This window comes from Thermobia domestica, chromosome 11 (genome assembly GCF_964235325.1).
Source record: "Thermobia domestica chromosome 11, izTheDome1.hap1.1, whole genome shotgun sequence".
Classification (NCBI taxonomy): Eukaryota; Metazoa; Arthropoda; class Insecta; order Zygentoma; family Lepismatidae; genus Thermobia; species Thermobia domestica.
This window is the reverse complement of record NC_137464.1, coordinates 218,833,447-218,977,625: the sequence shown is the minus strand read 5'-3', so window position 1 is coordinate 218,977,625 and position 144,179 is coordinate 218,833,447. Positions and strand designations below refer to the sequence as shown.

Sequence of the window (144,179 nt, the reverse complement as noted above, 5' to 3'; positions counted from 1 at the left end):
AACTCACTGTTTCCTAGCCGGTGCCAAATTCATCAACTCTTATTATTGGCTGCTTCCAAGTTCGGACCTTACGACGTCAGACAATGCCCTGTAGGGTATCGTCGAATCATACTTCAAGAAGAAGCGGTACATGAACAATGATGCTTTGCGGGCCTGAAACCTTCCAATTTGTGACGCCAGAGTTGCTAAAGCGGATGAGTAGGAGGACATGGAGACGTATCATACTGTGCGAGAATAACATAGGTGCACATATGGACGTTTTGGACATATAACTAAAGTATTATTAATGTAGGGATGAAATAAATGTAGTTGTAAAGTGACTTTCTGGCCGCCCTGTACTTAAGGGAAGCTGTTATTGTAGTGCATTATTCTGACTCTTTAATGTTCTATTCTCAACTTACTATCTTAATCCATTATTCTGTTCACTCAAGGTATAAAACAAATTTTAGTTGATAAAAAAAAGTGCTTAATATTTTTAATTTATCAAAATTGTTTTCGTTTCATTATTTTTAGCAACAAAATTATTATTTTACATTTTTAGTTTAAAACAATATGTTTATTTAGTTGATAAAAAGTTTAGTTTGTCAAAAAAGTTTTAATTAAAAATAAATTTCGTTTGCAACAGTTTTCCTTGCATCTTTTCAGTTGCAGTTTTTCAATTTACGTTTAACATGGAAATATATATATGTATATATATATATATTTACATCTGCTTATGCTTGTGACATCAAATATGATACGAAGCTTTCTGGCATCCAGTGGAAAGCTTGGAGTATATTAATATTTGTTTGCATATATTGTTATTGTAGACTGTGCCCATAATGACCATCGACTTCGATTTTATAAAATTTGAGAGAGAAATTTAACTTTTTATTTTGTGGTCAATTTGAAGGCATTTTATTACACTGTCATTAAGAAACCCATATACATCATCTTACGAATCAATCATTATGGAAGAATTGCATGTGTAGGTTGCAGCAGTGGTACCAATCTTTGAAAGTTTCATTAACAACTATTCTTTTTTTCTTTTTTTAATTGATGTTCTGAGTAATTGCGCGTTCTGTGTAAAGGTGCAATAAGATTCTCTCTCTCTTTCTGTTTCCAGCTACCGGCATAGGCATATGGGAACTACCAGATATACTTTCGTGTGTACATAAGTTAGTGTGTGTGTGTGGCGGGGTCGGGGGTATGAATTATTTATTACGATCACTTAGTGGAACTTACCGTAATATTCCGCACGATAACTTTTGAACGAATGCGAATTTTTTAATTCTGTTTTTTGAAATAGATAAATAGATTAATTATCTCGAGGAAGTTTGTTAACGAAGATTATTTAGTCAAGAGAAAGTGGTGCAAATGAGCCATTTCCGGTTTCAACGTTGATCACTGTAGAGCACATACTGTAATAGATAGCGACAAACGGTTTTCGGCAATGGATTAAACGTTTCAAGGGCAACTCCCATATTCATTTTTAACACTATAGTAAAACCGGAAGTGGTATAAATGAGTCATTTCCGGTTTTATTGTTGATCACTATAGAGCAAAAACGGTAAAAGATAGCAAGAAGCAAATTTCGGCAATCGATAAAGCGTGTCAAGGATAACTTTCATCTTCATCATTAACATCCTAGTAAAAGCGGAAGCAGTAGAAATTAACTATAATTTCCGACTTCAAATTAATCTACATAGGGAGATAGGGAGAAGCTTTTTTTGAAATCAGTTTAGCGTTGTGGGAATAAGTATCGTTTCCTCTCTTAAACTTCTAAATAAACTGGGAGTGGTAAAACCCAACTACTTCCGGTTTTAGTGTTGATCACAATAGATTAGAAACCGTAATAAATAGCGAGAAGCGGTTTTCAGTAATCAATATATTAAGTGTTCCAAGAATTTTCTAATTCGACTTTAATTTTTCTACTCAAACCGGAAGTGACAGAAACCAATCACTTCCAGTTTAAGCATTGATTGTTATAGAATATATAGCGAAAAGGGAATAGAATGGAAAATTTATTAAGTGCTCAAGAGTGTATTCCATCTTGACAGTAATCACTCTACTCAACTAGGAAGTGAAAAAAAAAATATACTACAACTTCTGATTTCCAAATCAATTGAGAAAATATTACGTAAATCTTTACTGTTTTTACTATTAGGATTACGTAGTGAAACTTGTAACATCATAATGTTTGTACATACGTCCGTCCGTTACTCCGTACGATGACATTTGGACGGATGCGAATTTTAAAATTGTTTTTGCAATAGAAAGATACAATGATTATCTTGAGGGAGTTCTTTAATAGAGAAGATTCACCAACCGGAAGTAGTAGAAATATGTCATTTCCGGTTTTAATGTTGATCATTATATAACAAAAACGGTAATAGATAGGGAAAAGCTGTTCTTGGCAATCCATCACACGTTTCATAGCCAACTCTCATCTTCATTCTTAATAGTCTAATAAAACCGGAAGAGGTACGAATGAGCCATCGAGAATGGACAATCGAAAAAGCGTTTCAAGATTAATCTACTTCACCCTTAGCACTCTAGTAAAACATGAACTGGTACAAATGAACCATTTCCGGTTTTAACGTTGATCACTATAGAGAGAAAAGGGTAATAGATAGTAAGAGGCAGTTTTCGGCAATCGATAAATAGTTTCAAGAATAACCTTCTTCTTCATAATTAACACCTTAGTGAAAAAAAGATGTGGCAGAAATTACCTATAACTTCCGGTTTCAATTTAATCTATATAGTGCAAAAATTATAAGTTATAGAAACTGTTTTTGGGAACTAATTTAGCGTTGTAGGAACAGGTATAATCTCTATTAAACTTCTAATCGAACCGGAAGTAGCAAAACCCAACTACTTCCGGTTTTAGTGTTGATTGCTATAGATTAGAAACTAACTAGCGATAAGCTGTTTTCTGTAATCAATTAAGTGTCCTAAGAATATGTTCTATCTCGACTCTAATCTTTCTACTAAAACTTGAAGTGGTAGAAATCAATCGCTTCCGGTTATAACATTGAGCGTTATAGAATGGATAGCGAGAAGGCTTTTTTTTGGTAATTCATTAAGTGCTCCAAGAGTATATTCCATCCCGGCAGTGATCCCTTTACTCAAATCGGAAGTGAACTAAATATACTAGAGCTTCTGGTTCCCAAACCACTACACAAAATATAACATGATCCTCTTTAAGAATTTATTATTATTAGGATCACGTAGTGGAACTTGTAATGTCGTAATGTTAGTACGTACGTACATACAGTACATACGTCCGTTACTTCGAAAGATAACATTTGAAAGGATGCGAATTTTCTATTATTATTATTATTATTATTATTATTATTATTATTATTATTAATTTCAATAAGTAGATAGTGTGATTTTCTCGAGAGAGTTCATTAATAGAGGTGATTCGACAAACAAAATGGTAGAAATGATTTTTTTCATGTTTTAACGTTGATCAATAAAAAACAAAAACGATAATGGATAGCGAAAAGCGGTTCTGGGCAATCGATTATACGTTTCAAGGGAATCTCTATTCTTATTCTTAATATTCTAGTAGAACTGGAAATGGTAAAAATGAGCTATTTCCGGTTTTAACACTCATTACTATAGAGCAAAAACGATAATAGATAACGAGTTGTTTCTGGCAATCAATTAAACTTTTCAAGGATAACCTTCTTCACATTTAACAAGCTAGTAAATTCTGAAAGTAACAGAATTGAGCCATTTCCTGTTTCAACGTTGATCACTATAGAGCGAAAACGATAATATATAGTAACAAGCAGTTTTCGGCAATCTATAAAGCGTTCCAGGAGTAACTTTCAACTTTGTACTTAACACCCTAGTAAAAAGGAAGTGTAGAAATCACCTATAACTTCCGGTTTCAATTTAATTTACATAGAGCATAAACTATAAGATATAGGGAGAAGCAGTTTTATGGAATCAATTTAACTTTGTGGAACAGGTAAGTTATTATCTCTCTTAAACTCCAAACCGGAAGTAGCAAAATCCAACTACTTCCGGTTTTAGTGTTGATCGCAATAGATTAGAAAAGATAACAGATAAGGAGAAGCGGTTTTCTATAATCATTTAGTGTCCCAAGAATATGTTCTATCTCGACTATAACCTTTATACTAAAAGCAGAAGTGGCATATATCAATCACTTCCGGTTATAGATTGGAGAGCTAGAAGGAATTTTATGTAATTCATTAAGTACCGCAAGAGTGGATTCCATCTCGACAGTAATCTCTGTATTAATACCAGAACTGAAAGAAATATGATACAAATTCCGGTATCCATATTAATTGAGAACATATTACATAAAATCCTCTTTACGGTTTTTACTAGAGTTTATTTTTAAATTTAATACTAGCCGGATGTTCACTAAATTTTGTGAGCTACTAGCCCATTCCCTAAGGAATAAGTACTGGCATATTCTGTGGTCAAACACGGCCAAGAACGGTGGACGCGGGTTGCATTTCATACCTTATTTCTCGATAACTACTTAATTAGCCAGCAGCATTTTCTTGATAACTATTGGCCGAATCCTAACAAAATTCGGTGGTGGGCAGCCCTCAACCTAATTAAGATCTCTACATTTGCTGGTCGAGTTTGGCCAAGTTTTGGGCTTGATTTCCGTGTGGTAATTTATTTCTCGGTAAACTCTTGTCAGATCCAATCTGAAGGATTTGCCATTACAGAAAGCCGCTCGTAACTATTTATCGATTTTGCTTTATAGTGTTCAACGTAAAACCGGAAATGCTTTATTTCTACCACTTTCGGTTGGTAACGAAAGGAGATGAAAAATATTCTTGAAACGCTTAATCGATTGCCGAAAACCGTTTTTGTTTTATAGTGGTCAACGTTAAAACTTGGAAAAGGTTGATTTCTACCACTTTCGGTTTATGGATCACTTCAATTAACTAGCTCCTCCGAAATAATTACTCTACCCATAGTTTGCAAAAAAATAAATAAATAAATAAATAAAATAAAATAAAAATTTGCTTTTTTCAAGAGCTATCGTGCGCAGTAACTTAGTCGCAGCAGCTATCGTGGTCTGTTATTATTATTATTATTATTATTATTATTATTATTATTATTATTATTATTATTATTATTATTATTATTATTATTATTAAGTATTCTACCTGCTGGCAGGTACTGGGACTAATGGGAGATGTAAGTGTGACTGTGTGTTTTCTTAGGTTCTGGTCTGGAAATTCTTCTTTCACCTTTCTCGGTCTTCAGGTTCCTCTTTTTATTCCCAATATTTGATACCATTTTTCAAATCATCGACCAACTGCATTCTTCTTCTTACTATTCCTTTCTTACCTTTCATCTCTTACTTTCAACTTTTCTCTTCCTCAGTGGGTTGAGAAAAGCTAATACGTTTTAATCTGGTTCCTTATAATTATTACCAGACTGCAGTTTCCTCTATCTATTTTTGAATACTATTTTTAAGAAATTGAATTATTATTATTATTATTATTATTATTATTATTATTATTATTATTATTATTATTATTATTATTATTATTATCGCGTCTATGTTCTGTTATTCTTTTAACTGTTAGAGGAAAGGTTCATTTTTTCTACAGTCTCACTTTATCTATAATGCTACTTCGGTATTATACTTAATGTTTAGTTAACTCAAGAAAAAGCGGATCTAGTTGTGTGAATCCTCCATTTCATGTTAGCCTTCGGTGATCATTTAGTACTGTTCAGCGAGGTAATTTAACAGAAGTACAATGTTCTTATAGAGTATTCGTTGTAGTGTTATAAAGTAGGAAATGATTCAAGACGCTGTGTTTTCTAAATTAAAGTTTTGGGATCTTCTAGGGCAATTGTTCCAACATTTTTAACAAGCGCCCACATTCTTAAACCCTACACACTTCACGCCTACATCATTCGCGATGTCTTTGACCGTTTCTGCAATTTTATTTGCAGCATTGTATTCTCAAATCATCAGTAATAGCAACAAAAATAATAACAATAATAATAACCTATACTGTATATAAGACAGCATAAGTGAGTTACTCATTATCGACCAAGCCATAATGCTATAATTAGCAAGAATACTCTTTTTGACGAAAGCAAGGGATAAAGAAGGATTTTGGAAATATGTATCCTTAGAGGCGTAAATAGGATAGTGTATCTTGCTAATCCCTGAGGTAAGGAAGATGAAACTAGGCATATAAACTAACCATTAAAAATAACTGAACATGTTTCTTACAGTTTCTGAAAATTCCGCACCTAAACAAGAAAGGAGTAATTCGTATAACATTAATTTTTCAACTGTATTTTATTTCATTTATTTTTAGAAAATGATAAATGTCATCATCATAGGTATTCTGCCTTTATTGGCAGGTCACTTGCCGCAGCTGAGAAGCTTCCATGCTCCACGGTCCTCCGCTAACCTCTTCGTCTTCGCGTATGATCCTTCTGTTTTTATATAATCCATTAATTGTAGTCTCCTTCGCCCCCTCCCTCTCTTTCCCGCCTAGTTACCCTCTAGGACGTCCCTCATGATACAATCTCTTCTTAGGGAATGTCCCAACCAGTTTCTCTTCCTCTTCCTAATAATATCTAAAAGTGTTCTTTTCTCACCCACCATTTCTAACACTCTCTCATTCGTTTTCCGCTCTACCCAACTAATTCTTTCCATTCTTCTCCACACCCACATTTTGACGGCTTCCAGTCGATTTTCGTCACGTTTACGTAATGTCCACGTTTCCGCCCCAAAGAGTAGAACACTCCACACGAAGCATTTTATGAGTCTTTTTCTCAACTCTTTATTCAAGTTCCCACAAAACAGACTTTTCTTCCTCCTAAAGGCTTCTTTCGCCATTCCTATCCTTGCTTTTATTTCACGTTCGCACTTCATGTCATTACTAAGAATACTACCCAGGTATCGAAAACTATTCACTTGCTCTATTTTCCCCCCTCCTACTTTTATATTTGACACAGACCCCTTCGTTCCAATCACCATGGCTTTTGTCTTTCTAGCATTTATTTTCATCCCATATTCTTCAAATCCCTTTCTCATTTTTTCTAACATTTTATTGATTTTCTTTTCAGATTCTACAACAAGCGCCATATCGTCTGCAAATCTTATGCATTTAATCATTCTACCTCCTACCGAAATGCCATCATCATCATGTAAACTCTTTTTCACTATCTCTTCTAGATAGACATTAAATAGTGTTGGCGAGAGGCAGCATCTTTGTCAAACTCCCCTTCCAATTGCACTCTCTTCAGTCAGTTCTTCCCCTATCCTAACACTTACTTGTTGGTTCATGTTTAAGTTTCTTGTTAGTCTTCTATCTTTCCATTCCAACCCTATCTTCGTTAGAACTCCCAACAACAATTCCCAATTCACGCGGTCAAAAGCCTTTTCTAGATCAATAAATATAACATACACCTCTTTCCCTTTTTCTATAAATCTTTCACCGATCACCCTTAATATTCCAATTGCATCTCTTGTGCCCTGCCTCTTCTGAACCCGAACTGCTCCTCCTCAACTTCTTTATTCGTTCTTTCATATAACCTTCTCTTCAGTATTCGGAGCAGAATTTTAGCTGCATGAGATATGAGACAAATAGTTCTATAATCCTCACATCTCTTTGGGTTCGATTTCTTAGCCATCGGTATCATGATCGTTTTCAGAAAGTCTTTTGGCCATTCTCCTATTTCATATATTTCATTGCATAATCCGAACAATTCTTTCTTTCCCTTGTCTTCTATATTTTTATGAATTCGATTGGTATGTTATCTATTCCAGTTGCCTTTCCATTTCTAATCTCGGATATAGCCTTTTCAAACTCATCCCTAAGAATACTAAATCCTTTATCATCCTCGCCTACTTAATTTTCTACTTCAGCATTTAGGCTACACGGTCTATTCCTACTCTCATATAAGTCTTCAACTTATTCTTTCCACCTTCCTATGACCTCATTTCTCTCGCTGACTACCTTCCCATTCTTATTTTCTACTGCCATCATAATACCCTCTTGATAAATGTAAGAATTCTTTATATTGGAGACGTGAAATTTCAAAATTAAACTCAATTAGAAACGAACCAATACATATTTAGGTTTTCCGAAAATTCTGTCCTAAGATGAGAATGGAGGATAGTGTCTACCTATTAAAATTTCTGCATTTGCTTACGTTTGAGGTGTGAAATTTGGTTTTGATTTCTTAACTATAAATAATTGAACATATGTTTCCGGAAATTCCCCTCTTAAAGATGGAGCAAAGAGACGATTTCTATAATAACAACATTTACCACTATTTATTCAGAAAATATCATGAAATGTGAAATTCGTTTAAATTCGTAATGTGAAATTTCGTAAACCAACTCTGAACTAAAAAGAATGGAATACGTATTTCAGAGTTTTCAAAATTCTCCTTTTAAGCAGAAGGAGGGAGGAATTAATTTACTTATTTCTCGACATTCAAATCGGCGTTTGCTGTCTCATCATCATAGAATGTTCGAGGAGAATTACTGAACATATTTAGAACTACTCTAGAGTATGGTTTCATCATATCGTTTTCACTGAAATGCGTATCCTAAGGGGAGGGGTCAAGGTCTAAAATATTTGCTAAAAATACAGTATCTTTCAAATCTCTCATGTATGAAGATGAAATTTAATATAAAAACCAAGTAGACACGCAACCCAGCGTTTTAGGAAATTCCACTTCCGTCTCATCTCATGAAAAATGATTGAGAATTTTAGAACATAGTTAGCACTTGGCTGAAGCCATTTCTTAACCATGTCAGTTTCATTAAAATTCGTATCCTAAGAGGATTGAGAAGTTAATATATACGGCGAAAATTAAATATCTTCCAAGCCAAGGAGATGAAACTAGGTATATAACTTTTTACTTAACAAGGTCATCATGTGGACATGCCCCAGCGTTTTCGAAAATTCTGCTTCCAAAAGAGGTTACAGTGTGTCAAAGTGTTTGAAACGTCTGAAATGAATTTTTAAACATATATAGCATGTGGGACATTTCAAATCACTTCGAAATAAAAGAATCGTAAAAGCAGAAGAGAATTTAGATTTCTTGCAAAGAATAAATACTGCATCGTATAAAACACATTTTTGAACATGGTCGAGCTAGGGGTTTTATTTCACTTTTGTTCAAACAAGTTACGTAATGGGGAAAGAGTGATCAAATATAACTTTCAAATATTTCCCATAAACCTATTCTACCCGTACGAAGAACGGGTTTGCATATAATAATAGTAAATAATAATAGCCATATTCTCACAAATGTATATTTATTTCCAGCAAGATTCCTGCATAGCATTGTAGTGCAGTGGAATATTATATTTTACCAGTTTTGTCAATGAAACCACAGTTCTTACAGAATAGTTATTTCGTGTTTAAATACTTCATTTAATGTTTTTTACAACATTCGTAATATTTGTAATTTTAAATTCAGTTCTGTCAGAGACTCGCACCCATAGATTAGGAGCCACTGCTCTAAGGACTACTAAGAAACTTTGAATTTACACCTACATAGGATTTGTGACGTGGGGTGCCAGTAAGAAAAATTTTTGAAAATTCACGAAAAGAGGAGGAATTGTGGTGAGAGTTATTTTAATAAGATACCCTCATCTCCGAAACGTATAGGACTGTGAACATAAAATTTGGTATTTGGATTTCCAATTTAAAATAATTTAACACATGTTTCACCATTTCTTTTATATCTTAGTAATAAAGGAGAAGGAAAAGGTGAGAATAGGAATTATTACTCATATAATAGCATATCGGTATCTCAGAATCTCTCAAAGTTAGAAACATGAAATTTGGCTTTAGGACTTCTCATTTAAAACAAAATCACTTAAAGACAGTAAACAGGACCACCCAATATTTTTCAATTAAAATTGAAACCAGAAGTTGTAGTAGATATCTACCACTTAGTGTTATTTACTAGTGATTATAGTGGAGATGGAATATATTCTACGGGCGCTTAATCGAATACAAAAACCGTGCCTATCTATTGCCGTTTGTCATATAGTCTTGTTCAAGAAAACTTTGCCATTCATCTCTCTTTGAAAAGGCCTGTGGTCTTACCTATAGTTAGAATTAAATCAAGTAAATGTGAATTTTGTTTGGTCGATTAAGAAGTTTATTTAGAGCCACAGCATTGTAATTTCCTTTTGCGGTTGCAAGAATATCATCTTTCATAGCAGGGTGAGTGGTCAAGATTTCTTGAACAAGACTGTACAACGATGAACGTTAAAACCGGAAGTGGTTGATTTCTAATAATTATGTTTGATTACAGGGTAAAAGAAGAGATGGTATTTTAAGAACGCTACCTATTTTAAGAACGCAAACTCATTAAAAAATAAAAACTCTTCTCGCTGACTCTTATAGGTCATGTTCTATGTATATTACATTGAACCTGGAAGTCATACTGGATTACCAGGGTGTCTATCGGTCACGAAAAGGATTAAAGAAAGTCACGAAATCAGAAAATGGTCATGAAAGTCAAGAAATTTTGCTTTTGGTTCACGATTTATTTTATCTGTACAAATATAAGTACATAGCCTACTTGTAAATGTTGTTCTATAAAGTGTCAAAATTCACCACCAAAAACGCATATAGTTTTAGACGCTACCAAATCACAAGTAAAGCACGCTTCTATCACGTGCGTGAAAATTGGCCCAAGTCGCACTAAAATTCGCTTTTGAGAATCTTACTAAATTTAATGGTTTGTTAAAGAAAAGGTCATGAAATTTTATTTTGGAATTTTAGTAGACACCCTGTCATTTCTGATTTTATTAGAGTGTTATGAAAAGACAAAATGTATTCTTGGGATCTTCGTCGATTGTCGAAAACAGCTTCTCGCTATCTATTACAGCTTTTGCTCCACAGTAATGAAAAGTAAACCGAAAATTGTTGATTTCTACCGCTTCTAGTTTTATCAAAGTGTTAAGGATAGAAATGAAAGGTGTTCTTGGAATCTTTTAGTCGATTTCCCAAAACTGCTTCTCTCTATATATTACAGTTTTTCTCCATTCAATGTTAAAGCGGGAACTTGTTTATTTCTGCCACGTTCTATTTCAATACAGTATTAAGGATGGAGTTGAAAGGTATTCTTGGGATGCTAAATCGACTGCCAGAAACCATTTCTTGCTATCTATTACCCTTTTTGGTTAACAGGATCAACGTTAAAAGCAAAAATGGTTGATTTCTACCACTCCTGGTTTCTGATCCATAACTTCCTGGTTTATGATCCTCTACTAACGAACTCTTTCGAGATAATTACTTTAGCTATCAATTGCAAAAAACAGAAGTCAAATTCAGTTTCGTTCAAGAGTTTCGTGCGGAGTAACGGACGGAGTAACTAACTGTACAATATTATTATAAATCTTACTCTGTAATCCCAATAATTAGATACATATTTCAGCGTTTTTGATTGTGATCTAGAAAGAAAGAAAAGGGTTTGGAAGAGAATAAAGGTGGATATTACAATTATTATTATACTAAGATGTTTATATCTCGGGATCCCATAAAGTTGAAGACATGAAACGTGGTATTTGAACTGAAATTGGTATGCTTCCTGATATATAAAGAGCAAGGCAGGGACGGCGCTAAGGGTGGGCGGGGGTGGGCAACCGCCCACCCGATGGATGGCCTCGCCCACCCATCCGCCCACCCCAACAGAACAGGGGTGTCATTAAAGGGGGACAGGAGGGGGCAATTGCCCCCCGCAAGATTTTGAGGAATACATATACTTTATCCATTGTCTACTAATATACTAGTGCAAACTGTGAAAGTCTTATGTTGTTGGTGTTCTTGCCCCCTCAAGCGAAGTCTGAAATGACACCCCTGCAACAGAAGAAGAAGAATAAAGGTGACCAGTGCCGGATTTCGGTTTGATGGAGCCCTAAGCTATTGAAGATAATGGGGCCAATTTATTTCTAGCATTCTTTTTCAGCGACAAAATTTCGCCTTTTCTGTTTGAATATATGCTATATGGTAATTTATGGACCTAATACATATCTATTAAGTAAATACGTTTTCGTGTATATTTCGTTAAATTAACTTACTGTTTTGAATACATTACAGAAAAACTGTAAAATTTGTAAAATTAGCGGTAGTTTAATTTGGTATCAATAAAGTCCCTTGCCGATCTTTTTGCACCAACTATGATCCACGCTCCACGCCATGCTTCTACAATATGTGGAGACCGCATCATTTCTCATTTCAAGTTGTTTCTATTCAGTTTGGTAAAGTTTGAAACGTTTCCAGGGATCCGTGTAAGTAAATACAGTCTAAATATCATCCAGGGTTGGTAATTACTGCCTGAAGCTCAACTAATCGTGTGAGCTTTTTCCAGGTCAGGTTACTGGAGTAACTCAAAATGGAATGCAACCCTCGAAGATTACACAAGGTGTAATACAACACAAATTCGCTGGAACCAGAGGCGAACTTAGAAGGTTTAAACTGGAGAAGGGGCAACTAAAACCCAGATTATGATAGATATATCGTGAGTTTACTCTAAACTTTCAAAAATATGTAAGTAATGGCTTCAATTATTTTTGTCACTCAAAAAACTGGGATCGTAGACCTCTCCGCACCTGGATCCGCCCCTGCCTTTAGTGATCCATTATCGCACTCTATAGATCAATATATGAGCTCCTCCGTGGCTAAGCGGTTAGCGTACGCACCTTTGGCGTGGGAGACCCGGGTTCGATTCCCGGTGGGAGCTCATGTGGTTTGAATTCCACGTTAATCAGTAGGTCCGGTCTCATGTAGCCTCGCTGCTGAAAGGGACGTTAAACTCGAAATCAACTCAACTCTATAGATCACTATGAAAATCAGTGCCAAGTTCTGAAAGTTATGAAAATACTTCTGCAAACTACTTTTCATACTTACGTACAGCGAAATAAAATAGCTATAATTTCGCGATGTAAAGATTATTGCCGCTTAGGGCTGTAATTCCTTTATATTTTACTATTATTTCGCGAGCTTGTCGTTTTATGCCTTCTTCTTAAGCATCCACTGTTACCAGACTCAATTTCTTGTCGAATTCCAAATAGTACAAGAAAGGGTAGCACTAGAGTTCTATCCGCATACAAGATACTGTATCACTTATGCTGTGAAGTCTTATTAAAGTAGCTAAGTGTAATGGCTGGAAAACAGGGTCCCGATTACAAATGGGGCTCTGAAACAAAATCCCCATTACAAGCGGAGCTGGGAAACGAGGGTTCCATTATAAGCGGGACTGGGCAACAGAAATCCCATTGCAGGCGCGTTGGAAAACAGGGCCCTATTACTTGCTTCATGAGAGCTTAATACATAACAGTACAGAACACCGTTGTTGTATGTGCGTTTTATCTTATTTACTTTTTCTTATTATTTGGAGATGACATTACAGCCACTTTTTCTTTAAAATTTTTGGGGCCCCAAGAGAGCTATAGCTTGTTTAGCTTATACGCAAATCCGGCATTGAAGGTGACATCCTGTACTTCACAAGCAATAGGTATTACTTTCGATTGTAATGTAATAGGTTCTATGACTCTAACTCTGCAATGGACAATGATTTTAAGACAGATACTTGTAGTAATATAATGGATGCCAAAAGTCGTGATTAATGAATTGAAGTTTAACACACACGCACAATCGTGCTATTGAAACGCCAGTGTTTGTATGTGCTGCACTGAAAAAAAAAAGTGCTTTCTAAAAAGCCAACTAAATAATGGACAGAGCTGGCCAGTATTATCTATTGTCCCATTTTGAGAAAGAGAGGGAGGACAGTAGTGCTTTGTGTCAAGGGCGCCGATCCTGGGGGCCCAAGGGGGCCCGGGCTCCCCCAAAGCCCATGTGCGCCCCCGCATTTTATTTATGAATATACAATATTTGGCATAATTTGAATTCAATTTGTCTTAAAATCCTCATGCATGCCTTCTGCATCTGAATGTCCCCCCCCCCCAAATTTACAGAGAAATCGGCGCCCTTGCTTTGTGTTGGCGCGATAGCTTCTTATAAGAGGGTTCCAACTTGCAATTGTTTACAGCAATGTACCACATGTCTTACCCGTGTGGCATTAAACAGATTTGTAAAAACCCTTATTATAGCATTGTTGAGTTGATCTCTGTTGCGTTCAGAAGTCTTGGCGGTCGGTGTTTGTTCAGCTAATATGTCGAAAAAATTTAGCGATTTCTTCTCAGGCTCGGTGTCTTTCTCGTGTTCAAAGAAGCGCGATTTTCAATCCGTTGATGTTAGTGATAATCCTTCTTCTTCAATGGGGAAAAAGACAAAAAATACAAATACATGTGACAACCAGGATTCGCAATTTGAAGTGTTCGATTTCGAGGAAAGTGAAAATGAACTAGATGTTGGAGAGAGCGAAGACGACAGCATTGCTTCTGAAGTTACTCATTTATATTTTTTGCCTCTTGCTTTCTTGTAATAAATACTTCAAAGATAAAAATGTTTGCAGCAGCCTATTTTATCCTTGTTTTACTTTACCTACTTATTGTGTATTTTATGTTATTAACGAAAAGTAGAGTATTATCTGTTAGTCTGCGTTGTTTGAACCTTCTTTTATTTCTATGCATTCATGTGCATTCTTGGAGGGAGAGGAGTTAAAGCAGTCTTGAACTTCTTCGACTACACAGAACACACCGTTATTATTATTTAAAAAGCTGAAAGTAGAGGTAGTGTGTGTGCCACGCGGAATTCGGTAGGTCGAGCATATTGCCACGAACTCCCGCAGCCCATCCTAAGTCCTGCATTTCTTCAGTTTTACCAGGTGAATGCTGGAATGGCACCTTCTATAAGGCCAACACAGATGTTCCACATCCTTGTTTCTCCCCTATTTCGGTCTGAGCCTTAGCTAACTAAAGAGTATAAAAATTGAAATTTAATTATTGTCAAAAAATGTCTACATTGCCCAGTTCTCATTTTCGTTGTCCGCCCACCCAGAAACTAGGTCCGCCTCTTTCCGCCCACCCCATCAAGCGTTCCTGGCGCCGTCCCTGGTGCAAGACCATAGGCCGAACAAACACGGTGGCCTGGGAGCAAAGCACCCAGGTATTTCAACTGAAATTCAGTATACTTGCAGGTATGTGAGGTGCGAGGCCGTAAGCCTAGCAAACACTGATGATTGCAGGTTTGAGATGCAAAGCGTTAGACCGAACAAATTTGTGAGTCTGAGGGCAAAGCCTTCAACAAGACGAAGGCTCGTATTGAATAAACTCTGATGAAGACACTAAGGAGGCTCACACAATATTTTCTTAATTAATAATGAAATAGGAAGTGATAGTAGATTTATACCACTCCCAGTGTTAGTAGAGGGATTGGATTGGTGACACAATTATATTCTTGGGGTGCTTAATTGATTGCAGAAAACTGCGTCTTGCTACCTACTTCCGTATAGAGGTTGATATCTACCAGTTCCAGTTTTAGTAGAGGGTAAAAGATGAAGATGAAGTGTATTCTTAGTCGATTGTAGAAAACCGGGCTACGGTTTCTGCTCTGCAGTGATCAACGTTAAAACCGGAAAGAGTTGATGTCTACCACCTCCGGTTTTAGTATAGGGTTAAGGATGGAGATGAGAACGGATGGTTAATCGATTATGGAAAACAGCGTTTTGTTATCTATTACAGTTTTTCTTCCATAGCAATCAACGTTAAAAACAGGAAATAGTTAATCGCTACCACTTCCTGTTTTACTTGTAGGTTAAGAACAGAGATAATATGCATTCTTAGGACGCTTAATCGATTTTCAGAAACAGCTTCTAGTTTTCTACTAACGTCTTTTGCTCTACAGTGATCAATCTTAAACCAGAAATCGTTGATCTCTGCCACTTCCAGTTCAAGAGTCACCTCCATTAATTTTAAAACATTTTTTCCTACATATTTATGTAACACTTGATTTAATTCCAACTAAACTTGATATGTCTTACAATCTGGAAAGAAATACGCGGGAGGATAAAGAACCCCTAGCATCCCAAGGCGTGAGGATGGGACAGCTGACATTTTAAAATAATTGTAATGATCGATATTCGTGTTGAATCCATAGTTTTCGGGTGAGTCGCTGATATGGATAATGACTGTTTCCATGCCGTTCAAGTTCATCTATGAAAAACCGGGAAGAGTGACATTTTAAAAGTAATCGAAAATGACGGATATTAAAGGCGAATCCATAGTTCTCATTAGTGCTAAGACGAATAGTGGTACTTTTCATACAGTTTAAAAAGAAGTTAGAATGCAACTTTTGAATTTAATTAATGTAAACTTATGCATTAAGAAAAACTAGACTATTTGCCATCCAATAATGTAAGTGCGACTGTAGAGTTTTTTATTATTATTATTATTTTTAAAGTATACTTTTAAATAGCACCACGACATGCGAGGGAAAGAGATTGAGAAATTTCTGGCCTTTTCGACATATTCTTAAACGTTTATAAAGATTTTCTTATAATTTTAATTTATGTTTGTTTCTTATAATGCAAGTACATACAACTTGTAAGATGCCAATACAACTTAATTTTGAAGAGACTAAAAAATGGTGAGGCCATTTCCGGTGTTCTAGTAGCTAGCACGCGCGCCTTTCGTGCACGTAGTTGCACGTTCGATTCCCAGTGGGAGTCTCTTACAAAATTTGGACGATTACTGTGTTTGAGTTTCATCATAATCTTTGAGTCTACGTCTCATATAATCTCGATGCAGAAATGGAATTCTAAACTGAAATAATTAACTAACTCGAAACCGATGAGAGTTCAAAACTCAAGGTTTCGGCAGAAATCTAGCACAAAACTTTGGAATAGAAAAAGTATCAAGTATCCAGTTGGAGGGGGAGGGAAAGGATGGGAACACGGACATAAGACCATAAAGCACATTATTGAAATGTCAGTCAACGATGATTATAGAGGTGGCTCTTGGTCCTAGAGCTTCGAAATTCCCTCTAGGGCATTTCCCGAGCGTGCTCAATCTGAGTTACCAGAATTTTTACAGTACTGTATTCACCCATCGTTTATTCAATCCCCCCGCACTGGAAAATCTGAAATGAACATTGTCTCCTATCATGCTCAATATGAATTACATGTATTTTTGCAGTACTGCTTTTCACCTATAGTGTAATTAAATTCTTCCACGAGAAAATCTGTAATCAATACTCAGGCACGTAGCCAGGAGGGTCCGGACTCCCCTTCGAGACCAGAAATGAAAAAAAAATAGGAAGGAAAAAAGAAAATGAAATGACAAAAAGAAGGATCAGCGTTAAAAATTAAAAAGGAAACTACAGGAAGCTTTCGCTTACTCTTTCTTATGAGGAGATTTGTATTACTTGCAATATGGTGGCGAGGTAAGCGAGGTATTCTGGAAGAGTAAGAGAATTTGAAAAATCAAGAAAAGTTACGGAATTCTCAGAATTCCTGCTACTAGTCAGGGAGATTTCAAGCTTTCGAAAACGTAAGTGCCGTTGTGTAACAGCGTGGACATTTTTAATCATAAATTTTCGTCATCGCATCCTTGCAGTATCAAATATGTCATTTCAAGGACAATTTTCTGTTGCTCCTTTAACCTGTCATTTGGAACCGACAGTAGTTGAGGAATAATAAAAACAAAAAGTTCTGTTGAAAGAAAGTTCTGTTAGCATTTGATTCAACAGAGAAAGAAACGCATATATTGTAAAACTAGTTGAATATACACATGCATCGCACAGGGGCTGTATTTGAAAGTCAACGCCTGTGGGAGTATCACCATTGATCTCAGCGACCGCGAAAACTATGGATTTAATACTAATATCGGTCATTTTGGGATATGTTTTACATGCCTCGGTATCCACCCCCCGCTGACTCCCGGCCCGCATACTTGCAAGTCATCGCTAATGGAAGTGTCACCATTGATTTCAGCGACCGCGAAAACTATGGATTTGACACTAATATCGGTCATTTTGGATTACTTTTATATGTCTTGGTATCTCACCCCCCTCCGGTGATCCCCGGCCCGGAGCCGAATAGCGTGAATTTGGAAGTTAATGCGACTGGAGTTTCACCATTGATTTCAGCGACCGCGAAAATAAGAATTCGACATTAATAGCTCAAGTGGTAGAGCGTTGGCTTCGCATTCGGGAGGTCGTGGCTTCGAATCCCGCTGCCTACCATCCTGACTGAAGTTTTCCAGGGTTTCCCTCAGTCCTACCAGGCAAATGCAGGGATGGCACCTACTTAACTGGCCCTGGGCGATACCTTCCCAAATCCTTTCCATTGTTAATGTTGTTGGATATTCAATGCAAACTGGCCTCTGAGCTGTATCTGGTGATTGTTAAATAAATAAATAGTAAAATATCGGTCATTTTCTACTACTTTTACATGTCCCGGTAAACGCTCCCCTGAGACCCCCTGGTTCGAATTTCGAAAAAAACGTTTACTCTGGTCTGGAGCCTTGACCAAGGTATTCGTGACTAAAATTTGGTAACGCTCGGTCAATTTGTCTGGTTCCCAAGTCGGTTCCGGTAAAAGACCCCTGAGACCCCACTGCTTCGAAATTTGAAAAAATCGCTGCGTCTTGATCTGGGGCCTGGGCCCTGACCAAAATTTGGTAACTCTCGGTCCACTCGTCTGGTCTCCAGGCCGCACACAGACAGACAGAGACAAACACACAAACAAACTCTTTATTTTATTTATATTAGAAGATAGTTTACAAGACAGTATTCAGTATGTACTTTTTTTTATAATAATTGAGGTCATAACGAAAGGAAAATTGTTATATTTGAATAAAGAGGAGAAGAACGTAAATATTGCAAAATCTTTTCCAATACTTTTTTCTATTATTTTGCTCGAAATTTCTTCATAGTTTGTTATTAAAATACTTGCCAACATATCCTCATTTTATTGTCCTAACAAACCAATATATGTTGATAGTAAAATAGTTAGATTGATCGAGGTACTGGGTCTTCAGAATTTCATGTCACTCCCCCTCACCGTTACGAAATGTTGGCTAAATGAACCAATATATGTTCCAGTAAAATAGTTTAGAGTGATCGAGCCCCTCTTATGATGACCACAGTATTTCATGTCACGGACGCCCCCCCCCCCTTCACGAAACCCTGGCTACGTGCCTGCAACACTGTCAGTAGCTACGTCCTCGACTAATATACATTTACAAGTACAGCTTTATTTTCGTATTTTTTTCAACAGTTAACGAATTTAAAACCGTATTATAATTCAAAGTACTTATCATATTTTTATCGCAAAACAAGAATATGTAGTTAACTTCTTAAATACTTCGCTCCGCAGGAACTCATTCAGCGCGTGCAACAAGCAAAAACAACATGCTTGGCGTCTCACAAATGACAAAGGACAAAAAAGAAAAGCAAAAGCAGCACAGCAGGGCCTTATCGCAGTCAGAGCTGACAACATAGTTTCGGTCGTCACGTATGCCAATAGACCTACAAGCGGTGTACAAGAGTTATACAGTTACCATATACGTTGTGCCACAGTAGCGCTACAGGCGGAATGTGCACGAACTACAAATGAATATGCTTCTTACAAGTATCAATCACTGTTGAACCCTCTTTACATTCTACACATCAATTTTTCTCCCACTTTTTGACCTTGAAAAGCAGAAGTACCAGGCTTTCCGAGTTCACAACCATAATCTGTTTGTGTACAGAGTACGTTTTCAGTTCTTCGAATGACTCTGTGCGCGAAGAACAGGGGTGATGATCGGGCTACCGAATACGGCAGTCAGAGACACCCGGTTGCAACTTTAAATGTAAAATACAAATATAGAGCCTTGACAATGCCGTGAGGATGAATATATATATATATATATATATATATATATATAATATATATATATATATATATATATATATATATATATATATAAATTTTACTTTCCTTACTTTTTTGTTTGTTATATCTTTTCATTTAAAAAATCGTTTCTAAGAAATTTTTGTTTTAAAATTTTTCGATGCACATTTTTTTTTCCAAAAAGTTTTGCTTTCACAGTTCCCCTGAGTGCGTCCCATTTTGCGATGATTAATAGAGAAAATCAATTGTAAAAAATTGTTTCGTGTATACGAATGAACGTTTATGGATCTACTGATTTAACTAGCAATCAAGCTGAAGAGAAATCAGGATTTCCAGAGCCTTTCTTTCAGAATTTCTCTGGTCCTTAACCGTAGAAAGTGAGCCAGGTACATGTAGTACACACAGTACTATTAAATATACTGGGTGAGCATAAAGTCTTGCCCTGATTACAAAAAAATTATCACAGAAGAACCGTTTGACATAATAATGTAAATACTGGTCAGTTACACAGGTTAGTATTACAAGTTTTTTTTTTTTTTTTTTAAAAAAAAAAAGACCACTTACGTTAGACCACTTCAACATGTGTCCCCTTGGAGGCTCAGAGAATGTCTAAGCGGTATTCCAATTCCCGCCAGATGTTTTGTAACATGTCTTTTGTCACAGTACCCACAACTGTTTGTATCCTATCCTTCAGTTCCTCGACATCAGCAACAGGTGTGGCATAGACTCTATCCTTGATATAGCCCAATAAAAAAAGTCAAGTGGAGTAATGTCTGTGGCGGGGAGAGCGTGATACCACAGCACGCATTGCGCTTTCTCCTGCTTCGATACCAAACTGCCCAAGGTATGATTTCGCCAACTAAACCGCACGCGCCAAGTAACGTACTGCGTCACTCTTGGTTAGCAGTTGTGCCATCTATTGGTCTTAAAAAAACTTGTAATACTAACCTATGTAACGGACCAGAATTTACATTATTCTGTCCAACGTTTATTCCATAATCAGGGCAGGACTTTGTGCTCACGATGTACTAAAAACCGTTCCTAACTTGTTTTATGTATACCAGAAATTTAAATGGGCTGGTTATGACGTCATTATTGACGAGCACTCAAATTTATACATATAGTACGAAAGATCTTGTAACTAGTAATTTGCTCATGTAATGGTATTTTGCAGACACTATCTAGCAGACACACTTCTAAATGTTTGATGTTCGTCAGTGTGTTTAAGTTACTAAATAATTTGTTTTGGACATGAGTTTAGCTTAGAAAATTTTGTTAGTTATACGGAAAGTAATAGTTCTAACGATTGTTCTTCATTTTATTCCTTTTTACCCATAGTCTGAGAACTAAAGGCCTGCACACCACAACGGTTATTTTACAAGCTTGTATAGCAGATCAACGTATACCACCATGCCAAATGTAATTCCGATAGGATGAGTTCCGCTAAACTCGTATGTTATATGATGTTCTCGTCATCTGTTTTTCCTGGAAAAAATCAACTCAAGAACGAAAAGTAGGTGTTCTAATGTCATTTTTCTTAACGACAGGTTCTAAACCGTTTACCTATCGTTGCTAGGTGGATTACTAGGCCGGAAAAAAGATGGTAGGGTGTCCAGTTTCTTTCCGTGGGGTTTAGTAGGATATTTTAAAGACTGAAAATTAGTTTCTGTTGAAAGAATAGGATTTTAAAGCTTACGTATGTATTTCTACGTATATAGGAACTAAATTATTTTGCGGCTTCGTTTCACAAATAGTCAGTTGCACATGCCAATGAATACTTCTCTTCTCTTAAAGTATTTTTTTTTTTATCACATCATCGTATTAAACTCTTCCTTGTCTTTTACGATAATCTCTCAGCGACAGCTAAAAATACGCTGAAACCGGTAACGGTTGAAACTGATGCAGAGGGATAGCAACTGAAGCAAAAGTGGTTACAAAAAGAAAGAAAAAAAAAAACCTCCTTAGTATGTATATACAAAGGGTTATCTACAAAAAAAAAAAAAAAAAAAATCGATCTTTCTATACATAAAAAAGAATTCTCAACATTTGATAATTTCTAAGGGAAGAATCTTCTAATTTCTCATGTGTCAGCTACATATAACCTTATAATTTATTAGGTTTGTATGAATGAAATGTCTGTACGAGTGCGTCGTTTCCAAAGCGAAGAGAGAGAGAGAGAACTATTGTAACCGCCGAGTGAACGATTGAAGTCCGTGATGATGAAAGTCTGGAGTCCGCGATGCGAAGAAATCGTCAACCACACGTTGCATCGCATGAACACTAGGGAAGAAGATCTTCCCGCCCAACAAAAAATAATCGAGATGTCGAAAGAGGTGATAGGCAGCGGAAGATATATCGGGCAATACGGTAGGTGAAGGAGTGTTTCATACTCCAACTCATGAAGAGTCTGCATCGTCCTTTACGCAACACGTGGGCGAGAAGTGTCGTGCAACATGAGAACATCATTTGCATGTTGACCATTGTTGGATACTTGCGAACAAGTTTGTAGTGCAATTTATGCAGTTCAGTAACATAGCAATCTACATCAATGATTTCAACCAGCATGAGAAAGACATGATGGATCACTTCCACTGTGGACCACCATACCAGCAACAACACTTCTATAGTTAAAGAGGTAGTGTAAAAAACCGTCCTGGACATTGATTAGATTTAATTATTGTCGTGGTTGTTTACGATTGTCATAGGAGATCTATATTTTCATCCTGAAGTTACAATCTGATGCAGGAAACTTTTGCGGGCATCTCTTATGCCCAAAAAACTTCACGCCTGCAAACAGCAATTTTTATTGGCCGGTATTAAGTCCTTAACATCCGTGAGTCAAACTTTTTTACCTTTTTAATTGCACGGTCGCCTAATGACAATGATATGATGTATGCTTAACTTGTCTCTAATGGCACATATATTTTCTCCATTTTTCCGAGGGTCTGCTCTTCCACGGGTTCCTAGGAGCTCTTCCGAACATGGTGTTGGTTGGTGCCCACGACACTCGTTTTGCAATGCTGTCACATCGGAACGAAATTTTGCACTCAAAATGCGCGATTATCGTTTTATGTAGTTTGCTGTGCAGATGTCCCAATTTGAAATCATCAAGAAAATTTCCTGGTAATTGTGCGTTCCCCATGATGCACTTCCACACGAGCCTGTTCAACAATGCACTACCTCCTTCCTGACTGTTTGGATACTCACAGTCTCTGCCGAACGTGTACAGAGTTTGTGTCGTTAAACGTATGGTCTTATGTTAGTCCATCCCTGTGTAGTGTTACTGAAGCAAGTTTACTACCAAACGCCATTTCATTCGCACCAGAGACTAATCGTAAGCACTTTCAATCATAGATAAGTTGTTGCTCTGGAATTAAATATATAACAGATTTGAATAAAATACGAAATACTAGTGTCATATCAGTAACACAATTTTCTTGTTTTTCTCATCACATTTTATATTCGAATTTTATTAGTAAATTTTCTTTTATAAACATGACGTCACAACATTTTCCAAGAATGTAATGACAGAAACTTAATTAGTCATATAACACAATATAGCTACAATTCATACAAAGTTATTCGCATTCTTTCTTTCTTTCTGCCTCGCAGAGTTGTCATTTTGATTTATTGCTTATTACGTCAAAGATGTTTTACTAGGAAATTAAAACTTACAATCAACACATACATAACAATTCATTGAACTCTGGTATTTATATGACGTGCAATCTTCATTTGTTTATGGATTCCAATTGCTTTTTTCTTTCTTCGTTTGCTATCAGTGTTATGATCACTTGTTTATTTCGTTATTAGCCGTTTACACTTCACGCTTTCTTTGTTGGTCGTGGTGTTATGCCTCCTTCATATAAATTTAATGTTACACATAATTTTACAGGATGCCTATAAATTCTGGAGATATTGAAAGGAGTTATGAATATCTCATTATATGAATACAAAACTATCTCTACATGTCTGCCATCATTCGCAGCACACTTCCTTAACAGTAGTGTCATTTCATACACTTGTGTCTTATCGTGGAACCATAACAAAAAATTCCAGGGAGTCAAATCGGGGGAACTGGGAGGCCAAGGGGTGCTGGTAGTGGATGCGACCCTTAATTCCCAACGTAGCCAATTCGGGCATCAGGAAATTTATAAGCATTTGGAGGTATGTCTCCTCTGTCACAGTGCCTTTTTCGACGAAAACCGGGCCTATAGGGTGCTCTATTGATACAGCACACCACACATTAACTTTCGAGCTATCTCTTCTGTGCGTTTTATATTCATGAGGGTCTTCAGTTCCCCAAACAAGACAGTTATGTCTGTTTATCTTCCCTGAAACATGGAGAGTTATCTCATTTGGGAACATGAGTTACTGCCAGTAGGGATGGTACCGAGACCGAGACCGACTTTTATATACCGAGACGAACTTTTACATACCGAGACGAGACCGAGACCGAGACAGACCTCTATAAATCGAGACGAGACCTTGGTCAGTCTCGAAAGTCTCGGTCTCGTCTCGAATATTGATAGCTATTTTGCCTTTACTCAAAATTTGTTTCGTTGCTGTGTGAGATAATATGGGAACCGTTGACTGATGTACTGTGGCATATTTAGGGGGTAGGTATCGGGCTCAAGCCCCTCCCAAAATAAATTTGTGATAAATTTTTCGCATTGCATGTACAACGCAAATGTTTCTTACCCGTTTCTCCAGCCTCACCCGAAACAAAATCTACTGCTGTTGCATATAATCTTCTCTCTCTCTCTCTCTCTCTCTCTCTCTCTATATATATATATATATATATATATATATATATATATATATATATATATATATATACATATATGCGTGATCCAGGATATGATCAAGGGAGGAACTAAACCATACTTTGCCTCTTTATCAAGTGTAAAGCGGGATTGAAGCTCATTTCGTTCAGTGTATACCTGAGCGTTAAGGGGGATATAGCCCCTATAGCCCTTCCCTTGGGTCCGCGCCTATATATATATATATTAAAAATGCTGAAATTTTGTACAATGTTGTGTGAAGTATTGAAAGGAAAATTTTTCTAGATACTCTGCAATAACACTAGATAAACATGCAGTGTTGCCAACGCAAAATAAAAATTGTATTTTCTCAAATTGCACTATATAAGGTATTACCTATTTCTAATTTAGATATTAAATAAAACCACTTTACTACATACATTATTCAGTGTAACAAAGGAAAATACAGTATCACTAACATCAATATTCTGGAGATCTCTAATAACTCAAATGGCATGGACGGTGCAATGCGCATTAATTGTATCTTAGGGTCAAATATTATGATCATGGTATAATGTATCTCGAATGAATGAAGGAATAAAGTTACAAGAAATGGAAAATTTAACTTTTTCTAAAGACTTCACTTCGAAAACGTGCTGATATATCACGTCTCATCATGTAGATGCTTCCAAAAGACTTAAGTGATCATAATGTCATTTACAACAATTGTTATTTCAAACTGTTTCAGAGATACTAAACACATGGATAATGATTGTTATACTGTTTAAAATAACGTATTTGTGTTAATTTTTTGTAATGATTGTTGATTTCGTTTGCTTCTATAACATTACAACAATAGTTTCTGGTGGTTTTAATTACAAGTCGCAGTTCCATTATTTTAAGCAGTGTTGCCAACTTAAATAAATTGCTAAATATTATTCTAAATATAGTGCAAATAGCGTAGCTAAACTGCAAAATATTTTAAAATTACTCGCAATTTGTTTTATGATGCAAGAATGTTTTCAAAAAACAATGTTTTTCATAGTCCTTATAATGTTAATGTTAGTGTCAAAGTTTTGGTTCCAGCAATACATGTAAATGCAAATTGTAACTGAAATTAACCCGGGAACGGTCGAGTGTTGATTTGTGACGCGAATGGTCAACAAGTGAGCGCGGCGCTCACTTACAATATAATCGTTTCTATAGCTGTTTATGACTTTATATGGGATTTATTTTGAACACAGTTCTATATGTTGACATTTTGTGATTATTATTATTATTATTATTATTATTATTATTATTATTATTATTATTATTATTATTAATTTTATTATTATTATTATATTATTATTATTATTATTATATAAAATCGCGTTTATATATTTTTTAAAATTACAAATTATATATATTTTTATTATCAAAGTTTTTCATGAAATCAATTTCTGTTATCTTATAAACAATACAATTAGTTGATTATCATTCTCGCGTAATATTACATTTTTATCATTATCACATAAGGATTACATTTTCTAAAAATATATTTACATAATTTGAACTAGTTTTCAGTATATGCTCTTCATATGTTCATACTATTTATATTTTGATTTGGAAAAATTTCTAATGAAATTAAAAATATAAATATCTTGTTAGTGTAAACACTCTACTTATGTCTCTTGATACATACAGTAGGTATTTCAATGAGATACTGTTCTACTCCATATCTCATCAGTGTCTTGATGTTGCCCATTTCACTTCCAGCAGATGTTGACAGTGTGCCCCCACAGATTGGCACTTCACAAGCAGCATATTATACATTTTTTTTCGCAAGCCATAGCTGAATCTGCTCCTTGTTGTTGTCCGTTTGTTTTAGTTAAACGTCCCACGATTATGCTAGGGCGTCTAAAGGAGACGTGGAGCTAATGATTATAATGGAATCCGAACCACTTCGGTCGTTCAACTGTACCCCCACCGGAAATCGAATTCTTGACCTCACGAACCGAAGTCAAGCGTACTAGACGCTAGACCAAATGGGGGTCTTCACATTGTGTTGATTTAAATCATTGAGTCAATGTTGTCGGATTCGAAGGTAAAAAAACTAGCGTGTTTGTGCTCCAAAAATAGTGGATTTGAACTATTTGTAGGCCAAATATATGCAGTAGAAATGAATTATTTGGCTACTAATGACGGGTACTAATGAAATATAATTTTTAACATGGGCTGGAAAATGTGCTGGACATATTGCAAGATATTATAATCGATGGACAAAAACAATTCTAGAGAGGATACCACGAGATAAAAACAGCCTAGGAAACGTCCTTATACAAGAAGGTTTGACGAAATCAAGAACAACTGGGGAGTAACCTGAAAAAGAATTGCTCAAGATAGACAGTTGTGGAGAAGACTTGGAAAGACCTTCATCTAGCAGTGGATTTACAATGGTTGATTATGATTATGGTTATGATTTTATTATATCTGGACCTCAGCGGTAAACTAAACAGTCGTAATTTCGTAATTTTACAGAAGCGTAAAACCGGTTCCTTAAGTAAGACCTATAGTACTGTTTTTCAAACAATACTAAGTAGCTACAAAGTAATAGGTTGCTTTTAGACTTGCATTATTACACCACTGGAGGGAACATAGTCTATTAAAAAAGTATTGTTAACTCAATTTCAACCAAAAAGTGACTTAGCATAGTCTAACCCTAAAAGGTAAGGTAGGGTAAAAACAGATCCAAAATTTAACGAAATTCGTATAGCAAATATATATATTGCAGCAAAATCTATATAGCAGATCCTTCATATTGCAGCAAAACTAGGAAAATTAATACACAAGAAAACTAAAAACTTAAGAATCACTTGCTTTGTCGGGATAGAGAAAATAGATACATATAGCTCGAATTACCTATATAGACATACTTATATAATATACATGTCCATGTTTCGCAAGTAATTTTCAATCAATATAAAATTTCAACGTAATGAACGCACGATTTGTTTTCTCGAATAAAGATTACATACACCGCTGAGAGCTCAGGAATAAGCTTAATCTATGTTACAGCACTGGATATATGCTTATGTAATACATTACGACTAGTGCTGTCGAAATCGGTTTTTGAAAAAACCGAAAACCGGTTTTTGAAAAAAGTGAAATTTCACAAAACCGAAATGTCGGTTTTGAAAACCGCATTTGCGGTTTCGGTTTTGAAAACCGCATTTGCGGTTTCGGTTTTGAAAACCGCATTTGCGGTTTCGGTTTTGAAAACCGCTTTTGCGGTTTCGGTTTTGAAAACCGCAAATGTCACACTAATATCAAGTAACGACGAGAAAACAGCGAAGAATCTTTCCCCACTCCGGCTCACAGTTGCCAGATGGAGGGAAATTTCCCTCGGCATAGGGAAAAAATGATCAAAATTTGCAGAAGGAAAAGAAGGTATTTTTTCTTAAAATGTCTTAAAGTGTAGGAAAATTCTTGGTGAATATACTTTTACAATTGGCAGAATAAAAAAAATAAGTTGCAATTTCTCAGAGGCACGGCTATCGTTACTGGGAAGTAAAAAAATACAGAATAAAATATGATCGGTGTTTCCTTCACGTATAAACTACTGCAGGTGTCTGGGACTTGCGATAAGAAGCCAGTCAACACATGCAAAACCACAACATTCACATTTATCGGAGTGGCAATAAGTCAACAATAAAATTGTGTATTGAGATAGAGATTTTTTCTTTCTTTTTTATTAAGAAAGGGAGGTGGTGCCTTTTTGTTAACAAAAGAAAGAGTGGCAGTACTATTTTTAAAAACAAGGTGAAGGAGTAATAATAATATAAAAGATGTCAGTCTAAGTGGATGATATTTCAAATTGAATTTCATGAGTTGCATGTGTAGTGATCTTAAATAGGGATATACCTTATTTCTATTGAGCTTAGTGTTGGCTTATTACCCTATTTTAGCGGGTACCACCCGATTTTCAGATTCTATATTCGTCTCCCGCTTAAACATATCTTAATCACGAAAAACCACCCGCTTTTTGGGATTGGAGAAAAATCTAAGAGGACTTAGTTGATAAAGTGTTGGTATGGTATATTCAACGTAAACCGCTACATCTCTGACAATCTCAATCGCGATTGAGTTAAATTTGGACTCAGGCTCAGGCTCTGGGCTATCTGAGCAGTGCGCGTGTGCAGAATCATTTGCTAATAAGAGATCTGCTCTAATGCACAATGGTTTTCTTTATGTAGTTCATGTGTTTTTAATGTAATGTATTGGAGGTTCTATACGAATGAATATTCGTTTGTAGATGTTGTAACAAACATACTTGAATTATTCATGCCTTCACAAGCTACAAAGAATGCCGAACGACAATTTCAAGACTCTTATAGAAGCGAATTTACGTTTCTTAGCCAGGGCAGAACTCAGTTTGAAGCAAAATGTACACTCTGGAAAACTGTTTCGTTTGAAACGTAGGATGCAGGGAAGCAAATTGGACCTCCCCTGATTTTTATATATTTTGTAAATTAGACCACGAGGAACAAGAATCTGAAGGAAATTTGACATTCCGAGTTTCGGAACTCGAGATATTCGAACATAAAGTGACCACGGAAGTAAACCGGACTCCACCTGATTTTTATATATTTTGTAAACTAGATCACGAGGAACACGAAGCTGAAGTAGTTTTGATATTCCGACCTCCGGAACTCGAGATATTAAAACTTAAAGTTTAATATAGACGCTATTTATCTATATGAAAAAACACAATATTCTCTATACGAAACATATGTCCTGTGAGATACATAAAGGTAACCAAGAAAGTTCTGTCGCTTTTTGTAGAGGTCTATGTTCAATTGACCCTCATACCGTGAGTTGAGTGCGAATGGAGATAAGGCGAAGGTCAGTTGTTGGTGTGGGTATATCCAACATTCTACCTGGTTGTGGCAGTTCAGTTACAACGTGAACTTGTAAGGACGTGTAAGGACGGAGTGAATATGGAACCTCCACAGAGCGTCATAAGGGCGTGTATGCTGTACGAGTTCAAACTTGGATCAAACGCCACTGCAGCGGGGCGGAAGATACCTCAGGCCTTTCGTGAGGGTGCCGAACAGTGGACAGACATGTGAGGAACTGGGGCTAACATTCAATGTTAGTGGAGAAACCATTCTCCAGCACCTCCATCAATTTGGGAAGCACTACAAGTTGGGTCTATGTGTCCCAGATGATTTGTCTCCGGCCCAGAAGGCTACGCGTGCAGACACCTGTGATTCTTTGCTGTCTCGTCTGAGGAAGGAGCCATTTTTGGACAGGATGTTGACATGTGTTGAGAAGTGGGTCCTGTACGAAGATCCACGGCGTCGTCATCATTGGTTAAAATCCCACGAACCAGTTCCAAACAGCTGAAATCAGCAATGCAGCAGAAAGTCCTCCTGTGTGTTTGGTGGACTGCTCACGACATCGTGCATCGAGAACTGCTAACGGGTGGTCAGAGCAGAACATCAATGCAACTGTGTACTGTCAGCAGTTGAGCCGTGTTCAAAAAAAACTCAAAACCCTGGAGCCAGCACTTCTCAATCGCTAAGGGGTTCCCTCGTTACGGAACAACGCTATGCCCCACATAGCTAGAATGAGCCGGGACACTATCCTACGCTTTGGATGGGAAACACTATTGCATCCGCCATACTGTCCGGACATTGTACCGTCCTGTTATCACCTGTTCCTTTCCTTGGACACTCACTTTAAAAGACTCTAGTTCAACTCCGTAGTAGAGGTGCTAAATGCACTTGATACCTTCTTCGCTTCACGGCAAACCAAGTTCTACCGCGAAGGAATCCATGCCCAACCCGAACGTTGGCAGAAGGTCATTGATACTGATGGGTACTATTTTTGATCTTCCAGGTACGTCTTAGGTGACATATCGATGCTCTAAGTGATAGGTCAAAAAGCGACAGAACTTTCTTCGTTACTTTTATACATATTACATAAAACTACTGTATAAGTTCTAGTATCTCGAGTTCGGGAAGTCGAAATGTTAAAATTTCTTCAGATTCGTGTTCCTTGTGGTCTAATTTACAAAATATATAAAAATCAAATGGGGTCCGTTTTGCTTCCTGGTCAGTTTATGATCGAATATCTCGAGTTCCGAAATTCGGAATGTCAAAATTCCTTCAGATTCGTGTTCCTCGTGGTTTAGTTTACAAACTAAATAAAAATCAGTTGGGGTCTAGTTTGCTTCCGTGTTCAATTTATGTTCGAATATCTCGAGTTCCGAAATTCGGAATGTCAAAATTCCTTCAGATACGTGTTCCTTGTGGTGTACTTTATAAAATATATAAAAATCAGGTGGGGTCCAGTTTGCTTCCATGGTCAATTTATGTTCGAATATCTCGAGTTCCGACATTCGAAATGTCAAAATTCCTTCAGATTTGTGTTTCTTGTGGTCTAATTTACAACATATATGAAAATCAGGTGGAGTCCAGTTTGCTTCCCTGCAGCCGAAAAGTACATTGGAAGTATCATCAAAGAAATAACTAAAAAAAAAAAAAAAAAGTACTAAGGATCGCAGGTCAGTATTTGTAACACAGAAGTTCACATCAATACTTACGGTTTAGAACCCCCTCACTTTTCTGATTTTAAAATATGGCAACCCTAATTTAGCTGTCACTTGTACAACCATCGAACTATCCCTTTCGCACTGTGCTGCACATATTACAATACGTAATAGCTTTGGAGCAAATAAAAAAAAGTTAAAACACACATATAAATCAATACATTTGTCTCGATCGATAGATGCTTTCACAGTTGTTAAAAGGTGTAATTAAAAACAGCAAACATTGTTTCTGCTTTGAAAAGGATAATCCCTTATAAAACCGCAAACACGGTTTCGGGCGGCTTTCGCTTTCGAAAAGAGCTTTTCCGGTTTCAGTTTTGAAAACCGCATTTGCGGTTTCGGTTTTTGAAAACCGCATTTGCGGTTTCGGTTTTGAAAACCGCATTTGCGGTTTCGGTTTTGAAAACCGCATTTGCGGTTTCGGTTTTGAAAACCGTTTTTGCGGTTTCGGTTTTGAAAACCGCATTTGCGGTTTTCGGTTTTCAGAAAACCGATTTTCTCAAAAACCGAAAACCGCAAATGTCACAAAAATTCAACAGCACTAATTACGACCTTATGAACTTGTAAGAAACAGAATGTACTTAAAGTGAGACGCGAACTATACGAAACATCGGACTTTGAATCTAACTTGTTTCATGATCCAATCCGGTACCACAGATAGCAAAGATGAGTGCCGTAGCTCCCACCACAAGGTTAAAGAAGTTCCTGTTTTAAAGTGTCAATTAAACGCTGATATGTGAAACGATAATAAAGCATTTGGTCAATATGAAACAAAATACAAGTATATTGTAGTAATAATTTATTCTATTTGTTAAGATAATGAACGTTATATTCTGTTTTTAAAATGGCAATCAAAGCAGAGTGTTTTGGATAATAACTGAGAAATTGTAAAATTTCAATTTCGGCGCGATTAAATACATTCATGCTCCTATATGTTGCGTTATCCGTTAGGAGGTATTGAACAATTCTGATTCAAAGGAAGGAAATAAACTACTGTAAAGCACTGTAATTAATTTATTCGAGTTTAATTGTATAGGCAGTACTGAGGCTATTTGAGACAAGGTCTATTGCTGAAAGTGAAATATGTGTTACTATTAGAGTTTTATCCCAGGTCTGTTATACCCACTGATGATTGAACCTGGAACACACGCATGGAAAGCATTAGCGCTAGCAAATTAGCCACGAAGAGGATCATCACACCATAATTTTAAATCAAGAATGAAGGCAAAAAATAAGAAGCGGAAACGACAGACTGTACAATAATAATACCTTTACAATTTTAATTTTACACTATTTATTTCGAGACTTTCGAGACGAGACCCGAGACGAGACCGAGAATTGGCCTTCGAGACCGAGACCGAGATCGAGACAAGCATCTGTTGACCGAGACGAGACCGAGACCGAGACGGCGTTTTTTGACTCGAGACGAGATCGAGACCGAGACCATTACTTATCAACCGAGACGAGACCGAGACTGTACAAAGTCTCGTCTCGTCTCGTCTCGATACCATCTTTAACTGCCAGAGTTCCCCGTCATCATCCAGTCGTTTCAGCATCAGTTCACAAAACTCAAGTCTTGTGTCTTTATCTTCTTCTATCAGTTCATGTATGATCTGTCAGGAAAGTAAATGTACACCTATTTTTCGAGTCTGGCATTCCTGCGCTCCATCCGTGGAGAGTATGAGAATTAAATCAATCAAATGTTTACTGAGGGGCAAAAAGAAAAGCTTAATCTGAATAAGACATTGCAGAGGGGCACAAACTGTGAATACGAATAGTGCATAATGTAAATAAAGGACGACACCGAAAGAGAAAGCCAGAAACAGCTGTTAAACTTACAAAAAAAGAGTAAAAATTGTCGAAGTGGGAACATAAAACACAAATACAACAAATACGCCGACAACTAAACGGTCACCATACCATGATCTTGGTGTAGTGGTTAAAGTGCTGGCTTACAAATGCAAAGGTCGCCAGTTCGAATTTTAAGAAAGGATATTTTAAAAATTTTTGTTAATAATACATACAACTCATGAGAGATGGTAAAAGAGGTCGTATTTAGTTTTTCGTAGCAATTATTATTGGTAATGTTTAGTACTGATAATACTTTTTGTCTTTGCGTATTGCTTTTGTTCTTGTCTTCATTTCGAAAGAGAAGAATATCCGAACAAATGCCAAAAAAAATTCCTCATATTTTGAATGTAAACGCCATTTGCAATTAGTGAAGAATAAAAATTGAACGTTCCGATGTAGCTGCAAAAAGTAAAAAGAAAAACATGAAAGTGGACCATACTCATGGTTATTAAAAATACAATTTCTACATGCCTTACACCTCCCGACCACGTTTCTACGTTAGCAAGTAAGAGGTTTGTGTTTAGGTTAGGTTGGTCAATACGTTTTGCAAAGGGGCCCGGTTTAGCTCTGACGCACCACAGGTGCGAGAAGGGAGAAAAACACTTTTTCTCTCTCCCTCTGTGTGTCTATTTATCTATCTATTTGTATATATATATAACGCTATTTGTGAATGCCATAACCACCCTAATTTTCAGCGGATTGAGACGAAACTTGGCACAAACATTAATTGTTGAAATATCTTGATGAGTTCGTTAACCAGAATAATCAGATGAAAATGTTCAAAATGGTGGCCCTTTAAACTCTTAAAAAGTTCCAAGGGAACCAAATTTCGCCCATAAATAGGTATTCAGAAAGTTTGAATAAATTTTCCTCTTTTACTGAAATATTTGTGTGCAGAAACTTATTGAAATATTGGACTCGATTAATCGCCTAAAGAAGGTTCACGCCCTTTCGCTACGGTCAGTTTTTTTTTTTTTTTGCGCAGGAGGGGGTTATTTTCCTATCGGAACAAGATGATTGTTAGTGATGATATGAAATTACACATTGAAAGTGAAGTAGCTTGTGAAACGTGTTATTTGATTTGCTTTTTAGTAACACATTGCATTGCAAATAAAGGTAGGCAACATTAGTGGTAAGTAAAATAATAATAATAATAATAATAATAATAATAATAATAATAATAATAATAATAATAATAATAATAATAATAATAATAATAATAATAATAGGTGTTGTTTGTGGCAAGGTAATATCTTAATTCTTCTTCAAACGTAATGATTGTAACGCCATATCTCCCTTACAAACAAAATATTAGCAATTTATATCGAGAGAACGAGAAACTGTAGAGCGATGGGACCAACGTTGGACAGTATGCACTCATAGTACTCAGAAAAGTAAGCGATTTCAATGCAAAAGGAACGAAGAGTCATTGTCATGGGTACTCATGGAGCCACGGCAGAGCCCTCTATAGGCAAAGTGTCAATAACTTATATCGAGAGGTGATACTGGGATGGGACCAACTTTGGACACCGTGGACCCATAAAGCGCATCGAAAAAAATAGGGGGGGGGCGCCAGCCAGCCTTACTTATTTCCACATAATAATATAAAATTATGTTGTCGAAATACACACACGAGTTAGCTACTAATATTTCATATTATTATTATTATTATTATCGACAGCGTCTTTTCATTAGGTGTGCGTGTTTGACATGAAGCCAAAGAGAAGATCCATCATTCGTAGAAAGAATAATAGTCAGTTACTTTAACTGTGAACGACAGCGAAAAATACGAAAAGAGTGGACTACCTGTAGCGTAAAGAAGCAATATTTTCTCTCAAATGGATAAAAAATCAAGCCGAGATTGATTCGAACTCGCATGGACGGCGCGAAAAGCCAGTGCTTTGTCCACTTTTTTTTTTTTAACTGATTCACTGAACGTGTTTCAGTAACTTACTTATTGCTAATTTTACTTGCTTCACTCGTTTAACTTGCTTTTTCGAATAACTTATAACGACAGGGACACGAACACAGAAACATCGAGAACAGCTAAAAATCATAGATGCTCTCCCGCCGGGAATCGAACCCGGAACTCCATACACCAAAGGCGCACGTGCTAGCGACTAGACCAGCGGGAAAGGCACCACTCTCTCCCTGTGTCGTTAGGGATTACGACCACTGTCTTGCCAGCTATCACTTCTGTGGGTTGTATTCTATGATCACATGTTTCTTCTCTGCTGGAAGAGTAAAACCTACATTATATGTAATACATGAGGTATTTAGACCTACATGCTCTTCATATAATGTAATAAAAGGGTCATGCTGGGAATAAGAAAAAGAACATTCCTTGGACAAAACGGAAACTATTAGCATCAGAAATGTTTATCTACGAGGCATGCGCAGTAGTATATTTCAGAATAGTTACTGTTTTGTTCAGTAAACGATGAAAGGGGTATAAAAAAGCAAATATGTCGCGTCAACGAGATCGACCAGATTTGACAGGGGCGGAAGCAGATGTATAGTAATACAACAACTTCGCTCATTTGATACGAGCCGAGCCGGTTGATATCACTACCCGAGTTGGTCTTCTGCTTGGGCTCAAGAATTCGACCGTGCAGGTCTCAGCCTTAATTTTAAGAACTACAGTATATACTTATATTGGTGATTACGACATTTGAGGCTGTCTCGTAATAATACTAATAATAATAAACTCTTGTCTTCTCGTTTTCTAGACGAGACGAGATACACTAAAATTGCCCCACGAAATGCACCAAAATTACGAGAGGAGACGCACCCTTGCCGTGAGCAACACTAAAAGTATCCCACATTACTGCCTACATTTCTCATGGCTTTTGCTTTCCAGTCTGATCAGGCCAATATTTCAAAACGAGCTGAACGAGCGAGAGAGCCATTATAAAACTCGACTCAACTCGAAACTCGACCTCGAAAACAGCGCCTTGGCTTGGAACTAAACTCAAGAAAAATACCTTTGACTCGACTCGGATTGAAGTCGAGTCGAGTCGAATTTTGGCTCGACTCCTGCTTATGCCTATTCGTATTTGTATTTTGTTTCCACTTCAACAATTTCTACTCTTTTTTTTCTTCGTTTACCTATTGTTTCTGGATTTTTCTGTCGGTGTCGTCCTTTATTAACACCATGCACTATTGTTATTCCCAGCTTGTGACCCGCTTCAATGTCTTATTCAGGTTAGGCTTTTCTCCTTACATTGACTTGACATGTGATTGATTTAATTCTCACTTTCCGCGCACAACCGATGAAAATGTTTTATTATTATTATTATTATTATTATTATTATTATTATTATTATTATTATTATTATTATTATTATTATTATTATTATTATTATTATTATTATTATTATACTATTGAACTTGCACGGCGAAATTACTGTATAATACGATATCATTTCAGTAATTTTATTCCATTGTATGTTATTTAATTTATTAATGGGCACTAAATTGTCTCCAGATCAACGAATAAATTAACTACGGCATGCACTTTGGTGGAAATATCATTACATGAACATGTTTGGAACGAACCAATAATCTTATTGTAATGATATTTCCACCAAAGTGCATGCCGTAGTTAATTTATTCGTTGATCTGGAGACAATTTAGTGCCCATTAATAAACTAAATAACATACAATGGAGTAAAATTACAGAAATGATATCGTATTATACAGTAATTTCGCCGTGCAAGTTCAATAGTATAATAATAATAATAATAATAATAATAATAATAATAATAATAATAATAATAATAATAATAATAATAATAATAATAATAATAATAATAATAATAATATTAATAATAATAACAATAATAAAACATTTTCATCGGTCGTGCGCGGAAAGTGAGAATTAAATCAATCACATGTGAAGTCAATGTAAGGAGAAAAGCCTAAACTGAATAAGACATTGAAGCGGGTCACAAGCTGGGAATAAGAATAGTGCACGGTGTAAATAAAGGACGACACCGAAAGAGAAATCCAGAAACAGCAGGTAAAAGGAGAAAAAAGAGTAGACATTGTTGAAGTGGAAACATAAAATACAAACACGAATAGGAATGAGCACAAGTCGAGCCAAAATTCAATTCAACTCGAGTACAATTTGAGTCGAGTCAAAGGTAATTTTCTTGAATTGAGTTCCGAGCCAAGTCGCTGTTTTCGAGGTCGAGTTTCGAGTTGAGTTGAGTTTGATAATGGCTCGCTCGCTCGTTCAGCTCGTTTTAACTCGTTTTGAAATATTGGCCTGATCAGACTGGAAAGCAAAAGCCATGAGAAATGTAAGCAGTAATGTGGAATACTTTTAGTGTTGCTCACGACAGAGGTGCGTCTCATCTCGTAATTTTAGTGCATCTCGTGGGGCAATTTTAGTGTATCTCGTCTCGTCTAGATAACGAGAAGACAAGAGTTTATTATTATTAGTATTATTACGAGACAGCCTCAAATGTCGTAATCACCAATATAAGTATATACTGTAGTTCTTAAAATCAAGGCTGAGATCTACACGGTCGAATTCTTGAGCCCAAGCAGAAGACCAACTCGGGTAGTGATATCAACCGGTTCGGCTCGTATCAACTAAGCTAACAGTTCGAGTCGGCTCGGTTGGGATGAGCCGATGACCCGAGCCGGCTTAGTTGGAACAAGCCATCGACTCAGCTTAATTGAGCCGATGGCTCGAGCTTTCTCGGTTGGGATGGGTCACCTACTCGGCTCATGTGAACCGGTTCGAGCCAGCTAAGTTGAAACTAGTTCATCAGCACGTTTCGACTCAGCTCAACTAAGCCAATGGCTCAAATCGGCTCGGTGTGGTGAGCTGTTGGCTCGGCTCACTTCTCGATTCGGTTCGATATTGAATGAGCTGTAAGCCGAGCCGCTCGAGCCGTTGAGAAGCCCAAACCCGGTCCCAGGTGTTTTGAATATGTTTGGATGAAGCCTATAGCTTTTAACAATTTTTTGCTCGAGCCCGAATACTTGACCCTTCGGAACTCAAACCCAGAACGTGACCGATGTCCTTGCCTCCTGAAGACTTCCAGACGACCGAGATCGACAGTCAATTAGCTTTTACTATTCAGATACAAACCGTATATCTTTTAAAGATTATACATGGAGTTGATATAATAATAATAATAATAATAATAATAATAATAATAATAATAATAATAATAATAATAATAATAATAATAATAATAATAATAATAATAGTTTTAAACTTGCCCTGAAATTTGGCAAAACTTACTTAAAAGTAGAGATTTCGGGGAAAGGGTTCCGTACCTTCAAGACACACCTCTGCAACTACCAACATTTTAAACTAGAACCTTTCATTGAAGTTTCATGTAGAAAGTATGTTTTGAGGAAAATAACTGTAATAAATATAACTGAATATCACGCGACAGTAAGGCATATAATAAACTAATTTTTAGAATATGCAGAGGTAAATATAAAAGCTTTGCTACAAAAATACCTACACAGAGCATAATTCAATGAGCTCTGAAATACAATGTAACGAAATAGCCTATGAGATTCAGTCTACAGAGCAATTGTTACTTAAAGAATGGACATACACTATTTCGAGAATCGAGACAAGACGGGAAATGTTTACGATACTTTTCGTCTCGTCTCGATTCTCATCTCCAAAGAGAGACGAAAATTTTGATTTAGCCCTGACCCGTCTCGAATGTAAAATGTTAATTCTCATGTTATTTTATTTGTTTTAGAAACGAGATGAGAAACTCCTCTTCTCGTGAGCAACATTAAACCAAACCGAAATATTCTTTCCAAATGTCAAGTTTCTACTTGTAATGGTATGACCTGAGCGATAATTTAGCTTCTAGCTTTTAATCTTCTACGAGATAATAATAATTATTATTATTACTATTATTATTCCTGAAGATTTGATAGTTCAAGTATTGAAACATCCGAGTATTCAAATATCTGAATATAATAAAACGTATGTTATCGCTGATCAATCGCCATCAAAAATTCTAAAGTAAGAAAAAAAATTACAACGTGCATTCGCAGAAGCACCTTGACCACTGAACCGCGATCGCTACGCGGTAAACGATCTGTCTTTAGTCTGGTTACGTTAGGTTTCTTTGTCTCCGCTTGCAAACTTGTATGTTATATTTTTCGATTCAAAATGTCTTTCGTATTTCTTTTATGAAGGTCGGCAAAGTTTACATTAATAACTTGAGTTTTTCTTAAACCACTGGTTCACAAGTTCGTTCTTTCTCCACACGAAACTACAAATATGACAGACTGAATTCTCATACTCCCCATTTCTTTCAAAGCAGTCGCCATTACCTGGTCAAAGACTTATTTCCGCCACGATTCATATTAACCAAAATAAATTCATTTTTCGGAAGCGGAACTTTCACTTTCCGGATTTCGCAAAATTATGGAATTCAGTTATACTCCGGAATTCAGGAGAATTTCGAAACTCGGAAAGAATCCGGAATTTAGAAAATTCCGGAATTGAGAAAAACTCCGACTTTCGAAAAAATCCGGATTTTCCGAATTCCGGAATGTTAACGAAATCAGAAAGTTCTAAATTCCGGATTTTTCCGAATTCCGAAATTATTACAAAATTGGAATTTTCCGAATTCCGGAATTTGTCCGGCTTTACTTTCGGGAGTCCGAAAACTAATAATTCCGGAACGGGCTATCCCTAGTTTATACACAACCTTTCAGAACACTAAGCTAGTAGCTGTCTACAAACAAACATGTAATGCAAAGCATGTTGTATCCTGCAATACGTCATGTATTAAAATCCGACACCATGACCCTTTTATTACATTATATGAAGAGCATGTAGGTCTAAATACCTCATGTATTACATATAATGTAGGTTTTACTCTTCCAGCAAAGAAGAAACATGTGATCATAGTATACAACCCACAGAAGTGATAGCTGGCAAGACAGTGGTCGTAATCCCTAACGACACAGGAAGTGAGCGTTGCCATCGCCGCTGGTCTAGAGGCTAGCACGTGAGCCTTGGGTGTATGGAGTCTCGGGTTCGATTCTCGGCGGGAGAGCATCTATCATTTTTAACTGTTCTCGATGTTTCTGTGTTCGTGTCCCTGTCGTTATAAGTTATTCGAAAAAGCAAGTTAAACGAGTGAAGCAAGTAAAATTAGCAATAAGTAAGTTACTGAAACGCGTTCGGTGAGTCAGTTAAAAAAATAGTGGACAAAGCACTGGCTTTTCGCGCCGTCCATGCGAGTTCGAATCAATCTCGGCTTGATATTTTATCCATTTGAGAGAAAGTATTGTTTCTTTTCGCTAAAGGATGGATTTTCTCTTTGGTTTCATGTCAAACATGCTCACGTAATGAAAAGACGCTGTAGATGATAATAATAATAATAATAATAATAATAATAATAATAATAATAATAATAATATGAAATATTAGTAGCTAACTCGTGTGTGTATTTCGACAATATAATTTTATATTATTATGTGGAAATAAGTAAGGCTGGCTGGCGCCCGCCTCCCTAATTTTTTCGATGCGCCTTATGGATCCACGGTGTCCAACGTTGGTCCCATCCCACTATCATCTCCTGTTTTCTCGATATAAGCTATCGACATTTTGCCTAAAGAGGGCTCTGCCGTGGCCCCATGAGTACCCATGACAATGACTCTTCGTTCATTTTGCATTGAAATCGCTTACTTTTCTGAGTACTATGAATGCATACTGTCCAACGTTGGTCCCATCGCTCTACAGTTTCCCGTTCTCTCGATATAAATTGCTAATATTTTGTTTGTAAGGGAGATATGGCGTTACAATCACTACGTTTGAAGAAGAACTGAGGAAGATATTGCCTTGCCACAAACAACACCTATTATTATTATTATTATTATTATTATTATTATTATTATTATTATTATTATTATTATTGTTGTTGTTGTTGTTTTGCTTACCACTAATGTTGCCTACCTTTATTTGCAATGCAATGTGTTACTAAAAAAGCAAATCAAATAACACGTTTCACAAGTTACTTCACTTTCAATGTGTAATTTCATATCATCACTAACAATCATCTTGTTCCGATAGGAAAATAACCTCCTCCTGCAAAAAAAAAAAAAAAAAAAAAAAAAAAAAAAAACTGACCGTAGCGAAAGGGCGTGAACCTTCTTTAGGCGATTAATCGGGTCCAATATTTCAATAAGTTTCTGCACACAAATATTTCAGTAAAAGAGAAGAATTTATTCAAACTTTCTGAATACCTATTTATGGGCGAAATTTGGTTCCCTTGGAACTTTTTAAGAGTTTAAAGGGCCACCATTTTGAACATTTTCATCTGATTATTCTGGTTAACGAACTCATCAAGATATTTCAACAATTAATGTTTGTGCCAAGTTTCGTCTCAATCCGCTGAAAATTAGGGTGGTTATGGCATTCACAAATAGCGTTATATATATACAAATAGATAGATAAATAGACACACAGAGGGAGAGAGAAAAAGTGTTTTTCTCCCTTCTCGCACCTGTGGTGCGTCAGAGCTAAACCGGGCCCCTTTGCAAAACGTATTGACGCGCCTAACCTAAACACAATCCTCTTACTTGCTAACGTAGAAACGTGGTCGGGAGGTGTAAGGCATGTAGAACTTGTATTTTTAGTAACCATGAGTATGGTCCACTTTCATGTTTTTCTTTTAACTTTTTGCAGCTACATCGGAACGTTCAATTTTTATTCTTCACTAATTGCAAATGGCGTTTACATTCAAAATATGAGGAATTTTTTTGGCATTTGTTCGTATATTCTTCTCTTTCGAAATGAACACAAGAACAAAAGCAATACGCAAAGACAAAAAGTATTATCAGTACTAAACATTACCAATAATAATTGCTACGAAAAACTAAATACGACCTCTTTTACCATCTCTCATGAGTTGTATGTATTATTAACAAAAATTTTTAAAAATGTCCTTGCCGAGGATTCGAACTTGCGTCCTTTGCATTTGTAAGCCAGCACCTTAACCACTACACCAAGATCATGGTATGGTGACCGTTTAGTTGTCGGCGTATTTGTTGTATTTGTGTTTTATGTTCCCACTTCGACAATTTTTACTCTTTTTTTGTAAGTTTAACAGCTGTTTCTGGCTTTCTCTTTCGGTGTCGTCCTTTATTTACACAATGCACTATTCGTATTCACAGCTTGTGCCCCTCTGCAATGTCTTATTCAGATTAAGCTTTTCTTTTTACCCCTCAGTAAACATTTGATTGATTTAATTCTCATACTCTCCACGGATGGAGCGCAGGAATGCCAGACTCGAAAAATAGGTGTACATTTACTTTCCTGACAGATCATACAAATTTTATCTTGTACGCTTTGGCTTTCAAATTTTAACGCATTATCTTGCGCGTTGTTGACTAAGGGATTCCCAACTTCAGCGACCGCTGCAGAATCAATTTCCTTGGAGTTTTCTCCAGGCTGTCGGTAACCCTTCGCATCGCGTTTAGGCTCATTGGTGGCCGGCCACTTCTTTGCATATCACAAAAATTCCCAATAGCCAGAAACTTGCTGTATCAATTCTTTAGACTCCTGACATTAGAAGGTACTTTTTCGTACACTCGTCTGAAGCTTTGCTGCACCAACACATCTGATTTTAGTTCTGCATACCTATGCGCACACTGTACTTTCTCTTGTACCGTCGTCATTTTCATGACTTTTGTTGTCACCAGTGTTGCCAACACCTCATCATTGTGATAGTATTGGCAACCAAAAATTTACACTTAATCGCACAATTTAAAATGTATTTCACTGGAACATCGTATATATATATAAGCATTTGTTTTGTAGCAAGAACTTTATAACAACCCTGTATAGTTTGCTCCTTTTTGGGCATTAATTACTGGCTTGTGTAATTATAATTGCTTTATTGCGTACCACACACGGTTAATGGAAAGTTAATTTCGATTAAGTAAAATGCACAGATAATCATTTCTTCAGCGACTGCATTCATGGACAATCTGATTGGTCGCTTACCTTTTTTCTACACACTTGAGTTAGCTTTATCATTAGATGGTACTGTTATCAATATACTTGCCATGCTAGAGGGCAATGCTTAACATAGATAGATTATGGATACATCTGTGTTTTATTCAATGCATAATGCAAGAAAAATTGTAGTTTTATTAATATATATATATATATATATATATATATATATATATATATATATATATATATATATATATATATATATATATATATATATATATATTCTTTTATAACTCTGTAAATATTATATTGGAATACTATGCATCAGAATAAGAAGTAATAACTAACTAATATTTGCATTTTCAATGTCAACTACACTCTTGAATTCTCGTTTTCACGTGTACAAGATAATTAGAATATTAATTTACACTTACTTATGTACTCAAAGACATGTGAAGTTCAACAATGTATGAGATAAATACATCCATGACGTAAGTACATTCTGCAGATTTATGCATAACCAACTAATTTATTCAAGTTTTGTTTTCGTTTAGAACGTTACGTAAGTATGCAACATGCAACATTGTATACACTATGCAATGATTTGTGTTTCTCTGCGTTGCCTTTTACAGTGGCGTTTCTATTGTTGATCCTTAGGGCAGTGCTTTCTACAGTGTATCACAAGGACACTATTGGGAATGCACACATGGTTCAACGATTGTTACTGATTTTTGCATGTGTAGCACAGGGGGAAAATGGTTTGCAGTTGTGTTGAAATTGTATTTTCTGCTCTGGACATCGATGATTTTTTTTAAAAGAAACTTTCTGGTGTCAGGCAATGCATTTGTTTTATTGGTACACTTCATTCATTTGTTGCTCACGAGATGAGATGAGACAAAAAAAATTGTTTTACTTATCTCGTAAATTTTATAGACGTCTCATCTCGCCTCGGTTCTTGAAAAATTCTTTTTCCATCTAATCTCGGCACTTGGAAAGTTTCCCTCGTCTCGTTTTGCAAATGAATTTATAAAATTTACGACTATGCAATGATTACATTTTTCTTAATTTTATCTAAAAGTTTCCACAATCCTTCCGTGTGACGAAAGGTCCACAAGAAATGATATACCAACATTCTAACGATATTTATTGTTAGAAATGTTGTGTAATTACTTGCATATTTTTAAACGTTGATCAACGCTCTTCATCATGTTAGTACAATCACTTTATCAATTAAGTCTTTATACTATCAATGAGCGTTCTTTATGTTTCGACATTCTCGCTTTTCGTTTTAGTTTTATTTATATTTTTTTAAATTTATTTTTGAAAGTTCACAATCTGAAAATTGATACATCTGAACAATAAAAATCTCAAAACCGAAACCGGTTTCTCGGTCCCAAAAACCCAAACAGATTTTTCAGCTTTGAAAACCAAAACCGGTTTCCTGAAAATTAAAATCTCCGGCTGTTAAAATCATACATCTGTTACAAAATTCGAAGTTCAATTTCGGTTTTGAAGTAAAAAAAAAAAAAGAAAAAAAGAAAAAGAAAAAAGAAAAAGAAAAAAGATACAAAACCTGTAGTTTTGATCATCCTTCCATTACAATAAGCCTTTCACGCAAATAAGGGTAAACGGTAGACCTTTTTTTTCATGTCCGTAAAATTTCCATTCCCCTATTACTTGAAACACTCTCTATAAAACCAGAGCTCGCAACGTGAAATGTCAATCACTAGCCTTGGTATATTACATATGAATTTTTAAGTGTACCGTCCAGAGATGGCGGGGTCAATGAAAAACGTGTTTCTTAATACGCCCTGATAATATATCTAGAGTGTCTCTAAGCATATAAATTTTCAACACGTGTTAGTGAAACTCTTAATACGACGCTGAGGTAATTCTAAGGAGAGCTCATTATGTTTACACAACATCACAGTGTACATGAATCTCGTGGTAAGCTTAGGTATCATGTCGCTTTTTCACGACTGTATATTATGAGAATGAATAATGGAATAACACTGTTTGTAAGTACTTATATCTGAAACACTGTTCAGTACTTCATTCCACAGTCCTCACAATTAAAATGAATTGTCACTTAATGAATGCAACAATAGGTGAAATCCTATATAGAGGACACTAAACGCTATGCATGAAGTGCTAGCTCAATTCAACCAAAGTTGCCTAACTAGTACGTTTTATTGCAATAAGAACGAAATGAGTTTTTTTTTTTTTATAATTGCACTTGCTTCGTATGCTTCTTTAATATTTCAAACTGCAAAAGAAAAGTACACGTGGTTTCCGTAGTGTGGTGGTTATCACGTGCGCCTCACACGCGCAAGGTCCCCGTTTCGATCCCGGGCGGAAACAAATTTCGTTATTTTATAAGTCTTACATATTCTTCATGACAATTTCTTTTTAAATTTTGTCTGAGTAATGTAGGCTTTGGGTTATTAGTATATGTTTATATCGTATACGCTACAAAAATTGTATTATCACGTCATTAGTAGACATTTAAAGTACTATTGTCCAATGTAGTGTTTATTATATGCAACAACATGCCATTTGAAAACTTCAACAATCTTATTTCTTACGTTGTAAGAACTGTTGAAGGATAAAAGCAGGAAAATTAAAATAGTAATCAGAATAAATTTCCCTTATGATATAAAGAAAAATGATAAATGCATATGGAACATGAAGATTAAAATAAATAACATGATGATGGTGAATATATATTGGAGAGAGCTTGTTTTCACTTCCAATGTTATTGATTTTGTAAAAGTCGGTGTTAGTTTCGTCGATTGGGTCTATGCTTAGATTTTAGTATCACGCGAAAATGGGATAATTTAATAGAAGCTGGTAATACAATATCACTGGAGTAAGAATATATATCGTAAAGTTATACAGAAATAATGGTAATTCGAAAGTTGCTAAGTTAAGTTCTGGAAGAAACGAGAAACCTAAAATAAGAGAAATTGTTGACAAAATTTTCCGGCACCGGGAATCGAACCCGGTCCTCCTGGGTAAGAGCCAGGTATCCTAGCCACTTTTTTTCACTTGTTTATTGTTAATAATTCATATTACATATCAGCGCAAAATTCAGAAAAAAATAAGACTACACATTGGTACAGTTTGTAGTTACAAAGTGAATATATATAGTAGAGCAAGTAACAAGAAATTTACAAGTCAATTTAAGTGCATACCCATACAAGAGGTAATTCAGGTAATGCGCAAAAAGTTTTTTCTTTCTTGGTGGTGGTAATTTACCGTATCGTAAACACAGGAAATCTTTGTAGGTGTGATGTGCTTGAGGAGAACTAGGGGACAGAATAAATTCAATGGTATTAGCAGTGAGCCATACAACAGAGTTTTGCTTCTCATTAGGAAAAAACTTAAAATCAGGAAACAAAAGCATGTGAACAGTAATGGAATCCATGCTTATTTTACACAAATATTGAACCATTTCTCTATAGGTTTTCCAAACTGAGATCGATCCGTTGCAGGTGGTGAGACGGTGTTCTAAAGTATCAACTTGTCCACAAAGAGAACACTGGTTGTCATCTGTAATATGAAGGTGATGTCGTTTAGCCTTAGTATCTATAATGTTATTAACAGTTCTGTACCATAAGGAGCGGGCTGAGGTTGACACAACAGTAGATGAAATTGTTCTCCAAATACGTTGCCAATGCGCAGATGGGAATTTTGTAACTATGTGAGGACATTGGCTTCGTTGTTCTTGTAGAAACAAGTTATAGAGAAGTTGCACTCTGTGAGGTAAGGTTTGAAGGCCACGGGCAGACAGGTAGAAATAATTACATATTACATCTTTAAAATACCAAAAGTCGGGAGGAATTTTCGATAAGTTCACAGGAAGTACTCCATCATTGGTAGCTACGAGAGACGAAAGAACGGTCGTGCTGAGTTGATCTCCAATACCTTGAATGTTTTGGAATCCTCGGTAGGAGAATAAAGCTTTCGTTTTACTTGCAACATGGATCAAGTTGAGCCCTCCTGCACCATATGGTAAACATGGAGTTGGATATCGTACTCGAAAAATCATACCTGTCCACACAAACCAGTTACCAATGCTCGTAAACTTCTGAATGTAAGATGTAGGCATAGGCAAAATTTGACAGACGTACCACAACTTGGAAAATGCATATGTATTCACAAAGTAGACACGAGATATCAACGACAGGTGACGAGATGTATGTTGATGTAAAACAGAGCGAACCTTCAGAAAAACATCTTCAAAATTTTTTGCTATACTCTCATTCAAGTTGCAGGAAAAATAAATACCAAGTACTTTCATAATCTTCACTACCTGAGGAAAATTGGTATATTCATTCGTAGAACCATTTCCTAATGGCATAAGTTTAGATTTCAAGCGATTAAGACGTGCTCCTGACTGTTCAGAGTACTTGTGAACGCAATCTTCAACTACTTTTAAATCCTGGGGATCACGAAGGAAAACATGTACGTCATCAGCAAAACTATACACCTTAACAGGAACATTGCAGATAGTAAGGCCTTGGATACGTTGCGCAATGCTGTGTAGGAAAGGACAGATGGAAATTATAAAAAGAGTCATGCTTAATGGACATCCTTGCCTAACGCTGCGTTTGAGTTTAAGAGGTGTAGTCAGGAACCCATTGATTTTTAATTTCGATTGAGCGTCACCATACAGGACGCGAATCTAACGGACAAATAAGTCTCCAACGCCCATATGGTTCAATACTGACCACAAATAATTGTGATCTACACGATCAAAGGCTTGGTTAAAATCTAAAGATAGCAAAGCATGACTAGTAGTGTTAGTCTGAAAATTTGCAATAACATCTCGAACAGTTTGAAGTACGTGATATATTTTTTTCACTCCGACTCGTGCATATTGAAATGGTCCAGCGAGAATATCAATATAGTGGGAGAGTCTGTTGTTCAAACAACGAGCAAGCAACTTGTAATCACAATTCAGGAGAGTGATGGGTCGATAATGAGTAACACTTGTAGGGTGTGCTTGCTTAGGTATAAATACTGTGACACCAGGACTTCTATACAGTCTCTGTGGGTTGTTACTGAAATATTCCTTAACGAGACAGGTCAGTGTTTCACCAATTAGAGGGAAAAACTTAACATACCATTCTGCAGATATGCCATCTAGTCCTGGAGATTTACCTTTCGGAGCTGCGAGAACAGCGTGATGTACATCTTCAATACTAAAACTCGAACAAGAGATTGCTGCGCTGCATCATCAAGAATGCCAGAAAGTGAAGCAGATAATTCCTCAGACGTTGTAGTAGTGTCTGCAATACTATAAAGTTCTGAGTAGTGCATCCAAAACACATGTTTGATGGAAGCAACATCCTTATGAAGATGTCCGTCGTCATCTATGATTTGATGGATCCATTTTCCTTGGCCTCGTTTGATTTCTTTGAGGACATGATGTAATGATGGTTCTTCATCAGCATCTATTATGGGAACCTTGCTTCTGACCTTGATGCCAGCTACACGGCGGCGATGCAAATTGGGAAGCAAAGCTTGATAGCGCTTAACCTGAGAGAACATAGATAAGTCAGAAACAGCAGCACAGCGAGCTTCTCGCAAACACCTGGTATAAAAGTAATGCAGATTACGAAGATCTCTAGATTTTTCAGATGAGTACCACCGACAGAAACTTGCAAACCGTGGTTTGAAATAAGTATTCCACCAGTCGCCTACTGTGGGAAAGTATTGACGTTGCTTAAGCCAGTAACGCCATTTGGACTGAAACGCAGCACAAAATTGATCGTCTTCCAATAACGATGTGATGAATTGCCAATAACCCCTACCTCGTTCAACTCGTAGATCAGGAAAGCTGAAAGATACGATATAGGCTGAGTGATCAGAAAAGGAGGTGGGGGCAATTTCAACGTGCTTAATGCATGGTACCAACACAGGAGATACATATATGCGATCAAGGCGAGAGGCACTCTGGTGTGATAAATAAGTGTAATCCCGTGCTTGTGGCTTCAGACAGATCCATGTGTCTCGTAAATGAAGTCCATTGATTAACTCGTGGAGGGTATGGCAGTAGTTAAATCCCGGCGTTTGATTTTCAGGCCTTAAAACGCAATTATAATCTCCAGCCAAAATTAACCTTTCAACATTGGGTCCAAGCGACAGAGCAACGTCCTGAGAAAAGAAAGCATTTCGCCTGGTGCGAGCTTGTGAACCACTCGGAGAATAAATATTGACAAGATTGATGTCTCCTAGATTACCCCGTATTATTCGAGCAGAGGGATGGAACACAGGTGAAGAAAAATTTGTTGAATGTCGGTAAGCAATAGCTGTACCTGTGCCACTATTGTCAAAGTTATTTTCTATAGCATAGGATGGACTAAGATTTAAGTCAGAAATACCAACCTCTTGTAAAAGGGCAACGTCAATGCCCTCTATGCGCAAAAAGTCACAAAGAGCAAATTGCTTGGCGGAACTTTGCAAATTATTAATGTTAATCGTAGCAATTTTAAGCATCATCACACTGGTAAACACAGAAAACCACCGACACAAAAGAATGAGCAGAGAAGGTAAATATAGCGTCATAATTTCTGACAAGAGAAACAATAAAAGAAAGCTTAAAACATCTAAATGACATACATATCAATCTAACGTATTATAGAAGAAGAGACTAACGTGCTGTAAGATACTTAAACTGAATTCATTAAAATATAGCACATGTACTGTATTAAGAACCATATTACGACATAATGTCAGTATTTGGAGACAGAATAGACGCATTCGTGTCATTTTCAGACTTTTTAAATAGCTTTTGACTCAATTCATTACGCTTTGTACGCTTGCGTCGATTTCGATTGTCGTCACTAACTGTACTTACTTCCATGATAGGAGAAGCGACCTCCGACTCACTAGACTGAGATGGGGGGGAGGGAGCATGAAACCTTTCTCCAGGAGAACCACACTTTGCTTGGGAGCCAGGCGAGCAGCTTTCATTACAATTAACTGTCGTAGAAATCGGCGCAGAGGAGAGATCTTCTCCCCCAGGAACTGTTTCGAGATCAGAAACAGAATTAGGTGAAGGTGCATCAGATGGGAGTAGTAACGGCTGCGAACCATCTTGTTTTTCAGTGGAACAACTAAAACACGCACTTGCGGACGATTCTGAGAAACACTCTTAGCACTGTTCGGCTCGCAGGAAACATTCGTACTTGGTAGTTCCGGAAATTGAGAAGCGTCTATTGTAGGTACATTTGCGTCAGATGAGCACGGTACACTAGTGGTGGGTTTGTTCCAGTGTCGGGAAGGAATGGGCAAACTGTCAAATTTAGGCATAAGACGCTCTGCAGGATCGTTATTGCGAAATATAGGAGCTACCTTCCCTGCATAACTGTTCGGATCACTGGGAACTCGAAGGGGACAATTGGAGTACATATGAGCCCCATTGCACCTGAGACAGGTTCGGATCTGGTTGGGGTACGTGACACAAAACTTTTGTCCTTGGATGACAACAAAAGATGGAATAGGCCTTTTTACTTCCATACGTATTAATTTACGCCCGGTTCGTATAGGGTAAACATGATCAACGTAATATAGTTCATCAGAAATTTTTGAGATGAACCCATAGTCCCCAAGAACTTTCTTAATTTCAAAATCGTCAAGTTCCATTGGTGTACAAAGCAATTTAACTGTTATAATTTGCACATCAGCCCACAAAACTGGTACCGCATGTTGACCATCTGTATCACTATAGTACACAGTTCCGTCAGAAGCACGCAAAACGTTTTCACAAAGTTCTTCGGTACGCAGTTTCACATACAACAATTTACGATAAACATCCATTTCAATACTCAACACATCATCAACAGAAAACTTGAAAGAATCACTGAGCCACTGATGCAAACTCAAGGTACTTGGTCGCTTGTACAAACACCACCAAAATCATATTTTAATGTATTGACCCTTTTTAACGACATGGTTCATTCAACGAATTCACTCACAAAAATTACAAAGGAAAAAAAACGAAAAAAAAGAACAACAGCAAAACGAATGTTAAGGAAAGCACCGTTGAAGGTAAACACGTCAGAGCTTGTTGCACAGAGCGAAGACACGTCTACTCACTTCAACAACCAAACACAGTATGCCACTAGACCATGCCGGATATGTTGGTTACACTGTACAATAGAATATTTCAAATTTTGGATTTGCACATTGAATTGCTATTCATTGGTTGGTTATCATACCTCCAATTTATTAGAATCAATAGGTAGTAAACTGAAGTGTACATAGTCCAGATGGAATTCTGCTCGGATAAGTAAATTTTGCGTTTTATTGAACGAAATTAAGAAAATGATTATGCGGTATGCTAGTTTTTATAATAAATTATATTACATTGGGATCATTTTAGCAAACATTCCACATTAAAACTTGATTTCAATACAGCTCAGAAGCTATGAAGACACACGAGAATATAGATGTGTTGAAACAGCTTGTCTTTTCAGCAGAGCATAGAATTCACGAGACTTCTACAAAATATTGTCAATTTAATAGAAATAAGTGAAATTCAAGTACATCCGATGTATGAAATGGCGAGAGCAGCACGAGGGATATTGGTAGAGGTGGATTGAGGCAAACTCCGTGCAGGGAATGATATTTTAACATGGGTCTCTGTTATTCGAAAATAGACCAAATCTTTTACGCTGCATTATATTACAAGGACAAACTATAGTTTTTCATTCTTTGTTTATCCTTGTTTTTATGTTGACTCTGACTATTGCAACAAATTTTGTTCAATGACAAATATTCTATTGAGAATGAGGAAGGAAATGTCCAAAGTGGAATGGAAAATGTCCAAAGTGGTACGTTTTGTTATACAAAACTCTCAGCATATCACTTCGCTGAAGAGGACAAGGTGTCAAAAGGAGATCCCCAGCGACATGTCTTCCCGAGCAGTGAAGTGAATGGCCACCCCAGACCGTAGTGCGACTTCGGTCGAAATAATGGGGGGGGGGAAACTCAAACAGATCTTCCTCCCACACCTCGTGCAGACAATTTAATCCACCATAACTTAGAAAACATGAACACAGACGCCCAGGTTACACGTGGAAAACTCCTGATAAGCGACCATAACGCTTTTGCTTGACGCGAATTGTACCGCGATCACGTACCATGGACTATTGATGACTACAAACGTAGGACATGATCAGACAAATCATGTTTTGTGCTATTTCAATCCACGATCCGTGTGGGCGAACAAAGAAGTGTGTGGTTAGCAATATCTCGCCTAATATTGAAATATAACGGCGGTTGGTTGATCCAATGAGCTGCAATATCGTAGCTTTGAGTTGGTATTTTGCGGCCACTGCCCGTTATTCTGTCATGCCTTTAGAGTATCATATACGTGTTATGGTCAACGGTTTGTTTCCGATCAACGTAGTCGAGAATGATAATGCCCAGAGACATGACTGCAGGCGTTGTGTCATGGTTTAGGAAAATTAAGATGATGCTAAAGGCCTCCGTTGGTCTTCTTATTGTCCAGAAATGACCGTAACTGAGTATGTGTAGTTCGTCTTGGAGACAGGATTTGAAAGAAGTTTTACCCTCGAGTTTTGCCACAGAACTGAGTTATAAAGTGAACAAGAAGTCGTGAGATATTCCTCTTACTAAACCCATGAACCATCTGGTTGTATTCTATGCTACACCATAGCTGTTCTGAACATCAAAGAGGTCCAACGCCATATCAAACAGGTAAGGATTTTTTTTTAAATTTTCCATTCAATTGATGAGTCGGACTACGTCACTCGTGCTAGTAATACAATTGAGTTCTCGCGAGGCTATATGGTAGAGTTATCAGCGAAACTCTGAAGTGTCACTTATATCCAACATACAAAGAAGGAAATTAAATAAAATGGTCCACAATCACAGATATTATGTATGTTCAGCGTAATTCAGAGACGTTTTCACGTGCGATTTCAGACGTAGTTATAATTTGACTAACGTTGGATGTTAATATCCACAATTTAAAACCATATTCTTTATATTATTTGCATTACAAGATGCCACCAAACAGTTTTCCACAGGATTGTTCAAAGATTCAAACCTCATTTGCAGAAATCATACTAGGAGAGAATATCCTAGAAGTTATCATTCAGCTGATTTCCACTGAAATATTAAGTACTAAGATTGTATTTTTAAAATTCTTACCTATCTTCTTTTCTCCCAATATGTTTTTTAAAAAAACACAGCAGAATAGTGTAGGCTTATCTGTTTCAATATACTTGTTTCTGTCCATTCCAGTCCAAAACATGTGCAGTGTGTTTCTGAAAACGTAAATTTTTTCATCACGTGTTAGTGAAACTCTTAATACGACGCTGAGAGTAATTCTAAGGAGAGCTCATTATGTTTACACAAAATCAAAGTGTACATGAATCTCGTGGTAAGCTTAGGTATCATGTCGATTTTTCACGACTGTATATTATGAGAATGAATAATGGAATAACAATGTTTGTAAGTACTTATATCTGAAACACTGTTCAGTACTTCATTCCACAGTCCTCACAATTAAAATGAATTGTCACTTAATGAATGCAACACTAGGTGAAATCCTATGTAGAGGACACTAAACGCTATACATGAAGTGCTAGCTCAATTCAACCATGGAGTTGCCTAACTAGTACGTTTTATTGCAATAAGAACGAAATGAGTGTTTTTTATAATTGCATTTGTTTCGTATGCTTCTTTAATATTTCAATATGCAAACGAAAAGTACATGTGGTTTCCGTAGTGTAGTGGTTATCACGTGCGCCTCACACGCGCAAGGTCCCCGGTTCGATCCCGGGCGGAAAGAAATTTCGGTATTTTATAAGTCGTACAAATTTTTCATGACAATTTCCTTTTAAATTTTGTCTGAATAATGTAGGCTTTGGGTTATTAGTATATGTTTATACAGTATACGCTACAAGAATTGTATTATCACGTCATTAGTAGACATTTAAATTTAGAATACTATTGTCCAATGTAGTGTTTATTATGTGCAACAAGATGCCATTTGAAAACTTCAACAATCTTATTTCTTACGTTGTAAGAACTGTTGAAGGATAAAAGCAAGAAAATTAAAATAGTAATCAGAATAAATTTCCCGTATGATATAAAATAAAATGATAAATCATATGGAACATGAAGATTAAAATAAATAACATGATGATGGTGAATATATATTGGAGAGAGCTTGTTTTCACTTCCAATGTTATTGATTTTGTAAAAGTCAGTGTTAGTTTTGTCAATTGGGTCTATGCTTAGATTTTAGTATCATGCGAAAATGGGGATAATTCAATAGAAGCTGGTAATACAGTATCACTGGAGTAAGAATATATATCGTAAAGTTATACAGAAATAATGGTAATTCGAAAGTTGCTAAGTTAAGTTCTGGAAGAAACGAGAAACCTAAAATAGGAGAAATTGTTGACAAAATTTTCCGGCACCGGGAATCGAACCCGGGCCTCCTGGGTGAGAGCCAGGTATCCTAGCCACTAGACCATGCCGGATATGTTGGTTACACTGTACAATAGAATATTTCAAATTTTGGATTTGCACATTGAATTGCTATTCATTGGTTGGTTATCATACCTCCAATTTATTAGAATCAATAGGTAGTAAACTGAAGTGTACATAGTCCAGATGGAATTCTGCTCGGATAAGTAAATTTTGCGTTTTATTGAACGAAATTAAGAAAATGATTATGCGGTATGCTAGTTTTTATAATAAATTATATTACATTGGGATCATTTTAGCGAACATTCCACATTAAAACTTGATTTCAATACAGCTCAGAAGCTATGAAGATACACGAGAATATAGATGTGTTGAAACAGCTTGTCTTTTCAGCAGAGCATAGAATTCACGAGACTTCTACAAAATATTGTCAATTTAATAGAAATAAGTGAAATTCAAGTACATCCGATGTATGAAATGGCGAGAGCAGCACGAGGGATATTGGTAGAGGTGGATTGAGGCAAACTCCGTGCAGGGAATGATATTTTAACATGGGTCTCTGTTATTCGAAAATAGACCAAATCTTTTACGCTGCATTATATTACAAGGACAAACTATAATTTTTCATTCTTTGTTTATCCTTGTTTTTATGTTGACTCTGACTATTGCAACAAATTTTGTTCAATGACAAATATTCTATTGAGAATGAGGAAGGAAATGTCCAAAGTGGAATAGAAAATTTCCAAAGTGGTACGTTTCGTTATACAAAACTCTCAGCATATCACTTCGCTGAAGAGGACAAGGTGTCAAAAGGAGATCCCCAGCGACATGTCTTCCCGAGCAGTGAAGTGAATGGCCACCCCAGACCGTAGTGCGACTTCGGTCGAAATAATGGGGGGGGGGAAACTCAAACAGATCTTCCTCCCACACCTCGTGCAGACAATTTAATCCACCATAACTTAGAAAACATGAACACAGACGCCCAGGTTACACGTGGAAAACTCCTGATAAGCGACCATAACGCTTTTGCTTGACGCGAATTGTACCGCGATCACGTACCATGGACTATTGATGACTACAAACGTAGGACATGATCAGACAAATCATGTTTTGTGCTATTTCAATCCACGATCCGTGTGGGCGAACAAAGAAGTGTGTGGTTAGCAATATCTCGCCTAATATTGAAATATAACGGCGGTTGGTTGATCCAATGAGCTGCAATATCGTGGCTTTGAGTTGGTATTTTGCGGCCACTGCCCGTTATTCTGTCATGCCTTTAGAGTATCATATACGTGTTATGGTCAACGGTTTGTTTCCGATCAACGTAGTCGAGAATGATAATGCCCAGAGACATGACTGCAGGCGTTGTGTCATGGTTTAGGAAAATTAAGATGATGCTAAAGGCCTCCGTTGGTCCTCTCATTGTCCAGAAATGACCGTAACTGAGTATGTGTAGTTCGTCTTGGAGACAGGATTTGAAAGAAGTTTTAGCCTCGAGTTTTGCCACAGAACTGAGTTATAAAGTGAAAAAGAAGTCGTGAGGTATTCCTCTTGCTAAACCCATGAACCATCTGGTTGTATTCTATGCTACACCATAGCTGTTCTGATCACAAAAGGTCATTTATATCCAACATACAAAGAAGGAAATTAAATAAAATGGTCCACAATCACAGATATTATGTATGTTCAGCGTAATTCAGAGACGTTTTCACGTGCGATTTCAGACGTAGTTATAATTTGACTAACGTTGGATGTTAATATCCACAATTTAAAACCATATTTTATATATTATTTGCATTACAAGATGCCACCAAACAGTTTTCCACAGGATTGTTCAAAGGTTCAAACCTCATTTGCAGAAATCATACTAGGAGAGAATATCCTAGAAGTTATCATTCAGCTGATTTCCACTGAAATATTAAGTACTAAGATTGTATTTTTAAAATTCTTACCTATCTTCTTTTCTCCCAATATGTTTTTTAAAAAAACACAGCAGAATAGTGTAGGCTTATCTGTTTCAATATACTTGTTTCTGTCCATTCCAGTCCAAAACATGTCCAGTGTGTTTCTGAAAACGTAAATTTTTTCATCACGTGTTAGTGAAACTCTTAATACGACGCTGAGAGTAATTCTAAGGAGAGCTCATTATGTTTACACAAAATCAAAGTGTACATGAATCTCGTGGTAAGCTTAGGTATCATGTCGATTTTTCACGACTGTATATTATGAGAAAGAATAATGGAATAACACTGTTTGTACGTACTTATATCTGAAACACTGTTCAGTACTTCATTCCACAGTCCTCACAATTAAAATGAATTGTCACTTAATGAATGCAACACTAGGTGAAATCCTATGTAGAGGACACTAAACGCTATACATGAAGTGCTAGCTCAATTCAACCATGGAGTTGCCTAACTAGTACGTTTTATTGCAATAAGAACGAAATGAGTGTTTTTTATAATTGCATTTGCTTCGTATGCTTCTTTAATATTTCAAACTGCAAATGAAAAGTACATGTGGTTTCCTTAGTGTAGTGGTTATCACGTGCGCCTCACACGCGCAAGGTCCCCGGTTCGAACCCGGGCGGAAACAAATTTCGGTATTTTATAAGTCGTACAAATTTTTCATGGCAATTTCCTTTTAAATTTTGTCTGAGTAATGTAGGCTTTAGGTTATTAGTATATGTTTATACAGTATACGCTACAAAAATTGTATTATCACGTCATTAGTAGACATTTAAATTTAGAGTACTATTGTCCAATGTAGTGTTTATTATGTGCAACAAGATGCCATTTGAAAACTTCAACAATCTTATTTCTTACGTTGTAAGAACTGTTGAAGAATAAAAGCAAGAAAATTAAAATAGTAATCAGAATAAATTTCCCTTATGATATAAAATAAAATGATAAATCATATGGAACATGAATATTAAAATAAATAACATGATGATGGTGAATATATATTGGAGAGAGCTTGTTTTCACTTCCAATGTTATTGATTTTGTAAAAGTCGGTGTTAGTTTTGTCAATTGGGTCTATGCTTAGATTTTAGTATCATGCGAAAATGGGGATAATTCAATAGAAGCTGGTAATACAGTATCACTGGAGTAAGAATATATATCGTAAAGTTATACAGAAATAATGGTAATTCGAAAGTTGGTAGGTTAAGTTCTGGAAGAAAAGAGAAACCTAAAATAAGAGAAATTGTTGACAAAATTATCCGGCACCGGGAATCGAACCCGGGCCTCCTGGGTGAGAGCCAGGTATCCTAGCCACTAGACCATGCCGGATATGTTGATTACACTGTACAATAGAATATTTCAAAGTTTGGATTTGCACATTGAATTGCTATTCATTGGTTGGTTATCATACCTCCAATTTATTAGAATCAATAGGTAGTAAACTGAAGTGTGCATAGTCCAGATGGAATTCTGCTCGGATAAGTAAATTTTGCGTTTTATTGAACGAAATTAAGAAAATGATTATGCGGTATGCTAGTTTTTATAATAAATTATATTACATTGGGATCATTTTAGCGAACATTCCACATTAAAACTTGATTTCAATACAGCTCAGAAGCTATGAAGATACACGAGAATATAGATGTGTTGAAACAGCTTGTCTTTTCAGCAGAGCATAGAATTCACGAGACTTCTACAAAATATTGTCAATTTAATAGAAATAAGTGAAATTCAAGTACATCCGATGTATGAAATGGCGAGAGCAGCACGAGTGCAGGGAATGATATTTTAACATGGGTCTCTGTTATTCGAAAATAGACCAAATCTTTTACGCTGCATTATATTACAAGGACAAACTATAGTTTTTCATTCTTTGTTTATCCTTGTTTTTATGTTGACTCTGACTATTGCAACAAATTTTAGTTCAATGACAAATATTCTATTGAGAATGAGGAAGGAAATGTCCAAAGTGGAATGGAAAATGTCCAAAGTGGTAAGTTTCGTTATACAAAACTCTCAGCATATCACTTCGCTGAAGAGGACAAGGTGTCAAAAGGAGATCCCCAGCGACATGTCTTCCCGAGCAGTGAAGTGAATGGCCACCCCAGACCGTAGTGCGACTTCGGTCAAAATAACGGGGGGAAACTCAAACAGATCTTCCTCCCACACCTCGTGCAGACAATTTAATCCACCATAACTTAGAAAACATGAACACAGACGCCCAGGTTACACGTGGGAAACTCCTGATAAGCGACCATAACGCTTTTGCTTGACGCGAATTGTACCGCGATCACGTACCATGGACTATTGATGACTACAAACGTAGGACATGATCAGACAAATCATGTTTTGTGCTATTTCAATCCACGATCCGTGTGGGCGAACAAAGAAGTGTGTGGTTAGCAATATCTCGCCTAATATTGAAATATAACGGCGGTTGGTTGATCCAATGAGCTGCAATATCGTGGCTTTGAGTTGGTATTTTGCGGCCACTGCCCGTTATTCTGCCATGCCTTTAGAGTACCATATACGTGTTATGGTCAACGGTTTGTTTCCGATCAACGTAGTCGAGAATGATAATGCCCAGAGACATGACTGCAGGCGTTGTGTCATGGTTTAGGAAAATTAAGATGATGCTAAAGGCCTCCGTTGGTCCTCTCATTGTCCAGAAATGACCGTAACTGAGTATGTGTAGTTCGTCTTGGAGACAGGATTTGAAAGAAGTTTTAGCCTCGAGTTTTGCCACAGAACTGAGTTATAAAGTGAACAAGAAGTCGTGAGATATTCCTCTTGCTAAACCCATGAACCATCTGGGTGTATTCTATGCTACACCATAGCTGTTCTGAACACCAAAGAGGTCCAACGCCATATCAAACAGGTAAGGATTTTTCTTAAATTTTCCATTCAATTGATGAGTCGAACTACGTCACTCGTGCTAGTAATACAATTGAGTTCTCGCGAGGCTATATGGTAGAGTTATCAGAGAAACTCTGAAGTGTCATTTATATCCAACTTACAAAGAAGGAAATTAAATAAAATGGTCCACAATCACAGATATTATGTATGTTCAGCGTAATTCAGAGACGTTTTCACGTGCGATTTCAGACGTAGTTATAATTTGACTAACGTTGGATGTTAATATCCACAATTTAAAACCATATTCTTTATATTATTTGCATTACAAGATGCCACCAAACAGTTTTCCACAGGATTGTTCAAAGGTTCAAACCTCATTTGCAGAAATCATACTAGGAGAGAATATCCTAGAAGTTATCATTCAGCTGATTTCCACTGAAATATTAAGTACTAAGATTGTATTTTTAAAATTCTTACCTATCTTCTTTTCTCCCAATATGTTTTTTAAAAAAACACAGCAGAATAGTGTAGGCTTATCTGTTTCAATATACTTGTTTCTGTCCATTCCAGTCCAAAACATGTCCAGTGTGTTTCTGAAAACGTAAATTTTTTCATCACGTGTTAGTGAAACTCTTAATACGACGCTGAGAGTAATTCTAAGGAGAGCTCATTATGTTTACACAAAATCAAAGTGTACATGAATCTCGTGGTAAGCTTAGGTATCATGTCGATTTTTCACGACTGTATATTATGAGAATGAATAATGGAATAACAATGTTTGTAAGTACTTATACCTGAAACACTGTTCAGTACTTCATTCCACAGTCCTCACAATTAAAATGAATTGTCACTTAATGAATGCAACACTAGGTGAAATCCTATGTAGAGGACGCTAAACGCTATACATGAAGTGCTAGCTCAATTCAACCATGGAGTTGCCTAACTAGTACGTTTTATTGCAATAAGAACGAAATGAGTGTTTTTTATAATTGCATTTGTTTTGTATGCTTCTTTAATATTTCAATCTGCAAATGAAAAGTACATGTGGTTTCCGTAGTGTAGTGGTTATCACGTGCGCCTCACACGCGCAAGGTCCCCGGTTCGATCCCGGGCGGAAACAAATTTCGGTATTTTATAAGTCGTACAAATTTTTCATGACAATTTCCTTTTAAATTTTGTCTGAATAATGTAGGCTTTGGGTTATTAGTATATGTTTATACAGTATACGCTACAAGAATTGTATTATCACGTCATTAGTAGACATTTAAATTTAGAATACTATTGTCCAATGTAGTGTTTATTATGTGCAACAAGATGCCATTTGAAAACTTCAACAATCTTATTTCTTACGTTGTAAGAACTGTTGAAGGATAAAAGCAAGAAAATTAAAATAGTAATCAGAATAAATTTCCCGTATGATATAAAATAAAATGATAAATCATATGGAACATGAAGATTAAAATAAATAACATGATGATGGTGAATATATATTGGAGAGAGCTGGTTTTCACTTCCAATGTTATTGATTTTGTAAAAGTCGGTGTTAGTTTTGTCAATTGGGTCTATGCTTAGATTTTAGTATCATGCGAAAATGGGGATAATTCAATAGAAGCTGGTAATACAGTATCACTGGAGTAAGAATATATATCGTAAAGTTATACAGAAATAATGGTAATTCGAAAGTTGCTAAGTTAAGTTCTGGAAGAAACGAGAAACCTAAAATAGGAGAAATTGTTGACAAAATTTTCCGGCACCGGGAATCGAACCCGGGCCTCCTGGGTGAGAGCCAGGTATCCTAGCCACTAGACCATGCCGGATATGTTGGTTACACTGTACAATAGAATATTTCAAATTTTGGATTTGCACATTGAATTGCTATTCATTGGTTGGTTATCATACCTCCAATTTATTAGAATCAATAGGTAGTAAACTGAAGTGTACATAGTCCAGATGGAATTCTGCTCGGATAAGTAAATTTTGCGTTTTATTGAACGAAATTAAGAAAATGATTATGCGGTATGCTAGTTTTTATAATAAATTATATTACATTGGGATCATTTTAGCGAACATTCCACATTAAAACTTGATTTCAATACAGCTCAGAAGCTATGAAGATACACGAGAATATAGATGTGTTGAAACAGCTTGTCTTTTCAGCAGAGCATAGAATTCACGAGACTTCTACAAAATATTGTCAATTTAATAGAAATAAGTGAAATTCAAGTACATCCGATGTATGAAATGGCGAGAGCAGCACGAGGGATATTGGTAGAGGTGGATTGAGGCAAACTCCGTGCAGGGAATGATATTTTAACATGGGTCTCTGTTATTCGAAAATAGACCAAATCTTTTACGCTGCATTATATTACAAGGACAAACTATAGTTTTTCATTCTTTGTTTATCCTTGTTTTTATGTTGACTCTGACTATTGCAACAAATTTTGTTCAATGACAAATATTCTATTGAGAATGAGGAAGGAAATGTCCAAAGTGGAATGGAAAATGTCCAAAGTGGTACGTTTCGTTATACAAAACTCTCAGCATATCACTTCGCTGAAGAGGACAAGGTGTCAAAAGGAGATCCCCAGCGACGTCTTCCCGAGCAGTGAAGTGAATGGCCACCCCAGACCGTAGTGCGACTTCGGTCAAAATAACGGGGGGAAACTCAAACAGATCTTCCTCCCACACCTCGTGCAGACAATTTAATCCACCATAACTTAGAAAACATGAACACAGACGCCCAGGTTACACGTGGGAAACTCCTGATAAGCGACCATAACGCTTTTGCTTGACGCGAATTGTACCGCGATCACGTACCATGGACTATTGATGACTACAAACGTAGGACATGATCAGACAAATCATGTTTTGTGCTATTTCAATCCACGATCCGTGTGGGCGAACAAAGAAGTGTGTGGTTAGCAATATCTCGCCTAATATTGAAATATAACGGCGGTTGGTTGATCCAATGAGCTGCAATATCGTGGCTTTGAGTTGGTATTTTGCGGCCACTGCCCGTTATTCGGTCATGCCTTTAGAGTATCATATACGTGTTATGGTCAACGGTTTGTTTCCGATCAACGTAGTCGAGAATGATAATGCCCAGAGACATGACTGCAGGCGTTGTGTCATGGTTTAGGAAAATTAAGATGATGCTAAAGGCCTCCGTTGGTCCTCTTATTGTCCAGAAATGACCGTAACTGAGTATGTGTAGTTCGTCTTGGAGACAGGATTTGAAAGAAGTTTTAGCCTCGAGTTTTGCCACAGAACTGAGTTATAAAGTGAACAAGAAGTCGTGAGATATTCCTCTTGCTAAACCCATGAACCATCTGGTTGTATTCTATGCTACACCATAGCTGTTCTGAACACCAAAGAGGTCCAACGCCATATCAAACAGGTAAGGATTTTTTTTAAAATTTTCCATTCAATTGATGAGTCGGACTACGTCACTTGTGCTAGTAATACAATTGAGTTCTCGCGAGGCTATATGGTAGAGTTATCAGAGAAACTCTGAAGTGTCATTTATATCCAACTTACAAAGAAGGAAATTAAATAAAATGGTGCACAATCACAGATATTATGTATGTTCAGCGTAATTCAGAGACGTTTTCACGTGCGATTTCAGACGTAGTTATAATTTGACTAACGTTGGATGTTAATATCCACAATTTAAAACCATATTCTTTATATTATTTGCATTACAAGATGCCACCAAACAGTTTTCCACAGGATTGTTCAAAGATTCAAACCTCATTTGCAGAAATCATACTAGGAGAGAATATCCTAGAAGTTATCATTCAGCTGATTTCCACTGAAATATTAAGTACTAAGATTGTATTTTTAAAATTCTTACCTATCTTCTTTTCTCCCAATATGTTTTTTAAAAAAACACAGCAGAATAGTGTAGGCTTATCTGTTTCAATATACTTGTTTCTGTCCATTCCAGTCCAAAACATGTCCAGTGTGTTTCTGAAAACGTAAATTTTTTCATCACGTGTTAGTGAAACTCTTAATACGACGCTGAGAGTAATTCTAAGGAGAGCTCATTATGTTTACACAAAATCAAAGTGTACATGAATCTCTTGGTAAGCTTAGGTATCATGTCGATTTTTCACGACTGTATATTATGAGAATGAATAATGGAATAACACTGTTTGTAAGTACTTATATCTGAAACACTGTTCAGTACTTCATTCCACAGTCCTCACAATTAAAATGAATTGTCACTTAATGAATGCAACACTAGGTGAAATCCTATGTAGAGGACACTAAACGCTATACATGAAGTGCTAGCTCAATTCAAGCATGGAGTTGCCTAACTAGTACGTTTTATTGCAATAAGAACGAAATGAGTGTTTTTTATAATTGCATTTGTTTTGTATGCTTCTTTAATATTTCAATCTGCAAATGAAAAGTACATGTGGTTTCCGTAGTGTAGTGGTTATCACGTGCGCCTCACACGCGCAAGGTCCCCGGTTCGATCCCGGGCGGAAACAAATTTCGGTATTTTATAAGTCGTACAAATTTTTCATGACAATTTCCTTTTAAATTTTGTCTGAATAATGTAGGCTTTGGGTTATTAGTATATGTTTATACAGTATACGCTACAAGAATTGTATTATCACGTCATTAGTAGACATTTAAATTTAGAATACTATTGTCCAATGTAGTGTTTATTATGTGCAACAAGATGCCATTTGAAAACTTCAACAATCTTATTTCTTACGTTGTAAGAACTGTTGAAGGATAAAAGCAAGAAAATTAAAATAGTAATCAGAATAAATTTCCCGTATGATATAAAATAAAATGATAAATCATATGGAACATGAAGATTAAAATAAATAACATGATGATGGTGAATATATATTGGAGAGAGCTGGTTTTCACTTCCAATGTTATTGATTTTGTAAAAGTCGGTGTTAGTTTTGTCAATTGGGTCTATGCTTAGATTTTAGTATCATGCGAAAATGGGGATAATTCAATAGAAGCTGGTAATACAGTATCACTGGAGTAAGAATATATATCGTAAAGTTATACAGAAATAATGGTAATTCGAAAGTTGCTAAGTTAAGTTCTGGAAGAAACGAGAAACCTAAAATAGGAGAAATTGTTGACAAAATTTTCCGGCACCGGGAATCGAACCCGGGCCTCCTGGGTGAGAGCCAGGTATCCTAGCCACTAGACCATGCCGGATATGTTGGTTACACTGTACAATAGAATATTTCAAATTTTGGATTTGCACATTGAATTGCTATTCATTGGTTGGTTATCATACCTCCAATTTATTAGAATCAATAGGTAGTAAACTGAAGTGTACATAGTCCAGATGGAATTCTGCTCGGATAAGTAAATTTTGCGTTTTATTGAACGAAATTAAGAAAATGATTATGCGGTATGCTAGTTTTTATAATAAATTATATTACATTGGGATCATTTTAGCGAACATTCCACATTAAAACTTGATTTCAATACAGCTCAGAAGCTATGAAGATACACGAGAATATAGATGTGTTGAAACAGCTTGTCTTTTCAGCAGAGCATAGAATTCACGAGACTTCTACAAAATATTGTCAATTTAATAGAAATAAGTGAAATTGAAGTACATCCGATGTATGAAATGGCGAGAGCAGCACGAGGGATATTGGTAGAGGTGGATTGAGGCAAACTCCGTGCAGGGAATGATATTTTAACATGGGTCTCTGTTATTCGAAAATAGACCAAATCTTTTACGCTGCATTATATTACAAGGACAAACTATAGTTTTTCATTCTTTGTTTATCCTTGTTTTTATGTTGACTCTGACTATTGCAAGAAATTTTGTTCAATGACAAATATTCTATTGAGAATGAGGAAGGAAATGTCCAAAGTGGAATGGAAAATGTCCAAAGTGGTACGTTTCGTTATACAAAACTCTCAGCATATCACTTCGCTGAAGAGGACAAGGTGTCAAAAGGAGATCCCCAGCGACGTCTTCCCGAGCAGTGAAGTGAATGGCCACCCCAGACCGTAGTGCGACTTCGGTCAAAATAACGGGGGGAAACTCAAACAGATCTTCCTCCCACACCTCGTGCAGACAATTTAATGCACCATAACTTAGAAAACATGAACACAGACGCCCAGGTTACACGTGGGAAACTCCTGATAAGCGACCATAACGCTTTTGCTTGACGCGAATTGTACCGCGATCACGTACCATGGACTATTGATGACTACAAACGTAGGACATGATCAGACAAATCATGTTTTGTGCTATTTCAATCCACGATCCGTGTGGGCGAACAAAGAAGTGTGTGGTTAGCAATATCTCGCCTAATATTGAAATATAACGGCGGTTGGTTGATCCAATGAGCTGCAATATCGTGGCTTTGAGTTGGTATTTTGCGGCCACTGCCCGTTATTCGGTCATGCCTTTAGAGTATCATATACGTGTTATGGTCAACGGTTTGTTTCCGATCAACGTAGTCGAGAATGATAATGCCCAGAGACATGACTGCAGGCGTTGTGTCATGGTTTAGGAAAATTAAGATGATGCTAAAGGCCTCCGTTGGTCCTCTTATTGTCCAGAAATGACCGTAACTGAGTATGTGTAGTTCGTCTTGGAGACAGGATTTGAAAGAAGTTTTAGCCTCGAGTTTTGCCACAGAACTGAGTTATAAAGTGAACAAGAAGTCGTGAGATATTCCTCTTGCTAAACCCATGAACCATCTGGTTGTATTCTATGCTACACCATAGCTGTTCTGAACACCAAAGAGGTCCAACGCCATATCAAACAGGTAAGGATTTTTTTTAAAATTTTCCATTCAATTGATGAGTCGGACTACGTCACTTGTGCTAGTAATACAATTGAGTTCTCGCGAGGCTATATGGTAGAGTTATCAGAGAAACTCTGAAGTGTCATTTATATCCAACTTACAAAGAAGGAAATTAAATAAAATGGTCCACAATCACAGATATTATGTATGTTCAGCGTAATTCAGAGACGTTTTCACGTGCGATTTCAGACGTAGTTATAATTTGACTAACGTTGGATGTTAATATCCACAATTTAAAACCATATTCTTTATATTATTTGCATTACAAGATGCCACCAAACAGTTTTCCACAGGATTGTTCAAAGATTCAAACCTCATTTGCAGAAATCATACTAGGAGAGAATATCCTAGAAGTTATCATTCAGCTGATTTCCACTGAAATATTAAGTACTAAGATTGTATTTTTAAAATTCTTACCTATCTTCTTTTCTCCCAATATGTTTTTTAAAAAAACACAGCAGAATAGTGTAGGCTTATCTGTTTCAATATACTTGTTTCTGTCCATTCCAGTCCAAAACATGTCCAGTGTGTTTCTGAAAACGTAAATTTTTTCATCACGTGTTAGTGAAACTCTTAATACGACGCTGAGAGTAATTCTAAGGAGAGCTCATTATGTTTACACAAAATCAAAGTGTACATGAATCTCTTGGTAAGCTTAGGTATCATGTCGATTTTTCACGACTGTATATTATGAGAATGAATAATGGAATAACACTGTTTGTAAGTACTTATATCTGAAACACTGTTCAGTACTTCATTCCACAGTCCTCACAATTAAAATGAATTGTCACTTAATGAATGCAACACTAGGTGAAATCCTATGTAGAGGACACTAAACGCTATACATGAAGTGCTAGCTCAATTCAACCATGGAGTTGCCTAACTAGTACGTTTTATTGCAATAAGAACGAAATGAGTGTTTTTTATAATTGCATTTGTTTTGTATGCTTCTTTAATATTTCAATCTGCAAATGAAAAGTACATGTGGTTTCCGTAGTGTAGTGGTTATCACGTGCGCCTCACACGCGCAAGGTCCCCGGTTCGATCCCGGGCGGAAACAAATTTCGGTATTTTATAAGTCGTACAAATTTTTCATGACAATTTCCTTTTAAATTTTGTCTGAATAATGTAGGCTTTGGGTTATTAGTATATGTTTATACAGTATACGCTACAAGAATTGTATTATCACGTCATTAGTAGACATTTAAATTTAGAATACTATTGTCCAATGTAGTGTTTATTATGTGCAACAAGATGCCATTTGAAAACTTCAACAATCTTATTTCTTACGTTGTAAGAACTGTTGAAGGATAAAAGCAAGAAAATTAAAATAGTAATCAGAATAAATTTCCCGTATGATATAAAATAAAATGATAAATCATATGGAACATGAAGATTAAAATAAATAACATGATGATGGTGAATATATATTGGAGAGAGCTGGTTTTCACTTCCAATGTTATTGATTTTGTAAAAGTCGGTGTTAGTTTTGTCAATTGGGTCTATGCTTAGATTTTAGTATCATGCGAAAATGGGGATAATTCAATAGAAGCTGGTAATACAGTATCACTGGAGTAAGAATATATATCGTAAAGTTATACAGAAATAATGGTAATTCGAAAGTTGCTAAGTTAAGTTCTGGAAGAAACGAGAAACCTAAAATAGGAGAAATTGTTGACAAAATTTTCCGGCACCGGGAATCGAACCCGGGCCTCCTGGGTGAGAGCCAGGTATCCTAGCCACTAGACCATGCCGGATATGTTGGTTACACTGTACAATAGAATATTTCAAATTTTGGATTTGCACATTGAATTGCTATTCATTGGTTGGTTATCATACCTCCAATTTATTAGAATCAATAGGTAGTAAACTGAAGTGTACATAGTCCAGATGGAATTCTGCTCGGATAAGTAAATTTTGCGTTTTATTGAACGAAATTAAGAAAATGATTATGCGGTATGCTAGTTTTTATAATAAATTATATTACATTGGGATCATTTTAGCGAACATTCCACATTAAAACTTGATTTCAATACAGCTCAGAAGCTATGAAGATACACGAGAATATAGATGTGTTGAAACAGCTTGTCTTTTCAGCAGAGCATAGAATTCACGAGACTTCTACAAAATATTGTCAATTTAATAGAAATAAGTGAAATTCAAGTACATCCGATGTATGAAATGGCGAGAGCAGCACGAGGGATATTGGTAGAGGTGGATTGAGGCAAACTCCGTGCAGGGAATGATATTTTAACATGGGTCTCTGTTATTCGAAAATAGACCAAATCTTTTACGCTGCATTATATTACAAGGACAAACTATAGTTTTTCATTCTTTGTTTATCCTTGTTTTTATGTTGACTCTGACTATTGCAACAAATTTTGTTCAATGACAAATATTCTATTGAGAATGAGGAAGGAAATGTCCAAAGTGGAATGGAAAATGTCCAAAGTGGTACGTTTCGTTATACAAAACTCTCAGCATATCACTTCGCTGAAGAGGACAAGGTGTCAAAAGGAGATCCCCAGCGACGTCTTCCCGAGCAGTGAAGTGAATGGCCACCCCAGACCGTAGTGCGACTTCGGTCAAAATAACGGGGGGAAACTCAAACAGATCTTCCTCCCACACCTCGTGCAGACAATTTAATCCACCATAACTTAGAAAACATGAACACAGACGCCCAGGTTACACGTGGGAAACTCCTGATAAGCGACCATAACGCTTTTGCTTGACGCGAATTGTACCGCGATCACGTACCATGGACTATTGATGACTACAAACGTAGGACATGATCAGACAAATCATGTTTTGTGCTATTTCAATCCACGATCCGTGTGGGCGAACAAAGAAGTGTGTGGTTAGCAATATCTCGCCTAATATTGAAATATAACGGCGGTTGGTTGATCCAATGAGCTGCAATATCGTGGCTTTGAGTTGGTATTTTGCGGCCACTGCCCGTTATTCGGTCATGCCTTTAGAGTATCATATACGTGTTATGGTCAACGGTTTGTTTCCGATCAACGTAGTCGAGAATGATAATGCCCAGAGACATGACTGCAGGCGTTGTGTCATGGTTTAGGAAAATTAAGATGATGCTAAAGGCCTCCGTTGGTCCTCTTATTGTCCAGAAATGACCGTAACTGAGTATGTGTAGTTCGTCTTGGAGACAGGATTTGAAAGAAGTTTTAGCCTCGAGTTTTGCCACAGAACTGAGTTATAAAGTGAACAAGAAGTCGTGAGATATTCCTCTTGCTAAACCCATGAACCATCTGGTTGTATTCTATGCTACACCATAGCTGTTCTGAACACCAAAGAGGTCCAACGCCATATCAAACAGGTAAGGATTTTTTTTTAAATTTTCCATTCAATTGATGAGTCGGACTACGTCACTTGTGCTAGTAATACAATTGAGTTCTCGCGAGGCTATATGGTAGAGTTATCAGAGAAACTCTGAAGTGTCATTTATATCCAACTTACAAAGAAGGAAATTAAATAAAATGGTCCACAATCACAGATATTATGTATGTTCAGCGTAATTCAGAGACGTTTTCACGTGCGATTTCAGACGTAGTTATAATTTGACTAACGTTGGATGTTAATATCCACAATTTAAAACCATATTCTTTATATTATTTGCATTACAAGATGCCACCAAACAGTTTTCCACAGGATTGTTCAAAGATTCAAACCTCATTTGCAGAAATCATACTAGGAGAGAATATCCTAGAAGTTATCATTCAGCTGATTTCCACTGAAATATTAAGTACTAAGATTGTATTTTTAAAATTCTTACCTATCTTCTTTTCTCCCAATATGTTTTTTAAAAAAACACAGCAGAATAGTGTAGGCTTATCTGTTTCAATATACTTGTTTCTGTCCATTCCAGTCCAAAACATGTCCAGTGTGTTTCTGAAAACGTAAATTTTTTCATCACGTGTTAGTGAAACTCTTAATACGACGCTGAGAGTAATTCTAAGGAGAGCTCATTATGTTTACACAAAATCAAAGTGTACATGAATCTCTTGGTAAGCTTAGGTATCATGTCGATTTTTCACGACTGTATATTATGAGAATGAATAATGGAATAACACTGTTTGTAAGTACTTATATCTGAAACACTGTTCAGTACTTCATTCCACAGTCCTCACAATTAAAATGAATTGTCACTTAATGAATGCAACACTAGGTGAAATCCTATGTAGAGGACACTAAACGCTATACATGAAGTGCTAGCTCAATTCAACCATGGAGTTGCCTAACTAGTACGTTTTATTGCAATAAGAACGAAATGAGTGTTTTTTATAATTGCATTTGTTTTGTATGCTTCTTTAATATTTCAATCTGCAAATGAAAAGTACATGTGGTTTCCGTAGTGTAGTGGTTATCACGTGCGCCTCACACGCGCAAGGTCCCCGGTTCGATCCCGGGCGGAAACAAATTTCGGTATTTTATAAGTCGTACAAATTTTTCATGACAATTTCCTTTTAAATTTTGTCTGAATAATGTAGGCTTTGGGTTATTAGTATATGTTTATACAGTATACGCTACAAGAATTGTATTATCACGTCATTAGTAGACATTTAAATTTAGAATACTATTGTCCAATGTAGTGTTTATTATGTGCAACAAGATGCCATTTGAAAACTTCAACAATCTTATTACTTACGTTGTAAGAACTGTTGAAGGATAAATGCAAGAAAATTAAAATAGTAATCAGAGTAAATTTCCCGTATGATATAAAATAAAATGATAAATCATATGGAACATGAAGATTAAAATAAATAACATGATGATGGTGAATATATATTGGAGAGAGCTTGTTTTCACTTCCAATGTTATTGATTTTGTAAAAGTCGGTGTTAGTTTTGTCAATTGGGTCTATGCTTAGATTTTAGTATCATGCGAAAATGGGGATAATTCAATAGAAGCTGGTAATACAGTATCACTGGAGTAAGAATATATATCGTAAAGTTATACAGAAATAATGGTAATTCGAAAGTTGCTAAGTTAAGTTCTGGAAGAAACGAGAAACCTAAAATAGGAGAAATTGTTGACAAAATTTTCCGGCACCGGGAATCGAACCCGGGCCTCCTGGGTGAGAGCCAGGTATCCTAGCCACTAGACCATGCCGGATATGTTGGTTACACTGTACAATAGAATATTTCAAATTTTGGATTTGCACATTGAATTGCTATTCATTGGTTGGTTATCATACCTCCAATTTATTAGAATCAATAGGTAGTAAACTGAAGTGTACATAGTCCAGATGGAATTCTGCTCGGATAAGTAAATTTTGCGTTTTATTGAACGAAATTAAGAAAATGATTATGCGGTATGCTAGTTTTTATAATAAATTATATTACATTGGGATCATTTTAGCGAACATTCCACATTAAAACTTGATTTCAATACAGCTCAGAAGCTATGAAGATACACGAGAATATAGATGTGTTGAAACAGCTTGTCTTTTCAGCAGAGCATAGAATTCACGAGACTTCTACAAAATATTGTCAATTTAATAGAAATAAGTGAAATTCAAGTACATCCGATGTATGAAATGGCGAGAGCAGCACGAGGGATATTGGTAGAGGTGGATTGAGGCAAACTCCGTGCAGGGAATGATATTTTAACATGGGTCTCTGTTATTCGAAAATAGACCAAATCTTTTACGCTGCATTATATTACAAGGACAAACTATAGTTTTTCATTCTTTGTTTATCCTTGTTTTTATGTTGACTCTGACTATTGCAACAAATTTTGTTCAATGACAAATATTCTATTGAGAATGAGGAAGGAAATGTCCAAAGTGGAATGGAAAATGTCCAAAGTGGTACGTTTCGTTATACAAAACTCTCAGCATATCACTTCGCTGAAGAGGACAAGGTGTCAAAAGGAGATCCCCAGCGACGTCTTCCCGAGCAGTGAAGTGAATGGCCACCCCAGACCGTAGTGCGACTTCGGTCAAAATAACGGGGGGAAACTCAAACAGATCTTCCTCCCACACCTCGTGCAGACAATTTAATCCACCATAACTTAGAAAACATGAACACAGACGCCCAGGTTACACGTGGGAAACTCCTGATAAGCGACCATAACGCTTTTGCTTGACGCGAATTGTACCGCGATCACGTACCATGGACTATTGATGACTACAAACGTAGGACATGATCAGACAAATCATGTTTTGTGCTATTTCAATCCACGATCCGTGTGGGCGAACAAAGAAGTGTGTGGTTAGCAATATCTCGCCTAATATTGAAATATAACGGCGGTTGGTTGATCCAATGAGCTGCAATATCGTGGCTTTGAGTTGGTATTTTGCGGCCACTGCCCGTTATTCGGTCATGCCTTTAGAGTATCATATACGTGTTATGGTCAACGGTTTGTTTCCGATCAACGTAGTCGAGAATGATAATGCCCAGAGACATGACTGCAGGCGTTGTGTCATGGTTTAGGAAAATTAAGATGATGCTAAAGGCCTCCGTTGGTCCTCTTATTGTCCAGAAATGACCGTAACTGAGTATGTGTAGTTCGTCTTGGAGACAGGATTTGAAAGAAGTTTTAGCCTCGAGTTTTGCCACAGAACTGAGTTATAAAGTGAACAAGAAGTCGTGAGATATTCCTCTTGCTAAACCCATGAACCATCTGGTTGTATTCTATGCTACACCATAGCTGTTCTGAACACCAAAGAGGTCCAACGCCATATCAAACAGGTAAGGATTTTTTTTTAAATTTTCCATTCAATTGATGAGTCGGACTACGTCACTTGTGCTAGTAATACAATTGAGTTCTCGCGAGGCTATATGGTAGAGTTATCAGAGAAACTCTGAAGTGTCATTTATATCCAACTTACAAAGAAGGAAATTAAATAAAATGGTCCACAATCACAGATATTATGTATGTTCAGCGTAATTCAGAGACGTTTTCACGTGCGATTTCAGACGTAGTTATAATTTGACTAACGTTGGATGTTAATATCCACAATTTAAAACCATATTCTTTATATTATTTGCATTACAAGATGCCACCAAACAGTTTTCCACAGGATTGTTCAAAGATTCAAACCTCATTTGCAGAAATCATACTAGGAGAGAATATCCTAGAAGTTATCATTCAGCTGATTTCCACTGAAATATTAAGTACTAAGATTGTATTTTTAAAATTCTTACCTATCTTCTTTTCTCCCAATATGTTTTTTAAAAAAACACAGCAGAATAGTGTAGGCTTATCTGTTTCAATATACTTGTTTCTGTCCATTCCAGTCCAAAACATGTCCAGTGTGTTTCTGAAAACGTAAATTTTTTCATCACGTGTTAGTGAAACTCTTAATACGACGCTGAGAGTAATTCTAAGGAGAGCTCATTATGTTTACACAAAATCAAAGTGTACATGAATCTCGTGGTAAGCTTAGGTATCATGTCGATTTTTCACGACTGTATATTATGAGAAAGAATAATGGAATAACACTGTTTGTACGTACTTATATCTGAAACACTGTTCAGTACTTCATTCCACAGTCCTCACAATTAAAATGAATTGTCACTTAATGAATGCAACACTAGGTGAAATCCTATGTAGAGGACACTAAACGCTATACATGAAGTGCTAGCTCAATTCAACCATGGAGTTGCCTAACTAGTACGTTTTATTGCAATAAGAACGAAATGAGTGTTTTTTAAAATTGCATTTGCTTCGTATGCTTCTTTAATATTTCAAACTGCAAATGAAAAGTACATGTGGTTTCCTTAGTGTAGTGGTTATCACGTGCGCCTCACACGCGCAAGGTCCCCGATTCGAACCCGGGCGGAAACAAATTTCGGTATTTTATAAGTCTTACAAATTTTTCATGACAATTTCCTTTTAAATTTTGTCTGAATAATGTAGGCTTTAGGTTATTAGTATATGTTTATACAGTATACGCTACAAAAATTGTATTATCACGTCATTAGTAGACATTTAAATTTAGAGTACTATTGTCCAATGTAGTGTTTATTATGTGCAACAAGATGCCATTTGAAAACTTCAACAATCTTATTTCTTACGTTGTAAGAACTGTTGAAGAATAAAAGCAAGAAAATTAAAATAGTAATCAGAATAAATTTCCCTTATGATATAAAATAAAATGATAAATCATATGGAACATGAAGATTAAAATAAATAACATGATGATGGTGAATATATATTGGAGAGAGCTTGTTTTCACTTCCAATGTTATTGATTTTGTAAAAGTCGGTGTTAGTTTTGTCAATTGGGTCTATGCTTAGATTTTAGTATCATGCGAAAATGGGGATAATTCAATAGAAGCTGGTAATACAGTATCACTGGAGTAAGAATATATATCGTAAAGTTATACAGAAATAATGGTAATTCGAAAGTTGGTAGGTTAAGTTCTGGAAGAAAAGAGAAACCTAAAATAAGAGAAATTGTTGACAAAATTTTCCGGCACCGGGAATCGAACCCGGGCCTCCTGGGTGAGAGCCAGGTATCCTAGCCACTAGACCATGCCGGATATGTTGATTACACTGTACAATAGAATATTTCAAATTTTGGATTTGCATATTGAATTGCTATTCATTGGTTGGTTATCATACCTCCAATTTATTAGAATCAATAGGTAGTAAACTGAAGTGTGCATAGTCCAGATGGAATTCTGCTCGGATAAGTAAATTTTGCGTTTTATTGAACGAAATTAAGAAAATGATTATGCGGTATGCTAGTTTTTATAATAAATTATATTACATTGGGATCATTTTAGCGAACATTCCACATTAAAACTTGATTTCAATACAGCTCAGAAGCTATGAAGATACACGAGAATATAGATGTGTTGAAACAGCTTGTCTTTTCAGCAGAGCATAGAATTCACGAGACTTCTACAAAATATTGTCAATTTAATAGAAATAAGTGAAATTCAAGTACATCCGATGTATGAAATGGCGAGAGCAGCACGAGTGCAGGGAATGATATTTTAACATGGGTCTCTGTTATTCGAAAATAGACCAAATCTTTTACGCTGCATTATATTACAAGGACAAACTATAGTTTTTCATTCTTTGTTTATCCTTGTTTTTATGTTGACTCTGACTATTGCAACAAATTTTAGTTCAATGACAAATATTCTATTGAGAATGAGGAAGGAAATGTCCAAAGTGGAATGGAAAATGTCCAAAGTGGTAAGTTTCGTTATACAAAACTCTCAGCATATCACTTCGCTGAAGAGGACAAGGTGTCAAAAGGAGATCCCCAGCGACATGTCTTCCCGAGCAGTGAAGTGAATGGCCACCCCAGACCGTAGTGCGACTTCGGTCAAAATAACGGGGGGAAACTCAAACAGATCTTCCTCCCACACCTCGTGCAGACAATTTAATCCACCATAACTTAGAAAACATGAACACAGACGCCCAGGTTACACGTGGGAAACTCCTGATAAGCGACCATAACGCTTTTGCTTGACGCGAATTGTACCGCGATCACGTACCATGGACTATTGATGACTACAAACGTAGGACATGATCAGACAAATCATGTTTTGTGCTATTTCAATCCACGATCCGTGTGGGCGAACAAAGAAGTGTGTGGTTAGCAATATCTCGCCTAATATTGAAATATAACGGCGGTTGGTTGATCCAATGAGCTGCAATATCGTGGCTTTGAGTTGGTATTTTGCGGCCACTGCCCGTTATTCTGTCATGCCTTTAGAGTACCATATACGTGTTATGGTCAACGGTTTGTTTCCGATCAACGTAGTCGAGAATGATAATGCCCAGAGACATGACTGCAGACGTTGTGTCATGGTTTAGGAAAATTAAGATGATGCTAAAGGCCTCCGTTGGTCCTCTCATTGTCCAGAAATGACCGTAACTGAGTATGTGTAGTTCGTCTTGGAGACAGGATTTGAAAGAAGTTTTAGCCTCGAGTTTTGCCACAGAACTGAGTTATAAAGTGAACAAGAAGTCGTGAGATATTCCTCTTGCTAAACCCATGAACCATCTGGTTGTATTCTATGCTACACCATAGCTGTTCTGAACACCAAAGAGGTCCAACGCCATATCAAACAGGTAAGGATTTTTTTTAAATTTTCCATTCAATTGATGAGTCGAACTACGTCACTCGTGCTAGTAATACAATTGAGTTCTCGCGAGGCTATATGGTAGAGTTATCAGAGAAACTCTGAAGTGTCATTTATATCCAACTTACAAAGAAGGAAATTAAATAAAATGGTCCACAATCACAGATATTATGTATGTTCAGCGTAATTCAGAGACGTTTTCACGTGCGATTTCAGACGTAGTTATAATTTGACTAACGTTGGATGTTAATATCCACAATTTAAAACCATATTCTTTATATTATTTGCATTACAAGATGCCACCAAACAGTTTTCCACAGGATTGTTCAAAGGTTCAAACCTCATTTGCAGAAATCATACTAGGAGAGAATATCCTAGAAGTTATCATTCAGCTGATTTCCACTGAAATATTAAGTACTAAGATTGTATTTTTAAAATTCTTACCTATCTTCTTTTCTCCCAATATGTTTTTAAAAAAACACAGCAGAATAGTGTAGGCTTATCTGTTTCAATATACTTGTTTCTGTCCATTCCAGTCCAAAACATGTCCAGTGTGTTTCTGAAAACGTAAATTTTTTCATCACGTGTTAGTGAAACTCTTAATACGACGCTGAGAGTAATTCTAAGGAGAGCTCATTATGTTTTCACAAAATCAAAGTGTACATGAATCTCGTGGTAAGCTTAGGTATCATGTCGATTTTTCACGACTGTATATTATGAGAATGAATAATGGAATAACACTGTTTGTAAGTACTTATACCTGAAACACTGTTCAGTACTTCATTCCACAGTCCTCACAATTAAAATGAATTGTCACTTAATGAATGCAACACTAGGTGAAATCCTATGTAGAGGACACTAAACGCTATACATGAAGTGCTAGCTCAATTCAACCATGGAGTTGCCTAACTAGTACGTTTTATTGCAATAAGAACGAAATGAGTGTTTTTTATAATTGCATTTGTTTTGTATGCTTCTTTAATATTTCAATCTGCAAATGAAAAGTACATGTGGTTTCCGTAGTGTAGTGGTTATCACGTGCGCCTCACACGCGCAAGGTCCCCGGTTCGATCCCGGGCGGAAACAGATTTCGGTATTTTATAAGTCGTACAAATTTTTCATGACAATTTCCTTTTAAATTTTGTCTGAATAATGTAGGCTTTGGGTTATTAGTATATGTTTATACAGTATACGCTACAAGAATTGTATTATCACGTCATTAGTAGACATTTAAATTTAGAATACTATTGTCCAATGTAGTGTTTATTATGTGCAACAACATGCCATTTGAAAACTTCAACAATCTTATTTCTTACGTTGTAAGAACTGTTGAAGGATAAAAGCAAGAAAATTAAAATAGTAATCAGAATAAATTTCCCTTATGATATAAAATAAAATGATAAATCATATGGAACATGAAGATTAAAATAAATAACATGATGATGGTGAATATATATTGGAGAGAGCTTGTTTTCACTTCCAATGTTATTGATTTTGTAAAAGTCGGTCTTAGTTTTGTCAATTGGGTTTATGCTTAGATTTTAGTATCATGCGAAAATGGAGATAATTCAATAGAAGCTGGTAATACAGTATCACTGGAGTAAGAATATATATCGTAAAGTTATACAGAAATAATGGTAATTCGAAAGTTGCTAAGTTAAGTTCTGGAAGAAACGAGAAACCTAAAATAGGAGAAATTGTTGACAAAATTTTCCGGCACCGGGAATCGAACCCGGGCCTCCTGGGTGAGAGCCAGGTATCCTAGCCACTAGACCATGCCGGATATGTTGATTACACTGTACAATAGAATATTTCAAATTTTGGATTTGCACATTGAATTGCTATTCATTGGTTGGTTATCATACCTCCAATTTATTAGAATCAATAGGTAGTAAACTGAAGTGTACATAGTCCAGATGGAATTCTGCTCGGATAAGTAAATTTTGCGTTTTATTGAACGAAATTAAGAAAATGATTATGCGGTATGCTAGTTTTTATAATAAATTATATTACATTGGGATCATTTTAGCGAACATTCCACATTAAAACTTGATTTCAATACAGCTCAGAAGCTATGAAGATACACGAGAATATAGATGTGTTGAAACAGCTTGTCTTTTCAGCAGAGCATAGAATTCACGAGACTTCTACAAAATATTGTCAATTTAATAGAAATAAGTGAAATTCAAGTACATCCGATGTATGAAATGGCGAGAGCAGCACGAGGGATATTGGTAGAGGTGGATTGAGGCAAACTCCGTGCAGGGAATGATATTTTAACATGGGTCTCTGTTATTCGAAAATAGACCAAATCTTTTACGCTGCATTATATTACAAGGACAAACTATAGTTTTTCATTCTTTGTTTATCCTTGTTTTTATGTTGACTCTGACTATTGCAACAAATTTTGTTCAATGACAAATATTCTATTGAGAATGAGGAAGGAAATGTCCAAAGTGGAATGGAAAATGTCCAAAGTGGTACGTTTCGTTATACAAAACTCTCAGCATATCACTTCGCTGAAGAGGACAAGGTGTCAAAAGGAGATCCCCAGCGACATGTCTTCCCGAGCAGTGAAGTGAATGGCCACCCCAGACCGTAGTGCGACTTCGGTCAAAATAACGGGGGGAAACTCAAACAGATCTTCCTCCCACACCTCGTGCAGACAATTTAATCCACCATAACTTAGAAAACATGAACACAGACGCCCAGGTTACACGTGGGAAACTCCTGATAAGCGACCATAACGCTTTTGCTTGACGCGAATTGTACCGCGATCACGTACCATGGACTATTGATGACTACAAACGTAGGACATGATCAGACAAATCATGTTTTGTGCTATTTCAATCCACGATCCGTGTGGGCGAACAAAGAAGTGTGTGGTTAGCAATATCTCGCCTAATATTGAAATATAACGGCGGTTGGTTGATCCAATGAGCTGCAATATCGTGGCTTTGAGTTGGTATTTTGCGGCCACTGCCCGTTATTCTGTCATGCCTTTAGAGTATCATATACGTGTTATGGTCAACGGTTTGTTTCCGATCAACGTAGTCGAGAATGATAATGCCCAGAGACATGACTGCAGGCGTTGTGTCATGGTTTAGGAAAATTAAGATGATGCTAAAGGCCTCCGTTGGTCCTCTTATTGTCCAGAAATGACCGTAACTGAGTATGTGTAGTTCGTCTTGGAGACAGGATTTGAAAGAAGTTTTAGCCTCGAGTTTTGCCACAGAACTGAGTTATAAAGTGAACAAGAAGTCGTGAGATATTCCTCTTGCTAAACCCATGAACCATCTGGTTGTATTCTATGCTACACCATAGCTGTTCTGAACACCAAAGAGGTCCAACGCCATATCAAACAGGTAAGGATTTTTTTTAAAATTTTCCATTCAATTGATGAGTCGGACTACGTCACTCGTGCTAGTAATACAATTGAGTTCTCGCGAGGCTATATGGTAGAGTTATCAGAGAAACTCTGAAGTGTCATTTATATCCAACTTACAAAGAAGGAAATTAAATAAAATTGTCCACAATCACAGATATTATGTATGTTCAGCGTAATTCAGAGACGTTTTCACGTGCGATTTCAGACGTAGTTATAATTTGACTAACGTTGGATGTTAATATCCACAATTTAAAACCATATTCTTTATATTATTTGCATTACAAGATGCCACCAAACAGTTTTCCACAGGATTGTTCAAAGATTCAAACCTCATTTGCAGAAATCATACTAGGAGAGAATATCCTAGAAGTTATCATTCAGCTGATTTCCACTGAAATATTAAGTACTAAGATTGTATTTTTAAAATTCTTACCTATCTTCTTTTCTCCCAATATGTTTTTTAAAAAAACACAGCAGAATAGTGTAGGCTTATCTGTTTCAATATACTTGTTTCTGTCCATTCCAGTCCAAAACATGTCCAGTGTGTTTCTGAAAACGTAAATTTTTTCATCACGTGTTAGTGAAACTCTTAATACGACGCTGAGAGTAATTCTAAGGAGAGCTCATTATGTTTACACAAAATCAAAGTGTACATGAATCTCGTGGTAAGCTTAGGTATCATGTCGATTTTTCACGACTGTATATTATGAGAATGAATAATGGAATAACACTGTTTGTAAGTACTTATATCTGAAACACTGTTCAGTACTTCATTCCACAGTTCTCACAATTAAAATGAATTGTCACTTAATGAATGCAACACTAGGTGAAATCCTATGTAGAGGACACTAAATGCTATACATGAAGTGCTAGCTCAATTCAACCATGGAGTTGCCTAACTAGTACGTTTTATTGCAATAAGAACGAAATGAGTGTTTTTTATAATTGCATTTGTTTCGTATGCTTCTTTAATATTTCAATCTGCAAATGAAAAGTACATGTGGTTTCCGTAGTGTAGTGGTTATCACGTGCGCCTCACACGCGCAAGGTCCCCGGTTCGATCCCGGGCGGAAACCAATTTCGGTATTTTATAAGTCTTACAAATTTTTCATGACAATTTCCTTTTAAATTTTGTCTGAATAATGTAGGCTTTGGGTTATTAGTATATGTTTATACAGTATACGCTACAAGAATTGTATTATCACGTCATTAGTAGACATTTAAATTTAGAATACTATTGTCCAATGTAGTGTTTATTATGTGCAACAAGATGCCATTTGAAAACTTCAACAATCTTATTTCTTACGTTGTAAGAACTGTTGAAGGATAAAAGCAAGAAAATTAAAATAGTAATCAGAATAAATTTCCCTTATGATATAAAATAAAATGATAAATCATATGGAACATGAAGATTAAAATAAATAACATGATGATGGTGAATATATATTGGAGAGAGCTTGTTTTCACTTCCAATGTTATTGATTTTGTAAAAGTCGGTGTTAGTTTTGTCAATTGGGTCTATGCTTAGATTTTAGTATCATGCGAAAATGGAGATAATTCAATAGAAGCTGGTAATACAGTATCACTGGAGTAAGAATATATATCGTAAAGTTATACAGAAATAATGGTAATTCGAAAGTTGCTAAGTTAAGTTCTGGAAGAAACGAGAAACCTAAAATAGGAGAAATTGTTGACAAAATTTTCCGGCACCGGGAATCGAACCCGGGTCTCCTGGGTGAGAGCCAGGTATCCTAGCCACTAGACCATGCCGGATATGTTGGTTACACTGTACAATAGAATATTTCAAATTTTGGATTTGCACATTGAATTGCTATTCATTGGTTGGTTATCATACCTCCAATTTATTAGAATCAATAGGTAGTAAACTGAAGTGTACATAGTCCAGATGGAATTCTGCTCGGATAAGTAAATTTTGCGTTTTATTGAACGAAATTAAGAAAATGATTATGCGGTATGCTAGTTTTTATAATAAATTATATTACATTGGGATCATTTTAGCGAACATTCCACATTAAAACTTGATTTCAATACAGCTCAGAAGCTATGAAGATACACGAGAATATAGATGTGTTGAAACAGCTTGTCTTTTCAGCAGAGCATAGAATTCACGAGACTTCTACAAAATATTGTCAATTTAATAGAAATAAGTGAAATTCAAGTACATCCGATGTATGAAATGGCGAGAGCAGCACGAGGGATATTGGTAGAGGTGGATTGAGGCAAACTCCGTGCAGGGAATGATATTTTAACATGGGTCTCTGTTATTCGAAAATAGACCAAATCTTTTACGCTGCATTATATTACAAGGACAAACTATAGTTTTTCATTCTTTGTTTATCCTTGTTTTTATGTTGACTCTGACTATTGCAACAAATTTTGTTCAATGACAATTATTCTATTGAGAATGAGGAAGGAAATGTCCAAAGTGGAATGGAAAATGTCCAAAGTGGTACGTTTCGTTATACAAAACTCTCAGCATATCACTTCGCTGAAGAGGACAAGGTGTCAAAAGGAGATCCCCAGCGACATGTCTTCCCGAGCAGTGAAGTGAATGGCCACCCCAGACCGTAGTGCGACTTCGGTCAAAATAACGGGGGGAAACTCAAACAGATCTTCCTCCCACACCTCGTGCAGACAATTTAATCCACCATAACTTAGAAAACATGAACACAGACGCCCAGGTTACACGTGGGAAACTCCTGATAAGCGACCATAACGCTTTTGCTTGACGCGAATTGTACCGCGATCACGTACCATGGACTATTGATGACTACAAACGTAGGACATGATCAGACAAATCATGTTTTGTGCTATTTCAATCCACGATCCGTGTGGGCGAACAAAGAAGTGTGTGGTTAGCAATATCTCGCCTAATATTGAAATATAACGGCGGTTGGTTGATCCAATGAGCTGCAATATCGTGGCTTTGAGTTGGTATTTTGCGGCCACTGCCCGTTATTCTGTCATGCCTTTAGAGTATCATATACGTGTTATGGTCAACGGTTTGTTTCCGATCAACGTAGTCGAGAATGATAATGCCCAGAGACATGACTGCAGGCGTTGTGTCATGGTTTAGGAAAATTAAGATGATGCTAAAGGCCTCCGTTGGTCCTCTTATTGTCCAGAAATGACCGTAACTGAGTATGTGTAGTTCGTCTTGGAGACAGGATTTGAAAGAAGTTTTAGCGTCGAGTTTTGCCACAGAACTGAGTTATAAAGTGAACAAGAAGTCGTGAGATATTCCTCTTGCTAAACCCATGAACCATCTGGTTGTATTCTATGCTACACCATAGCTGTTCTGAACACCAAAGAGGTCCAACGCCATATCAAACAGGTAAGGATTTTTTTTAAAATTTTCCATTCAATTGATGAGTCGGACTACGTCACTCGTGCTAGTAATACAATTGAGTTCTCGCGAGGCTATATGGTAGAGTTATCAGAGAAACTCTGAAGTGTCATTTATATCCAACTTACAAAGAAGGAAATTAAATAAAATGGTCCACAATCACAGATATTATGTATGTTCAGCGTAATTCAGAGACGTTTTCACGTGCGATTTCAGACGTAGTTATAATTTGACTAACGTTGGATGTTAATATCCACAATTTAAAACCATATTCTTTATATTATTTGCATTACAAGATGCCACCAAACAGTTTTCCACAGGATTGTTCAAAGATTCAAACCTCATTTGCAGAAATCATACTAGGAGAGAATATCCTAGAAGTTATCATTCAGCTGATTTCCACTGAAATATTAAGTACTAAGATTGTATTTTTAAAATTCTTACCTATCTTCTTTTCTCCCAATATGTTTTTTAAAAAAACACAGCAGGATAGTGTAGGCTTATCTGTTTCAATATACTTGTTTTTGTCCATTCCAGTCCAAAACATGTCCAGTGTGTTTCTGAAAACGTAAATTTTTTCATCACGTGTTAGTGAAACTCTTAATACGACGCTGAGAGTAATTCTAAGGAGAGCTCATTATGTTTACACAAAATCAAAGTGTACATGAATCTCGTGGTAAGCTTAGGTATCATGTCGATTTTTCACGACTGTATATTATGAGAATGAATAATGGAATAACACTGTTTGTAAGTACTTATATCTGAAACACTGTTCAGTACTTCATTCCACAGTCCTCACAATTAAAATGAATTGTCACTTAATGAATGCAACACTAGGTGAAATCCTATGTAGAGGACACTAAACGCTATACATGAAGTACTAGCTCAATTCAACCATGGAGTTGCCTAACTAGTACGTTTTATTGCAATAAGAACGAAATGAGTGTTTTTTATAATTGCATTTGTTTCGTATGCTTCTTTAATATTTCAATCTGCAAATGAAAAGTACATGTGGTTTCCGTAGTGTAGTGGTTATCACGTGCGCCTCACACGCGCAAGGTCCCCGGTTCGATCCCGGGCGGAAAGAAATTTCGGTATTTTATAAGTCTTACAAATTTTTCATGAAAATTTCCTTTTAAATTTTGTCTGAATAATGTAGGCTTTGGGTTATTAGTATATGTTTATACAGTATACGCTACAAGAATTGTATTATCACGTCATTAGTAGATATTTAAATTTAGAATACTATTGTCCAATGTAGTGTTTATTATGTGCAACAACATGCCATTTGAAAACTTCAACAATCTTATTTCTTACGTTGTAAGAACTGTTGAAGGATAAAAGCAAGAAAATTAAAATAGTAATCAGAATAAATTTCCCTTATGATATAAAATAAAATGATAAATCATATGGAACATGAAGATTAAAATAAATAACATGATGATGGTGAATATATATTGGAGAGAGCTTGTTTTCACTTCCAATGTTATTGATTTTGTAAAAGTCGGTGTTAGTTTTGTCAATTGGGTCTATGCTTAGATTTTAGTATCATGCGAAAATGGGGATAATTCAATAGAAGCTGGTAATACAGTATCACTGGAGTAAGAATATATATCGTAAAGTTATACAGAAATAATGGTAATTCGAAAGTTGCTAAGTTAAGTTCTGGAAGAAACGAGAAACCTAAAATAGGAGAAATTGTTGACAAAATTTTCCGGCACCGGGAATCGAACCCGGGCCTCCTGGGTGAGAGCCAGGTATCCTAGCCACTAGACCATGCCGGATATGTTGGTTACACTGTACAATAGAATATTTCAAATTTTGGATTTGCACATTGAATTGCTATTCATTGGTTGGTTATCATACCTCCAATTTATTAGAATCAATAGGTAGTAAACTGAAGTGTACATAGTCCAGATGGAATTCTGCTCGGATAAGTAAATTTTGCGTTTTATTGAACGAAATTAAGAAAATGATTATGCGGTATGCTAGTTTTTATAATAAATTATATTACATTGGGATCATTTTAGCGAACATTCCACATTAAAACTTGATTTCAATACAGCTCAGAAGCTATGAAGATACACGAGAATATAGATGTGTTGAAACAGCTTGTCTTTTCAGCAGAGCATAGAATTCACGAGACTTCTACAAAATATTGTCAATTTAATAGAAATAAGTGAAATTCAAGTACATCCGATGTATGAAATGGCGAGAGCAGCACGAGGGATATTGGTAGAGGTGGATTGAGGCAAACTCCGTGCAGGGAATGATATTTTAACATGGGTCTCTGTTATTCGAAAATAGACCAAATCTTTTACGCTGCATTATATTACAAGGACAAACTATAGTTTTTCATTCTTTGTTTATCCTTGTTTTTATGTTGACTCTGACTATTGCAACAAATTTTGTTCAATGACAAATATTCTATTGAGAATGAGGAAGGAAATGTCCAAAGTGGAATGGAAAATGTCCAAAGTGGTACGTTTCGTTATACAAAACTCTCAGCATATCACTTCGCTGAAGAGGACAAGGTGTCAAAAGGAGATCCCCAGCGACATGTCTTCCCGAGCAGTGAAGTGAATGGCCACCCCAGACCGTAGTGCGACTTCGGTCAAAATAACGGGGGGAAACTCAAACAGATCTTCCTCCCACACCTCGTGCAGACAATTTAATCCACCATAACTTAGAAAACATGAACACAGACGCCCAGGTTACACGTGGGAAACTCCTGATAAGCGACCATAACGCTTTTGCTTGACGCGAATTGTACCGCGATCACGTACCATGGACTATTGATGACTACAAACGTAGGACATGATCAGACAAATCATGTTTTGTGCTATTTCAATCCACGATCCGTGTGGGCGAACAAAGAAGTGTGTGGTTAGCAATATCTCGCCTAATATTGAAATATAACGGCGGTTGGTTGATCCAATGAGCTGCAATATCGTGGCTTTGAGTTGGTATTTTGCGGCCACTGCCCGTTATTCTGTCATGCCTTTAGAGTATCATATACGTGTTATGGTCAACGGTTTGTTTCCGATCAACGTAGTCGAGAATGATAATGCCCAGAGACATGACTGCAGGCGTTGTGTCATGGTTTAGGAAAATTAAGATGATGCTAAAGGCCTCCGTTGGTCCTCTTATTGTCCAGAAATGACCGTAACTGAGTATGTGTAGTTCGTCTTGGAGACAGGATTTGAAAGAAGTTTTAGCGTCGAGTTTTGCCACAGAACTGAGTTATAAAGTGAACAAGAAGTCGTGAGATATTCCTCTTGCTAAACCCATGAACCATCTGGTTGTATTCTATGCTACACCATAGCTGTTCTGAACACCAAAGAGGTCCAACGCCATATCAAACAGGTAAGGATTTTTTTTAAATTTTCCATTCAATTGATGAGTCGGACTACGTCACTCGTGCTAGTAATACAATTGAGTTCTCGCGAGGCTATATGGTAGAGTTATCAGAGAAACTCTGAAGTGTCATTTATATCCAACTTACAAAGAAGGAAATTAAATAAAATGGTCCACAATCACAGATATTATGTATGTTCAGCGTAATTCAGAGACGTTTTCACGTGCGATTTCAGACGTAGTTATAATTTGACTAACGTTGGATGTTAATATCCACAATTTAAAACCATATTCTTTATATTATTTGCATTACAAGATGCCACCAAACAGTTTTCCACAGGATTGTTCAAAGATTCAAACCTCATTTGCAGAAATCATACTAAAAGAGAATATCCTAGAAGTTATCATTCAGCTGATTTCCACTGAAATATTAAGTACTAAGATTGTATTTTTAAAATTCTTACCTATCTTCTTTTCTCCCAATATGTTTTTTAAAAAAACACAGCAGAATAGTGTAGGCTTATCTGTTTCAATATACTTGTTTCTGTCCATTCCAGTCCAAAACATGTCCAGTGTGTTTCTGAAAACGTAAATTTTTTCATCACGTGTTAGTGAAACTCTTAATACGACGCTGAGAGTAATTCTAAGGAGAGCTCATTATGTTTACACAAAATCAAAGTGTACATGAATCTCGTGGTAAGCTTAGGTATCATGTCGATTTTTCACGACTGTATATTATGAGAATGAATAATGGAATAACACTGTTTGTAAGTACTTATATCTGAAACACTGTTCAGTACTTCATTCCACAGTCCTCACAATTAAAATGAATTGTCACTTAATGAATGCAACACTAGGTGAAATCCTATGTAGACGACACTAAACGCTATACATGAAGTACTAGCTCAATTCAACCATGGAGTTGCCTAACTAGTACGTTTTATTGCAATAAGAACGAAATGAGTGTTTTTTATAATTGCATTTGTTTCGTATGCTTCTTTAATATTTCAATCTGCAAATGAAAAGTACATGTGGTTTCCGTAGTGTAGTGGTTATCACGTGCGCCTCACACGCGCAAGGTCCCCGGTTCGATCCCGGGCGGAAACCAATTTCGGTATTTTATAAGTCTTACATATTTTTCATGACAACTTCCTTTTAAATTTTGTCGGAATAATGTAGGCTTTGGGTTATTAGTATATGTTTATACAGTATACGCTACAAGAATTGTATTATCACGTCATTAGTAGACATTTAAATTTAGAATACTATTGTCCAATGTAGTGTTTATTATGTGCAACAAGATGCCATTTGAAAACTTCAACAATCTTATTTCTTACGTTGTAAGAACTGTTGAAGGATAAAAGCAAGAAAATTAAAATAGTAATCAGAATAAATTTCCCTTATGATATAAAATAAAATGATAAATCATATGGAACATGAAGATTAAAATAAATAACATGATGATGGTGAATATATATTGGAGAGAGCTTGTTTTCACTTCCAATGTTATTGATTTTGTAAAAGTCGGTGTTAGTTTTGTCAATTGGGTCTATGCTTAGATTTTAGTATCATGCGAAAATGGGGATAATTCAATAGAAGCTGGTAATACAGTATCACTGGAGTAAGAATATATATCGTAAAGTTATACAGAAATAATGGTAATTCGAAAGTTGCTAAGTTAAGTTCTGGAAGAAACGAGAAACCTAAAATAGGAGAAATTGTTGACAAAATTTTCCGGCACCGGGAATCGAACCCGGGCCTCCTGGGTGAGAGCCAGGTATCCTAGCCACTAGACCATGCCGGATATGTTTGTTACACTGTACAATAGAATATTTCAAATTTTGGATTTGCACATTGAATTGCTATTCATTGGTTGGTTATCATACCTCCAATTTATTAGAATCAATAGGTAGTAAACTGAAGTGTACATAGTCCAGATGGAATTCTGCTCGGATAAGTAAATTTTGCGTTTTATTGAACGAAATTAAGAAAATGATTATGCGGTATGCTAGTTTTTATAATAAATTATATTACATTGGGATCATTTTAGCGAACATTCCACATTAAAACTTGATTTCAATACAGCTCAGAAGCTATGAAGATACACGAGAATATAGATGTGTTGAAACAGCTTGTCTTTTCAGCAGAGCATAGAATTCACGAGACTTCTACAAAATATTGTCAATTTAATAGAAATAAGTGAAATTCAAGTACATCCGATGTATGAAATGGCGAGAGCAGCACGAGGGATATTGGTAGAGGTGGATTGAGGCAAACTCCGTGCAGGGAATGATATTTTAACATGGGTCTCTGTTATTCGAAAATAGACCAAATCTTTTACGCTGCATTATATTACAAGGACAAACTATAGTTTTTCATTCTTTGTTTATCCTTGTTTTTATGTTGACTCTGACTATTGCAACAAATTTTGTTCAATGACAAATATTCTATTGAGAATGAGGAAGGAAATGTCCAAAGTGGAATGGAAAATGTCCAAAGTGGTACGTTTCGTTATACAAAACTCTCAGCATATCACTTCGCTGAAGAGGACAAGGTGTCAAAAGGAGATCCCCAGCGACATGTCTTCCCGAGCAGTGAAGTGAATGGCCACCCCAGACCGTAGTGCGACTTCGGTCAAAATAACGGGGGGAAACTCAAACAGATCTTCCTCCCACACCTCGTGCAGACAATTTAATCCACCATAACTTAGAAAACATGAACACAGACGCCCAGGTTACACGTGGGAAACTCCTGATAAGCGACCATAACGCTTTTGCTTGACGCGAATTGTACCGCGATCACGTACCATGGACTATTGATGACTACAAACGTAGGACATGATCAGACAAATCATGTTTTGTGCTATTTCAATCCACGATCCGTGTGGGCGAACAAAGAAGTGTGTGGTTAGCAATATCTCGCCTAATATTGAAATATAACGGCGGTTGGTTGATCCAATGAGCTGCAATATCGTGGCTTTGAGTTGGTATTTTGCGGCCACTGCCCGTTATTCTGTCATGCCTTTAGAGTATCATATACGTGTTATGGTCAACGGTTTGTTTCCGATCAACGTAGTCGAGAATGATAATGCCCAGAGACATGACTGCAGGCGTTGTGTCATGGTTTAGGAAAATTAAGATGATGCTAAAGGCCTCCGTTGGTCCTCTTATTGTCCAGAAATGACCGTAACTGAGTATGTGTAGTTCGTCTTGGAGACAGGATTTGAAAGAAGTTTTAGCGTCGAGTTTTGCCACAGAACTGAGTTATAAAGTGAACAAGAAGTCGTGAGATATTCCTCTTGCTAAACCCATGAACCATCTGGTTGTATTCTATGCTACACCATAGCTGTTCTGAACACCAAAGAGGTCCAACGCCATATCAAACAGGTAAGGATTTTTTTTAAATTTTCCATTCAATTGATGAGTCGGACTACGTCACTCGTGCTAGTAATACAATTGAGTTCTCGCGAGGCTATATGGTAGAGTTATCAGAGAAACTCTGAAGTGTCATTTATATCCAACTTACAAAGAAGGAAATTAAATAAAATGGTCCACAATCACAGATATTATGTATGTTCAGCGTAATTCAGAGACGTTTTCACGTGCGATTTCAGACGTAGTTATAATTTGACTAACGTTGGATGTTAATATCCACAATTTAAAACCATATTCTTTATATTATTTGCATTACAAGATGCCACCAAACAGTTTTCCACAGGATTGTTCAAAGATTCAAACCTCATTTGCAGAAATCATACTAGGAGAGAATATCCTAGAAGTTATCATTCAGCTGATTTCCACTGAAATATTAAGTACTAAGATTGTATTTTTAAAATTCTTACCTATCTTCTTTTCTCCCAATATGTTTTTTAAAAAAACACAGCAGAATAGTGTAGGCTTATCTGTTTCAATATACTTGTTTCTGTCCATTCCAGTCCAAAACATGTCCAGTGTGTTTCTGAAAACGTAAATTTTTTCATCACGTGTTAGTGAAACTCTTAATACGACGCTGAGAGTAATTCTAAGGAGAGCTCATTATGTTTACACAAAATCAAAGTGTACATGAATCTCGTGGTAAGCTTAGGTATCATGTCGATTTTTCACGACTGTATATTATGAGAATGAATAATGGAATAACACTGTTTGTAAGTACTTATATCTGAAACACTGTTCAGTACTTCATTCCACAGTCTTCACAATTAAAATGAATTGTCACTTAATGAATGCAACACTAGGTGAAATCCTATGTAGAGGACACTAAACGCTATACATGAAGTGCTAGCTCAATTCAACCATGGAGTTGCCTAACTAGTACGTTTTATTGCAATAAGAACGAAATGAGTGTTTTTTATAATTGCATTTGTTTCGTATGCTTCTTTAATATTTCAATCTGCAAATGAAAAGTACATGTGGTTTCCGTAGTGTAGTGGTTATCACGTGCGCCTCACACGCGCAAGGTCCCCGGTTCGATCCCGGGCGGAAAGAAATTTCGGTATTTTATAAGTCTTACATATTTTTTATGACAACTTCCTTTTAAATTTTGTCGGAATAATGTAGGCTTTGGGTTATTAGTATATGTTTATACAGTATACGCTACAAGAATTGTATTATCACGTCATTAGTAGACATTTAAATTTAGAATACTATTGTCCAATGTAGTGTTTATTATGTGCAACAAGATGCCATTTGAAAACTTCAACAATCTTATTTCTTACGTTGTAAGAACTGTTGAAGGATAAAAGCAAGAAAATTAAAATAGTAATCAGAATAAATTTCCCTTATGATATAAAATAAAATGATAAATCATATGGAACATGAAGATTAAAATAAATAACATGATGATGGTGAATATATATTGGAGAGAGCTTGTTTTCACTTCCAATGTTATTGATTTTGTAAAAGTCGGTGTTAGTTTTGTCAATTGGGTCTATGCTTAGATTTTAGTATCATGCGAAAATGGGGATAATTCAATAGAAGCTGGTAATACAGTATCACTGGAGTAAGAATATATATCGTAAAGTTATACAGAAATAATGGTAATTCGAAAGTTGCTAAGTTAAGTTCTGGAAGAAACGAGAAACCTAAAATAGGAGAAATTGTTGACAAAATTTTCCGGCACCGGGAATCGAACCCGGGCCTCCTGGGTGAGAGCCAGGTATCCTAGCCACTAGACCATGCCGGATATGTTGGTTACACTGTACAATAGAATATTTCAAATTTTGGATTTGCACATTGAATTGCTATTCATTGGTTGGTTATCATACCTCCAATTTATTAGAATCAATAGGTAGTAAACTGAAGTGTACATAGTCCAGATGGAATTCTGCTCGGATAAGTAAATTTTGCGTTTTATTGAACGAAATTAAGAAAATGATTATGCGGTATGCTAGTTTTTATAATAAATTATATTACATTGGGATCATTTTAGCGAACATTCCACATTAAAACTTGATTTCAATACAGCTCAGAAGCTATGAAGATACACGAGAATATAGATGTGTTGAAACAGCTTGTCTTTTCAGCAGAGCATAGAATTCACGAGACTTCTACAAAATATTGTCAATTTAATAGAAATAAGTGAAATTCAAGTACATCCGATGTATGAAATGGCGAGAGCAGCACGAGGGATATTGGTAGAGGTGGATTGAGGCAAACTCCGTGCAGGGAATGATATTTTAACATGGGTCTCTGTTATTCGAAAATAGACCAAATCTTTTACGCTGCATTATATTACAAGGACAAACTATAGTTTTTCATTCTTTGTTTATCCTTGTTTTTATGTTGACTCTGACTATTGCAACAAATTTTGTTCAATGACAAATATTCTATTGAGAATGAGGAAGGAAATGTCCAAAGTGGAATGGAAAATGTCCAAAGTGGTACGTTTCGTTATACAAAACTCTCAGCATATCACTTCGCTGAAGAGGACAAGGTGTCAAAAGGAGATCCCCAGCGACATGTCTTCCCGAGCAGTGAAGTGAATGGCCACCCCAGACCGTAGTGCGACTTCGGTCAAAATAACGGGGGGAAACTCAAACAGATCTTCCTCCCACACCTCGTGCAGACAATTTAATCCACCATAACTTAGAAAACATGAACACAGACGCCCAGGTTACACGTGGGAAACTCCTGATAAGCGACCATAACGCTTTTGCTTGACGCGAATTGTACCGCGATCACGTACCATGGACTATTGATGACTACAAACGTAGGACATGATCAGACAAATCATGTTTTGTGCTATTTCAATCCACGATCCGTGTGGGCGAACAAAGAAGTGTGTGGTTAGCAATATCTCGCCTAATATTGAAATATAACGGCGGTTGGTTGATCCAATGAGCTGCAATATCGTGGCTTTGAGTTGGTATTTTGCGGCCACTGCCCGTTATTCTGTCATGCCTTTAGAGTATCATATACGTGTTATGGTCAACGGTTTGTTTCCGATCAACGTAGTCGAGAATGATAATGCCCAGAGACATGACTGCAGGCGTTGTGTCATGGTTTAGGAAAATTAAGATGATGCTAAAGGCCTCCGTTGGTCCTCTTATTGTCCAGAAATGACCGTAACTGAGTATGTGTAGTTCGTCTTGGAGACAGGATTTGAAAGAAGTTTTAGCGTCGAGTTTTGCCACAGAACTGAGTTATAAAGTGAACAAGAAGTCGTGAGATATTCCTCTTGCTAAACCCATGAACCATCTGGTTGTATTCTATGCTACACCATAGCTGTTCTGAACACCAAAGAGGTCCAACGCCATATCAAACAGGTAAGGATTTTTTTTAAATTTTCCATTCAATTGATGAGTCGGACTTGTAATATACCATTACAGTTGAAAGTAATGGCAATTTTTTTTTACGCACCCTGTACCTAGTAATTTTTTTTTAAATTCAATTTCGGTTTAGTTACACAATTTATTTACTCTCTCTACTTCGAATTAAATATAATGAACCCAAAGGTTTCGTTAGTAACCATATTCCCACTGTATAATATATTTATTTATATTTTGATTAAGTGTAAATCCCATTTCCGGATATATAACTTGAATAGTTACAAGGTTTACCATTCTGACGTCATACCGAAACATAGTTCCGTTATTGGATATAAATTTCCTTAATTTCAGACCAATGTAGATTTTGGCCAGGTACCTAATCTTTCCCTCACCCCCTCTCACTAGTCCATAGTCGCTTTCAGATCCGGTTATATCTGGATTTGCCAAATTTCTATTTGCTTTGTAATTTCCGCGGCTAACGTTTTCGTTCTGATTGGAGGAATTCTCCTACCTCTGGCTTTTTCGGCGCAATGTTATTAGAATAATAGAAGACACCTTACGAGACGCAGCTTATATTTTCGCCTACCTATCTGCGTTAAAAGAACTAGGATTTTAATAGAATTCAGGTAAAAATATGATTTAATTTCATAATTGAACACTGAAGGCTGTGTAGGAGCCCCCAAAACAGTGAAAAAAGCTACATTTTCCGTAAAGAAACAATAAGTTAGTGAAGCATCCAGTTCTGTTTTTCTAGGAAGCCATGTTTGCTGCCCAGCTATAATAGCAGAAGTGAAAGAGTGACTTTATTTTTTTTGTTATTCCAAATTCAATTAGGGATTAGGGACATTACGACCTGATTAGTGCATGTTGGTCGTGTATACAGTAAATGTGATTTATCATTATTTATTTCGTAATTGCATGTATGTAGTAGGTTTGATAGTACTGTAAATAATCATAATGGCAGCTTAAGTTAGTTCAAAAGGGCTCCTATCCCCTTTTCCAAATTGAACCAGTTCTAGCGGGGGAATGGGTTAGTTATTGTTCGTTTTAGGGCCTTTTCCCCTTTCAGGGGAAGGGTCCCTCCATAAACCTCGTTAAGGTGCCCCCCGGGCATCAATTTTTGGCAATCATTATGTAAACAATTGGTCAGGTCAATTGGACCTAGTGTTACTTTTCTCATTTTTGACCCCCTTTAAATTAAATAGAGCCGACTGTATATATCGACGAGGGAGTAATGTATTTTAAATTTAATGTGTTAGGTTATTTTCGTCAACATGCATGTAACTAAATGGTGCATGTTTAGTTTAGTTAGTTGTCTTTATGTATAGTACTAACAGTGGTGTATGTAGTTAGTAGTTTTGTGTGAGTGTGTGAATTTTCGATTTGGACAGTGTATAAATATGCTTTAATTTAGTACCATTTTGCTAACATAAATAAACCAGAGTAAATATTAAATTTCTGATTAATAAGTACAAGTATAGATTTCAGTACACGGTAAATTATGCCTCCACTACAGCGCCACAGCGTCCGGTTTCGGTACTCAATAGTTTGTTGACAGTACGACATCGCATGACTTAGTGATTTAGATTGTTTGATTTTGGACAGTTATTCTCAAATTACTTCCCGTGGACATGGTTTTCGGTTCGGATGAGTATACCTTCGTATAAAATAGCATGAGATCTTACTGTACTGAAAATTTTAGCTTGCTAGGTCCAGTAGTTAATGAATAATCCGCTGAAATAAAGAACACCTATTTTCTTAATAGAAGTAAAACCCATATGCTGTTACTGTTTGTTTAAAAATGTAGTATTAAATTCTTTTTCTCTCCCGTGGCTGTAGAAAATTCCATTGTTGCTTCAGTTTTATCAACAAATCAGAAATAGATTAATCGTTGACAATTTAACTTTCCGTAAATCCATGTATGATTTTTTTTTTAAACCTGCAAGGTAAATACAATTTGGGTGCTTCGAAATAAAGAGTACGTGGTTCGATGAATGTGATCGTGTGGTGGTTTGAGCGTGATAGATTGTGATAGTTATATATATATATATTTATTACTGCGTAATGTAAATATGTGTATGGCCTGCGTGAAAATGTACGAAATAGGGTGTTTATAAAATATTATTTCGTGCGGAAATTAGTAGATAATGAATGAATGTAATGAAATGTTAATAACATGATATATAATATGAATAAGATGATGACCCCTATAGTTAAATGGATAGGCCTAGTAAATTTTATATAGTGAAAATAGGAATATGTTTACGAAGAAAAGAAAATATCTCTCGCGTTTAGACTTCTACACCGGTGCATTCATCCAACCGAGTTTGCTACTTGGATAGTAAATTATAGTTGGGAATTGTGTGTTACTTTGCATTTATGTACCTCATAATAACAGCCCCAGATCTTAAGCCTTTCAATAGATAGAGTAGTATCATATGGGAATTACTTCTAAAGGTTGACAGAAATGATAATTAAGAAAACCAACTGCTATTTCCTGTGATCATCGAAAAGTACAGGTTTCGGTCAGTTGTACCTTTAACATTCATAGCCTCTCCGAGATTTTTTTTTTTTGTTGCTTACCTTATTTATTTATTGTGCAGTGTTCATATAACTCAGTTCGGACTATCCGATTAAATTAACTGCTACTAAATTTAGCGTACCCGGATGTCGACCCCTAGTCCCCTTAAGTATTTTCGTTTCTTTTCTTAGTTTAATTAGATGAGGGAAATTAACGACATCCCAGGCTGTGGCGTGTCTGCGCGGGGTAGCCATCGGTGATGTTTGGGTTATTGAAGTCACCGATCCAAAATTCAGTTTATTTAATTTTTTTTTAATTTTGGCAAATCACTAATTAGGGATATCTTAGCTATTACTCTAATTTCATTACTATTCTGGAATCTTCTAGTTTCCAAGAGGTCGGATGATTTTTTTTTTCTTGAAATTCTAAATTAGCGCCTTCTCTAACCTTCCGGACGATTTCCGGGAACCTGCTGGTTTGGGCCGGATACGGGGATCGGATTTCAATCTTACAACCAAATTCTTGTGGGATTGGGATCTGATGGACACAGAACTTGCATCCTTGGCAGCAGGGCGTTCCTTGAGTCTACGTATTTGAGTAGACCACCCTTTTGGCATGTTAAGAATATTTTGGCTATGGATTTGTTGAGATAGAAATTCGACTTTCGTCTTTGTAGCGTTAGTTATTTCCCACTTAAGTCTTTGGCGCCACTATTTCTTCGTCTTCCTTCTTCTCTATCTCTCTCTGTCTTCATTACTTCGAGATTTTTTTTTTTAAATTTCAACCTCCCCCCCCCCCCGGTTTCTGAAACTCATGAAAATGTAAAATATTCCATATCATTTATTTCGATCGTATGTACTAACTGAGACATCGAGGGATGCAATTCGTGGAGGTATTGCAGCACATCTCAGGACCATTTTCGCGATATTCAATCCACCACTGGAGAAATTGACGGGAAGGTACACTATGCTTTCGGATTCCTAGAAACATTCGTTATTCATGGATCATACAAATTATATCCATTGACAACTGATTACTGGTTTTTATTTCTATTGATTGGTCATATAGTGTGTATGTATTATTAGTCTGGGCCCACTAGTTTCCAATAACATTGATTTTTTTTATATATACATCTATATATGTGCTTACATAGTTTTAAAAGTTACGTGCCTGCTCATTTTGTTGCATTTCCACCTCTTATGTCAACTATTTTTTATATATCTACGCGGATCTTTAGTAAATTGAAAATGATTATTGATTATCGGGTTTATACATATAAATTACAATGTTGCAACCTTATGAGGAAAAAAAAAAGTGAATTTTTGATAGTCAGGGTTTTTGTTTTTGTCTTTGAGCCAATAAAATATAAATATTTATAAAATATGAATACTTGTCGAATATGAACGGTTATGTAGGATTTAAACGTCGACGAAATACTACGATGGATATTAAAGTGAAATTTATTGTATTGAATAATATGAATATATATATATATACGAGTATGTATGTAATGGGCTCGGTATTTACCCTGGTTTTATTTAGGTTGCCATAGGTTTTTGACACCCGACCTTTACCAACTATTTGTGACATATAGCGTTACCGCGTATATTGTAATAAATTACATTTTGTTGAGTGGTTACTGATGTCTGTAACTATTAAAGTTGAATATAATGTTAAATACCGCATGTGAATAAAACAAGTAGCGGGTCGTAAGATAAATAAGAATAACCCTAATCCTTACCCAAATTTACTTTGCGAGTGAAATTAGCAACCTACGAAACAGTGCGCCTCTCCAACGACTTTTTCCATCAGTAAAACATGGAACAAATCCTTCCCCTACGATCGGACACCAAACTATTCAGTATCTAGAATTTTTGACTACAAGATCTATACTAGGGAAAAATTTAGTGATCTTAAATTCAACGAACTAAAATCTGTTTAATAAGTTAATGAGAATACCGGAATATGGAAATATGTTCCCAATATCTGTGACTGGATTTGATAAGTTTTCCTTAATATTGACAAACTTTGAAATTTTAGATAAAGTGCGTCGAGTGACGAAATGAGAAATATAGATATACATATATGTGATATGAAGCAATTAGTTGCCTATAGTTAAGACAAAAACAATTGAATACTCTCACGGACACAAACCACAGTGCATAAAGAGAGTTGAAAAGAAAGAAAAAAAAAAGGAGCTATTATCGACGTGAGAACAAAGACTCATAAAACAGTCGATACGTCTCCTATTGAGACAAAGACTCAATAAAATATTACTAAAGTGTTTTTTTTTAAGAATGATTAACCAATTATATATATATATATATATATATATATATATATTTTTTTTTTTATTTTTTCTTTCTTTTTCCGCAACGATATATATAGATTCATTACACTGAATCCTAAATGTATTGATCTTTGAATTTTTTTTTATTTTTTGTCTTTCATTTTTTTTCTTTTCCTTTTGTCAAATTCTCTTTTATGTAATGCAACTTTTAATATATATATAGGAAGAGAAATGTGTTATTTGGTCTTGATAAAATTAGCGAATTTCTATGCATGTTAATGAAACATTCTTTCCATGTATTAAATTTTTTCCCTGTTATGTCCAACTAATTTTGCTTTTATTGAAATGTAATAAATGTATATAGTAATGTAGTTAGGTTAGTTTAATTTAACTAAATACAACCCGAAGTATACATTGTCCTGTATGAATGTGTGTGTGAGTGAAATGTAGGTTTAGTATTAAGTGCATCCATTATTTTGACATATATGTGTGATTTAATATAATTAATGGTAGTTATCAATTAAACTCATTGAATGTTAATACTAACTTAAGTTGGCTCTATGAAGGAAGTAAAAAGGACTGAAGTAGCCTGAACGAATGATCATCATGAGAGAACTGTGAAAGTCAAAATCTTCGACACATATGTGATACTCTGATTTTTTTTTTTTTCCTGTGGTCGTTTCTAACATGCCATCAACTTCGTCGTTCATTTTTCAAATATTGAGTATTAGTCTAGAACTTCTGGAAATATTGAAAAAACGGTAAACTTAAACTTTCTCATCTATCTCCGAGCTAGATTGGGATAATTTGGTAGTTTGGGTTAAATGGATCTAGATCGGGGATGTATGGGTTAACATGTGTCTACCGTTGATCACCTTAATACCAGACATTCACCCAATAGCTATTGGAAATGATCACAATTAGATAATTATTCACTTTCCTTTACCATATTCCTTAAAATATCTAGTAACAGCTTCCCCTTTATCACCTTCTTACTTTACATCTTTCCTCTTCTATCTTCTTTTTCTTTTCTTCATCTTCTTCTTCTATTTTTAATAAAACTGGAAGGGGGGTCGTGACTGGGAATTCTATATGTAATAAACACGGTCATGTATTTATTTATTTTATTTTATTTTCTTTAGAAGTCCGATAAAAAGTTTTCTCGTTTCGATCGAACCTAGTATGTTCGAAATTAAGAAATGGAAATTATATTCCAATGTAATTAGGCATAAGCTGATAGCTTCATGAACATCCCCACCAGGGGTGAAGGGTTCCCACTCACGACTTATTCTGTGCATCACTTTTGTTGCAGATTTTTTTTTTTTTCAATCAGTTTTAGATTGACGAGCGGTGACAGGATTCGTTGTTATGGCAACAGTGGTTGGCTGTGGCAACGGCCCCATATGCCAGTTATAGAATGGCGACACGTGACAAGACTGTTGCCATGGTAACGCATGTTTACTGTGGTAACGGATCTGAAAATGCTTATTGAATAATACCAGTTATCATGCCAATCAGTTTGAATTGGTGAACCGCGACAAGAATGGTTGTCATGGCAACGCTTGTTCCCATGGCAACGGATCTCCGTTTAAATGGCGACCGATAGATTTGAAATTTTTTAAGAATGTTAAAGAGTGAGGTTGAAGGCATGTTGAATTGATTACAACATTGAAATTAATACGAGAAATTTTATAGTGAAACAAGTAGAGTCGTTGGCTACTTTGTCATTTTTGTTTCCTTTTCTAAGGGGGAAAAAGAGAAGGAGTGTCAAAATTTTTCTAAAATAGAACTAAACGCTAGAAGGGTGTCAAGGAAGGAAAGAGAATGGGAGTCCTTTAATTTATGAATAATACTTGTCTGGATAGCGAATAAGTATTTTATAGTATATGTGTATTTCTGATATATATATCTTGTCTTTTGTAAAGTGTAAAGTGTCTCAAAACTATGGCAACAAAAAAGGTTGTTGTGTCACAGGACGAGTGTGATGTCACGTGCACTCAATGCATATTAAACGAAAAAGAGAAAAGATCTCGCGCCCCGCGGAGACTTATAAGATGTACCGGTTGTGGACTAAAATGGATCCACTTTGCTTGTTCCAATTTGGACGATACTGCTGAAAATGCAGAAAAAGTTCAAACCGGCGAAATAGAAAAATATTGTGAGGACTGTGAAAAGGACCGAGGCCAAATATCTCCAGCGGAGATATCTGACCTCGACGATGAGGAAAAGAGTGGAAATCAAAGTGATTCTCGGGATCAGACGGCAAACCCGAAGGAAGGAATGTCATCTGGAGGGTCTGACGCGTCTGTATTAATTCGCCAGATGATGGAAATGATGCATGAAAAATTTTCTAACATGGAAGTTAAAATAGAACAGAACGGTGCAGAAATGAGGCGTGAGAATGCAGAAATGAGGCGTGAGAATGCAGAAATGAGACGTGAAATAAATGAGAAGTTTGATACCTCGAAACGAGAGACCGACGCTCGATTCGAGGTATTAAACAATAAAATTGACCAGATCTGTTTGGACTTTGCTTCTTCGATGAGCAAATTGAAAGAGCAAACATCTACTGAACTGGAGCAGGTTAGATACCGGGCCCAACAGTCCACCGAGCAGCTCAGAGACGAAACAAATGAGAAATTCAACGAAATAGATATAAGGTTTGAGAGTACAAACAAAAGATTTGGTGACATCGAACAAAAAGTTGAACAGCAGCAGGCTGAAATAAGTAGATTGAATGTTGTAGTATCCGACCTATCAATAGAATCTAAACTAGAGTCGGTTGACCAAAGAATTAGTCGAATTCAAACCGAAGTAGACAGTATTAAGGGGAATATTACTAAATTGCAAATCGCCAAGTCTGATATCTCCTATCCTTTTCCTGATGGCGATTCTCCAGGGAAAATTTTCCCAGAAACAAGTAACGTCCTCCCGGGTAAGAGTCAAGTGTTGCCTGATGCACGGGACACAGCAATGTATTGCCCCCCGCATCAGCCAACCTCGAAATCATGGTTGAGTAATTTTGATGTACCGATGCAGTCGAGTGTTGTGACTACAACAGTCACTAGCGTAAATGCTCACTCTACCTTTGGAATGGTACAATCGTACAGCGTGCTGCCAGGAGGGGAAAGGAGATGTGCCGGACCGTCGGTTACTACCGTGGTGGGTCCTAAGTTTGAACCTTACATGGTCAACACAAATTACAAAACCTCTCTTGGTCATATGGGAGCGTTCAGTTCAGTGACCACTCCGTCGGTGGCAAATCCGGTGACAACCCCAACTGCTCAGGATAACGCGTTGATTCCACTGGATTCTTTTCCTGCCCCGTATAGTATGAGCTCTAAAGTTTCCCTCCGGGATATTGAACGTTTTCCCACTTTCGATGGGAACATTACTAACGGGTTACCTCGAGTTTTCCTGCGGAGACTGCAGCAATATTTAGACATGTATAAACTTACTGATGGGGAACGCCTGCAGATAGTTGAAAAATGTTTGATCGCCGCTTCGGGCGCATGGTTTGCTTCGGTTAAATACCAAATCCGGACGTTTAGTGATTTTTTGATTCTTTTTAAAGAAGAATATTGTAATGAGCACATCGAACGGCTCCAAAAGAGAAACTTACAATCACTCCGGTATGATCGCTCCAAGTATGGGTCCCTCTTGGACTATGCTTGGAAAATTATCGAACTATATTATCAGATAGCTGAACATCCCTCTCAGGCTGAACTTGTAGATATTATAGTTAACGCTCTTCCACCCGATGAGTCCCGGGCCATAGCGTCCCACTTGTGCCAAACGGTGCGAGAAGTCACCTCACGTTTAGCTGCCTTGTGCGGCAAGGAAGTTGGTGGTCCACCAAAACGATACTTCGCCCGACAGGCAAAAATTCTAAAACCGATGAAGACGAAGGTAACGGCAAGTTGCCAGACAGATTTCCTGAGTTATACCCAAGCTGGATCTCGTTATCCTAGTGGGTATGGCTCAGAAAACAACAATAATGGCCGGCGACTATTTAGGAATCGGCCCATGTTCAACAATCGCCGGAGTTATCGTCCCTATGACCGTACCAACATGGCATCGAACCCGGATAGGGGCGATAACACCAGGAGGAATTTTAACAGGGCGTACGGAAGAAGGGAGAACGGTAATAGTCAGAATGATAGTAACAATAATGTAAATCGACCCCAGAATTCACTCCCTTCGCAAGTGCGTGGTAACGGTGAGCCTAGAACAATATTAAATGGCAGTGATAGACGGGAAACTGCGGCCTAATGTCATCAGATATACTAGTCGACGGCTGAAGCCTTACGAATTGTCTCTGTCGATTTCTCAGTTAGAACTTCTGTCCGTTCTATTGCTATATGAACACTACTGAAAAAAAAAAAAAAAGTATCGGAACTCACAATTTTCGAAATTTAAAGATTTTCAATTGTACAGAAGATAAACGTAGTGAATTACTTGCGCAATACCCCAAGTAGATATAATATACTGTCCTAGAGTGACTGGTAACGTTTGAATGGGATGAATGAGTGTGTTAACTTAACAAGCATCATTAGTTGGTATTCCCAATTAGCAAAATTTTGTTATTCTAACAAAATTTTGTTAATGGGCCGGGGAAAACTGTAATATACCATTACAGTTGAAAGTAATGGCAATTTTTTTTTACGCACCCTGTACCTAGTAATTTTTTTTTTAAATTCAATTTCGGTTTAGTTACACAATTTATTTACTCTCTCTACTTCGAATTAAATATAATGAACCCAAAGGTTTCGTTAGTAACCATATTCCCACTGTATAATATATTTATTTATATTTTGATTAAGTGTAAATCCCATTTCCGGATATATAACTTGAATAGTTACAAGGTTTACCATTCTGACGTCATACCGAAACATAGTTCCGTTATTGGATATAAATTTCCTTAATTTCAGACCAATGTAGATTTTGGCCAGGTACCTAATCTTTCCCTCACCCCCTCTCACTAGTCCATAGTCGCTTTCAGATCCGGTTATATCTGGATTTGCCAAATTTCTATTTGCTTTGTAATTTCCGCGGCTAACGTTTTCGTTCTGATTGGAGGAATTCTCCTACCTCTGGCTTTTTCGGCGCAATGTTATTAGAATAATAGAAGACACCTTACGAGACGCAGCTTATATTTTCGCCTACCTATCTGCGTTAAAAGAACTAGGATTTTAATAGAATTCAGGTAAAAATATGATTTAATTTCATAATTGAACACTGAAGGCTGTGTAGGAGCCCCCAAAACAGTGAAAAAAGCTACATTTTCCGTAAAGAAACAATAAGTTAGTGAAGCATCCAGTTCTGTTTTTCTAGGAAGCCATGTTTGCTGCCCAGCTATAATAGCAGAAGTGAAAGAGTGACTTTATTTTTTTTGTTATTCCAAATTCAATTAGGGATTAGGGACATTACGACCTGATTAGTGCATGTTGGTCGTGTATACAGTAAATGTGATTTATCATTATTTATTTCGTAATTGCATGTATGTAGTAGGTTTGATAGTACTGTAAATAATCATAATGGCAGCTTAAGTTAGTTCAAAAGGGCTCCTATCCCCTTTTCCAAATTGAACCAGTTCTAGCGGGGGAATGGGTTAGTTATTGTTCGTTTTAGGGCCTTTTCCCCTTTCAGGGGAAGGGTCCCTCCATAAACCTCGTTAAGGTGCCCCCCGGGCATCAATTTTTGGCAATCATTATGTAAACAATTGGTCAGGTCAATTGGACCTAGTGTTACTTTTCTCATTTTTGACCCCCTTTAAATTAAATAGAGCCGACTGTATATATCGACGAGGGAGTAATGTATTTTAAATTTAATGTGTTAGGTTATTTTCGTCAACATGCATGTAACTAAATGGTGCATGTTTAGTTTAGTTAGTTGTCTTTATGTATAGTACTAACAGTGGTGTATGTAGTTAGTAGTTTTGTGTGAGTGTGTGAATTTTCGATTTGGACAGTGTATAAATATGCTTTAATTTAGTACCATTTTGCTAACATAAATAAACCAGAGTAAATATTAAATTTCTGATTAATAAGTACAAGTATAGATTTCAGTACACGGTAAATTATGCCTCCACTACAGCGCCACAGCGTCCGGTTTCGGTACTCAATAGTTTGTTGACAGTACGACATCGCATGACTTAGTGATTTAGATTGTTTGATTTTGGACAGTTATTCTCAAATTACTTCCCGTGGACATGGTTTTCGGTTCGGATGAGTATACCTTCGTATAAAATAGCATGAGATCTTACTGTACTGAAAATTTTAGCTTGCTAGGTCCAGTAGTTAATGAATAATCCGCTGAAATAAAGAACACCTATTTTCTTAATAGAAGTAAAACCCATATGCTGTTACTGTTTGTTTAAAAATGTAGTATTAAATTCTTTTTCTCTCCCGTGGCTGTAGAAAATTCCATTGTTGCTTCAGTTTTATCAACAAATCAGAAATAGATTAATCGTTGACAATTTAACTTTCCGTAAATCCATGTATGATTTTTTTTTTAAACCTGCAAGGTAAATACAATTTGGGTGCTTCGAAATAAAGAGTACGTGGTTCGATGAATGTGATCGTGTGGTGGTTTGAGCGTGATAGATTGTGATAGTTATATATATATATATTTATTACTGCGTAATGTAAATATGTGTATGGCCTGCGTGAAAATGTACGAAATAGGGTGTTTATAAAATATTATTTCGTGCGGAAATTAGTAGATAATGAATGAATGTAATGAAATGTTAATAACATGATATATAATATGAATAAGATGATGACCCCTATAGTTAAATGGATAGGCCTAGTAAATTTTATATAGTGAAAATAGGAATATGTTTACGAAGAAAAGAAAATATCTCTCGCGTTTAGACTTCTACACCGGTGCATTCATCCAACCGAGTTTGCTACTTGGATAGTAAATTATAGTTGGGAATTGTGTGTTACTTTGCATTTATGTACCTCATAATAACAGCCCCAGATCTTAAGCCTTTCAATAGATAGAGTAGTATCATATGGGAATTACTTCTAAAGGTTGACAGAAATGATAATTAAGAAAACCAACTGCTATTTCCTGTGATCATCGAAAAGTACAGGTTTCGGTCAGTTGTACCTTTAACATTCATAGCCTCTCCGAGATTTTTTTTTTTTTGTTGCTTACCTTATTTATTTATTGTGCAGTGTTCATATAACTCAGTTCGGACTATCCGATTAAATTAACTGCTACTAAATTTAGCGTACCCGGATGTCGACCCCTAGTCCCCTTAAGTATTTTCGTTTCTTTTCTTAGTTTAATTAGATGAGGGAAATTAACGACATCCCAGGCTGTGGCGTGTCTGCGCGGGGTAGCCATCGGTGATGTTTGGGTTATTGAAGTCACCGATCCAAAATTCAGTTTATTTAATTTTTTTTTAATTTTGGCAAATCACTAATTAGGGATATCTTAGCTATTACTCTAATTTCATTACTATTCTGGAATCTTCTAGTTTCCAAGAGGTCGGATGATTTTTTTTTTCTTGAAATTCTAAATTAGCGCCTTCTCTAACCTTCCGGACGATTTCCGGGAACCTGCTGGTTTGGGCCGGATACGGGGATCGGATTTCAATCTTACAACCAAATTCTTGTGGGATTGGGATCTGATGGACACAGAACTTGCATCCTTGGCAGCAGGGCGTTCCTTGAGTCTACGTATTTGAGTAGACCACCCTTTTGGCATGTTAAGAATATTTTGGCTATGGATTTGTTGAGATAGAAATTCGACTTTCGTCTTTGTAGCGTTAGTTATTTCCCACTTAAGTCTTTGGCGCCACTATTTCTTCGTCTTCCTTCTTCTCTATCTCTCTCTGTCTTCATTACTTCGAGATTTTTTTTTTTAAATTTCAACCTCCCCCCCCCCCCGGTTTCTGAAACTCATGAAAATGTAAAATATTCCATATCATTTATTTCGATCGTATGTACTAACTGAGACATCGAGGGATGCAATTCGTGGAGGTATTGCAGCACATCTCAGGACCATTTTCGCGATATTCAATCCACCACTGGAGAAATTGACGGGAAGGTACACTATGCTTTCGGATTCCTAGAAACATTCGTTATTCATGGATCATACAAATTATATCCATTGACAACTGATTACTGGTTTTTATTTCTATTGATTGGTCATATAGTGTGTATGTATTATTAGTCTGGGCCCACTAGTTTCCAATAACATTGATTTTTTTTATATATACATCTATATATGTGCTTACATAGTTTTAAAAGTTACGTGCCTGCTCATTTTGTTGCATTTCCACCTCTTATGTCAACTATTTTTTATATATCTACGCGGATCTTTAGTAAATTGAAAATGATTATTGATTATCGGGTTTATACATATAAATTACAATGTTGCAACCTTATGAGGAAAAAAAAAAGTGAATTTTTGATAGTCAGGGTTTTTGTTTTTGTCTTTGAGCCAATAAAATATAAATATTTATAAAATATGAATACTTGTCGAATATGAACGGTTATGTAGGATTTAAACGTCGACGAAATACTACGATGGATATTAAAGTGAAATTTATTGTATTGAATAATATGAATATATATATATATACGAGTATGTATGTAATGGGCTCGGTATTTACCCTGGTTTTATTTAGGTTGCCATAGGTTTTTGACACCCGACCTTTACCAACTATTTGTGACATATAGCGTTACCGCGTATATTGTAATAAATTACATTTTGTTGAGTGGTTACTGATGTCTGTAACTATTAAAGTTGAATATAATGTTAAATACCGCATGTGAATAAAACAAGTAGCGGGTCGTAAGATAAATAAGAATAACCCTAATCCTTACCCAAATTTACTTTGCGAGTGAAATTAGCAACCTACGAAACAGTGCGCCTCTCCAACGACTTTTTCCATCAGTAAAACATGGAACAAATCCTTCCCCTACGATCGGACACCAAACTATTCAGTATCTAGAATTTTTGACTACAAGATCTATACTAGGGAAAAATTTAGTGATCTTAAATTCAACGAACTAAAATCTGTTTAATAAGTTAATGAGAATACCGGAATATGGAAATATGTTCCCAATATCTGTGACTGGATTTGATAAGTTTTCCTTAATATTGACAAACTTTGAAATTTTAGATAAAGTGCGTCGAGTGACGAAATGAGAAATATAGATATACATATATGTGATATGAAGCAATTAGTTGCCTATAGTTAAGACAAAAACAATTGAATACTCTCACGGACACAAACCACAGTGCATAAAGAGAGTTGAAAAGAAAGAAAAAAAAAAGGAGCTATTATCGACGTGAGAACAAAGACTCATAAAACAGTCGATACGTCTCCTATTGAGACAAAGACTCAATAAAATATTACTAAAGTGTTTTTTTTTAAGAATGATTAACCAATTATATATATATATATATATATATATATATATTTTTTTTTTTATTTTTTCTTTCTTTTTCCGCAACGATATATATAGATTCATTACACTGAATCCTAAATGTATTGATCTTTGAATTTTTTTTTATTTTTTGTCTTTCATTTTTTTTCTTTTCCTTTTGTCAAATTCTCTTTTATGTAATGCAACTTTTAATATATATATAGGAAGAGAAATGTGTTATTTGGTCTTGATAAAATTAGCGAATTTCTATGCATGTTAATGAAACATTCTTTCCATGTATTAAATTTTTTCCCTGTTATGTCCAACTAATTTTGCTTTTATTGAAATGTAATAAATGTATATAGTAATGTAGTTAGGTTAGTTTAATTTAACTAAATACAACCCGAAGTATACATTGTCCTGTATGAATGTGTGTGTGAGTGAAATGTAGGTTTAGTATTAAGTGCATCCATTATTTTGACATATATGTGTGATTTAATATAATTAATGGTAGTTATCAATTAAACTCATTGAATGTTAATACTAACTTAAGTTGGCTCTATGAAGGAAGTAAAAAGGACTGAAGTAGCCTGAACGAATGATCATCATGAGAGAACTGTGAAAGTCAAAATCTTCGACACATATGTGATACTCTGATTTTTTTTTTTTTCCTGTGGTCGTTTCTAACATGCCATCAACTTCGTCGTTCATTTTTCAAATATTGAGTATTAGTCTAGAACTTCTGGAAATATTGAAAAAACGGTAAACTTAAACTTTCTCATCTATCTCCGAGCTAGATTGGGATAATTTGGTAGTTTGGGTTAAATGGATCTAGATCGGGGATGTATGGGTTAACATGTGTCTACCGTTGATCACCTTAATACCAGACATTCACCCAATAGCTATTGGAAATGATCACAATTAGATAATTATTCACTTTCCTTTACCATATTCCTTAAAATATCTAGTAACAGCTTCCCCTTTATCACCTTCTTACTTTACATCTTTCCTCTTCTATCTTCTTTTTCTTTTCTTCATCTTCTTCTTCTATTTTTAATAAAACTGGAAGGGGGGTCGTGACTGGGAATTCTATATGTAATAAACACGGTCATGTATTTATTTATTTTATTTTATTTTCTTTAGAAGTCCGATAAAAAGTTTTCTCGTTTCGATCGAACCTAGTATGTTCGAAATTAAGAAATGGAAATTATATTCCAATGTAATTAGGCATAAGCTGATAGCTTCATGAACATCCCCACCAGGGGTGAAGGGTTCCCACTCACGACTTATTCTGTGCATCACTTTTGTTGCAGATTTTTTTTTTTTTCAATCAGTTTTAGATTGACGAGCGGTGACAGGATTCGTTGTTATGGCAACAGTGGTTTCTATGACAACGGCCCCTTTTTCCAGTTTTAGACTACGTCACTCGTGCTAGTAATACAATTGAGTTCTCGCGAGGCTACATGGTAGAGTTATCAGAGAAACTCTGAAGTGTCATTTATATCCAACTTACAAAGAAGGAAATTAAATAAAATGGTCCACAATCACAGATATTATGTATGTTCAGCGTAATTCAGAGACGTTTTCACGTGCGATTTCAGACGTAGTTATAATTTGACTAACGTTGGATGTTAATATCCACAATTTAAAACCATATTCTTTATATTATTTGCATTACAAGATGCCACCAAACAGTTTTCCACAGGATTGTTCAAAGATTCAAACCTCATTTGCAGAAATCATACTAAAAGAGAATATCCTAGAAGTTATCATTCAGCTGATTTCCACTGAAATATTAAGTACTAAGATTGTATTTTTAAAATTCTTACCTATCTTCTTTTCTCCCAATATGTTTTTTAAAAAAACACAGCAGAATAGTGTAGGCTTATCTGTTTCAATATACTTGTTTCTGTCCATTCCAGTCCAAAACATGTCCAGTGTGTTTCTGAAAACGTAAATTTTTTCATCACGTGTTAGTGAAACTCTTAATACGACGCTGAGAGTAATTCTAAGGAGAGCTCATTATGTTTACACAAAATCAAAGTGTACATGAATCTCTTGGTAAGCTTAGGTATCATGTCGATTTTTCACGACTGTATATTATGAGAATGAATAATGGAATAACACTGTTTGTAAGTACTTATATCTGAAACACTGTTCAGTACTTCATTCCACAGTCCTCACAATTAAAATGAATTGTCACTTAATGAATGCAACACTAGGTGAAATCCTATGTAGAGGACACTAAACGCTATACATGAAGTGCTAGCTCAATTCAACCATGGAGTTGCCTAACTAGTACGTTTTATTGCAATAAGAACGAAATGAGTGTTTTTTATAATTGCATTTGTTTCGTATGCTTCTTTAATATTTCAATCTGCAAATGAAAAGTACATGTGGTTTCCGTAGTGTAGTGGTTATCACGTGCGCCTCACACGCGCAAGGTCCCCGGTTCGATCCCGGGCGGAAAGAAATTTCGGTATTTTATAAGTCTTACATATTTTTCATGACAATTTCCTTTTAAATTTTGTCTGAATAATGTAGGCTTTGGGTTATTAGTATATGTTTATACAGTATACGCTACAAGAATTGTATTATCACGTCATTAGTAGACATTTAAATTTAGAATACTATTGTCCAATGTAGTGTTTATTATGTGCAACAAGATGCCATTTGAAAACTTCAACAATCTTATTTCTTACGTTGTAAGAACTGTTGAAGGATAAAAGCAAGAAAATTAAAATAGTAATCAGAATAAATTTCCCTTATGATATAAAATAAAATGATAAATCATATGGAACATGAAGATTAAAATAAATAACATGATGATGGTGAATATATATTGGAGAGAGCTTGTTTTCACTTCCAATGTTATTGATTTTGTAAAAGTCGGTGTTAGTTTTGTCAATTGCGTCTATGCTTAGATTTTAGTATCATGCGAAAATGGGGATAATTCAATAGAAGCTGGTAATACAGTATCACTGGAGTAAGAATATATATCGTAAAGTTATACAGAAATAATGGTAATTCGAAAGTTGCTAAGTTAAGTTCTGGAAGAAACGAGAAACTTAAAATAGGAGAAATTGTTGACAAAATTTTCCGGCACCGGGAATCGAACCCGGGCCTCCTGGGTGAGAGCCAGGTATCCTAGCCACTTTTTTTCATTTTCTTTATTACAGTAGAGTTACATATAAATCATAAAGTACAGTCAGATTACATGAGTATCAGAGAACAGTTCCTTGTTTTCTATTAGTAGAGTGACAGAGATCAGAATACACGATTACATAGTGGTAGAACGTCCAAGGTCAGGGCGTTAGTTATAAGCTTGAACAAGAGCTACATCGAGGAAATGTTCAAATAGGGTTTTTCGTCTGGTTGGTGGAAAATGTCTATATCTGGTATACAAGTAATCCTGGTATTCGGTGATACGGCGTAACTCAGGAGTAAAGATATAATGAACAGTACTCGATATTAACCACAGCACTGAGTTGTGTTTAGCGCTGGGAAAGAGACGGAAATCAGGAAATAAGACGAGATCACTGGTAACAGAAGCTGGCACTGTACGGCAAATAGTACTGATCATTCGTTGAAACTTCGCCCAAATATGAGCTGCATTACAACAAATTGTTAATCGATGGTCCAAGTCATCGACACGACCACATTTGATACAAAGAGCACTGTCACTGAAATGTAAGCGATGTCGTTTAGCACGAGTGTCCACAAGGTCGTTCACCACAGCGTACCAACTCGAGATTGTCGGTCCAGAAAGGTGAGAGGCAAAGATATTACTCCATACTCTCGTCCATTGTCGTGCGGGGTGCTTTTCGTAGAGGCGATGAGGAGGGAGAGAAAGTTGGCTAAGTAAATACTGGTACAAGTCTTTCACTGAACTAGGCAACGCAGCCGTCAGACTGGCAGTCATATAAGCATAGGAACAAATAACATCACTATAATACCAATAAACATCAGGAATATGGCAGACATTAAGGGGAAATGTATATGAGACAGTGTCATGACAGTAAGAAAGAAGGGCATGGCTGATTCCCGTAAGGCTGGTTGTAAGGCTCTGGAAGCCTCGGAACAGAAACAAAGCCCGAGCTTTTAGACCGACGTGGATAAGGTTGAGACCACCAGCTTTTGGTGAGAGGCATGTGAAGGGATACTTAACTCTAAAGACGTGACCATGCCAAAGAAACCAATTAACAACACTCGTAATGCGTTGAGCACGAGTGTTGTTAATTGGCTTTCTTTGAGCACTGGTCACAGCTCCATTTAGAGCTTAAGTATTCAGAAAGTATATCCGAGACAATAAGCACAGCTGGCGTGAACGATGAGACTGGAGAATATGCCGGATGCTGTTTACGAGTATCTTATAGTTCACATGGACTGTTTCAGAAATGGTAGAGGAAAATGTGATGCCCAAGATTTTTAACTGAGGCACTACATTAGTGATAAGTGGATACTCAGAAGAAGCTTGTGTGCCAAGAACCAAAAGCTTAGTTTTCGACTGATTGATCTGAGCGCCAGATAATGCGGTGTATTCCATCAAACAGGTATCAAGGGTGCGAATATCACTGCAATCGTGGATGAAAACTGTCACATCATCAGCATAACTGCAGACTCGTAAGGTATGACCATGAAGGGAAAGGCCGGAGAGACGAGCATGAATACTATAAAGAAGAGGGCAAAGAGAAATGGCAAACAAGCTCATACTCAAGGGGCACCCTTGACGCACACTTCGTTTGACACGCACAGGCTCAGTAAGAAATCCATTGATTTTAAGTTTACTTTGAGCATTGTCGTACAAGATACGAATCCAGCGAATGAACTGCTCCCCGAGACCTAAGGTGGAGAGTATACGCCACAAGTAATCATGGCGGACGCGGTCAAAGGCTTGATGGAAATCAAGTGACAGGAGAGCATGACAGGCAGAAGAGTCTTCAAGGGTAGCAATAACGTCACGAATGCACTGTAAAAGATGGTAGATCTTCTTGTTTTCAACACACGCATATTGGTGAGGACCCACTAACTTGGCTAAATAGGGGCGTAAGCGGTTGTTCAAGCAGCGAGCGAGAATCTTGTAGTCAAAGTTCAGCAAGGTGATTGGCCGGTAATGGGAAACGGTAGTAGGATGTGATTGCTTCGGTAAAAAGATAGTCACGCCAGCCGCTTTATACGGGGTCCTTGCAGCAGGAGCAAAATGTTCGTTCACTATAGCAGTTAAGGTATCACCAATAAGTGGAAAGAAACGTTTGTACCACTCAGCCGGAAGGCCATCAATTCCAGGAGATTTTCCAGACGAAGCACTCATAATTGCGGTTTGCACCTCTTCTTTGGTGAATGGAGTTTCCAGTGATTGCGCTTCACGTTGATCGAGCACACATGGGAGGCGATCTAAGAAGGAAGATTGTATGTCAACGGTGTCCGATGTGCCATATAAGGTGGAGTAATAGGTGTAAAAAATCCGCTTAATACCTGCAAAGGTATGGTGGATGTTGCCTTCGTCATCCTTGATGTTCTCAATATATTTGCGTGTACCTCGTTTATATTCTGCCAAGACATGGTAGAGCGACGGTTCTTCTTGAGGGTCGAGGACTGTAGATTTGCTGCGGATTTTCGTTCCGTCCATGCGACGGCGGGTCAGACACAACAATTTAGCTTGATACTGCTTCATGAGAGGTAAGGCAGAAGGGTTATGGAGAACAGCACTTTTAGCATCAGCCAAACAACGATAGTAGAAATGGAAAAGAGTTCGGTGATCACGCTCCCGCTCAGCACAATACCAGCGACAAAAGCTGGCAACACGTGGTTTGAGATATTGATACCACCAATCAGTAACAGTCCGAAAATGTCTCTGCTGGGTTAACCACTTCGTCCACTTGGTTATAAAAGATTCGCAAAATTCGTGATCCTCAAGAAGAGAAGTATTAAAATGCCAATAACCAGGCCCGCGTTCAACCTTGACATCAGGTATACGCAAGGTAACAATATAAGCACAATGATCAGAAAATATGGTAGGCACAATTTCAGCGTCAAATATGTTGCGAATCAGCATGGGACACATGTACATGCGGTCGATGCGAGAAGCACTGTTACGGCTAACATAAGTAAAGGTTTGGTGACGTGGAGAGGTAGACAGCCAGCTATCTTGGAGATGAAGACCTTGTGTTAACTCCTGCAGGGTCGGACTATAATTAAACCCCGGAGACTGGTCTCCAGGATTTAAAACACAGTTAAAATCACCAGCAAGAAGAACCATGTCACTGTTGGGGAGAATGCAGGAAGCCACATCAGATGCAAAGAAATTGTTACGAGCCACACGTGCCTGAGAGCCACTAGGAGCATACAGATTGAGAAGGTGAATATTACCGAGCCGACCACTGATAATACGGCCAGTTGGGTGTAGTAAGATAGGGGAAAACTGAACATGATGCTGAGCAACAATTGCCGTTCCAGTGCCAGTGACAGTAAAATTATTGTAAACAGTAAAATTAGGACCAAGGTCTAACACTTCCAATCCAACTTCTTGCAATAATGCTATATCAATATGTGCTTGTTGTAAAAAGTCACGCAGCGAGAATAGCTTGGTATTACTATGTAAATTATTAATATTAATAGTGGCAATCTTCAATGTCATTGAAAAAAGAAGGAACCATACATAGAAATGAGAAGTGTGCATGACAGGCACGCTCACATCACAGAACTTTCAAATATTCACTAAAAACAAGGGCGGAGCACAGAGATTAAAAAAAAAGGAAAACAATAACACATTTGTCACAATTCGCACTTAGCACCAGCACTGCAATACACACACAAAAAAAAGCAAACATCAGTATCAAGAAATGTGCCAAAGGAAACCAGGATTACCTATAAATATTATAGCATCAGAGTTGATTCTGCGAGGAATCATCTGGTTGAGAGTCAACAGCAGCAGGGACAATTGGAATATCAACGTCAGGAAGGATCTCAGCCTCTTCTTTATTTTTCTTGAACAGTTTGTCACTGAGGTCTTGGCGTCTCGAACGTTTAATTCGAGACCGTTCGCCAGTACCAGAAGCAGAAGTAGGAGAGTTCACACTAGCGCCCACGACTGGAGGTTCCACAACGAGAGGAGAAGGATCAGTATTAACAGTGGAAGGTGACAAATCGTTCTCACCATCGACACTTTCTGGGTTGCCAGGTCCGAGCACGCAGGAAACCACAGAGACCGCCGGCGCCATAGAGCTGGTAGAAATTGGCAAAACATTCACAGAAGGGAGAGTTCGTGCAATGAACGCACTATCACTGGTCGTCATACCTGTGGTGGGTAAAGCCGAAGAAATCGCAGGGGCCAATCGGACGTCGGGAGTTGACGCCGCTGTAGCAGAAGTATGCGGAGAATCACTGACGACCAAAGATGACAAGGATGAGGAGACTATCGGTGGACGATCAGCGACAGATGTTGAGAAGCTGCGCTGTGCGACAGACGGAACTGAAGAAACATCATCCGGAGGGATGGCAACAGAGGGGAGAGGGGGGTAGTCGCTATCCTGAAGACGAGGTGCATGGTGCTCATGAAGATTATCTGTTGTTTGAGGAACATTACTGTCCATGGAGATCTGATGGGACTGAGGTGCCTCAGACTGCAATAGGTTGGGAACCCGATCCTGAGACGTCACTGGTAGGCTGGAGAAGTGAGGAACAAAAGAATTCACTGCAGCATCCAAACTAGTAGTAGAAGGGACCAATTTACCCGCATAACTATTAGAGCTGCGAGGTGCGTTATTGGGACGTTGGGGACATTTTGAATGTAAATGCTGGGTACTGTGACACCGTATGCAAGTTTTCTCCTGGCCAGGATAAGTGACCCAGTAACGGTGCTGTTGAATCAGTACGAATGATGGAATCGATTTCTTTAATTCCATTCGTAATAATTTCCTCCCAGTTCGAATTTGGTAAACATGGTCACTAGAATATAGTTCATCATGAATATTATAAATAGTACCATACTGACTCATTACATCCTTAATGGTGTCATTGGAGAGTTCCATAGGAATTACATGTAAGCGCACAGTAACAACCTGAGTATCAGCCCAAGAAATCCGTATATCATATGTGCCTGAGGGATCAGTAAATTGAACTACACCACTAGTGTCATTCAAAACTTGTTCACATAACGCGAGAGACGAAAGTTTGAGGAACACACACTTACGGTAAATATCCAGTTCAAGACTCAAAACCTGTTCAACAGGAAAGGCAAAACGATCATATAACCATTCATGAATTGTCAGAGAGGTAGGCCGCTGGCTAACCGCTCCGAAATCAAATTTCAATGTATTCACTCGACGTGTAGACATATTCCAGTTATTCGCAGTCACGAACCAAGGGGAAAAAAAAAACACACCAAAACTGTCCCGCCGAAAGATCCACAAAAAGTATAGTGAAAAAAAAACACGAAAAAAAGAAAAAAATGCTTCACTTAATGGGTGAGTTTGACTCAGTTCACACAACACAAGCGTAGCAGCAGAGAGCACAGAGAACGTGTTTACTCGACAACGTTCACACCCTAAAAAGGTTCCCATGCCGGGAATCGAACCCGGGCCTCCTGGGTGAAAGCCAGGTATCCTAGCCACTAGACCATGCCGGATATGTTGGTTACACTGTACAATAGAATATTTCAAATTTTGGATTTGCACATTGAATTGCTATTCATTGGTTGGTTATCATACCTCCAATTTATTAGAATCAATAGGTAGTAAACTGAAGTGTACATAGTCCAGATGGAATTCTGCTCGGATAAGTAAATTTTGCGTTTTATTGAACGAAATTAAGAAAATGATTATGCGGTATGCTAGTTTTTATAATAAATTATATTACATTGGGATCATTTTAGCGAACATTCCACATTAAAACTTGATTTCAATACAGCTCAGAAGCTATGAAGATACACGAGAATATAGATGTGTTGAAACAGCTTGTCTTTTCAGCAGAGCATAGAATTCACGAGACTTCTACAAAATATTGTCAATTTAATAGAAATAAGTGAAATTCAAGTACATCCGATGTATGAAATGGCGAGAGCAGCACGAGGGATATTGGTAGAGGTGGATTGAGGCAAACTCCGTGCAGGGAATGATATTTTAACATGGGTCTCTGTTATTCGAAAATAGACCAAATCTTTTACGCTGCATTATATTACAAGGACAAACTATAGTTTTTCATTCTTTGTTTATCCTTGTTTTTATGTTGACTCTGACTATTGCAACAAATTTTAGTTCAATGACAAATATTCTATTGAGAATGAGGAAGGAAATGTCCAAGGTGGAATGGAAAATGTCCAAAGTGGTACGTTTCGTTATACAAAACTCTCAGCATATCACTTCGCTGAAGAGGACAAGGTGTCAAAAGGAGATCCCCAGCGACATGTCTTCCCGAGCAGTGAAGTGAATGGCCACCCCAGACCGTAGTGCGACTTCGGTCAAAATAACAGGGGGAAACTCAAACAGATCTTCCTCCCACACCTCGTGCAGACAATTTAATCCACCATAACTTAGAAAACATGAACACAGACGCCCAGGTTACACGTGGGAAACTCCTGATAAGCGACCATAACGCTTTTGCTTGACGCGAATTGTACCGCGATCACGTACCATGGACTATTGATGACTACAAACGTAGGACATGATCAGACAAATCATGTTTTGTGCTATTTCAATCCACGATCCGTGTGGGCGAACAAAGAAGTGTGTGGTTAGCAATATCTCGCCTAATATTGAAATATAACGGCGGTTGGTTGATCCAATGAGCTGCAATATCGTGGCTTTGAGTTGGTATTTTGCGGCCACTGCCCGTTATTCTGTCATGCCTTTAGAGTATCATATACGTGTTATGGTCAACGGTTTGTTTCCGATCAACGTAGTCGAGAATGATAATGCTCAGAGACATGACTGCAGGCGTTGTGTCATGGTTTAGGAAAATTAAGATGATGCTAAAGGCCTCCGTTGGTCCTCTTATTGTCCAGAAATGACCGTAACTGAGTATGTGTAGTTCGTCTTGGAGACAGGATTTGAAAGAAGTTTTAGCCTCGAGTTTTGCCACAGAACTGAGTTATAAAGTGAACAAGAAGTCGTGAGATATTCCTCTTGCTAATCCCATGAACCATCTGGTTGTATTCTATGCTACACCATAGCTGTTCTGAACACCAAAGAGGTCCAACGCCATATCAAACAGGTAAGGATTTTTTTTAAATTTTCCATTCAATTGATGAGTCGGACTACGTCACTTGTGCTAGTAATACAATTGAGTTCTCGCGAGGCTATATGGTAGAGTTATCAGAGAAACTCTGAAGTGTCATTTATATCCAACTTACAAAGAAGGAAATTAAATAAAATGGTCCACAATCACAGATATTATGTATGTTCAGCGTAATTCAGAGACGTTTTCACGTGCGATTTCAGACGTAGTTATAATTTGACTAACGTTGGATGTTAATATCCACAATTTAAAACCATATTCTTTATATTATTTGCATTACAAGATGCCACCAAACAGTTTTCCACAGGATTGTTCAAAGATTCAAACCTCATTTGCAGAAATCATACTAGGAGAGAATATCCTAGAAGTTATCATTCAGCTGATTTCCACTGAAATATTAAGTACTAAGATTGTATTTTTAAAATTCTTACCTATCTTCTTTTCTCCCAATATGTTTTTTAAAAAAACACAGCAGAATAGTGTAGGCTTATCTGTTTCAATATACTTGTTTCTGTCCATTCCAGTCCAAAACATGTCCAGTGTGTTTCTGAAAACGTAAATTTTTTCATCACGTGTTAGTGAAACTCTTAATACGACGCTGAGAGTAATTCTAAGGAGAGCTCATTATGTTTACACAAAATCAAAGTGTACATGAATCTCGTGGTAAGCTTAGGTATCATGTCGATTTTTCACGACTGTATATTATGAGAATGAATAATGGAATAACACTGTTTGTAAGTACTTATATCTGAAACACTGTTCAGTACTTCATTCCACAGTCCTCACAATTAAAATGAATTGTCACTTAATGAATGCAACACTAGGTGAAATCCTATGTAGAGGACACTAAACGCTATACATGAAGTGGTAGCTCAATTCAACCATGGAGTTGCCTAACTAGTACGTTTTATTGCAATAAGAACGAAATGAGTGTTTTTTATAATTGCATTTGTTTCGTATGCTTCTTTAATATTTCAATCTGCAAATGAGAAGTACATGTGGTTTCCGTAGTGTAGTGGTTATCACGTGCGCCTCACACGCGCAAGGTCCCCGGTTCGATCCCGGGCGGAAACAAGTTTCGGTATTTTATAAGTCTTACAAATTTTTCATGACAATTTCCTTTTAAATTTTGTCTGAATAATGTAGGCTTTGGGTTATTAGTATATGTTTATACAGTATACGCTACAAGAATTGTATTATCACGTCATTAGTAGACATTTAAATTTAGAATACTATTGTCCAATGTAGTGTTTATTATGTGCAACAAGATGCCATTTGAAAACTTCAACAATCTTATTTCTTACGTTGTAAGAACTGTTGAAGGATAAAAGCAAGAAAATTAAAATAGTAATCAGAATAAATTTCCCTTATGATATAAAATAAAATGATAAATCATATGGAACATGAAGATTAAAATAAATAACATGATGATGGTGAATATATATTGGAGAGAGCTTGTTTTCACTTCCAATGTTATTGATCTTGTAAAAGTCGGTGTTAGTTTTGTCAATTGGGTCTATGCTTAGATTTTAGTATCATGCGAAAATGGGGATAATTCAATAGAAGCTGGTAATACAGTATCACTGGAGTAAGAATATATATCGTAAAGTTATACAGAAATAATGGTAATTCGAAAGTTGCTAAGTTAAGTTCTGGAAGAAACGAGAAACTTAAAATAGGAGAAATTGTTGACAAAATTTTCCGGCACCGGGAATCGAACCCGGGCCTCCTGGGTGAGAGCCAGGTATCCTAGCCACTAGACCATGCCGGATATGTTGGTTACACTGTACAATAGAATATTTCAAATTTTGGATTTGCACATTGAATTGCTATTCATTGGTTGGTTATCATACCTCCAATTTATTAGAATCAATAGGTAGTAAACTGAAGTGTACATAGTCCAGATGGAATTCTGCTCGGATAAGTAAATTTTGCGTTTTATTGAACGAAATTAAGAAAATGATTATGCGGTATGCTAGTTTTTATAATAAATTATATTACATTGGGATCATTTTAGCGAACATTCCACATTAAAACTTGATTTCAATACAGCTCAGAAGCTATGAAGATACACGAGAATATATATGTGTTGAAACAGCTTGTCTTTTCAGCAGAGCATAGAATTCACGAGACTTCTACAAAATATTGTCAATTTAATAGAAATAAGTGAAATTCAAGTACATCCGATGTATGAAATGGCGAGAGCAGCACGAGGGATATTGGTAGAGGTGGATTGAGGCAAACTCCGTGCAGGGAATGATATTTTAACATGGGTCTCTGTTATTCGAAAATAGACCAAATCTTTTACGATGCATTATATTACAAGGAAAAACTATAGTTTTTCATTCTTTGTTTATCCTTGTTTCTATGTTGACTCTGACTATTGCAACAAATTTTGTTCAATGACAAATATTCTATTGAGAATGAGGAAGGAAATGTCCAAAGTGGAATGGAAAATGTCCAAAGTGGTACGTTTCGTTATACAAAACTCTCAGCATATCACTTCGCTGAAGAGGACAAGGTGTCAAAAGGAGATCCCCAGCGACATGTCTTCCCGAGCAGTGAAGTGAATGGCCACCCGAGACCGTAGTGCGACTTCGGTCAAAATAACAGGGGGAAACTCAAACAGATCTTCCTCCCACACCTCGTGCAGACAATTTAATCCACCATAACTTAGAAAACATGAACACAGACGCCCAGGTTACACGTGGAAAACTCCTGATAAGCGACCATAACGCTTTTGCTTGACGCGAATTGTACCGCGATCACGTACCATGGACTATTGATGACTACAAACGTAGGACATGATCAGACAAATCATGTTTTGTGCTATTTCAATCCACGATCCGTGTGGGCGAACAAAGAAGTGTGTGGTTAGCAATATCTCGCCTAATATTGAAATATAACGGCGGTTGGTTGATCCAATGAGCTGCAATATCGTGGCTTTGAGTTGGTATTTTGCGGCCACTGCCCGTTATTCTGTCATGCCTTTAGAGTATCATATACGTGTTATGGTCAACGGTTTGTTTCCGATCAACGTAGTCGAGAATGATAATACCCAGAGACATGACTGCAGGCGTTGTGTCATGGTTTAGGAAAATTAAGATGATGCTAAAGGCCTCCGTTGGTCCTCTTATTGTCCAGAAATGACCGTAACTGAGTATGTGTAGTTCGTCTTGGAGACAGGATTTGAAAGAAGTTTTAGCCTCGAGTTTTGCCACAGAACTGAGTTATAAAGTGAACAAGAAGTCGTGAGATATTCCTCTTGCTAAACCCATGAACCATCTGGTTGTATTCTATGCTACACCATAGCTGTTCTGAACACCAAAGAGGTCCAACGCCATATCAAACAGGTAAGGATTTTTTTTAAATTTTCCATTCAATTGATGAGTCGGACTACGTCACTCGTGCTAGTAATACAATTGAGTTCTCGCGAGGCTATATGGTAGAGTTATCAGAGAAACTCTGAAGTGTCATTTATATCCAACTTACAAAGAAGGAAATTAAATAAAATGGTCCACAATCACAGATATTATGTATGTTCAGCGTAATTCAGAGACGTTTTCACGTGCGATTTCAGACGTAGTTATAATTTGACTAACGTTGGATGTTAATATCCACAATTTAAAACCATATTCTTTATATTATTTGCATTACAAGATGCCACCAAACAGTTTTCCACAGGATTGTTCAAAGATTCAAACCTCATTTGCAGAAATCATACTAGGAGAGAATATCCTAGAAGTTATCATTCAGCTGATTTCCACTGAAATATTAAGTACTAAGATTGTATTTTTAAAATTCTTACCTATCTTCTTTTCTCCCAATATGTTTTTTTAAAAAACACAGCAGAATAGTGTAGGCTTATCTGTTTCTATATACTTGTTTCTGTCCATTCCAGTCCAAAACATGTCCAGTGTGTTTCTGAAAACGTAAATTTTTTCATCACGTGTTAGTGAAACTCTTAATACGACGCTGAGAGTAATTCTAAGGAGAGCTCATTATGTTTACACAAAATCAAAGTGTACATGAATCTCGTGGTAAGCTTAGGTATCATGTCGATTTTTCACGACTGTATATTATGAGAATGAATAATGGAATAACACTGTTTGTAAGTACTTATATCTGAAACACTGTTCAGTACTTCATTCCACAGTCCTCACAATTAAAATGAATTGTCACTTAATGAATGCAACACTAGGTGAAATCCTATGTAGAGGACACTAAACGCTATACATGAAGTGCTAGCTCAATTCAACCATGGAGTTGCCTAACTAGTACGTTTTATTGCAATAAGAACGAAATGAGTGTTTTTTATAATTGCATTTGTTTCGTATGCTTCTTTAATATTTCAATCTGCAAATGAAAAGTACATGTGGTTTCCGTAGTGTAGTGGTTATCACGTGCGCCTCACACGCGCAAGGTCCCCGGTTCGATCCCGGGCGGAAACAAGTTTCGGTATTTTATAAGTCTTACAAATTTTTCATGACAATTTCCTTTTAAATTTTGTCTGAATAATGTAGGCTTTGGGTTATTAGTATATGTTTATACAGTATACGCTACAAGAATTGTATTATCACGTCATTAGTAGACATTTAAATTTAGAATACTATTGTCCAATGTAGTGTTTATTATGTGCAACAAGATGCCATTTGAAAACTTCAACAATCTTATTTCTTACGTTGTAAGAACTGTTGAAGGATAAAAGCAAGAAAATTAAAATAGTAATCAGAATAAATTTCCCTTATGATATAAAATAAAATGATAAATCATATGGAACATGAAGATTAAAATAAATAACATGATGATGGTGAATATATATTGGAGAGAGCTTGTTTTCACTTCCAATGTTATTGATCTTGTAAAAGTCGGTGTTAGTTTTGTCAATTGGGTCTATGCTTAGATTTTAGTATCATGCGAAAATGGGGATAATTCAATAGAAGCTGGTAATACAGTATCACTGGAGTAAGAATATATATCGTAAAGTTATACAGAAATAATGGTAATTCGAAAGTTGCTAAGTTAAGTTCTGGAAGAAACGAGAAACTTAAAATAGGAGAAATTGTTGACAAAATTTTCCGGCACCGGGAATCGAACCCGGGCCTCCTGGGTGAGAGCCAGGTATCCTAGCCACTAGACCATGCCGGATATGTTGGTTACACTGTACAATAGAATATTTCAAATTTTGGATTTGCACATTGAATTGCTATTCATTGGTTGGTTATCATACCTCCAATTTATTAGAATCAATAGGTAGTAAACTGAAGTGTACATAGTCCAGATGGAATTCTGCTCGGATAAGTAAATTTTGCGTTTTATTGAACGAAATTAAGAAAATGATTATGCGGTATGCTAGTTTTTATAATAAATTATATTACATTGGGATCATTTTAGCGAACATTCCACATTAAAACTTGATTTCAATACAGCTCAGAAGCTATGAAGATACACGAGAATATATATGTGTTGAAACAGCTTGTCTTTTCAGCAGAGCATAGAATTCACGAGACTTCTACAAAATATTGTCAATTTAATAGAAATAAGTGAAATTCAAGTACATCCGATGTATGAAATGGCGAGAGCAGCACGAGGGATATTGGTAGAGGTGGATTGAGGCAAACTCCGTGCAGGGAATGATATTTTAACATGGGTCTCTGTTATTCGAAAATAGACCAAATCTTTCACGATGCATTATATTACAAGGAAAAACTATAGTTTTTCATTCTTTGTTTATCCTTGTTTTTATGTTGACTCTGACTATTGCAACAAATTTTGTTCAATGACAAATATTCTATTGAGAATGAGGAAGGAAATGTCCAAAGTGGAATGGAAAATGTCCAAAGTGGTACGTTTCGTTATACAAAACTCTCAGCATATCACTTCGCTGAAGAGGACAAGGTGTCAAAAGGAGATCCCCAGCGACATGTCTTCCCGAGCAGTGAAGTGAATGGCCACCCGAGACCGTAGTGCGACTTCGGTCAAAATAACAGGGGGAAACTCAAACAGATCTTCCTCCCACACCTCGTGCAGACAATTTAATCCACCATAACTTAGAAAACATGAACACAGACGCCCAGGTTACACGTGGAAAACTCCTGATAAGCGACCATAACGCTTTTGCTTGACGCGAATTGTACCGCGATCACGTACCATGGACTATTGATGACTACAAACGTAGGACATGATCAGACAAATCATGTTTTGTGCTATTTCAATCCACGATCCGTGTGGGCGAACAAAGAAGTGTGTGGTTAGCAATATCTCGCCTAATATTGAAATATAACGGCGGTTGGTTGATCCAATGAGCTGCAATATCGTGGCTTTGAGTTGGTATTTTGCGGCCACTGCCCGTTATTCTGTCATGCCTTTAGAGTATCATATACGTGTTATGGTCAACGGTTTGTTTCCGATCAACGTAGTCGAGAATGATAATACCCAGAGACATGACTGCAGGCGTTGTGTCATGGTTTAGGAAAATTAAGATGATGCTAAAGGCCTCCGTTGGTCCTCTTATTGTCCAGAAATGACCGTAACTGAGTATGTGTAGTTCGTCTTGGAGACAGGATTTGAAAGAAGTTTTAGCCTCGAGTTTTGCCACAGAACTGAGTTATAAAGTGAACAAGAAGTCGTGAGATATTCCTCTTGCTAAACCCATGAACCATCTGGTTGTATTCTATGCTACACCATAGCTGTTCTGAACACCAAAGAGGTCCAACGCCATATCAAACAGGTAAGGATTTTTTTTAAATTTTCCATTCAATTGATGAGTCGGACTACGTCACTCGTGCTAGTAATACAATTGAGTTCTCGCGAGGCTATATGGTAGAGTTATCAGAGAAACTCTGAAGTGTCATTTATATCCAACTTACAAAGAAGGAAATTAAATAAAATGGTCCACAATCACAGATATTATGTATGTTCAGCGTAATTCAGAGACGTTTTCACGTGCGATTTCAGACGTAGTTATAATTTGACTAACGTTGGATGTTAATATCCACAATTTAAAACCATATTCTTTATATTATTTGCATTACAAGATGCCACCAAACAGTTTTCCACAGGATTGTTCAAAGATTCAAACCTCATTTGCAGAAATCATACTAGGAGAGAATATCCTAGAAGTTATCATTCAGCTGATTTCCACTGAAATATTAAGTACTAAGATTGTATTTTTAAAATTCTTACCTATCTTCTTTTCTCCCAATATGTTTTTTTAAAAAACACAGCAGAATAGTGTAGGCTTATCTGTTTCTATATACTTGTTTCTGTCCATTCCAGTCCAAAACATGTCCAGTGTGTTTCTGAAAACGTAAATTTTTTCATCACGTGTTAGTGAAACTCTTAATACGACGCTGAGAGTAATTCTAAGGAGAGCTCATTATGTTTACACAAAATCAAAGTGTACATGAATCTCGTGGTAAGCTTAGGTATCATGTCGATTTTTCACGACTGTATATTATGAGAATGAATAATGGAATAACACTGTTTGTAAGTACTTATACCCGAAACACTGTTCAGTACTTCATTCCACAGTCCTCACAATTAAAATGAATTGCATTCACTTAATGAATGCAACACTAGGCGAAATCCTATGTAGAGGACACTAAACGCTATACATGAAGTGGTAGCTCAATTCAACCATGGAGTTGCCTAACTAGTACGTTTTATTGCAATAAGAACGAAATGAGTCTTTTTTATAATTGCATTTGTTTCGTATGCTTCTTTAATATTTCAATCTGCAAATGAAAAGTACATGTGGTTTCCGTAGTGTAGTGGTTATCACGTGCGCCTCACACGCGCAAGGTCCCCGGTTCGATCCCGGGCGGGAACAAATTTCGGTATTTTATAAGTCTTACAAATTTTTCATGACAATTTCCTTTTAAATTTTGTCTGAATAATGTAGGCTTTGGGTTATTAGTATATGTTTATACAGTATACGCTACAAGAATTGTATTATCACGTCATTAGTAGACATTTAAATTTAGAATACTATTGTCCAATGTAGTGTTTATTATGTGCAACAAGATGCCATTTGAAAACTTCAACAATCTTATTTCTTACGTTGTAAGAACTGTTGAAGGATAAAAGCAAGAAAATTAAAATAGTAATCAGAATAAATTCCCTTATGATATAAAATAAAATGATAAATCATATGGAACATGAAGATTAAAATAAATAACATGATGATGGTGAATATATATTGGAGAGAGCTTGTTTTCACTTCCAATGTTATTGATTTTGTAAAAGTCGGTGTTAGTTTTGTCAATTGGGTCTATGCTTAGATTTTAGTATCATGCGAAAATGGGGATAATTCAATAGAAACTGGTAATACAGTATCACTGGAGTAAGAATATATATCGTAAAGTTATACAGAAATAATGGTAATTCGAAAGTTGCTAAGTTAAGTTCTGGAAGAAACGAGAAACTTAAAATAGGAGAAATTGTTGACAAAATTTTCCGACACCGGGAATCGAACCCGGGCCTCCTGGGTGAGAGCCAGGTATCCTAGCCACTAGACCATGCCGGATATGTTGGTTACACTGTACAATAGAATATTTCAAATTTTGGATTTGCACATTGAATTGCTATTCATTGGTTGGTTATCATACCTCCAATTTATTAGAATCAATAGGTAGTAAACTGAAGAGTACATAGTCCAGATGGAATTCTGCTCGGATAAGTAAATTTTGCGTTTTATTGAACGAAATTAAGAAAATGATTATGCGGTATGCTAGTTTTTATAATAAATTATATTCCATTGGGATCATTTTAGGGAACATTCCACATTAAAACTTGATTTCAATACAGCTCAGAAGCTATGAAGATACACGAGAATATAGATGTGTTGAAACAGCTTGTCTTTTCAGCAGAGCATAGAATTCACGAGACTTCTACAAAATATTGTCAATTTAATAGAAATAAGTGAAATTCAAGTATTATCTGTCAGGAAAGTAAATGTACACGTATTTTTCGAGTCTGGCATTCCTGCTCTCCATCCGTGGAGAGTATGAGAATTAAATCAATCAAATGTTTCCCGAGAGGCAAAAAGAAAAGTTTAATCTGAATAAGACATTGCAGAGGGACACAAGCTGTGAATACGAATAGTGCATAATGTAAATAAAAGACGACACCGAAAGAGAAAGCCAGAAACAGCTGTTAAACTTAGAAAAAGGAGTAAAAATTGTTGAAGTGGGAACATAAAACACAAATACAACAAATACGCCGGCAACTAAACGATCAACATGCCATGATCTTGGTGTAGTGGTTAAGGTGCTGGCTTACAAATGCAAAGATCGCCAGTTCGAATCTTCGCTAAAGACATTTTTAAATTTTTTTGTTATTAATACATGCAGTTCATGAGAGATAGTAAAAGAGGTCGTATTTAGTCTTTCGTAGCAATTATTATTAGTAATGTTTAGTACTGATAATACTTTTTGTCTTTGCGTATTGCTTTTATTCTTTTCTTCATTTCAAAAGAGAAAAATATCCGAACAAATGCCACAAAAATTCCTCATATTTTGAATGTAAACGCCATTTGCAATTAGTAAAGAATAAAAATTGAACGTTCCGATGTAGCTGCAAAAAGTAAAAGGACAAACATGGAAGTGGAGTGTTCGAATCCATACTCATGGTTACTAAAAATACAATTTCTACATGCCTTACACCTCCCGACCACGTTTCTACGTTAGCAAGTAAGAGGTTTGTGTTTAGGTTAGGCTGGTCAATACGTTTTGCAAAGGGGTCCGGTTTAGCTCTGACGCACCACAGGTGCGAGAAGGGAGCAAAATACTTTTTCTCTCTCCCTCTGTGTGTTTATTTATCTATCTATCTGTATATATATAACGCTATTTGTGAATGCCATAACCACCCTAATTTTCAGCGGATTGAGACGAAACTTAACACAAACATGAATTGTTGAAATATCTTGATGAGTTCGTTAACCAGAATAATCAGATGAAAATGTTCAAAATGGCGGCCCTTCAAACTCCCAAAAATTTCCAAGGGAACCAAATTTCGCCCATAAATAGATATTTAAAAAGTTTGAATAACTTTTTCTCTTTTACTGAAATATATGTGTGCAGAGACTTATTGAAATATTGGACCCGATTAATCGCATAAAGAAGGTTCACGCCCTTTCGCTACGGTCAGGATTTTTTTTCTTGCAGGAGGGGGTTATTTTCGTACCGGAACAAGATGATTGTTAGTGATGATATGAAATTACAACATTGAAGGTGAAGTAACTTGTGAAACGTGTTATTTTAAAGAATAATATAATAAATGTGCTTTTCTCTAACACAGAGAACTGTAAATCATGTATTTCGAGTTCGGCGAGGAGTGTTATTTGATTTGCTTTTTAGTAACGCATTGCATTGCAAATAAAGGTAGGCAACATTAGTGGTAAGTAAAACAATAATAATAATAATAATAATAATAATAATAATAATAATAATAATAATAATAATAATAATAATAATAATAATAATAATAATAATAATAATAATAATAACAATAGGTGTTGTTTGTGGCAAGGCAATATCTTCCTCAATTCTTCTTCCTCAATGATTGTAACGCCATATCTCCCTTACAACCAAATATTAGCAATTTATATCGAGAGAACGGGAAACTGTTGAGTGATGGGAGCAACGTTGGACAGTATTCACTCATAGTACTCAGAAAAATAAGCGATTTCAATGCAAAATGAACGAAGAGTCATTGCCATGGGTAGTCATGGAGCCACGGCAGAGCCCTCTTTAGGCAAAATGTCGATAACCGATATCGAGACAACAGGAGGTGATAGTGAGATGGGATCAACGTTGGACACCGTGGACCCATAAGGCGCATCGAAAAAATTAGGGGGCGGGCGCCAGCCAGCCTTACTTATTTCCACATAATAATATGAAATTATATTGTCGAAATACACACACGAGTTAGCTAGTAATATTTCATATTATTATTATTATTATTATTATTATTATTATTATTATTATTATTATTATTATTATTATAGACAGTGTCTTTTCATTACGTGTGCATGTTTGACATGAAGCCAAAGAAAAGATCCATCATTCGTAGAAAGAATAAGAATAGCCAGCTACTTTAATTGTGAACGACGGCGAAAAATACGAAAAGAGTGACAACCTTAGCGAAAAAAAAACAATACTTTCTCTCAAATGGATAAAAAATCAAGCCGAGATAGATTCGAACTCGCGTGGACGGCGCGAACAGCCAGTTCATTGTCCACTTTTTTTTTCTTTAACTGACTCACCGAACGTGTTTTAGTAACTTACTTATTGCTAATTTTACTTGCTTCACTCGTTTAACTTGCTTTTTCTAATAACTTATAACGACAGGAACACGAACACAGAAACATAAGGAACAGTTAAAAATCATAGATGCTCTCCCGCCGGGAATCGAACCCGGGACACCATACGCCACAGGCGCACGTGCTAGCCACTAGACTAGCAGGGAGGGCACTGTTCACTTTCTGGGTCGCTAGGGATTACGACCGCTGTATTGCCAGCTATCACTTCTGTGGGTTGTATACTATGATCACATGTTTCTTCTTTGCTGGAAGAGTTAAACCTACATTCTATGTAATACATAAGGTATTTAGACCTACATGCTCTTCATATAATGTAATAAAAGGGTCATGCTGGGAATAAGAAAAAGAACATTCCTTGGACAAAACGGAAACTATTGGCATCATAAATATTTATCTACGAGGCATGCGCAGTAGTATATTTCAGAATAGTTACTGTTTAGTTCAGTAAACGAAGAAAGGGGTATAAAAAAGCAAATATGTCGCGTCAACGAGATCGACCAGAGTTGACAGGCGGAAACAGATGTGTAGTAATACAACAACTTGGTTAAATTGATAATTGGTTCTTTATTCTGTAGTAGATCGTATCACAACTTTACGGGAGAGCAGAGAAAGACTTACTAACACTGCCATATAGTAAGCTTTAGTAACACGATCATACAGACACAAATGGATGTAACTGTGAGTACTACAACTTGGATTTAACGAAAGCCGTTTAGATATTCAGTGGTTTGCTGGGTTGTATAAGACAGAAAAAGTTAAGACACAATACAATTCTTCATACCTCAGCTTCCAGTAACTAGATACATGCAATTTCTGGATAGATACTGAAACTGCTGTCGGATTTTAATACATGACGTATTGCAGGATAGAAAATGCTTTGCATTACTTGTTTGTTTGTAGATAGCTACTAGCTTAGTGTTCTGAAAGGTTGTGTGTAAACTAGAGATAGTCAATTCCGGAATTATTACTTTTCGGACTCCCGAAAGTAAAACCGGACAAATTCCGGAATTCGGAAAATTCCGATTTTGGAATAATTCCGGAATTCGGAAAAATCCGGAATTTAGAAATCTCTGATTTCGTTAACATTCCGGAATTCGGAAAAATCCGATTTTTTTCGAAATCCGGAGTTTTTCTCAATTCCGGAATTTTCTAAATTCCGGATTCTTCCCGAGTTCCGGAATTCTTCTGAATGATGGATTTTAACTGAATTCCATAATTTTCCGAAATCCGGAAAGTTAAAGTTCCGCTTCCAAAAAATGAATTTATTTTGGTTAATATGAATCGTGGTGGAAATAAGTCTTTGACCAGGTATTGGCGACTGCTTTGAAAAAAATAGAAAGTATGAGAATTCAATCTGTTATATTTGTAGTTTCGTGTGGAGAAAAAACAAACTTGTGAACCAACGGTTTAAGAAAAACTCAAGTTATTAATGTAAACTTTTCCGACATTATAAAAGAAATTGTAACCGTTGACTTAAATTAACTAATCCTTGTGTCACTTACAAAAGAAATAATCAGGTGGAGAAACTATCGATGCCGTAACAGCAAATATTTAATAATAATATAAATAAATAAAATAGGAAAAAAAATAAATAAATGTAAAGAAAGAATAAAGAATGGAGAACGAATATATCTCCCAAATGATAGACTACATTTCATATGATTATGGAAAAGAATTATGATTTGGAATGTATCCGGGTTTTTTTTTTACGTTTCATTATCGATGCTTGTTGCTATGGCTCTCAAATATAAGTAAAAGTTCCTTCGACGAGTATGAATTTATATTCTTCCCTGGACCACTACCCTTTTTCAATGTGGGCCCAAGATGTATTTGCTAGTTATCGAGATGAATTATTGCCACAAAATGGTGATACCGATATCCAATAATTTAAATTTTCGGAATAATTTAGAGTTTCGAATGAGTAGTTGTATAGCCGAAATATACTCATGGCTGAGAAAATACGCATGGGCGCCAACCATGTATCAGCTTTCCGTTTATGCTGATTCTCTACGTGTAAGTCACATATGCATATTTGTCACACAATGAAGAAGTGTAGTAGTCCATAAGACTGGGGAAGAAAGGAAATAAGTAGCTAACGAACACGGCAACAACACTGAATCACTTAATAACTCAACATGATAAACTATAAAGAAGTGTCACGCAACGGAATTTTCACTTGATTCTTTTATAGGAACACAATACGGAAATAAGTGCTTCCAGGTTCTTGCCAAGGACAGCATTCCCCCATCCCATGGAGACTTCAATCCATTTATACTAATTTAATCTATACCCATTCATTGTAGCATCGTAAGACCTAAATATAAAATTTACTGTATTTTAATATTATGATTTAAATTCGTATAGCTTATAGTACACAACAAAAATAATAATAATACCGGGTTCAGAGTAGGATTATTTTAATGGTCGTAGATGATCGTGATATCAGTTAATATATGCTTACATAGGACATCATATGTCCACGCGACAAAAAAAACTTAACATAGTTTTACAATGTTTTCTCAAAACTTCCTTGGATTTCTTTTTAGGTACAGCTCTTGTATATACATTTTCAGTAGCATTCGTAATAAATATCAAGCACAGTTTCACAATCTGCAGTTAGTTAATTGGTACTTTGATCTATATTTAAATTACAAGATTACATATACATGCAACTAACACATACATATCCATGCAAGTCATAAACATTTAACCTAAGCCAAAGAGTAATTGGTGCCTATGAGGAGTTTCAATTGCAACTACATATAGGAAATAGCTAATTATTTTCAATTTCTTTTCTTTTTTAATTGTAAATAGCTCCTGGACTCCCTAGGGTCCCTCCGTGAGCTACAGATATATACTAGAATACATCTGTTTGCAATATGCTTATTCTTGTATAACTTTATGTATAAACAATCTAATATATTATTTAACTTATAACAGGTGCATTAATTCCCAGTTTAGCCAGCTAGTATCAGTTCCTGAAGGGAACATTACATCAGGCTACACTTACATTCAAAACGAACAAACGTTATGATGATGTACATGACGATGAAATACATTTATGGACATGATAACATACTAAATTACTATTAAAATACAAGAAACCAGAAACTCCCAATATGCACCAATCACCAACATGCACACATTCACTCACTCAGATATACATGCACAATCAATTGCAAAAATTTAAACTAACCTACTAAGTTTTGGCATGCCAACGTACTAGAAGAAAAATTCGGAAACTGTGCTGAAACTAAATCAATCTATACTATAATATTTAATATTTTGCTTGTTGCCCAATGCTTATTTGAATTCTTTAAATTGCAATTTTGAATTAGCAGCCGAAACTTGTGAAGGGAGACAGGGAGACATGGGATTCTCAAATTACTGGAATTTGGAGGCTACATCGTTCTTAATAACGCTGAACTTAATTGCATATGATATTAGGGAGTAAATCTACGTAATGCCCAAACCAATGGCTAAGCTGCCCATGGCAGTGTAATCAAAGTTTAGCTACGAGCCATACTTTGCTTTCTATTTCACTTTCGAAATTATACAAGCACCGGAATTAGTCAGTACTTATTACGGTTCAGTAACACTTATTATTCTAGTTGTTACCTTATATCAGTTGTATCTGGAATCTTGATTTTTTTACACAAATTGTTAACCGGTCATATAAATAAAGGACACGCCTCCTTCATTCAAACTTCGTCAAAGTACCTCGAATACATCCGCGTTCTCCTGAGCAACACATGATGACTATTTTCATGTCAAAATAGTCCCATGGTCCACTCAAGATTTTTCAATGGTTTCTATTTGCAAAAAGGTATTAAATTACGTAACAATTAATTTAGACGATTTACACAAATTTTTGTAGATATTAGCCCAAAACAATTATATTCTGTTTCATATGCATGCAAACAAATTTTTACCTACGCTGTAATCTTTATGACGCTTCAACCTTGGCATTACATTTTAAAGCAACCAACAGATGCCGACACACACACGATTTAAACAGAATAGTTGCGATATTTGCTGCATATCAATAAATGATTAAATGCTTACACTAGATTTAATGAAAATTTTGTAACAATCGATCAGTTATTGCTCCAAAAATAATATTTAATCTGCACTTTGTCCTATTCCTGTTAATAATCTCACAAAACGAGTACCTAATATTGTTTGATTTCTTTAAAATTTAACAAAATACAAATGTGTTTGTCTTCATTCTTTTCGAACTCTTATTTTCTGTTGTTGAGATTGCAGCCCCGTGAATATTATTTATGAATTTATCATTATGTCATTAATATGCCCCCTGTCCATTTTAAATTCTAAATATACTCTTTCATAATAATTCTAATGTGCAGCTTCATGTAGAGTATGGTAATTTAGTTATTATTGGCCTAAATATATATATTAAACGCATTATATTTTCATAACCGCAATTGAAAATACTAATTACCATGGTTACCTGAATAGCATAATCTACTTTTGAAACGTACCATTTAAACACAGACTGGTACAAGTATCGAATAAACACTCCACTTAAATGCATTTGAAACCGTAATTTGAAATTACTGTTTCAATTTCCCCCCAGCTGGTAAAAAAAAAATATTTCGAGAGAATATTTTTTTTTGGCCCTTTTATGTTTTATAACAGATTTTAAGTTCCTTCGCTTCACATGACTTTCCCTTACTCCTTGATCAACCCTCATAGTTTAAAATTAATTTAAATTTTCACAAGATTTAAAGAATCATTCTGTATCGTTTAGTTGCTGTTGTTCTTGTTCCACTTAGTGCCAAATTGAACTTTATGTTATTTTTGTTAATCATATTTCTAATGGAATTTGTTATTTATTCATTTTTTTTTATTATAGCAGGAGTTAGCACAACAGTGATTATGTTTTATGAATGATGAATAAACATATATATAAAGATTCAATACAATGACAAAAAATCAAATAGCTTGAGCAACCATGCTCATTATACTATTTAGAGCCGCTGCAGCATCGTATCAACTGCAGGCTCAAGTGAGATTCCTAAGAATACCCACGGAAGTCAGGAAATTAATAATTCTAACTTCACTTATTCACTTATTAATTAATAATTATTACACTAGTAATGAAAAATTGGTAAGAATGAAATAATCACTGCGCACTTCTTCTATTATGAAGCAAAAGGAACAGCAACTATTAAATACCGTATACAATGTTACAGACAATAATATAGTCCAGAAAGTTATTTGTATCTCGCACTCTATATATATATATTTTAAAATTAAATAACGGAAGACGATAAGCATTGTTGAATGGAATTTAACAAAAGTTGCTCAAATTGCAAGGGAAAGCAACGAAGCAATGCAAGAAAGGAACCAAAATTTAACACATTTGTTATTCTTCCTCTTTCGGATAATCTTTTAAAAGATCCTTTCGTTTCTCTTCACTGCAATTAAACAGTTTAATATTTGAGAAATTTTGTGCTCGAACCTCTCTTCCTATTAAGTCTTTTAATTCTACGTTATTTTTATTAATCTTTGTGATAATATACGGGCCGAGGTATGTGAACATATACTTGTGCGTTAAGCGTTTGGAAGCGTCCGACAATGGATGCGTTTTTACCATAACTAAATTTCCACGTTCCAAAACAATCTCTGATGGGGACTTGCCTTGTGCCTTTCTGTTATTTCTGTTTCCTAATTTGGGGACAACCTCTATATAACGTTTGTCATTCTTAATATCTCTTAGTTCATCTGGCCACGGGAAGTTATCTTTGTGTTGCTCTGCAGCGGAATAAGAGATGAAAAGCTCTGCAGGTGTTTTCCCAAGTGCACTATGGTAACTATAATTTAAAAGGTCTTGGGTTGGTTTCACTACATCCTTCCATTTAGAGTGGTTGTTATTGCAACATAACCTTATAATTCTATTCAATTCTCGGTGAGTTCTCTCCAATATCCCATTCGCTTTCGGGTTGTAGGGCGTTGTAGTTACGTGTATTATTTTATGTGCCTCACAGTATTTACGCCAGAGACTAGACAAAAATTGGGGACCTTTGTCCGAGAGTATAAATTTCGGGTACGGGAACGTATAAAAATAATTCTTTTCCAGTACGCGAATTATTTCTTTCGTAGCTGACGTTCGAAGCGGGAAGTAACATACAAACCGACTATATACGTCTATTACTGACAAAATGAAATAAAATCCATAGCTGCATGGCAGCTTACCCACAATATCCACACAAATCTTTTGGTGTGGCTTGTCAGCTTCTATTTTATAGGTTTCCCGTTTTACAATCCGATTTGAATATTTTGTCTTTGCACAAATTTCACAATCGCTTATAAAATCTTTGAAGCTTTTTCTCTGGTTCTTCCAATAAAATAATTGTTTGGCAAATTTCACACATTTGTCCACCCCGAAATGCCCTTTATTGTGTATGATAGTTACAAACTTTTGTACCAAAGTTTGAGGCAACACCAAAACCCAACGTTCATCCTGAGAGTTCCGGACGAATAGAATGTCATCAACTACTTTAATATTATTACCTGCATTATTCGCTAATTTCTGTTTTAGCTGATTGCAGAGTTCATCATTACCTTGCTCTCTCAGTGTTTCTTCTCTATCTAACGGGAAATCATCTGCACTGGTTACAAAATAAATACATTTTTCACCAGCGTCACTGGTATCATTAGGAACATTACGACTTAATATGTCGGCAATACTATTGTCAGTTCCTTTAATGTGGACAAATGTTATGTCAAATCTTTGCAGCTTCAATAACAATCTGGTTGTCCTCGGATCCAAATTCTGTAACGTGAACGCATAGGTAACAGCGTTATTATCACAGTGAACAACTATTTTTCGCCCTAAGATGTAGTAGTCAAAATATTCACACAAATAAACTACCGCCAACAACTCCATTTGGAAAATGGAGTACGAAAATTCGTAGGGTTTTAGACGCCTACCGGCATATCCTATCACACGGATCTCTTCCGGAGTATCCCCGTACTGCGCTAAATATCCTGCTATAGCCCCAACCGACATAGCAGCGTCTGAGAAGATATGGAAGTCTTTGTTGAAGTCCGGCTGGCTTAATGCCGGTGTACTACTGAGCATTTCTTTCAATTGATGGAAAAGCTCAATGTGTTGATCTTCCATTTTGAATTTACGATCCTTCTTCAGGAGGTCATAGAGAGGACCTGTCAGGCTGGAGAAGTGAGGGATGAACTTTTTCCTCCACGCTAAAATTCCTAAGAAGGAACGAAGTCTCTTCTTAGTTGTTGGAATTGGGAATTGTCGGATGGCTTGGTTATGCTTGGGGTTAGCTTTAATCTCTAATCCATTGACAATATGCCCAAGAAATAAAATTTCAGATTGCACAAACTGGCACTTCTTGAAATTTAAGGAAAAGTTGGCACTCTGAAATATTTTGAAGACTGTTTCTAAATGCTGAAAATGATCCTCGATTGAGTTACTAAAACACATAAGATCATCTAGGTATACTATTACGAAATTCCTAGTATTGAGCCCAAAATATGAATTCATAACATTCTGAAATACTGCCGGAGATGATTTTAATCCCATCGGGAGTTTTAATAGCACATATTGGCGTCCTAAATAAACAAAACTTGTGCATGATACTGAATCTTCATGCAACTTTACACCGTAATATCCCATAGTTGCATCAACTGAAGAAAATACTTTACTATGGGATATGCGGGTTAAGATTTCATTTATAGGCTCTACTTGAATACGGGGAGTGATGACCTTTTGGTTCAACAACCGTAGGTCGATTACTGGACGTACCCCTCCCGAAGCTTTTCTAACACAATGGATTGGATTTCTATAAGGGCTTGGTTGTTCTCTTGCAATTCCCAGTTTGATCCACTTGTCAATTTCTTTTTCAAACTCAGCTTGCATCGATTGAGGGATGGGATATAATTTCCCTACTACCGGATTATTATCAGTGAGTTGGATCTTATATGGTTCACACTTTATTTCACGAGGATATTCACAAAAGAGATGCCGGTACTTTAACAGGAGTTTCAACAGTTGATCACTAATATTACTATCTAAGTCATTCCTGTCTTCAATATAATTTCTAATTTCTTCTTCGGAGATAGGATTATAATCACTTGTCTCCAGATCTTCTATTGATTTTTTATATTCACCGGAAACTTCATCTTTGATTTGGATTAACAAAACACTTGGATAATTAATATCTAGGGAAACCTTGTCACCGTAATTATTCCTCAAATAGAGTTTTCTATTTTCACCATCAAGGTGAACTCCAAATTTAGCGAAAAAAGGTGAACCTAAAAGAAAATCTGATTTCATATCTTTGATTACGAATACTGGAACATCAAATAGGTTTCCCTGTATATTAATTGTCAGTGTTTGCATTCCCTTAATGACAAACCTATCTTGACCTGCAAAAGCACTTAGACTCAAATTAGGAACAGGCTTCAATTTTGCCGAGGGATGATAATCTTGTATTCGCTTCCAAACGTTATAATTTAGCAAAGAAATTTCTGCTCCCGTGTCCAAGATTACACGAATAGGAATTCCACCCACCTCACAAACAACTGATGGTGAGGGATAGGATTCAAAATTCCTATCTTCGTATTCGGGATCCTCTTTTAGCACGAAATATGTACGGAATTTCAAAGGGTATTCGAAATTACAGTTGACCGGAGTAAATTCTTTAACTACTGTTTCCGAATCGTTTTCATCTATTTCTTGTGGGGAGAGAGGTTCACCGGTGCAATCGTCGATATCCCCACTTACGGACGACTGCACCGCGAGTTTTCCGAACCCTGGCTCTGATTTGCTTCTGTGCTAGCAGAACCCTGACTAGGGCCAGTAGAACTAGCTACCACAGGAGAAGGGTTATTAGTAGAAGAAGAATAACTCTGGCTGGTTTGATTATGCCATGGAGGCATACCAGGGTAACCGTAGCTGAAATACGGTAAAGGCATACCGAATCTCGGGTACATAGGAGGAATAGGTAACCCATTATACAGGGGCATAGGCATCCTAAAATCATTGTTATTTGCACTATTCTTAGCCGAATTAAAATTTTGATTATTTGCCACATTGGAATTTTGCCTAAATCTATTTCCATTTCGGTTATTATTAAATCTCTTATTACCATTATTGTTACCGTTGCGGCTGTTAAAATATTTACGGTTATTTCCCCTACAAATATCGCTACTATTTTGAGTGTTATTTACGCTACTATTATTTCGCGTAGTTTTAGTCTCTTCATATTTTCGTTCCTCCTGATTGTCCCTATTCTTGAAAGAATTCGGTGGAACTACATTATTAGTTTTATTCTGCGTAGTTTGTTCTGCTTTTGCCTGACGGATAGCGAGTATTCTGTTACTACCATTTCGATTGCTAGATGTTTCTAGCCGATCACCAGGCTTGCAATCAACCTTGGCGAGTCTCAGCGTGAGATCTCTGACGGTAGTGATCGGTCCTAGTTTAAGTATGCGGCTTTCCTCCGCTGGTAGACATTCCATTATAAGATCTACGAGCTCCTGCTCACATGGGTTAGAAACTGTGGAATGGTATTTTTCGGTAACAAACCAGGCAAAGTCTACCAGAGACGGAAATCTCGATTTATCGTATTTCAAACCATACAATGATCTTTTCTGAACTTCTTCAAGATGAGAGGATATGTATTGGCGCCTGAAACGACGAACAAATTCATTGAAAGTTTTAACCTTATGTGAAATATTACGGTACCACGATCTAGCGGATCCATCGAGACACCGTCTTGCTATATAAAGCCTATCTCGCTCGTTTAGATCATATAACTCCATTGTCTCAGTGAGGTCCTCCAGAAATATCCGTGCTGTCCCCTGGGACAGAACGCCACTGAAACGGGGAAAATCACGCAGATCGCGGAAGTACGAACCCCGACGATGCTTTCTATGATCGAACGAGACTGACTTTTTCCCATGCCACTTCCTATCTTGGTGTGAGGTATCAGACTCCTCACTGCACGAGCTACTCGAAGTCGCGGTAACCGTACTACTGCCATTTGCACTTGTTTCATTGCGGGCAAACTTAAGTCTCTTTCTCCCGTGGTGTACTCTATTGCCCTTCTCTTCATCCGAAAATCTCAATCTTTTCCGCCGACTGACTGGGGTTGAGTGCCTAACACCCTCATTTGTACGCCTGTTACTATGGTGAGAGTGGGTATGGGCTTTACTACTTGTTTCTGAATCATTACCTCGATCGGAATTATCCCAGTTCTTAGTTACACTCTGATCAATTGCACTTGTGGTTGGAGTATTCTCGCAAGCAATTGCTTGCGTCAATCCTTCAACAACAGCATGCATTTGATTTACGTTTTCCCGAATGTAGGCAATATTTCTTGCCTCGGTATTGCAGATTTCCTGCACACCAGTAAGCTTTTGTGCGAATTCTTCAGTGTTCTTCGAAACTACATCTCCCTGTTTGTCTAATCTCACACTGAGAGAATTGCACTTCTGTGTAATATCTTGTAGTTTTCTTTCTAAATCTGTATCAGTTTCCTTCAGTTTCCAAATTTCACCTTCCAATTGACCCATTACTTTACTAGTCTCTCCGTTTACATAAATCTTAACCGTGTCTACATCAACAGATAAATTTTCCATTCCCTCATTTATCTTAGCAATGTCCTTAGCAAATTTATCATCAAGGTTATCTACTCTTTCGTTAACCTCACCTAGCCCATGTTCACATCTCTGTTCTACACTAACCAATTTTTCAGTCAATATGTTAATATCTGATTTCAACTTGTCTTGCAATTCATTAATATTAACTATAACGTAACGTTCAATCTTTTCTACCTTGTCACATTGTTTTTGCAATCTGATTGAGAAATCATTTTTCAACGTTTCTACGTCTTGCCGAATATTTGTTTCTAACTGTCCTAATTTACTGTCTTGTTCTGTAAACTTAACATTTAACTTATATTCTAAATTTTCTGAATTTTCTTTAAGTTTTTCTTCCAATTTACACTCTAGGGGACAACTAACAGTATTCGAAAATTTTTCCCATGCTTCTTGCTGTTTGGCCATCATATCAGCCATTAGCTTTATGAGTGCCTCATTCCCCGTCGATAACTCTTCTTGAGCAACAGGCACAGTTACCATTGCACTCCCGGCACCTGTTGCCACAGATGTCGTGGCAGTCAAGTCAACACTGTCACCCATTCTTGTACTATCAAGGGTTACCAAAGGTGAACTACCAATATTATTACTACTTGCAGCACCAAACTGAAAATTCGCTGCACCCCTATTCTCACTATTTTCCAAACTGTCACCGCCATTGAACTTGTGTTTGCAATCAGGACAGCTCCATGGCTGTGTATCCTGTCTTAATACTCTTATTTGTGTGCGAGTTAGATTCAAACAGCTCACATGATACCATCGAGAGCAGGAACCACAGTTCACTGACTCGGCATGCTGTTCGTCACATTTCACTTCACAACATGCGTGAATCTCAGCTTCACGTCCACTTTCTTTTATAAAGTTAACCAGCATATTCGACTTTTAACCACTGACTCATACATACACTACCATGTACAGCCAGCCATCAGCCAGACACGCAGACTTCTCCCCTACAACTATTCACATAAAACAGTATGATGTTTACTTATGTAGCCATTAAATTATTAATAGCCTCCCTTCTCCATTATTTCAGTAATCAAATTATTGTCTCCATGTGATAGACGAAGTACTGTACCAAGACATCATAAAAGAAAATAAACGATAAATAAACAAATGCAAGAAAAGAAACTAAACAAATAATATACAACTTTTTTTTTTCTTTTTTTTTAAAGTTAGGCAAATGAAACAACAATCAGAAGATTCATTAAATTAAAGAAATCCTGGCTGGGTCGCCATTGTAACCGTTGACTTAAATTAACTAATCCTTGTGTCACTTGCAAAAGAAATACTCAGGTGGAGAAACTATCGATGCCGTAACAGCAAATATTTAATAATAATATAAATAAATAAAATAGGAAAAAAAATAAATAAATGTAAAGAAAGAATAAAGAATGGAGAACGAATATATCTCCCAAATGATAGACTACATTTCATATGATTATGGAAAAGAATTATGATTTGGAATGTATCCGGGTTTTTTTTTTACGTTTCATTATCGATGCTTGTTGCTATGGCTCTCAAATATAAGTAAAAGTTCCTTCGACGAGTATGAATTTATATTCTTCCCTGGACCACTACCCTTTTTCAATGTGGGCCCAAGATGTATTTGCTAGTTATCGAGATGAATTATTGCCACAAAATGGTGATACCGATATCCAATAATTTAAATTTTCGGAATAATTTAGAGTTTCGAATGAGTAGTTGTATAGCCGAAATATACTCATGGCTGAGAAAATACGCATGGGCGCCAACCATGTATCAGCTTTCCGTTTATGCTGATTCTCTACGTGTAAGTCACATATGCATATTTGTCACACAATGAAGAAGTGTAGTAGTCCATAAGACTGGGGAAGAAAGGAAATAAGTAGCTAACGAACACGGCAACAACACTGAATCACTTAATAACTCAACATGATAAACTATAAAGAAGTGTCACGCAACGGAATTTTCACTTGATTCTTTTATAGGAACACAATACGGAAATAAGTGCTTCCAGGTTCTTGCCAAGGACAGCATTCCCCCATCCCATGGAGACTTCAATCCATTTATACTAATTTAATCTATACCCATTCATTGTAGCATCGTAAGACCTAAATATAAAATTTACTGTATTTTAATATTATGATTTAAATTCGTATAGCTTATAGTACACAACAAAAATAATAATAATACCGGGTTCAGAGTAGGATTATTTTAATGGTCGTAGATGATCGTGATATCAGTTAATATATGCTTACATAGGACATCATATGTCCACGCGACAAAAAAAACTTAACATAGTTTTACAATGTTTTCTCAAAACTTCCTTGGATTTCTTTTTAGGTACAGCTCTTGTATATACATTTTCAGTAGCATTCGTAATAAATATCAAGCACAGTTTCACAATCTGCAGTTAGTTAATTGGTACTTTGATCTATATTTAAATTACAAGATTACATATACATGCAACTAACACATACATATCCATGCAAGTCATAAACATTTAACCTAAGCCAAAGAGTAATTGGTGCCTATGAGGAGTTTCAATTGCAACTACATATAGGAAATAGCTAATTATTTTCAATTTCTTTTCTTTTTTAATTGTAAATAGCTCCTGGACTCCCTAGGGTCCCTCCGTGAGCTACAGATATATACTAGAATACATCTGTTTGCAATATGCTTATTCTTGTATAACTTTATGTATAAACAATCTAATATATTATTTAACTTATAACAGGTGCATTAATTCCCAGTTTAGCCAGCTAGTATCAGTTCCTGAAGGGAACATTACATCAGGCTACACTTACATTCAAAACGAACAAACGTTATGATGATGTACATGACGATGAAATACATTTATGGACATGATAACATACTAAATTACTATTAAAATACAAGAAACCAGAAACTCCCAATATGCACCAATCACCAACATGCACACATTCACTCACTCAGATATACATGCACAATCAATTGCAAAAATTTAAACTAACCTACTAAGTTTTGGCATGCCAACGTACTAGAAGAAAAATTCGGAAACTGTGCTGAAACTAAATCAATCTATACTATAATATTTAATATTTTGCTTGTTGCCCAATGCTTATTTGAATTCTTTAAATTGCAATTTTGAATTAGCAGCCGAAACTTGTGAAGGGAGACAGGGAGACATGGGATTCTCAAATTACTGGAATTTGGAGGCTACATCGTTCTTAATAACGCTGAACTTAATTGCATATGATATTAGGGAGTAAATCTACGTAATGCCCAAACCAATGGCTAAGCTGCCCATGGCAGTGTAATCAAAGTTTAGCTACGAGCCATACTTTGCTTTCTATTTCACTTTCGAAATTATACAAGCACCGGAATTAGTCAGTACTTATTACGGTTCAGTAACACTTATTATTCTAGTTGTTACCTTATATCAGTTGTATCTGGAATCTTGATTTTTTTACACAAATTGTTAACCGGTCATATAAATAAAGGACACGCCTCCTTCATTCAAACTTCGTCAAAGTACCTCGAATACATCCGCGTTCTCCTGAGCAACACATGATGACTATTTTCATGTCAAAATAGTCCCATGGTCCACTCAAGATTTTTCAATGGTTTCTATTTGCAAAAAGGTATTAAATTACGTAACAATTAATTTAGACGATTTACACAAATTTTTGTAGATATTAGCCCAAAACAATTATATTCTGTTTCATATGCATGCAAACAAATTTTTACCTACGCTGTAATCTTTATGACGCTTCAACCTTGGCATTACATTTTAAAGCAACCAACAGATGCCGACACACACACGATTTAAACAGAATAGTTGCGATATTTGCTGCATATCAATAAATGATTAAATGCTTACACTAGATTTAATGAAAATTTTGTAACAATCGATCAGTTATTGCTCCAAAAATAATATTTAATCTGCACTTTGTCCTATTCCTGTTAATAATCTCACAAAACGAGTACCTAATATTGTTTGATTTCTTTAAAATTTAACAAAATACAAATGTGTTTGTCTTCATTCTTTTCGAACTCTTATTTTCTGTTGTTGAGATTGCAGCCCCGTGAATATTATTTATGAATTTATCATTATGTCATTAATATGCCCCCTGTCCATTTTAAATTCTAAATATACTCTTTCATAATAATTCTAATGTGCAGCTTCATGTAGAGTATGGTAATTTAGTTATTATTGGCCTAAATATATATATTAAACGCATTATATTTTCATAACCGCAATTGAAAATACTAATTACCATGGTTACCTGAATAGCATAATCTACTTTTGAAACGTACCATTTAAACACAGACTGGTACAAGTATCGAATAAACACTCCACTTAAATGCATTTGAAACCGTAATTTGAAATTACTGTTTCAAAATACGAAAGACATTTTGAATCGAAGAAATATAACATACAAGTTTGCAAGCGGAGACAAGAAACCTAACGTAACCAGACTAAAGACGAATCGTTTACCGCGTAGCGATCAAGGTCAAGCTGTTTTCCAGGGCGAGTTTCGAGTTGAGTCGAGTTTGATAATGGCTCGCTCGCTCGTTCAGCTCGTTTTAACTCTTTTTTAAATAAAGGCCTGATTAGACTGGAAAGCGAAAGCCATGAGAAATGTAAGCACTAATGTGGAATACTTTTTAATGTTGCTCACGACAGGGGTGCGTCTCGTCTCGTAATTTTAGTGCATCTCGTGGGGCACTTTTTGTGTATCTCGTCTCGTCTAGATAACGAGAAGACAAGGTTTTTTTTTTATTATTACGAGACAGCCTC

The 144,179-nt window shown here is 36.3% G+C and overlaps 33 non-coding genes across 33 annotated transcripts; 17 read left to right on the top strand and 16 right to left on the bottom strand.

Moving 5' to 3' along the window:
- The first annotated feature begins 45,240 nt into the window (after positions 1-45,240).
- Positions 45,241-45,313, top strand: TRNAV-CAC (transfer RNA valine (anticodon CAC)). Its single transcript has one exon. It is a non-coding gene; the product is annotated as a tRNA-Val (tRNA).
- An 8,397-nt stretch (positions 45,314-53,710) lies between these two features.
- Positions 53,711-53,783, top strand: TRNAV-CAC (transfer RNA valine (anticodon CAC)). Its single transcript has one exon. It is a non-coding gene; the product is annotated as a tRNA-Val (tRNA).
- Positions 53,784-54,408: 625 nt separating this feature from the next.
- TRNAE-CUC (transfer RNA glutamic acid (anticodon CUC)) lies at positions 54,409-54,480 on the bottom strand. The gene has a single exon. It is a non-coding gene; the product is annotated as a tRNA-Glu (tRNA).
- A 2,469-nt stretch (positions 54,481-56,949) lies between these two features.
- On the top strand, positions 56,950-57,022 carry TRNAV-CAC (transfer RNA valine (anticodon CAC)). Its single transcript has one exon. It is a non-coding gene; the product is annotated as a tRNA-Val (tRNA).
- A 625-nt stretch (positions 57,023-57,647) lies between these two features.
- On the bottom strand, positions 57,648-57,719 carry TRNAE-CUC (transfer RNA glutamic acid (anticodon CUC)). The gene has a single exon. It is a non-coding gene; the product is annotated as a tRNA-Glu (tRNA).
- Positions 57,720-60,293: 2,574 nt separating this feature from the next.
- TRNAV-CAC (transfer RNA valine (anticodon CAC)) lies at positions 60,294-60,366 on the top strand. Its single transcript has one exon. It is a non-coding gene; the product is annotated as a tRNA-Val (tRNA).
- A 625-nt stretch (positions 60,367-60,991) lies between these two features.
- TRNAE-CUC (transfer RNA glutamic acid (anticodon CUC)) lies at positions 60,992-61,063 on the bottom strand. Its single transcript has one exon. It is a non-coding gene; the product is annotated as a tRNA-Glu (tRNA).
- A 2,606-nt stretch (positions 61,064-63,669) lies between these two features.
- Positions 63,670-63,742, top strand: TRNAV-CAC (transfer RNA valine (anticodon CAC)). The gene has a single exon. It is a non-coding gene; the product is annotated as a tRNA-Val (tRNA).
- A 625-nt stretch (positions 63,743-64,367) lies between these two features.
- Positions 64,368-64,439, bottom strand: TRNAE-CUC (transfer RNA glutamic acid (anticodon CUC)). The gene has a single exon. It is a non-coding gene; the product is annotated as a tRNA-Glu (tRNA).
- A 2,606-nt stretch (positions 64,440-67,045) lies between these two features.
- On the top strand, positions 67,046-67,118 carry TRNAV-CAC (transfer RNA valine (anticodon CAC)). Its single transcript has one exon. It is a non-coding gene; the product is annotated as a tRNA-Val (tRNA).
- Positions 67,119-67,743: 625 nt separating this feature from the next.
- TRNAE-CUC (transfer RNA glutamic acid (anticodon CUC)) lies at positions 67,744-67,815 on the bottom strand. The gene has a single exon. It is a non-coding gene; the product is annotated as a tRNA-Glu (tRNA).
- Positions 67,816-70,421: 2,606 nt separating this feature from the next.
- On the top strand, positions 70,422-70,494 carry TRNAV-CAC (transfer RNA valine (anticodon CAC)). Its single transcript has one exon. It is a non-coding gene; the product is annotated as a tRNA-Val (tRNA).
- A 625-nt stretch (positions 70,495-71,119) lies between these two features.
- On the bottom strand, positions 71,120-71,191 carry TRNAE-CUC (transfer RNA glutamic acid (anticodon CUC)). The gene has a single exon. It is a non-coding gene; the product is annotated as a tRNA-Glu (tRNA).
- Positions 71,192-73,797: 2,606 nt separating this feature from the next.
- On the top strand, positions 73,798-73,870 carry TRNAV-CAC (transfer RNA valine (anticodon CAC)). Its single transcript has one exon. It is a non-coding gene; the product is annotated as a tRNA-Val (tRNA).
- Positions 73,871-74,495: 625 nt separating this feature from the next.
- TRNAE-CUC (transfer RNA glutamic acid (anticodon CUC)) lies at positions 74,496-74,567 on the bottom strand. The gene has a single exon. It is a non-coding gene; the product is annotated as a tRNA-Glu (tRNA).
- A 2,573-nt stretch (positions 74,568-77,140) lies between these two features.
- TRNAV-CAC (transfer RNA valine (anticodon CAC)) lies at positions 77,141-77,213 on the top strand. Its single transcript has one exon. It is a non-coding gene; the product is annotated as a tRNA-Val (tRNA).
- Positions 77,214-77,838: 625 nt separating this feature from the next.
- Positions 77,839-77,910, bottom strand: TRNAE-CUC (transfer RNA glutamic acid (anticodon CUC)). The gene has a single exon. It is a non-coding gene; the product is annotated as a tRNA-Glu (tRNA).
- A 2,608-nt stretch (positions 77,911-80,518) lies between these two features.
- TRNAV-CAC (transfer RNA valine (anticodon CAC)) lies at positions 80,519-80,591 on the top strand. The gene has a single exon. It is a non-coding gene; the product is annotated as a tRNA-Val (tRNA).
- Positions 80,592-81,216: 625 nt separating this feature from the next.
- TRNAE-CUC (transfer RNA glutamic acid (anticodon CUC)) lies at positions 81,217-81,288 on the bottom strand. Its single transcript has one exon. It is a non-coding gene; the product is annotated as a tRNA-Glu (tRNA).
- A 2,608-nt stretch (positions 81,289-83,896) lies between these two features.
- On the top strand, positions 83,897-83,969 carry TRNAV-CAC (transfer RNA valine (anticodon CAC)). The gene has a single exon. It is a non-coding gene; the product is annotated as a tRNA-Val (tRNA).
- A 625-nt stretch (positions 83,970-84,594) lies between these two features.
- On the bottom strand, positions 84,595-84,666 carry TRNAE-CUC (transfer RNA glutamic acid (anticodon CUC)). Its single transcript has one exon. It is a non-coding gene; the product is annotated as a tRNA-Glu (tRNA).
- A 2,607-nt stretch (positions 84,667-87,273) lies between these two features.
- TRNAV-CAC (transfer RNA valine (anticodon CAC)) lies at positions 87,274-87,346 on the top strand. The gene has a single exon. It is a non-coding gene; the product is annotated as a tRNA-Val (tRNA).
- Positions 87,347-87,971: 625 nt separating this feature from the next.
- TRNAE-CUC (transfer RNA glutamic acid (anticodon CUC)) lies at positions 87,972-88,043 on the bottom strand. Its single transcript has one exon. It is a non-coding gene; the product is annotated as a tRNA-Glu (tRNA).
- A 2,607-nt stretch (positions 88,044-90,650) lies between these two features.
- Positions 90,651-90,723, top strand: TRNAV-CAC (transfer RNA valine (anticodon CAC)). Its single transcript has one exon. It is a non-coding gene; the product is annotated as a tRNA-Val (tRNA).
- A 625-nt stretch (positions 90,724-91,348) lies between these two features.
- Positions 91,349-91,420, bottom strand: TRNAE-CUC (transfer RNA glutamic acid (anticodon CUC)). Its single transcript has one exon. It is a non-coding gene; the product is annotated as a tRNA-Glu (tRNA).
- Positions 91,421-109,604: 18,184 nt separating this feature from the next.
- On the top strand, positions 109,605-109,677 carry TRNAV-CAC (transfer RNA valine (anticodon CAC)). Its single transcript has one exon. It is a non-coding gene; the product is annotated as a tRNA-Val (tRNA).
- Positions 109,678-115,759: 6,082 nt separating this feature from the next.
- Positions 115,760-115,831, bottom strand: TRNAE-UUC (transfer RNA glutamic acid (anticodon UUC)). The gene has a single exon. It is a non-coding gene; the product is annotated as a tRNA-Glu (tRNA).
- A 2,608-nt stretch (positions 115,832-118,439) lies between these two features.
- Positions 118,440-118,512, top strand: TRNAV-CAC (transfer RNA valine (anticodon CAC)). Its single transcript has one exon. It is a non-coding gene; the product is annotated as a tRNA-Val (tRNA).
- A 625-nt stretch (positions 118,513-119,137) lies between these two features.
- On the bottom strand, positions 119,138-119,209 carry TRNAE-CUC (transfer RNA glutamic acid (anticodon CUC)). Its single transcript has one exon. It is a non-coding gene; the product is annotated as a tRNA-Glu (tRNA).
- A 2,607-nt stretch (positions 119,210-121,816) lies between these two features.
- TRNAV-CAC (transfer RNA valine (anticodon CAC)) lies at positions 121,817-121,889 on the top strand. The gene has a single exon. It is a non-coding gene; the product is annotated as a tRNA-Val (tRNA).
- A 625-nt stretch (positions 121,890-122,514) lies between these two features.
- On the bottom strand, positions 122,515-122,586 carry TRNAE-CUC (transfer RNA glutamic acid (anticodon CUC)). Its single transcript has one exon. It is a non-coding gene; the product is annotated as a tRNA-Glu (tRNA).
- Positions 122,587-125,196: 2,610 nt separating this feature from the next.
- On the top strand, positions 125,197-125,269 carry TRNAV-CAC (transfer RNA valine (anticodon CAC)). Its single transcript has one exon. It is a non-coding gene; the product is annotated as a tRNA-Val (tRNA).
- A 624-nt stretch (positions 125,270-125,893) lies between these two features.
- Positions 125,894-125,965, bottom strand: TRNAE-CUC (transfer RNA glutamic acid (anticodon CUC)). The gene has a single exon. It is a non-coding gene; the product is annotated as a tRNA-Glu (tRNA).
- Between the last annotated feature and the right edge of the window lie 18,214 nt (positions 125,966-144,179).